The sequence below is a fragment of the Chionomys nivalis genome, chromosome 4, assembly GCF_950005125.1.
Source record: "Chionomys nivalis chromosome 4, mChiNiv1.1, whole genome shotgun sequence".
Taxonomy (NCBI): domain Eukaryota; kingdom Metazoa; phylum Chordata; class Mammalia; order Rodentia; family Cricetidae; genus Chionomys; species Chionomys nivalis.
Window position 1 is genome coordinate 85,307,268 of NC_080089.1, and position 144,179 is coordinate 85,451,446.

Genomic DNA, 144,179 nt, shown 5'->3' on the forward strand with positions numbered 1-144,179 from the left:
AATGTTCCTTCATATGAATTTTTACATCAATCCCTTAAATTCTACTTGAATAAGAAACCCCACAACTCCTTCTGGTTACAGGTTCATATCTCACCTTTGGGAGCTTGTTGGGACTCGAGTCCAATTATAGGTGTAGAAGCAACCAGGGTTGGTGGCTCTTTGTCTCAAGGTAAACCAGCTTTAGATGCCTTGCTTAGAACCTGACTTAGGATAGGTTATTAATATTTCAGTCAATGCAGGGCTAATGCCCTCTGGTGGTGAAAAGCTGCTATTGCCCACTTGTGAACAGAGTTCACCAGGGTGGGGATGGGCAGCTCAGTCAACAGAGCGCTTGACTAGAATGTACAAAGGGTTCAAATCCCAGCACTGGACTAGATGAGAGCCTGTCTCAAAACTAAAACACCACTACCAGCACCATCAGAAACGAAAGCACCGGGAGCCCACTTGGGTGATGTTTACACCCTGCAGTCCTAGCCCTGAGGAGGCTGAGGTAGGAGGGTTTCAAGTTTGAGTTAGACCTGCGCCACCCGCACGACTGTCTCAAAACAAAGGGGCATGCGTATGCTGCTCTGGATTGGATGCTCTGTACTGTTCTAAAGGGAAAAAAAACCTCACTGGCATCCAGCCACTCCACATCCGCAGCCCGGTCAGTCTTCACACCATGTCATTCCACTGCAGGGTCGCATTCTTTTCCAAGGAACACCTCCATCCTAGCGTCTTCACTTCTCTCTCAACTCTCCTAAGCCATTGCAGCCTCTAAACACATTTGAACCAATAAACCCAGGATGCCTTTTATGTTTCCAGGATGAAGCTCAAAAAGGTAATTAGACTTTTAAGGACCACACAGTAGTAAGTAGGGCTCTCTGAACCCCATTACTTCACTAAGAGTCACTGTGTAAGCTATGCCACCCCCTCTTGTGCATTCTCTACTGCAGCAGCCCACCTTACAAGGCAAGGATGTTGAAACTGGATGCGGCCAGCAGGATTGCTACAGCTCCTGGACATGCTAATCCCCATTTCTCAAGTTTGTGCAGGCCATCCATATACAAACAAACAATGCATTTGAACTCTGCTTACTAGTCAACATTGCCCTTTTCTGCAATTTCCTTGTTTTAGAACCAGCTTTGTACTTTGAGTGGCTCAGGCTCATACATAGAATCAGCCAAAAAAAACTGGGATGGGGTGGGAAGCTATGTATTCATAAGCATGTATACTGATAAACACAAGACACATAAATAATAAATTATTTGTATTATAACTTTGAAATGTTGTACAAGAAAAAAATTGAAAATGTTTTACTCCCCCCCCCACCAGAAACAAAACACATAACAAAATGTTGGCATTAAGACAGTAATTACACTTCTGGTATTTAGCAGGTGCTATATATACCTCACAACCTTTGCTCACGCGGTCACTCACTTGTCCCTTATGGAACATTCTACTTAGCAAGTATTACCTCAGAACTGCAGTTACTGGCATATGCAGTTGGAATGTAGTCCAAGTCAAAATGTGCTATTAATGTAAATTATATTCTAAAGATTTAGCTCACAGTTTTTACATCTTAAAGTGACTAAAAATTAAATTTATTATGCAGCTCTTATGCTGCCTGGGGCTACTAAGAGCAACCAGATGTCCTGGATGACCAGGGAGGACCCAGTACAGACAGCAGGTGTGTCTCCATGGACAGCACTCTCCAGCAAGGGCTGCACAACAGACTGGGAGAGACATGGAAAGCCAGTTGGCTGTGACTTTGATTTACCATATGTTATATATCTCTGATTTGCTTTTAAAGATGGGATTATATAATAAGCTAGCTATTGTTATCAGATTTTTTCCCTAATGGACACAATAGCTCTTTTTCAACAGAAAAAGTAAAACCTCTTATATTGTTTATAACTTTAGAGCTGCCAAAAATTAGGCCTGTCATTTACAGACCTGACAGTAATGGATACATCAAACTGTGCCAGTAGTTGTCACTTTAAATCAGGTCCACAGAGCCCAAGAAAACCTGCTGTTTCCCTGTACAGAAGTTACAACTGTCATCTAAATTACCGAGGATGTTCTACCTCAGCTGACAGTTGATGAGACTGTCCCCAGCACTCAGCCCACATTCCTTTCCCGGAACATTTCCCAGAACATGAGAAAGAGCAGATGTTCTGTCGTACGGAAAACGAAAAGTACACACGTACGGATAAAATGGGGCTGAGGATGGGCACTGCTTTCCTTCCTCGGTAGCCTGGGAGCGAGCCCTTCTGCAGTCAACCTCGCTAGTCATGGTCTTCTGACTTTAGGGAACCTGCTCTGCGTCATCGCTGATGTGACGAGCTAATGGTTTTCAGTAAACTACACCATGACCAATGTTCTTTTCCTTGCTGGTTCCAGGCGGTTTATTCTGATGTAACTGGTGCTGTTCACACACATCTGTACTAGAACCTTATTTTTCCAAAGCTGTCCCGACAGTGGCACATCTTCATCGGTCTTGAGGTGAGGTCACGCAGATCCAAGTTCCGACTAAAACCCTGCTGTGTCTACTTCATCTGCAAGGGCAGCCGGCACAACCACCCCCTGTCGGTGCAGCTCCCGCAGCACATCTAAGATGGAGTCTAATTCTGTGCGGAACTTGTCCAGCTCCCGATTCTTCAGCTGTGCAAGTCTCTTCCATTTTTCAACTTCCTTGTTTTGCTCAGTTTCTACTACTTGGCGTGTTTGCTGTATTATCTGAAAACATAAAAAATTTACATTATTACTCCAATTCATAGTGGAAATGAGAAACATTTAACAGTTTTAAAGAATAGGAGAATACTGAATAGGTATACCCAGGGCTTCTTGGGGGAAACTCAAACTCGGATCAACCATCAAGCTTATGTGTTTTTGTTTTTTTTTTGGCTTCAAAGGTTTATGTAAATTTCTTACTACTTGTTATGGACTGAATGTCCACATGTTGTAACTCTAACTATTGGTGTGGCTGTATCTGGAGTGAGGAAATAAGGTTAAATGAGGTTGTACTGATGGGGCCCTGAGCTCATATGAGCAGTGTCCTCCTAAGAAGAGACACATCGGAGAGCTTTCTTACCTCAAGTAAAAGTCATTCAAGAATGCAGCTTATAAGCCAGGAAGACAGCTTCATTAGAACCCAAAAAGCCATAATCCTGACTTGACAACATTCTAATCTAGGAGACTTGTCATGACAGTCTGAGCTGACCAACTGCCTAAGGAAAGCTGGGCATCAGCACCAAGGCAGCCCTAGAATCACATTCTCTGTCTTTCAGTGCAGGAAGCCGTTCCTAGTGCTAGGGATGTAATACACCAATGACCATCTTTTAACATATATTTTATAAATACGTGAAATGATTTGAATATCAAGTACTATTCCCAGGGTAATAAACATAAAACTTACTAGGTGCCTATCAGTGTTTAAGGACAAGATAAAAATTTTTCCTCTCAAAATATAAGGAAAATCAATATTAAAGTATTTGAGATTTTAAGTCTTATTTTTAATTCAAAACTATACTTTTAAGGAATTAAAAAGACAATGGGGAAGTTGCTGGAGAGGTGACTCAGTGGTTAAGAACACTGTCTACTCTTCAAGAGGTCTGGAGTTCAATTCCTAGCACCCACATGGTGACTCACAGTTGCTGATAACTGTGTTCCCATGGGATCCAATGTCTTTCCTGGAGTGCAGACATACATGCAGACGAAATATTCTTATACATAAAATACACAAATAAAAGATAATGGAAACACTGGAAGAGTGCTTGGTAGGGATGTAGAAGTCGCAGCAAGCAAAGGTGCTTAGAGTACAGCGTTACAGTAATGTCCCCAGCCCTGCTGTGTTTACCTGCTGCAGTTCCTGCTCTTCTGCAGCAATGCCCCCAGCCCTGCTGTGTTTACCTGCTGCAGTTCCTGCTCTCTCTGCTTATGCCTCATTTCCATCTGCTGGATTTTCCTTTCTAAGCCCATGAAATGTTTCATCTCTGGCGTATGGTTTTCTTTGGCTTCTTTCAATTCTTCCAAGAGTTTTGTAATCTAAAATTGAAGTTGGAATGGAAAAACCACAATCACAAGGAAACAATTATTTTCAAAGAGATAATCTTGAAAATCAAGAATATTTGTATAAAATTTCTCAAGTGGCACCTTGGATTCGTCTAGAAATTAACAGCTTCCATTCTTATGTCTAAGAAGGGTCACTCTAGCTGGGCTGACCTCACATTCTAATTGGTTCCAGATGTCCGGACCACCTTCCTCCCATGAGTATTTCGGGGTTGAAATGAGGTGGGTGCTTTCTTCGGCTTCAAGGTGTTAGTAACTGTTTTTAGAATTCGAAGTACAGCTCAGTCATGCAGCACTGAGTGTTCAATGCACAGAAAGAACTCATTTCATTTGTAATTCTCTGGTGACCCCTATATGACTTAGAATTTTAGTAATTTGCTCCACAGATAAAGGTGCTGGGCAGAGGAGAATGGAGCAGAGCCAGGGTGGGGAAGGTGGAGGGAAAGATGTCTTTCCTGGTTGACTGCTCTTTGGGACCCCAGGATGCAGAGAAGAAAGGCGCAGTCTCTGCCCCCATGGGTTAGGACTGCAGCATCTGTCTTCTCAGCACGGGGAAAGGGAGCTGTTTTTATAGCACTGGCAGAAAAATGGAGGGGTTGAGAGACTTTCATCTTAGACTCAGTGAAGCGACTAACTGCATTTCCTATCATATGGTCATATGGTGAGTCATTCTACAGAGATCTGATTCCGCCAATTGCTGTATCAAAGGCAATAATAATGAAGATGGATACATTACCACACTCAATCATGTTTTATGTAAAATACCCACTATCTAATAGTTACAATGCTACTCTCTCAATCTTACCCGAATTTGTAGGGAAAGTGAATACAAAAGCATATTCAATCAGAGGCAATCAAACTATTTTAAATGAGAAACATCCTGATGGTATCATAGTCACCACAGAAACATGCTGTCTTGAGCTGGGGTGGTTTGCAGAAAGCCCAGGGAGAGCCTAATTGCTGGGCATGAAGATGAAGATGGTATATACTATGCAATGATTACTAAAAGTTATTTAGGAAAAAAATATCCCAGGCATGGTGACAGAGCAAAAAGCTGATGGAGTCATAATAATATACAGAATGGATGGTCAAATATTTTGATTTTTGTAAACTTATTTTTGGAAGTGAGTTCTGAGGAATGAGTCAGGGGTTTCATGTACACTGCTGTATACTAGACCTCTGAAGTACATCACCAGTTCAGATTTTGTCATTCTAAGTTATTGCTGTCTTGTGTAAACACTCACAGTGCATTCCTGGTCTTTTGAAGCCAGCAAGTAAGCGAGAATTCTAACATGGCCAAGGATCTGTAGGGTGGGGAGAACTCCTAAGAGGTGGTGGAGGATCCAAAGGCGGACGCCACTGGCTTGAGTTTTAAAGAAGTCTTAGTGAACAAACTGCAGTGAGTTAGTGCTAAGAACTTTATAGATACCAGCATCTTATTATATTTACGTTTGTTTACTCTGTTATTCCACAAAATGTAAGGGTCACAGAGTAGGAATTGCTGACTACTTTGTCCTCAGTATTTCTAGAACCTAGGTTTTTCTACTACTGATGGGTCCAATGCTAGCATTTCTTTCTGTATGCTGGTTAGTAACAATGGTAAAGTTATTTCATTTTCTTGATATAAATTTCACCTTTATAATGGGAAAAACAGTACCCACTCCTTGGATATGGTTAGAATCAGATCCACGAATCCATGTACTTAGCACAGTCCATTCAGACCAAACATTCCATACTTGTTTCTACTATTGTCAATCTTGTTAAATTGTGTAAGAAACAGCTAATGGAGCTATACACCAACAGAAAAATCTATTTCAATAAACATTTTAGGTAAGACTTTTAAATGTTTAAAAATCATATGCATCCACACACAAATGACTACACCTACATAGTGTTTGCACTCCTGTGTGAACAGGAAAAGACATAGCAAAATATATTTGGGGTAGTGGGATTACAGCTGATTTTACAGCTTCTAATTTCTAACATCTAATACTAGTATAAAATATGCTGACCACTAAATCCATGCTCAGTAGGTATTTAATAGTATCAATAGAAGACTCAGTTATCTTCATAGTTAATAGTTATTTTAATAAAGAGGGTATTTCATGCAGATTGTATCAGCAGAGGTGGAGTTACAAATGCTTGGAAGCCATCATGTGGGTGCTGGGATTTGAACTCAGGTCTGGAAGAGCAGTCAATGCTCTTAACTCCAGTCCCTCAGTCCCTGTATGCTCATTTTTGTGTCCTGAAATTTTTCTCAATTCTTTTAAAATCACTTAACTGCTTTTTTAAAAATGAAGAATTTAGAGTTTTCAACGTATAATGCCCCCAAATTTGCAAATATAAATCATTTACCTTCTTCCTTTTCAATGTGGATGCCTTCTGTTTCTTTTGCCAGGATCACAGTACCAAACAAGAATAGTGACAGTGGCTACGGTTTTTTTTTTTCTTTTTTTGCTTTGTTGTTCTAGACCTTAGGGGTAATCCTTTTGTTCTGTGGGGTATTTGATCACGTTTACTGTTTTGAATCAAGCCTAACCATTTTTGCATCTCTGGTAGAAGTTTCAGCTGATGACTGTGAATGAGCACTGTGATGTGCTCTTGAATTCAGTTTGTCAGCATGTTGTTGAGAATCTGCATTCAGTGCAGATACAGGCTACAGTTTTCATATTTTGTTATTTGTTTGGTATCAGGGTCATGGTGGCCTCTACACGTTTAGCAGGGTTCTTTTCAGTTTCTTGGATTATTTTAAAAAGAACTGGAATAATTTTCTTTATAAAGCTTTTGTAGAAATCTGGGTCACTGAGTTCTGATTTTACACAGTAGACTAAATTACTGCTCCAGCTGTATTACCATTTGTTCTACTTATATTTCATATTTCTTGATTCAATTTTGCTAAGTGTGTATGTGGGATTTTATCCATTTCTTTTGGGCTTACCAGTTTTCCATATAATTATACATAACTACTTCTTATGATGCTTTATTACTGAGTCAGATCAGTAAAAATGTCTACCTTTTGGTCTTTGGCTATTATTTTTCTTGATTAGTCTAATTAAAGATTTGTCAATTTTGTGTTTTGCCAAGCAAGCACTTCTGAGCCTTTTGTCTTGGTTTTGCTCTCTTACAAGCTCAGTGCTCTGGCTGTGCCGCAGACTCTGATCTTCCGGCTTGGGTTTGCATGCTGTCTTCTGATGTGAACATCTGCTGCTACAAAAGCTCTGCTCAGTGCTGCTGCTGCGGCTGCAGATTCTCATGTTGTCCTTTCGCTTCCCTGTTCAGGACTGAGTTTTTGATTTCTGCTTTAACTTCTTCACTTTCCAATGTGTCGTTTGGGAGAAGGTTGTTCTTTTTGTTGACATACAGTTTTATCCTGTCTGTTGTCTAAGGATACACAGTAAGATTATAGTTATTAAGATTTGACTTGTGGCCTAATGCATGATCTACCTTGAAGAATGTTCTTTCTGTTATTGGAAGAGATGACTTTGCTCCACGGCGTTTCAGTTCATATTTCTTTGCTGGTCTTCTGCCTACATGACTTGTTAGTATTGGAGTCTGTCCCTTTGGAGTTGATACTGTTTGCTTTATGTATTTCAGCGGTACTGTGCTGAGTGCCTAAACTTTTACAATTGGTAAACCATGCAATGACCCCTTGGTCTCTCTTTAGTTACTGACTTAAAGTGCTTTATGATAAAGCACACTAGTCTTGTCTGCTTCTAGTTTTCATTTGTTTATCATTCCAAGTTCTTCATTTTACATTTTTGTGTGTGTGCATCTTTTATTAGTAAAATAAATTCTTTGTTGGTAGCACATGAGTACTCCCCACCCCCCCACCCCCCACCCCCCGGGCAAAAGTCCATTTTGTCAGTCTGTGTCTTTTGATTAGTGAATCTATTCCATTTACATAAAGTGAAGATTATTAATTACAGGTATCAACTTCCTCCTGTCATTTTGTTAACTGCTTTGTGTATTCTGTTCCTTTCTACCTCTAATTATTTACCTTAGTGGTTTGGTCTGATTCTCTTTTAGGTATGTTTTCCTGATAAGTTTTGTTAAGTACCATGATTATTATTCTTTTTAGTGTAGACTATTAAGCATTTCTTGTAGGCCTGTTCTGGTGGTGGTGAATCCCTTCAAGTTTCTGCTTATCTAAGAAAAATGGGTTTTCTTCTATTCTAAAAGGTAGCTTTGGCCGGGCGGTGGTGGCGCATGCCTTTAATCCCAGCACTCGGGAGGCAGAGGCAGGCGGATCTCTGTGAGTTCGAGGCCAGCCTGGTCTACAAGAGCGAGTTCCAGGACAGGCTCCAAAGCTACGGAGAAACCCTGTCTCAGAAAAAAAAAAAAAAAGTAGCTTTGCTGAGTATAGAATTTTTTCAGCAATTTGAATATATCATTCTATTCTCTTTCTGTCTATAAGAGTTTATCAGAAATATGGACTCTATCTACTAGGCCTTATTTTAAATATAACTTGAAGCTTTCCTCTTGGAGAATTCAGAATTTTAGCATTTCCTGTTTTGTACGACTGTAATGTGGCCGGTAAAGGTCTGTTGTCGAATCTAGCTGGGGTCCTTTGAACTTCTGATATTGGAATGTCCATTCTCTTGGAAGATTTGGGACACAGTTGAATATTTTGTCAAATAAATTTATAATGCCTTTGTCTTTTTCTTCTACAACTCCCACCATGCAAACATTGGCTCACTTAGTGGTGCCCCACGGGCTTCACAGACTTCCCCCCCTTTCATTTATAATCTCTACTTCTTTGGTAAATTTTTCATTCATATTTGTAATTGTTCTTATTTCTTTGTTCTGGTTTCTTATATTGTTTTGCATGAATTTCCTTAGGATCATTAGTTTGAATTCTTTTCAGGCATTTCATAAGTTTCCCTCAAAATGGGGTACTGGAGAATTATGTTTCTTTAGGTGTACTATTTCATGCCTCTTATACTCTGGCATTGATGCTTCCATACCCATTGTGGTTGTTTCCACCAGTTTTGGGGATAGATTTTATAAGGAAGTTTTTTTCTTTTTCTCCAGTCAGATGTGGTATAAAGTGTCAGTAGGGGTAGTTGCTTTGGTTGCTGTTGTAGATGAGCTTAAAGTGCAGTCTCTGAGATGTCCTTGGCAGTGACTGTGTCAGCACTGACCACGAGCACCTCCACAGTGCACTGCAGACTATGTCAGCACTGACCACGAGCATCTCCACAGTGGACTGCAGACTATGTCAGCACTGTCCCTCCACAGTGGGCTGCAGACTCATGAAAGTAGTTGTAATCACTGACAGGTATGAACTTCGGGTTGTTTGGACCAGGGCCCTTGCTGGCAGCTGCCTTGTCTCTGTGGTTCAGGATGGGGAAGAGATCTAATCCCAGGTCTTATATGTAAGAGCAAATGACAAGGACTATATGGCACACATAGCTGCAACCACAGGATGCCAAGAGAAACTTTTCCAGTTCTCTCAGGCAGAGCATGGGCATGCTTGCTCTCAGGTAGAGCATGGGCATGCTTGGGCCTATGGTTCTTGCACTGCAGGAGTGGCTCCACCTCTGGCGGCAGGAGCAAGGTTCCTGACCACACTGCACCTGCACTTAGGAAGCAGAGAGAGAGACTCATCTAGCTTCCTTCTCCTCTTCAGTCTAGACCTCAGCCCATGTGCTGAGATGGTGCTGCCCATGTTTAGGGTGGGAGTTATGCCTCTCTGAAAACATCTCCCCAGACAGGCAGGCCTATAGTGTGCCTCCAAATCCAATCAGCTCACACTGAAGATTAGCTATCAGATTAGGCACTGAAGGATGAACATAAGTGATGCTGAGGTTACTGCACTAGTAACACAGAACTGAGGTGATGTGATACAAAGGGAACTTTCCTTAGGTTTCATGGGGCAATGAAAAGTTTTGAGGCTGTGGCACTGGCAGCTGCTGGACCTGGATGGATATTCCCCAGGTCTGAAGTGACACATGAGTCCAGCGCTGGGGCGTTTGGCACTCTGAGTTATGGAGGAACTGTTTCTGAGTTCTGTGGATGGGCACTTGTTGAGGGATTGTGGCTGTGTTGTTTATGGTCCTGGAGCTGCACAACATGGAAGGGGATGTTCTCAGGTCACGTGGAGAAAAGTGCTGGTGGAGCTGGCGCTTGTGTTGGCAGTCGCATTCCTAAGTTATGGGACCCAGATGGGAACACTGTCAGGTCCAGAGGAACAGACAGGAGTGGACACTTAGCTTTGCGCATCAGCAGCTGTGGGGTTAGTGCTGGTGCTGCTGTGGCTGTTGTGAACGGCTACATTCTTGCAATTATATGACATGGATGGAAACATCCCCTGGGTGTGAGGGGACTTAGTGAGGTTACAGTGAACTTTTTGTACCACCAGCTCCACTGGTGGGCGGGAGTTATTAGGGACATCTTCCTTAGTTCTGGTAACAGGCGGTAGACTTTCGTGGGAGCATTCCTGGGAGCATTCCTGGAGCCATGAGACACAGCTGGAATCTTCCTCAGTTCCTCAGGGTCAGGCAAAGGTGCTGTCAGGGGTTTCTAAATTCCAAGTAGCAATCCCAAGGCTTCGGAGCCATGAGTTATGGGGAAGAGCTTTCCTGTTCCCATGGGGCAAGGCAAAGGCAGCTTTGTCATGGATCTGCAGGACCCCGTGAAACAGCTGCAGACACCAGGATCCATCTGTTGCTTAGACACCTAGGATGTTATCTAGCAGTGGCTGATGTGTAACAGGTTAGCTTCTTGAGTTGCAGGGGTCCTGACTGGGAGAACAGTTATTCTTAGATTAGCCAGCTACCCAAAACACACTGTGAAGACCATGGGCCTCTTCTGTAGTAAGGACTGACAGTCTGCAGCTATTACGGAAGTCACTGGTGTTTTCCCATCTATCTCTTCTAGCAACTCCTCCTCCCCTCCCCTATGGCCAGGAAACCAGGCTTATACCTGTACTTTTCTTTGTTCTCTAAGTTGCCTTCCAACTCCAATGCTGTTTAGGGAGTGCCCACTTCCCAGTTCTAGACCTTCTCCCTAATCTCTCTTCTTGAAATACAAAGTTTCCCTTTGTCAAATGATTCTTTGGTGGCGATTTTGCAGGTAGAGTGTCCCCATTAGTCATCCTGAAATCTAAATGTTAAGAGGTGGGATCTAGTGAGAAGTCTTTAGGTTGGTTACTGGGAGGTTATGCCTTGGCAGGGGATTGGGTGATTCTGGGCACTCCCTTTCTTTCTGATTTTCCTAGTCACAAGGTGAGTAGCTCTGTTCTGACATATGATACCCCATGATGTGTGGACTTCATCCTGCTCTAGGCATCTGGGCCAACTACTCTTGGATGAGACTTCAACACTAACTTTTCTCCCTCTCAGCTGGCTGTCTCAGGTATCGCGACAGTGATAGAAAGCAAATGACACAGTTAAGGATTTACACACAGATCTTACCATAAACCCCACCATCTCCCACTGCCTGCTCAGGAAGTCACTGCCTCCAGAATATCTAAGATAAGTAAAGTAAGCACAACAAGATTTTTCACTTTTTTTTTTCTTTTCTTTTCTTTTTTTTTTTGGTTTTTCGAGACAGGGTTTCTCTGTAGCTTTGGAGCCTGTCCTGGAACTCCCTTTGTAGACCAGGCTGGCCTCGAACTCACAGAGATCCACCTGCCTCTGCCTCCCAAGTGCTGGGATTAAAGGCGTGCGCCACCACCGCCCGGCCATGGGCCTTAAGAGTCCCCAAGCTCAAGTCAGATGCTGGTCTTAACTGATTTCTTTTTTTTCCCTTTTGTTCTTCTATTCAGACAGGGTTTCAAATGTAGTACAGGCTAGCTTGGAGTTTGTGCAGCTCAGACGGAGAATCCCAAGTACTGGGGTTACACTCATGCCATCATTGCACCCAGTGTGGCTTCTATGAGGGATTGCAAGCACACATCACCATGCCCAGCTTGGGTTCCATGAAGTGACTATAGACTTTTTCTCAATGGTGACATTTGTAATCAGCACTGCATCTGTCTTTAGGAAGTCTGTATAGAGATTCAAATCCTTTCTCTACAACTACAAGGTGCAAGGAAATAAATGAAGACTTGAGTAACTACTGAAAATTTGTAATGACTACTAACTCGTGAAAAATGAACCGTTTTGTGAAGGTATCATAAATCCCAAGATAGAAGCTAATACATGCCTGAATTTGCAAAGACTGGTTGGCAAGATAGCAGAGGTTGACTAAAAAATCTACACCCTTTGCAGCAGGTGTGACCTTAAAGATCTGTGTGATTTAAAACATTTCAGATAAAAAGGTTTGGACAAACATGCAGTCTACAGAAAAGTCCTTCCCAGCATTAGCACAGTAAGTGAGAGAAGTAAATTCCCACGGACATCGACGGTATTTGCTTTAACTAAATTTTGAAAACTTCTAAGTCACAGCTTTCTGATGGTCCTTATAAAAATGCATAAACAAAAGATCTAACAGAACTCACCACTGTTAGTGCACTTTCATTTGTGGCTATACAAAGTGACAGGGAACTAGAACACAAAGTAAAATAGACCAATCAGCTGCTTTCAGATGCTGGGTAACAGCTCACCGGACTGTGACTCCTGAGAACAGGGCTCTGTCACTGCCCAGTTTATCATGGCAACAGTTCAGCTTCAGAAAAAGACTACTAGTTCCTGGAGGTCAGAAGTGGGAAGAGCTTTCCCTTCTAATTGGGATGCCCAGGAGCAGCCAGTGTCCGTCATTGGTAGGACTATATCAGCCGTGCTAATGCCCAGGAGCAGCCAGTGTCCATCAGTGGTAGGACTCTATCAGCCGCGCTAATGCAGCTCCTGTAAATGAACTCTGCATTAAGCAGCAGGTACCCAGACTAGGCACTTATCTCTATTTGGCAGACAGCGGCTTACACAGTCGTAAAGGGACAAGGCTTCAACACACTGCAGCTGTTTGGCTTTCAATGAGTCCTCCCAAGTTAGGACTGAAGTTATCACTGGAGGAGCGAGTGAGTTATTCTGGAAAGAGGCTGTTAGAGAAGCAAGCTTGGCTCTTTCCTACCCCTCTCCCCTCTACCATGGGATGATGCAGTATAAAGGCCATCATCAGATACTGGCATAATGTTCTTGAATGTTTGAATTAACAATGGTTTTTAATTATCAAATCTAAGGTTTGCTTTTAACAAGACTATAACTTGGGTTAACATGGACCTTGATTAAGGCTAAAAAGGTTCTGTGTGCATCTTGAGTGCTGAAATGAAAGCTAGCACGCGCACGCGCGCACACACACACACACACACGCGCACGCACACACACACACACACACACACACACACACACACACACACCTTTCTAGAATCAATGGGATGGATCTTAGGCTGATGAGCAGTGGTGGTTTTCCGGAGGCGCCTGTGTCTGATGACATTCTGCTGGTGACACAGCATGACTGTATGTCTTTGACATGTTTTCAGTAGATGATAACTGTGACATGACAAACAGGAAAAGCTCCTATGAATCCTTCTCTGTCTAAGGCAGGATACAGTCCTTTACTGGCGACAGTTTAGCTCCTATCAGCACAGCGAAGAAGACACCAGATGGATCTAAAATCAAATCTCACTCTGAAAGTTTTCGCCCATTTATTTCTTCCCACAGTTCCCACCTTTTGAACTCTGTCTTTCCAGTGTCCTACTGGGTCCACACAGGTTTCCTCTTCTTTGTGAAGGCAGAGCTCCAAGCCACTGCACTGTCACTTTCTACTGAGTTTTCTCCTGCTTGGTGAGCACTGTGAGTGCCAATCAACTCGTTTGCTTTCTTCAAATCTAATTAATCTGTGGTTCATTACAGAAGACTGTCCCATCTGAGAACTCAGGGCTGAGTAGCATCATTTTCTTTGACACATCAGTTTCTAGAGACTCAGACAGGGCTCTCTGGAAAACCCTTCCCGGAACCTAGGGATGGGATCCTAGGGAAACTGGCAGTAGCCAGTATAACAGAATTCTCACTAAAGCAAGTTCCCCACATCTGTCTCCTTCTCTCTCTGGCTTTCACTCTGTAGCCTGGCACGGGCCACGTGACTTGCTTCCCACAAGAGAGAGGGAGAGGAAGGTTCATCTTTGCCTGGCCCTTCCTTTACAAATTCCGAATATCAGTAGGAAACAAACTCAGCTCTTGATAAGTGTCTCTCACAGATTTAGTTGCCTGTGGTGATCAGCTGTGGACCTTGAGACTCCCAGAGAGGCCACTGTACTCACTGTCTTTTTGCCATGTGCTGGAAGAGACTCACAAGTGGAGCATATACCAGGTCTTGTAAGTCTTACTGTTCAAGCCAGGATAAAGGACTGTGGGGTCAACAGCTTTTACAAATGGACACATTCCTCCCTCTTTTCTCTGTCCTGACAGCTTGGCTTTTGTGACGAGTGAGAACACTAGTTTCTGCTAGCTAGAGGGGTATAAATGTTAGCTTGTGTCAGGCAGTTTACTAGAGGGACTGGGGTTAGACCACCGAGTAGCGTGCCCTCTAGCTGCTGGCTTTGAGTCCATCAGGGGCCTTGGCTTCTCTGTCTTTGTTGGTTGGTGCTGCCAACCAGGAATAGCTGTGACTGCATGTACAGGTCTGATCTGACCGGAGTGGCCTACATTCCACAGTAACTTGAAACAATGTCTCCATTAATACCATTCTCATCAACAGTGTAGTATGTTACTGCCCAGATGTCTGTAATGTCTCAGCCATTTTGGGAAGGGACTTTGGATCTTGAGCAGTTATGCCCAGGAAGCCTGTACTAAATACAAACTACAAGGCTTACCAGTTAGAAAGATATGAAGGCTAATTGTAAAACAGATTTCTAGACTGATACATTAAGTTATTACTAATTTTTCTATATGTGACAGACTTCTAGGTTATGTTAGTGTGTGCATCTGTTTGAAAAAAATCTATACATAAATATTAACATAATTGAAATCCCTAAGAAAAACTTATTTAGTCCAATATTTTGGTTATTTCTTACTTTCTTACCTGGTTCTGTAGGATTTCTTCCCGAACCTGAGAAACTGCAAGGGATTCTTGTTTACCTTGTAGCTCATTAACTTGACTTTGGAAATGTTTTATAAGTACCTAGGGAAATAGGACAAGTAGGGTTAGTCTACAGCTACACATCCCTGGATGAGCCCAACCTTGTCTTCTCCTGGATGCTGAGCAGGGTTGGGCCTGGTCAGGACTTGGGTGGGAGATGAATTTGGTTAACAAGGCTTCCCCTTGAATTCTATGTAGATAATATAACCCAACTCAAGACTGAAAAAGCCTTTAGACGTAAACCTCTGCAAAGTCTAAGTTTGGAAGTGGGCAATATTATCTTTATACTTTGTGATTAAGAAGGATGTTAGGTTATTAAATAAAGATAACAGTCATAATCTCTGAACTAAAAATGCCACAGCATAATTTTAGACAAAGGAACGGAAACCATGAACAGATTTCCATCAGCTATTCCAAGGACGTGTGGAATGCCTGGCTCTCTTCTCTGCAACACCTTCACTGTTCTACAGAGCTGGCGGCAATGACTTCCATGGAAATCTATTACATTTATCATCTTGGGAAAACACATTATCTGCGTTACTATGGTTTTAGAAGAACACTGCTCTCTCACTGTCCCAGATTATCCCTGCAAATCACGTGGTGCAATGTCAGCTGCCTTCTGACACCTGGGAAGGCTCTGCAAGGCTAGGTCAGGCAATAACCTGAAGAATACTTTAGAAAAGCATTAAAGATACATCTAACTACATTATAGGAACTGCACTGAGTTCCTTACATCTCCTCCCCCATATTTCAACATGTACCTCTTTGTAATAGGGCATTTCTCAAAAGGTATAACATTTTTACATCTGATAATTTACAATGATTTAAAAATATTTAATAACACACCCCTCTTTAAATTTCCCCAACTAAGGCTTTGTCTGTAATTCTACTGGTAATATATTACAGGAGGGAGATGGTAGTAGCTTCTTGAAGCCTCCCCTTAAGCTTGTCTTATCAAAGTAAAAACCTCCAAAAAGGATGAGGAGCAAAATAAACACTCAGCTTCATTTAGCACTGCTTATGTTTCCCATTTTTAGCAAAAGTTATTTTCATCCTAACAGTACAGAAAATGGCCAGAGGGGAGTTATTTTCAGATAGTCTGAGTGGATGTACCTGTTACCCAAGAAGGAAGTCACTGACTGAAGGAAATGCTGATGGGTTGCCAGCATTGCCCATCACAGCTGTTGGAAGGCTGTGTTTCCCATAGCTGGAGGTGTGTGTCTCTGTTCGTTATTTTATCCCTAGTGCCTCACCATCTGGAGCCTTTAGTTGCTCCACAATGAAGAGTAACAAGCAGGAAGAATGCATGAGGATAAGCTGCGGTGGAGGGAGGGAGGTCAACATACTCAAGTTCAAGTGATAAGGTCCACTCAGCTGGACACAGACAGCTGTCTGTGACAGCCTATGTAGAGGAACAGCTGAGAAGTGTAGGGACAGGTCTGTAGAAACACTTTTTTATAGTACATAATTTTAAGGTAAATGTTAAAAATATGGTAATGATAATCCCCTCTATATTATAAAAATTAAGTCAATAATTATTTTCCATTTGTATCACCAACCTGAAAAAAATGAAGTTAAAACATTTCCAAATTAAATCCTGTTCTTAAAAATATATTAGTGATGTTTGAGAAGGACCAGCTACCTCTTGAGTTGTGATTTTGCGAGTCAGTTCAGCTACTTTGGAAGAGGAATTTTCTACTGCATTCTGGCAAAGGAGTTTCTCTATTTCCCTCTGATGAGCCGCCTTGAGGGACGCGATGTGTGCCGCAGTGTCATCCTGGACCCTGTGGGAGAAACACAAGAGAACATGTGAAGTGGATCTCACACCTCTCACTCAGGAGGCCCAGACAGGAGTCAAGACCTGGAAAAGAACGCAGCAGAGGGCAGCTACTCCTGGCTGCATGTCCGGTGTGCTCAGCAGCATGTGGTGAGCTCCTCCAGTCACTCACAGGCTAGCATGTCCCAGGCTTTGTAAGAGTACTGCCAAGGGTGCAGATCTGCAAACTGTCTAGCCTGAGATCAAGTCAAGCACAAATAGAGTTTAAAATGTGGGCCTTTCACTCTCCTCTATCTGAAGCTGTATTCTCCAAGGGACTCCGACATTTCAATGCACCTCCCTGGATTTCAAGCAAATGTTTAGTCACCCTGTTTTTTAAGGTATACTCTGATTGCTCACTTGGGTTCTTGTTTGGATAGCCACAGTCCATAAAATCTTCGCTTTTATTGGCAGCTCATCAATATTTGGGCATGCAAATGATTACCGGGATAGTTGCATGTTATGAGACTACAATAATTTTATGGTAATTCTCAGAATAATTTGCTTCATTTGGAAGGTACATGTGAAAGTAAAGAACAGCCGCAATCTGGGACAAGGAAAACTCTTAACATCAGAGAAATTGACTAACAACACTAGCAAAAACTTAAAGAAAAATTTCCTGCAAGAAACCTGAAACTACAAACCTGAATTTTAAGTTGTTTCTAGGAAAGGTAACAATTAGATTCAGTACTGGAGAAACCAATTTCAATATGGTGCTGCCATGTTGATTTAATTGCCAGCACTGCTGTCAATCAAAAAATAAGCATTGTGGGTGCTACTGCTATGCTCATCCTGTTGAGTGAAATCAGGTAACTGCAGGCAAGGGCATGCAAAAGCAGTGTGATCTTCTCTCTGTTCTTTGGGAGCTACAAGGCTGGTGATGATTAATGCTTATGTAGGCGTTGTGGGTGGAAGCAAGCAATTTTCTGAGATGGGCCAAGAAATGTTTTGTGAAAGAAGCAGAACTTCAAACATAACTGAGCAAGAAGCAAAAAGAAACATGGCAGCTATGCACAGAGATTAATATGAGAGTAGCCACAGAATTTGAAAAGAGAGGCAGAGAAATTTAGTATTGATAGTTAAGGAAGTTGGTAGTTACTAAAAGACATAATGATCCAATGACAATGAGAACATTTAAATACACACACACACACACACACACACACACACACACACACACACACACCAAGATGACTGGGAGAGAAGGAAATGAAGGATGAACGGGGTGGGAAGTATGATGTCCTGTTAGGTACAGAAAGGAGGGTGGTACGGGTGGGAACAGTGATAGGCAGTATCCTATGAACTCAATGAACTATGAGATAATGAACTCAAGCAATAAAAGAGATAAAACTGACTGGCAGTTGGAATTAACAGTTACCAATCATGGGCAGGAATGGGAGCCTGGGTGGGAGGGAGAACTAATTTATGAGTAAAGAGAGGAAACTTGCCAGTCACCCCAAAGACATGGCTTGGATTGGCACGGAGGTTTCAGTTCATCAGAATCTGGTGCTTTATCAGGTAGAGGATCCTACACTGAAAATCCTTTATCTTCATACATTCTACTACGTACACATAATATAATACTATTTTTTAAGACCAGTCACATGTAACTTGCTATGTAGCCAAGAATGACTTTTATGATCCTCCAGCTCTTACCAAGTGTTTGAGTGTTAGGAGGACGTGGATGCTCCCCACACACCGTTTCTATGGTTTTGGGGATCAAACACAGGATTCCATGTACACTAGGCAAGCATTCTAGCAGTCGATCAACTATAGTTTCTTAAAATGTATGAATGCGTTTCAAAGTCAGGATATTATAGAGAAAATATGCCTTTTAATTAAACTGTGTTCCCGTATATTTATGACGTTTAACCTTTTACCTTTTCATGGAGTTTTCAAATTGCTGTACTGCTGCTTCAGAGTCCATCTTCAGCTTACTTCTTTCTAGAATCAACCCCTCTACTTCTTTCTTCAATCTGCAGTTTTCTTGTAAAACCTCTGGAAGGTGGGAGTCGGTAAAGGTGTGGGGGTGGTACAGTTTGGCATCTAGGGTTCCAGGGAAGGAATGTGCATTCCCTCGATCTGGGTGCAAAGCCTCTTTCTTCAGCCGTTTGGCAGACATTTCCTCTCTGCTCCTGGGGCTCTGCCTAGACAGCATCATTCTTCTCTCCTTCTGGAGCCTCTCCACAGTTTTTGAAAGGTCTTGTATCTCTCTCCCCTTTGCTGCTAGTTCTTCGTTGAGTCTTGCCAGTTTTGCTTTAGCATGTGCCTGCTCTACCTGGAATTCTATAGACTGGAGGTCCTGATCCTCTTTGCCATTCTTGTGTTCTAACTCAGCATTTTGATGTTTAAGAACATCAATTTCGTCTTCTAGCTTTTTTACAGTGACCTGATGGGCTTCCTTTATCTCCCCAAGTTCTGTCTCAAGTGCCTTCAGCCTGGAGGAACTGTTGTGCTGGTTCTGCGGAGCTTCCTTTAGTCTGTGTGCAAGCAGCTGCTCCTGCTCCTCCAGCCGCTGTTCATACTGGATCTGAGGAGAGAATTCGGGTCCTATCAAAATCCTGTTAAACATGCCATTACCGAAACTGTGCATTTTGTTGTGTCCACACGAGTCCTCTGTCCAAACACTCATATATTCTTACGTCTTCAGCTTTCTTTGCAAATCAGATGTATTGATTTTAGTCTCTGAAAGGTGTAATTATATCATTTAAACATTGATTCAGTAGGTAACATGTGCTTACTCAGCCCTCAGGTGTTAAAATTTAAGTTTAAGAGCTGGGCATAGTGCCACATGCCTGCAACCCCAGAGGCAGGAGGGTCAGGAGTTTAAGATCTACTGGGGCTACACAGTGAGCTCAAGGGCAGCCTGATATATATGAGGCTCTGTCTCAAAAAGAAAATAGTTGAGGTTTAATAAAATAATAGTATTGATACTTTATACTGTTAAACTAATTAAATTAATGTTAGTCTATAATTTTGCTTCTCCATGCAAGCTGTTATACCCTGAGGATAAACATGCAAAGCAACTGGAGGTACTGAAGTGTTTGAGAAACAGCACATTTACTATTTTAAAAAGAGGGTCTTGCTGGCCTTGAACCTGTGATCCATCCTCTTGCTTCCAACTCCAGAGAACAGTACATTTTCAAAACAGGCAGTGCAACAGCTTAGAATTTTTATATTGGACCTTTAGTGCAAAATGAAATATACAGAATAAATAGTTTATTCTATTTGGAGTCAAGTAATAATGTTTGCTCATTTATGAGCATTTACTGAGGTACAACCAAGTACTGTGCTTGGTTCTAATGATCTTTAGCTGTATTTTCAAATAGATAACGGTCTAGAAGGAGAGCAACACGACGGCCGCCATGTTGTAGGACACTTGCAGTAAAGACACACAGTACAGGGGCTGAGGCAGTGCTGATGCCTGGAGACCCAAGGAAGTTGGGAAGACTGCACGGAGATATCACATTTACATTTGATCTTCAAGGCTGAGTAAAAAAATGGGGTAAGCAGAACCATAAAGACAAATATCATATGTACTCACTCGTAAGTGGCTTTTAGACAGAAAGCAAAGAAAAACCAGCCTACAATTCACAATCCCAGAGAACCTAGACAACAAAGAATCCTAAGAGAAACATACATGGATCTAATCTTTACAAGAAGTAGAAAAAGACAAGATTTCCTGAATAAATTGGGAGCATGGGGACCATGAGAGAGGGCAGAAGGGGAGGGGAGAGGGAGGGAAGCAGAGAAAAATTTATAGCTCAATGAAAACAATAAAAAAAGAAAACAAATGGGGTAAGTAGACACAGGGTTACCTAGGAGCAGAAGGGGGATAGATAAAGGTTATTGAATATTAGTGTCTATTGAAAATAAGAACTGAAAGGAGCAAGTGGTAGGTAATATGAGGAAGGGGAGGGGGGGAAAGGAGGTAGGGAATTTTAAGAGGAGGAAAATTAGTGTAGGTAGATTTATAGACACAGAAACACGGTAGTAGGCTAGAGTTCATGCTTTAGAGTGCCCACTTGTTCAGTGAACTGTTAACAGTAATTATAATCATTTAGTCAAATGTTTGTGTGGTATGTACTTAAGCACATATGGGAAGGGTGACACTTGATCTTCTAGTATTTATAATTAATAGCTAATTGATTAAATTGTTATTAAATATCTAGTCTGGATATTTAATGTGATCACACAGAAATTTTTTAAAGGGTATCAACAAACGTGGATGTACATGGGGCTGGGCTGTAGCTCAGTGGTAGAGCACCTGATTAGTACACACAAAGCCCCAGAACTACCACTTAAGAGGGATGGGGGTAGTATGTGCATATGCACACAAAAGGGAGGTGTGAGGGGGCAGGAGGAACCTAATGGAGCTGGAGTGAACATTGTGATTCATTTCTGAGCAAGGATGCTCTTTAGTAACCCCTCCCACCACCAACACGGGTGCCTCTGTCTCATCTCCTTACCCCCCCCCACTACTAGATGAACTTCAACAATGGCAGTGCCTTCTCTCCTCTGCTTCTGAACACACAGAAGAGGTATTTTAATCTATTTTTCCTGACTTATTTTCCTTTGACTCTAATAATGACAGGATTGCATAATGATATATTGTGCAGAACTTCATATTTTTGAAGAAAGAAATTGAAGATGTCAGAAGATAGCAAGATCTCCTGTGCTCATGGATTAGGATTAAGATAGCAGAAATGGCCATCTTACCAAAAGCAATATACAGATTCAATTCAATCCCCATTAAAATTCCAACACATTTCTTTAAAGACCTTGAAAGAACAATATTCAATTTCATATGGAAAAACAAAACAAACAAACAAACAAAAACCAGGATAGCTCAAACAATCCTGTACAATAAAAGAACTTCCAGAGGCATCACCATCCCTGATTTCAAACTCTACTACAGAGCTATAGTAATAAAAATCACATGGTATTGGCATAAAAACAGACAGGTGAATCAATGGAATTGAATTAAAGACCCAGACATAAATCCACACACCTATGAATATCTAATTTTTGATAAATAAGCCAAAATTCTACAGTGGAAAACAAGAAAGCATCTTCAATAAATGGTGCTGGCATAACTGGATATGTCATGTAGAAGAATAAAAATATACTCATGTCTATCACCCTGTACAAAACTTAAGTCCAAATGGATCAAAGACCCCCACCAGATACCCTGAACCTGATAGAAGAGAAAGTGGGAAATAATCTTGAATGCTTTGGCAGAGAAGTGGTGTAGGAGGTCCTTCTGTCTTTGTGTTGCTTTCATTGATTTGGGCCCTTGATAGGGCAGAACTTAGGTAGGTGGGAGAAGATGCAACTGAATTCTGGGAGGAAGATAGCAAGGTGGGAAGGCGGGGGGTGGGTAGGGCTTGCCATGGAGCCGCCATCAGAGTAACACAAGCTGAATCTTTGCTGGTAAGCCACTACCACGTGGCGATGTACAGATCAATAGAAATGGGTTAAATCAAGATGTGAGAGTTAGCCAATAAGAGGCTAGAGCTAATGGGCCAAGCAGTGATTTAATTAATACAGTTTCCATGTGATTATTTCGGGGCGCCGGGACAAACAAGCAGGCCCTTCTCCTACAGAGGAGACAACTTTCTGAACAGAACACCAATAATAGCACAGGTACTAAGATTGACAAAAAATGGGATCTCATGATATTGAAAGGTTTCTGTAAGATAAAGGATGTTGTCAATAAGACAAAATGGCGGCAGCCTATAGAATGGGAAAATATCTTCACCAACCCCACATTCAACAGGGTGCTGATTTTCAAAATATATAAAGAATTCAAGAAACTAGATCTCAACAAACTAATCCAATTTAAAAAAGGAATACAAATCTAAAGAGAATTCTCAAGTGAAGAATCTCAAATGGCTGAGAAACATTTAAGGAGATGTTCAACATCCTTATCCATCAGAGAAATGCAAATCAAAACAACTTTGAGATTCCATCTTACACCTTCAGAATGGCCAAGAATAAAACCATAGTTGACGCTAGACAGTGGTGACACACGCCTTTAATCCCAGCACTCGGGAGGCAGAGGCAGGCAGATCTCTGTGAGTTCGACGCCAACCTGGTCGACAAGAGCTAGTTTCAGGACAGGCTCCAAAGCTACAGAGAAACCCTGTCTCGATATACCAAAAACAACACCCCAGTCTAAAGAGGACATGGAACAAAGGTAACACTTCTCCATTGCTGGTGGGAGTGTAAACTTGTACAGCCACTTTGGAGATCAGTATGATGGTTTCTCAGAAAACTGGGAATCAATCTACCATAAGACCCACTCTTGGACATATGCCCAAAGGAAGCTCAACAATATCACAAGAACACTTGCTCAACTATGTTCACAGCAACTTTATTTGTAATAGTCAGAAGCTGGAAACAACGTAGATGTCCCTCAATCAGCTGTTAAAAACAAGGCAAATGGATGGAACTAGAAAAAAATCATCCTGAGTGAGGTAACCCAGACTGAGAAAGACAAGCATGGTATACTAGTTCATAAGTAGGTATTAGATGTAAATAAAGGATAACTATGCCATTATACACAGACCCAAAGAGACTAGGTAACAAGAAGGGAACCTGCATGGGACAGACCTAGTAACTCTGTATATATATGACAGTTGAGTAGCTTGGTTCTCTTGTGGGACTCTAAACAGTGGGAACAGGGGCTGTCTCTGACTCTTTTACTGGTTTTTGGGAACCTACTCCTCATACTGGGTTGCTTTGCTCACACTTAATACATGGGGAAGTGCATAGTCTTACTGCAAGTTGATATGCCATGTTTTATTGATACTCATGGGTGACCTTCCCTTTCCTAAACAGAAACGGAGGAGTGGATTGCAGGGTGGAGGTGATGGACTGGGAGGAGGGAAAACTGTGACCAGGATGTAAAATAAATTATTTTAAAATGAAGATATCTTGCACTTGATTATTCTGTCAGAATCAGAAAGGAGTTGCTGATGGAGCTCAAGAAGACACAGTGGATCTAGACTTCTTTTATATGGAATCACACTGGCGGACAAGGATGCTCTGAGATGTTTGTTAAAGTGAGGGCTGGGAATGACCCACTCCCATACTCCATCTCTGCTATCTTGAAGCACTTACCTTCATTTTCTGAAACTGTTGTTCCATGGTGCGAAGGCTTTTCTTTGCTTCTTCATCTTTGCCCTCCAGATCAGCTTCTAGCTTTTTTATCCTCCTTTCCATAAACTCTACTGTATTTCTATCTACTGAATCACCAGCTGCGGAGGCAGCCAGAATCAAAGCAGGTAAAGAGTTGGGGTATCTTCTCTTCAGAATTCCTTCCATTTCTTTAACCTATGAAAATGTGTTAAATATCTTTAAGTTGACAAATATACATAAAGAAGCAGTTTAATGTCTAGGCTTAGATTATGCCACACCAGTCATGCCAAGGATGTTTACATCCAACCTCCATTCTGAATCAGAGGCACAGGAATGCAGTCATTTCAAAAGATTACCCTCTAACATCTAATTAGCTTGTTCAACCTAGAGATCTCTTACACTCACTCAAAGCACACCTTCAGCCTTGCTATTCTATTGGTAATTGCTGGTCTGCAGTACAGAGCTCTTGTTCTGCCCACTGACCCCTTCATGTGACAGCATTCCTGGTACCTACTGGCTGAAAATGTACCGATCTGCACAGAGCAGGCAATGCACTACCACAGACACAGACCACCCTAAGCACCTGCCTGTCTAGGACATCAGCCCTCCCTGCCAAGGAGAGTTAACATTATCCTTTAAAAGAAAAAAATTAAATATATGGGTGTTCTGAGTACCATGTGCATGTAGTGCCTATGGGGGTCAGAAGAATCCCCTGAGACTAGAGTTACAGACTGTTGTGAGCTATCGTGTGGATGCTGGGAATCAAACCTGGGGCCTGTGCAAGAGTAGCAAGTGCTCTGAACTGCAGAGCCATGTCTCCTTCTCCTAAAATGACCTTCTTAAAGTCTTCATCAGAGACTACCTTCACTCAGTCTACAAACCAATGATGTATTTTAAGACTTTTCTGTAAGAGAGTACTATGCTTCAATGCACAGAAACTGCAGCTTGGTATTACAGGAGCCAGAGCCTGCACCTATTTTAAAATGGTATTACGACAGCCATGGCGTTCTGTAAACTATATATTAAACCCAACAGTCTTTGTTTCAACACTTCCCTATTTCATAAGCATGCAATAATACAAAGCTGAGACACAATAGAGCAGAGTGGTTAAGGTTGTGTCTGGTTACTGTGCTCCTCACTCGAGGACCTTGGTCTCCTCAATCCAAATTTCTTCTTTATGGGTAAAACAAAGATATCAACAATATTAACCCCCAGGATTCAAACAGGGAGGATCAACTAACTTCTATCTTGATAAGCATTTGCTGTGTATCAGTATACAGTTAGCACTGATAAATGCTGGCTTTTAGTATGAATTTGTCTAAAAAGGGACTAAATTTCCTAACTGTTGGAGCTCAGAAACCTATGAGCAGACAACACAACTCACAGTAGAAATTCTGGGACATACTGGCTGCAAAGCGAGCAGTAAGCATTTCGACTTCTTAAAACTGCCTCCTTGTTGCACACTATCAACTGAGCTCTATCCAGACACATATCACAAATTTACTTTACCAGGACAGCATTCAGAGCTGTTTCCTCTGGTATTAACAACCTAGTAATCGGAGTGAATTACTAATTAGGGCAGGTATACATGACACATATGTTAAAAAGAGAACTAGATTAAACTATTTTAAATTAATAGATTTGTTTTAATATTAAAATGTCATATGAAATACATAATACTTTTTTGGTAAAAAATTAAATTTTGTCTGTACCTTCTTTATTTTGGGTTAAAATTTTATTCTTTGGTTAATGTCTGTCTGGTATACAAGGTCAATTTTAAAAAGATCTCAGACAATTAAACTATGAAATAGTCCATTAAATAAAAGTATGAAGAGATAATGTAAGTTTTCTTATAAAGTACATCCAATTAGCCTCATTCTTACTTATATTCTATTTAGAAAGTACATTTTACTTACAGCTGATCCATTTCAGAACATGACTTGAAATGATTCTAACTATACTGTGATATATTCTGGCTGTAAAGCAGATGTTCAAGCATAAAATCATTACAAAAGAAGTGCTCAAGGAGACAGAATAAGTAAGCATATCAGATAAGCACAGGTAGCAACCTAACTAAAAATATTATCAAAGAGTATTTTTCAAGGATCTACCCTCAGATGGATAATCAACAAATGTTCAGTCAGAGTGCGACTGTTATAAACAGTGTGTTTCTGGCCAATATGGAGCCCCACCTGGGGATGGGGAGGTAGGAAAAGAGTGTGTGTGTATAGACCTGCACTGGCAAACACAAGCCTTGTCAACCTTGAGCGCTGGTCTTCAGGTGGAGTCTTAGGAGACAGGATTTTTATAGGATATTTTACAGGTGTCTGGGGCTTGTGGACTGGGCTTGTTGGCTAGACACCCAGTAAACCCCTCCAGAACTGGGATGACAGGCATACGCTGCCATGCTGTCTCTGGAGGCCCTGAGGAGTGACCTCAGGTCCTCAGGCTTGCACAGCAAGCACTGAAATGACTGCGCATCTCTCCAGCCCCACCATCTGAAGTCTCACACACATGTCAAGTTTACCACTCCTTTCCTCCCACACATCCACTTGGACATGGTCTCTCTTTAGGAGATCATCTAATGGACTTACTCCTTTGCCTCTATTCCCTCCCAGTACCGGACAGCTATTTCTACACTGGGCAACATAAACCCTAAGCCCTGAAGACAACCTGAACATGATCCCAGCCTACACTCACTTTCAAATACTTCTCACTCTTCAAGCCACTTCTGTCCTGGTCTTTTCTTTAGCCAGATCACTAAGTTATACCTCTTAATACCAGAAAAGGTCCCGTGAAGGTAACAAAGTTGAATTTTACTTCCTCTTAAAACCACTCAGCTCTGTGATGACCTCACAGTCTTGGATCTGTGATGAAATAATAGCTGTCTGTTTAAGTATCCGCAGGCAATTACAAAAGTCCTGCTCCCTCAAAGGCTGGAAAAATCATGCTTTAATATTCAGCTATGAATATAAATGCTACATAGAATGCTTTAAAAACAAAAGGAAATTGTCTGTATCCCTCAAAAACTACTTCAATAAAAAATTCTCCTTTTTGAGAAGCTCCACAGTAAGAGTTTAATGAAGTCTCTTTGCTACAGCCACCCTGAAGTGAACACGTGATGAGCAAGGTGCAGGCTGATGGCCAGCAGATGAGAAATTGAATGTTCTTTGTGTACGGTGTTTGTTTTGTAACATTTCCCAAGTGTTAGCCACATAATTCAGATTCTAAGACCTTTCTTCCTATACTCCCTTCCCACCTATTTTTGGTCAGGATATTATGGATTAATCTAAAAAAAAAAAAAAAAAGGATTTTGCTATGTTTCTGAGATTGTCCTGAATTCCTGTGTTCGAGTGATTACTGCCTCAGCCTCCCATGAAACAAGAATTAAAACTCAATACCCAATGTTTCAAATTTCTGCTTCTGTCTTCCTAAAGCTGGGCAGCAGAAGGACCTCTCATCAATAGATCTGTCTTCCGACAGAGAACACCAGCCTAACGTTCTGCAGATCTGAGCCCTGGGTTATGCAATCTGTCACACACTTTATTGTTGGCACTTTAACGATTTCCTGAATAATTCAGTCTGTATACATTAAAGGTGCTTCAATAAAAATTCATCTCTGACACCTACCTGCCGCTCCAGATCCTGAATTCTTTTGGCATCAAGAGCTCTTTCCTTTGAGCGTAACCTTTGTTGAGTAGTTGGGCTCCCGGACTCAGTTTTCAGTTTTTCAATCTGTTGACAAGGGGAGAACATGGTGATGTAAGGAGTGTATTTACAAGAACAGGAAAGCACCAAAGGTGGGGGCTGCACAATGTTAATTCATTAATTCACTCTGTTACAGACACTGATTGAGCAAATCCTTTGTTCCAAGTGTCTCCAAAAGTGCAGTACTGGAGGCAGAAGATGGCAGCAAACGAGAGAATCTGGGTCATTGGCTTGTAGAGACAGATGGATGACCAGCTAAGTAAATCAACGGGTAAAGAAAATCACTGTACAGAGAGACAGTGCTATCAACCAAACAGAGTGGAGTGAAAGACAAAGAGCAGGGTCAGGCTGGGGAGGAAGCTCAAAGAGTACAAACTGGAGCTGAGTTTTGACAGGAAGAGAGGGAGTGAGGCGTGAGAAAACCCAAGGACAAGGCAGCAAGCGGAATGAGTCTGGAGGAGCTGTGTGGCTAGAGTCTACTCACCGAGTGGTGCCGAGGAGGTGTGAAGCAGACCCTGTGGCTCAGGCCAGATGGTCCCTACAGGCTGTGATAAGCAGCTGGCATTTACCCACAGTTCATCTAAAAAGACTAGTCATTTAAAGTCAAACCAAAACCCAAACTAGCTATAAATCCAGACTCTAGGAGTAAGGGGTCTAGAGTCAGGGATGCGGTGGCACAGCAGAGCATCTCCAGTACAGGAGACAAAGCACAAAGACTAGGGAGCAGTGACAAGATCAGACATGATGACACCACGGCGCCAGGGCTCATGTAAAAAGTACCTCTAGTTTCAGCTTCTCAGCTTCTTCAGTGGCCTCTCGGAGACGAGCTGCATCTTTATCTAGAAGCTCCTGATTCTCGGCGTACCACTGTAACCGCTTCTGCAGACGACTGACTTCTTGTTTATGTGTTTCTTCCAAAATTTTTATTTCATATAATTTTTCACCTAAACAATAAAGTAACTCAATAATCTGATGGTAATTTTTTAAAATATGGAAACAACAAAATTCCAATGTTTTTAAATAAAAAGCCAATGTCTAGCTAATGAAAGCATTATTAAAAAAGAGGAATGAACAAATAATCTATTTATACATCTAGTTGAATCTTCTAGTAATAGAGACAAGAGATTGTGCTTGTAATCCAAAGCTTCTACTTCATAACAAGGATGGCTATCTAGAAATGTGTGATTGCTTCCCATCGACATATGAAAATCGAGTTGTTTCCAGTGGAAAAATAGGTTCAAGAAATAAAAATAAGGAATGTTTATAATTAGTAAAAATGGCATACATTAGTAAGTGGCTTATTTTAGTTAACACAACAAATTTATATGGAAAACATTTTTGAACTTTTGAAAAGTAGTTTACTCCTCTACTTTAGAGATAAGGGAAGGGAACACTGTTTTCTTATACGCAGTTAATGGCTTCTTTGTATGGCGTTTACATTGAAGCTGATGGCACTGTAGATAGAAGACTAACTCTGGCAGAAAGCCAAAGTCCTTCGACCTCTGCAGCTGTGCTCTGCTGCCCTGACCACCTACTCTGCAATATGCTCAAGGCACACACCCAAGCCTCCCTCTGTTCCTCTACTTCCAAATCTCACTGTCTGGGCCTGACTCCAATGCCATTTTTCTCCAAATTCTTGTTGTCTGTACCCCTACCTCCCTATTAAATTCTGTTTATCCTTATCTTTCTCCCCAAATGTTTACTGGTGGGTGCCATGCCATGTTTCTTTTCATTACTATAAAATAATGCAATGTTAAGTGTTCATGTGGCAAAAACAAAACAAAACCAAACAAAACCAAACCAGACAAAGCATGTTTCAGTCCTGCCTTCAGGAAGCTCTCAGCCAGGCTAAGACCACAGGCCTCTAAACAACTCAACACAAAGCTATGAATTAAATTAATGCTGGATTCTCCCTTGATGTTACAACTGTTCTAGTTAAAAGTAAGAAGTATATATCATTTTATCATTCATTTAAAAATGTTTCAAAGATTACAAGTTACCTACAGGGTAAGTATTTTAATGATACCATTCAATTTCTACTTACTTCATGATTGGAACCAAAAGAGAGCAGTCTCAGCAGCACTCACCCGTGGCATAAGCAATCTGCTCTTTGGCTTGGTCTCTCTCTTTCTTCACCTTTTCCAAGTCCACTTCAAGAGCTTGTTTGTCCTGCTTCAGTCTTTTGATATCTTCCATCAGATGGTTTTTCTCTTTCTTGATATTTGAAGGAATATAAAAGTGGGCTACTTCCAAACACAATAAATCATGGGATAGTCTCTCCTCTCAACCCATCAAAAATACTGTTGTGAAATTTCCTGAATTTCAGGTCACATTTTCTGTAAAAGGGTCAGAGGGTGCTCTACCCCTAAACCATTAACTTCCCAGGTTCTAGTACTGATTCCTGTCTTCTCACCATTGCGCTGGAGATCCACACTCTATTATCCTAATGTGTTCTTTTTGAAGGCCTTGGCTTGAACTGCTGTAATTACATCTAAGCATTTCCCTAGGCCTGTTCTTGTAGCAGTTAGCTACAAGACTAGTTACAGTGCTCCAGCTGAGCTCCCTTGTGGTTCTTCTCTTAGGGTGAATCCTAAGTGAACCATGACTTTGAGTGTCACATAACCTGGCTGTGACTGTGACTGAGCACACTAGCCACAGAGGCCTCTTTGGGGCTCTCTGAACACCCCTACCTCTAGAGCACTCCTACCCTCGTCTGCCAGGTATCCCTCTGCAAGGTAACTTGCTCCTTCCTGTCACGACTGCTCAAAAGAAGCCTCAGCAAAACCTCGCCTGGCCACTTTCTCTGAAAATGTAAGCTTTCCCTCTGACTAAAACTCATCACTATCTGATCTATTACCTATTTAACTAAAAGCAGTTTTTTTTTTTTTTAAAGTCAAATTCTCATATGTAACCCTAGAACTCGCTAGGTAGATCAGGCTGGTCTCCAACTCAGAGATCTACCTGCCTGAATTATTTTGATAACTCTTATTACAATTACATAAAAGGGTTGGGCACTAAAATACAGGTTAAGGGGCTGAAGAGATGTGCGATAGTTGGGAGCACTGGCTGCTCTTCCAGAAAACCCAGGTTTGATTCCTAGTATGCACACAGTGGCTCACAACGATCTGTAACTCCAGTTCCAGGGATCTGATGCTCTCTCTGGTCTTGATAGGCACCAGATATATGTGTGGTAAATAGACATATATGCAGGCAAAACACTCATGCAAATAAAGTAAGAATAATTTAAAAATTAAAAGCTAAGTGAATCCCCAAATACCCTGTGTTCCACACCATTGTCAATACTTGGACTATGTCCGTTCCTCTGGTTTGTAAAAATCACGCCTACCCTTCAGAGTCCAGTGTGTAGCCAGGAAAGAGATTCCTAGTAATTCCTTCTATGTCCACACAAACTTGAAACTCTGTTTTATACAACACTGTTCCATGTACGGATTTTTCTCACTTTCTGTGCAATTGGTTTATCTGCGTACTTTATAGTATAAGCACATGGCATGTACTCTGTGTTCATACACACACACACACACACACAACATCAGTCTTAAAACTGCTCTCACAGTAATAAAACTACAGATTCTCACAAATCCTGTATTATACTATGTTATGATTTAAATTAAGTCTGACAAAAGAAAATAAATATGTTCATAAAGCATCATATCATTTTGAATTTTATAGACATCCCAGACTCATTTCATTGTTTAATCTGTGTGGTCCATGGATGTCTTTTCAAGGGTATGAACTTCAAGTTTTCAAAATCCATATACCTTTCTGAAAATACTATGTGTTTAATCACTCTGACTTAGAAATGCTATCTAGCAGTGCTTACTTCATTACAGTAGTCCAGAATTTAAAGTGTCATTGAATTGAACCACACAGTAAATACCCAAATGGATAAGGACTCTGCTTTGGGTTTGCGTAGAAGCAGAAACAGGGCCTGCGTCATGTCAGTACGGTGTATGAGGGGTTCTAGCTGGAAAATAGGACTTTCCTTCCCTGTGAGTTACTGTGCATACAACGAAAACCTTTAACTTCTAAAGAAAGAGGTAGATGCTAGAGAATGGAAAGACAGCTCATTCTCATATTTTGGTATCATTAATATTGTGAAAATGGCCATTTTTACCGGAAGCTATTTACAGATGCAGTGTAATCTCAATCAAAGTCTCCATCTCAATCGATGTGGGATTTCCCACTGTATGCTACAACTGTGTTTTATTACCATTGTTTATTAAAGAAGCTGTTTTGGCAATGGCTTAGTAGAGTGAAGCCAGGCAGGAAATCTGAACACAGATATATAGAGAAAGTAAGCATATTTGGAGGGACGCCAAAGGAGAACCCGGAAACATTTTAGTAAGCCACAGCCTCATGGCAATACACAGATTAATAGAAATGGGTTAATTTAAGATGTAAGAGTTACTTAATAAGAAGCCTGATCTAATAGGCCAAACAGTGTTGCAATTAATATAGCTTCTGTGTGATTATTCAGGTCTTGTTGGCTGGGAAATGAACGAGCAGTCTCTATTTACAAAATGGCATGCCAACGCGGGCCTACTACATCCACTAAAACCTGAGAGTGCTTGGGAAGGAATTCTAGACACAAAAAAACCATAATTAAGCATGGCTTCATGGTAGCAGTATTATCTTTGGGGGCTCTATTTGTTAGAAGTAAGCAGAGACATGATTCCTTTAAGAGAAGGCATCCTGACTCAGTGGTAGCAGCAAAAACTGTGCAGCTCCTTTAAGAAGGCTTCCTGGTTCGTGGTAGTTGCATGAACAGCTTTGGCTCTTTCAGGAGGCTGAGCACATGAATGGGGTTTGTGGGCAGCACAGGTCAAGTGCTTACCAGAGCCGAAGTGGTGAGCAAGGCTCCAGAGCTGGCAGTAAAGGCACCTCCACCATATTGAAAGGCTGAGAGAGGCGGAGGTAGCATCTAGGGCTGCTGCAACCACACTGCTTATTATTTTAAAGCACTCTTGGTCAGAAAAGGATTACAGATATGCAATAAAGACAGATTCAGACAGAAATAAACCTCTGAACAGATCACAGTGTGTTTAAAAAATATACACAGGTTTGGGAGAGAAAGAAAAAAAGTATAGACAGAAAAAGAAATAGTTTAAATAAAAGAAAGTCTTTAAAGAAACAAGTACAGACAGTCATAGATTAAAGGAATAAAGAAAAATAAGCCATGCAAAGATGGAATATACAACAGAGAGTCTGGATTATGAATATTATTGTGTTTTCTTTGAATTTTTTGACTATGAATGAGCTAAGTACAGAGAGACATTTCATCGTATGGGCTGCTAAGCTAAATCAACATATATATTTTAAAAGTTCCTTGACTTCAAAATTTGGGTCTAAGATAAGTTGCTTTGGAAAAGAGGTTGTACTTTTGTTTCCACAGAGGATAGGAAGCTGTGGATTCCTTACTGGCTAATATGGTTTGATCAAACAAGACCTCTAAAGCAAACGTCCAGATGTTCCAACATCTATGCCAGCTTCAGGACTGCTGGCAGAGATGGACCTAGCACACAGGTTACCCCACGAAAGACCTGATCAACAGTGTACCCAATTAGCAGGAAATACTAATAAAACTATATCCAAATTCCCAAATATTGTTTATAAATGATTGTTTTCATTTATATTTCATTGTTTTAAAGGGGGTTGATTGTTAAGTGATTAATGGTCACAGTCAATTTCTATAAAAAATAAGGAGGCTATGCTATAGAGATGAATACTTTGCATTGGTATGAATCTTGGCTTACTGATACAAATTTAAGGTCAATTTTGTTATATGTATGTTTCTGCTCTTGATTAAGGTATTATGTTTGTGCAGCTCATTTAAAAATGTAATGTATAGTTAAGAAATACAGATTAATAAATAGTCATCTATAATAGTCAAACCTGTAAGTCATATTAGTTAGGTTTTCTAGATGTACAGAGATATATTTCAGATGGACAGGTATTCTTCAACCCTTTCAAAGACCTACAGAATATGACATTTAAAATGTTTTAAGAACTTAGAATTTTCTCAACAGTGAGACATGTCTGCTTCTGGCAGTACCAATTACTTCAGAGAGGTTATGGGCATTGAAGAAACTTGTTATGGAATTTGCTTTTAATATGAAAAGGCTAGCCATTTGGGCAAGAAACTGCTCTTGCCTGAACTGCTTGTTGGTATGCTGTATGAACTGGACATGCAGGACTAACAGAAAAATGACTGCTAAAGTTTCCTAAAGAAGATGAGACAGTCCTTCAGGTTTCCTGCTTCATGAGTCTGCCAGACATTCTGTAGGATACAGAAGAAAGTGACTGATAAACTGCCAACAGAGGAAAAACACTCTTTCAAATTTCCTGCTTCATGGAAATGTCTGCTGGATACTATGAGCCTGTAAGCTGAAGACGGAGGCCCCAATGTTACACAAGAACTTTGAGTGACTGTCCTGGCAGCAAGATGTCTCTATCAATTCTAGAATTTTGGAAGTAGCTTACAATGCACTTCTGGTTAACTTAGGTCATATTATATCCTGCTGGGGTCTTTTATAGAGTTGAAGAATAGATAGTTATAGTTTTCCTTAGTTATGATGAAAATTAAAGTAGATATAAATATTGTAACTGTAATTCTTGCTTTGTGCCTGTTTTGTTATATGTAATTATACTATGTTAAAGTCAAAACCTTCCTTTTTATTTAGACAGAAAAGGGGAGATGATGTGGGGTTACCCTCTGTTTGTTATGAATGCTTTATTACCATTGGTTATTAAAGAAGCTGTTCCGGCCAATAGCTTAGTAGAGTAAAGCCACATGGGAAATCTGAATAGAGATATAAAGTAGGCAGAGTTGGAGGAAGAAATCTGAGCTAATATGTCAAACAGTGTGGTAATTAATATAGTTTCTGTGTGATAATTCAGGTCTGAGCAGTTGGGAAATGAAAAGGCAGTCTTTGCCTATACTCAATCTTTACAGAAATAGAAAAAAGTTATAAAATTCACATGGACCCACAACAGACCCCAGATTGCTAACGCAATTCTGAGCAAAAAAAACAAACAAACAAACAAACAAAAAAAAACAATGGAGGGATTACCATTCCAGATTTCAAAACACATGTAGATTCATGGTGATAGAAACAGCATGTTACCGGCATAAACAGACAGAAAGTAGACTAACTGTACAAAATAAAAGACCCAAATTTGAATACAAATAACTAGAGCCTTCTTGTAGTTGACAAAGATTTCAAAAAATACACACTGAAGAAAGTGCTTTCAACAAATGGTACTAAACAACCTGGATGTCCACATGTAGAATAATGAAAATTATTAGATCCCATCTTTTACCCTGCACAAAGCTTAACTTTAAATGGATCAAAGATCTCAGTCTGAAACCCGGAACACTGAAACGGCTGTAAAAACACATGGGCAGTGCTCTTCAACATACAGGCACAGAAAGGACTTCAGGAAGGAGATTGTCCGGGAACTAAGACCACCAACCAGTCTCCACATTTATCTTGAGTATCTGGGATACAATATTTACAATACACAGTCTGCTGTTCAGACGTGCGCTGAGTACTTTGGGAAAAAGATGAAAAGGACATTACCTCCCTACTGTTTCCCTATTTCAGCACACAGTGTATTACCACAGTGAAGAATTTGTTTTTTAAGATTTATTTTTAATTACATGTGTAAGTGTGAGTGCACATGAGCGAAGGGGCCCTTGGATGGCAGGGGTACTGGATCTTTTGGAAATGGAGTTAGAGGTGATCTGTGAACCGCTTAAGTGGGCACTGAGAACTGAACTTGGGTTTTCTGCAAGAGTAGCCACATATTCTTTACCAACACCTGGGCCATCTTTACAACCCTAGGAATCTGTTTGAAATAAATTATATAGTGCTCCAAATGCAATGACTCTGCTCCGGCTCTACGTGATAAATGCCTGAGGAGAGGTTACACTGTAGGGTGGGGGCCATTTCAACCCGTTTCCAAGGTTTTCTGTACATTAAAGTCACAGGAATACTAATGCTAATCTTAGATACTTCTTAATTTTAAATATCTTTAAATATATTTTTTATTTATATATTTATTACAAACATAATTTTCTACAACACTGGAATTTCTATGATAACTTTACCAAACTCAATAGTTAAAATCCTTACTCAACTTACCTGCACCGCCCGTAATTCTGCTAGCAGATCTGTGAAGCTCTGGTTTTTCATGGGTTCTACATTTTCAACTACTTGAGACAGGAAACGATTTTTGTGAACCTGTTCTCTGATTTTCAAAATTAAAAAAAAAAGACTTTATAAGACAAGACATTCCTTTAATACAGAGTATTCTAATGAATCACACTATATAAGACAAGACATTCCTTTAATACAGAGTATTCTAATGAATCACACTCTATGTATCGCAAGAGGAAAAAGATGAAAGTATGGGTGTGTTAAAGGAAAGTAGACAAGAGAAATGCCTACACTTTCTACTTTAGAAGAATAGAAACACTAAGATTTTTGGTTTAATTGAAATTTAAAAATATTTGCTTTTAATTCTAAAAAAATGAAGTGTTACCATTTTTCTAGAGCTTTCTGTACTCGGGGTCTCACTGCTGCTGACTGATTCCTTTGGTCTGACAAATACAAATCTCAATTTTACACACAGAAACAAAACCAGAAACATATCTGGACCTCAGATTCAAATTTTAGATTTTTTTTTCAAGAAATCTCTGTAAGATAATATAGTCCTAATGTTTTAAATAAATTATTTTAATAATTATCTGTTAATTATTTTATCATGGAAGTTCACTTAATTTGGGATTTAGGAATAGTTCTTTCTAGAAGCCAGGTAGTAAAAATGTGGTATTTTAAAAGTTATGTTTACTTATCTAATATCTGACACACAGTTCAAACTGGACTAAGCTGTTGTATGGCTGTATATGACCTTGAACTTCCAAGTCTCCTGTCTCCCTTCAGAGTACATGCATACAAGACTAGTGCATGTGGTACTGGGGACTAAACCCAACCCAGACCTCATCAATAAGCTACATCTCCAGTTCAGATCAGATCTTTGCCAGAAATACTTATGAGAAGCATCTTAAAAGAAGGTGTAAGTATCTTCAAGCATCAGATCAACATACCTGGCTTTGGGGCCAGTCTGACCAAGAGAAAGGGACATTAAAACACTCTCTCTTCTTTCTCTCTCTCCTTCCCTCCTTCTCTCTGTTCACCAATCTGTACAGCTGTCACTTCTGTCTATTATAGGGTGTATATTTTTCTATTTTACACGAAAGGTCAGTATATGTGAATGGCTACACTTTTCATGTTATAAGTCATCTAAAAATGAGAGCCCGTTAATAAATATGGTTAGTATCTGTGATATTCATGGTCACCAAAACTTCTGGTAGCATCCTGAATAATTGGACATTTATGTGGAATGATGTACTAAACAGTCATTTCCTAGTGGAAGACAGTGCCCTCATATGTCCCTGTTTGTAGGTCTGGTGTTTGTTCTTCCACTAGTAAGGTAATGGACCAGGGTTGGGCATGAGTAAGCAGGCTTTGGGGCCACGGCTCTGTGGTGAGTGTCAGATTGTTGGATAGTAACAACTAATAGGTTGTTACTTGGAATGAGTGAGTTCATCTAAACCACAGCCTTTGACCCAGAAGATGTTCTGAGTTCCCTCCCAGCTAAATCCCAGTTAGAGGTACAAACTGTGGCGCGGTCTATTTTCTGGGGCTCCCTCGCGACCTCAGGTTCCCTCTGAGATCAGACCCTTTGCATCCTCTCCCTCTCCTCTTTCACATTCTCTCTTTCTAGAATTATGATTTATTTCTCTTTCCAGAGTTATTCTACAGTTAATTCTGTTTCTACAGAACCTAAGGCCAAGCTGATACTGTGGATTTATTTTTTACTTTTGTATTATTAATCAAATCATTGTTTAGGGACCAGTTATCTACCGACAAAGGCAAGTGCTCTATTTTCAGTTCTATGAAAGCAACGTCAAACTCACATATGGATACACTGAGAATACTGGAGTATATACTAGCTATCAATTACTGAAAGAAAAATCCTCTGGATATGCAATGTAACATTTACGAGACAGGAAATCAGTGTACAAATGAAAACAGATACATGTAAAAGTATTTACCATTTCTAAGAAGAAGCCTCATTATTAATATGGTAACAATATGCTTAGAAAGAATTAAGTATATTTAAGTGTCAGAAATTCAAAAGAACTTACTTTAAAGAGGCTAGCTCACTAAATAAATTCTGATTTTCCTTAAACATTCGCTCTTCGTTTTTCTTATTTTGTTCTTGAAGATCTTTTACTTGATTATACAACCTTTCATTTTCCTTTTTAAAAACAGAAAAAAATGATTTCAGCTAAAAGTTAGCAGAACTTTGTGACATGAAGAGGCGTAGGTAAGTCACTTAGGTGGGCTTTACAATTTCCTTAGATTTTAATTTTATAAAACCCTTTTCACATATCTTTTATTATCTTAGAAGGCAAGTTCTCTAGACATAACTCTTTCTAAAATGTTAAAAATTTTAGAAACTTGCAAAGAAGTTATAGAATTCCCCAAACTAAAGAGTCTAATGTCAAAGTGATACACTAAATTTGACCAGAGTAAAGGCAAAAGAGAGAGTGGAGAAGCCTAGCAATTACGTGTGGGCTGGGGTGGGAAAGCCCAGCAGGACTATATACCAGTTCTGGTTCTGGCCAGAAAGGACAAACATCAGGACTAGAGGAAAATTCCAGGAGCCTGACTTCTAACAGTAGGGTAATTAGATATGGAACAAATGAATCTGTGATTAGAGCTCTGACATACTGACCTCACTTTATATTGAGAATTTTCTGAAAATTAAAGGCTTTTGAGGTGGTAACAAAAACTATGGATTATCACAGCATGTGTGAACTAGTGCCTGGTAGATGGCATGTCAACACACACAAGGAACTTGTGTACTGTCTTCTGAGGGGACAGCTGACATACTTAGAGCCTGTGAAATCTTAAAGTCCCTCTCTGTATGGCAGGATGAGACAGGGGATGAGGATCTCGATGGTCTCCCTAAACTGAGGCAGAACATCTGGCGTGGTGAAAATGCTTTCCCCAGTCTTCTCTGGCTGATGAAGAGAGGCGCAGAGCTCAGATTATAGTTGTAAAAGGGAACTTTAATGAGGTGGAAGACGAGAGGAGGCAGAGAAGGAAGCTACATCTTAAACTTGCTGCTATCAACAGCTCACACTAAACAAAAACAAGCTCATCCTTGAGGCAGCAGCACTTGAGAGCAGACTGATGGCTGAAAACAATAGCAAGACTAGTCACAACCTATTACAAACTGTGTAGAAGCTAAGGGAAATATGCTCATTTCTAAGGAACATGGCTATTAAAATAGCATGCAACAGTTTCTGACTGGTTACTGTATTCCAGGTTAGGGGGCTGGTTTGTATTGTTTTATTTTGAATTTCACTATTCCCTTGTCTTATTATCCCTACTCATAAAGACAGAGGAAGGGTAAGAGGGTTGGACATGGCTCCACAGCAGGTGTTAGAGTTAAGACTTAAAACTAGGTTTTTATTTAAACCAGAATTGATGCTCTTAGCTATTTTACTCTGGCTAATAAATGTGCAGGCCAACTGGGCAAAACAGCGCATGCCTGCACCCAGCACTTGGGAGGTGGATCACAACCTTGAGGACCACCTGGGCCATACAGTGAGTTCCAGAGCACAGGAGGGAGGGCAAAAAGGACGAGGAGAGGGAAAAGGTAGGGGAAGAACACTGCTCAAATTATTACCTTACTTCTATCTGCATGTTATTTTAATATACCTTATATTTATAATTAAAGAGTCAAAACCAAAGCCGTCAGAGGCTGAAGAACCGTCACACCTGCTGATATCCCTGAAGAAGAGTCTCTTGTTCTTGTATTTCTTTTTGGATTTGTTTCAGTTTTTCTCCAGTGATGGGATCAGATGTTTCTCCAAGCTGCAGCCACCTCTGTTTTCTGCTTGTTTCTTCAAAGCTACTTAACTTTAAGAAAATGAATAAATTGCTTTATTTGCAAACAGAGAATGAAGAAAGAAGTGAGGAAGATAGAGAGGTTCTCAGACCCACACAACCTCCATTATGGTCGTCCTGGGGAGTGCCATGAGCACTGTCAAGTCAGCACAGTGCTTTGTGAGAGAAGAACTCACAAACACTGTTGTGACTCTGGTTCTAGACATTCTACTGCACTCTTGCTGGAACTCTCGTTTCTCTGAAGGGTATAAGGAACTCACTGACTTGTTTTTAAAAGAATAGCTAATACAGGAAAATCATCAAAATGGGCCATGTTTGATTTCAATTCACTCTGGAGAGAACCAAGAACCAAGTCTGTATTGTATACAGTAAATACATCAAGGAGAACAGCTCCAGGCACCAGGATAACAGGGAATTTGAAAGGAAGCATAGTTAATTTTATTTTATTTTTAATAAATAAGAAAGAAAACCAGAACAGTAATTCGGTACCTTGGCCTGAAGAATGTAATTTTCCTGGTTCAGTTTGAAGAGCTCTCCTTCCTGCTGTCTCTTAAGGTTTTCCAGAGTGTTCTCCAGCTCCTTCTCCTTCTCTGAGAATGTGATTTTAATTTGCTCAATTAGGGCTTGTGCGCCCCTCCATTTTTCCTCTGCATCCTGAGCTCTTTTCAACATAAGTAATTCTTTCTCTCTGTTCTCACCAGAGGATCCTGAAGGCTCCTTTAAAAAAGAAGCATGACTTCACTACATGAGTTGCATGGTTAAGACCAGAACCCAAACAGACAGACAGAGACTGGCAATGACATGGTGATAATGCTCTAGTACAAAGAAACCAGTGAGAATGGTGTGAATAAGGAAAAGAAATTTCATATTTGATACATTAATCAACTTCAATTCCGATATTTTCTTAAGTATGCAATTGACACATTTATAATCTAGTTTTAAAATGATTTTAAAATATGAAAATTATAAATATTAATATGAACTTCAATACTTACAGTCTGGAACTGGACAGAGGAGTCAGCTGTGGAGTCATCTGGCCTCTTAGGTGTAGCTAGGCTACCTTTACTTTGCGAAGATGGTTTATTCAAAACTGCAGGCTTGATGAGTTTTGTTCCAGATAATATTTCTAAATATTATAGACAACAGAAGGAAGCATCATAAAAGTAAGGCTGAATGTGCATACAGCAAAGATGGGCAATAAATGAGGACAGTGGCAATGTAGAGGTAAAACATAGATTGCAACACAGGCTGAGGCACCACCCCACCCCACCCCATGGTCCTTTCGCTGTGGTCCCTGCACCCCAGCAGTCACCCACAATCAACATCCACAGATGGAGCTAAATAAGTGTGAGGAGATGACGAATCAGGATAACTTCAAGACTTTACCACTTTTAACAAATTATGTTGTAAGAGGATCACAGTCAGGATGGCCACATAATGGATCAGAAAGAGCAGCTGGTAAGCATGAAGAATTTTAGTTCAGAGTCACTGTGTCTTGAGCACTCTTGATACTCGGTGTGTGATAGGGTATCACAGCATCGATGGAGCAATGTACATTGCAGAGGATACCATAACAGCTAACCTAAGTCTGATTTCAAAGACTAACAATACTGTTCTAATCCAGTAGCATCATCTAGCAAATTAGAAAAGAATGTGACTAATATATATTTGTCCTAATTTTCTGCTTTTACAGTAACTTCTAAACTCCAAAGATAGGTGAAATTCTGAAGCCTGTATATACTATTCGGTTAGCAACAAGCAATATAGGCAGATGTTTCTGTGGAATATTTTAAAAATTCATTTTATATATCAACTGCAGTTTTCCCTCCCTCATCTTCTCCCACTCCCCCCACATTCCCCAACCCTCCATCCATTCCTCAGAGAGGGTAAGGCCTCCCGTGGGGAGCTAACTAAGCCTAGCCATCCCCACTGCATGAAGGCTGAGTAAGTATCCACCATAGGGAATGGGCTCCACAAAAGCCAGTTTGTGAATCAGGGATGAACCCTGGTCCCACTGCCAGGGGTCCCACAAACAGACCAAGCCACACAATTGTCACCTACATTCAGAGGGCCTAGTTTGGTCACATGCAGACGTACCAGTTGTCAGTTCATGAACTCTCACTAGCTTGGGTCAGTTGTCTCCATGGGTTTCCCCATCATGATCTAATTTACCCCCTCTTGCTCACATAATCCCTCCTCCCTCTCTTCGACTGGACTCATAGAGGTCGGCCCAGTGCCTGGTTATGGATCTCTGCATCTGTTTCGAAACCATCAGTTACTGGATGAAGATTCTATGATGACAATTAGGTCAATCACCAGTCTGATTACAGGAGAAGGCCTGTGCAGGCGCCCTCTCCACTATTGCTAGGAGTCTTAGCCAGGGTCATTGTTGTGGATTCCTGGGAGTTTCCCCAGCACCAAGTTTCTCCCTAACCCACAATGGTTCCCTCTATCAACATGCCTCTTTTACTGTTCTCCCTCTCTGTCCCTCCCCCAGCCTGACCATCCCATTCCCTCATGTTCTCATTCCCCATTCCCTCTTCTCCCCCCACCCCCAGTTTATCCAGGAGTAATACCACTCTTAAGCATATACCCAAAGGATGCTCAATCATACAACAAGGATATCTGCTCAACTATGTTCATAGCAGCATTATTCATAATAGTCAGAACCTGGAAACAACCTAGATGCCCCTCAACCAAAGAATGGATAAAGAATATGTGGTACATTTACACAATGGCGTACTGCTCAGCAGTAAAAAAACAATGACATCATGTAGGCAGATGGATGGAACTAGAAAAAAATCATCCGGAGTGAGGTAACCCAGACCCAGAAAGACAAAGAGTATGTACTCACTCCTAAGTGGATAGTAGATGTAAAGCAAAGGATAACCAGGCTACAGTCCGCAGCCCCAGAGGAGCTAGATGGCAAGGAGGACCCTAAGAGGGACACAAATGCATCGCCCTAGGAAGGGGAAATAGGTGAGAGCTTCTGTGCAATCTTAGAGCCCACATTCAAATGTGTCAGGCTTAACACTCTATGAACGTTATCCAGCTGTTTTAAAGGTAAATAAATAACCTCATTTTTTTTTACAATTATTTCCTCAAGATTTGTTTAAATGTATTTTTTAAATTAAAACTATCTTCACATATTTGGAAAATATAGAAAAGCTAAAAGAATTCAGTACTTCCTCACAGAAAGATTCATTTCTATCTTTTTTATAGGCATATAAAGGTTTTCCTTACAGTCATCATCATACTTAAGTGTGTTTCATAATAAATGTCTTAAAGCATCCAAAAAGACTGAATCACTGCAAATGCAGCATATGATCCCTTCCGATCACTGGCAGGTTATACCATGACAAGGGCTGGGAGTGTCCTGCCAGCACACGACTCTCTGAGGACTAGGCAGCTACAAACAGGTGGTTCTGTATGTAGACATTCAACCTGCCAGTCTTTTTACAACAGAATTTCCATTCCTGAATCTTTTTTTCCATAGGTATGAGTGTTTATGGAATATATATCTGGGTACCATGTTTGTGTCTGGTGCCCCAAAGAGGCCAGAAGTGGACACTGAATCTTCTAGTACTAGAGGTACAGACAGTTGTGAGCTACATGCTGGCAACTGAACCAAGTCCTCTGTAAGACATCTATCTGCTATTCCCCCCTACCTAAGAAAGGAAAATTTCTTAATATGAAAATTCAAACAGAAAAACCCTGCAGAATTAGAACTCTAAAGCCCTCTTTGAAGAAACAATGCATTAATCACATTCAACCATAAAGAAATGAACCAAAGTAATTCCACATTGACGTCACTATCGGTAACAGACATTCAATTTACTTAATAACCGGAAGCAAAAACTAAATCTCCAAACTGAGAGAGATATGGTTGCAAGAGAAAATATACCTTGAAAAAGTAAAAACCCTGGTTGGGTGGCATGGGGATGCAGAATATATTACTTCATATTTCACAGAAGGGAAGGAAGTGATTGGCAATACATAAAATTGAAAATAAAGCCAAGAAACAATAATGTGGCTTTAGCAATCTCTCAGCAGTTATCAGAATCTATTTCTTAAGGGGATGTCTTAGAACATGTAATTTTTAAGGATGAAGTTTATCTCCTTGGAGATTTAAGGAATCTATATCTAATATATTTAAGAACTTGTAGGGGCCAGGAGATAACTCTGTGGTGAATAGTGCTGGCTGCTCTTCCATAGCACCCAGGTTCGATGCTTAGCACCCAGCTGGTGGCACACAAACGTCTATCACTGCAGTTCTGGGAGGTCCAATGCCCTCTTCTGGCCCCCTCATGTGCCAGGCATGCAAATGGTGCACAAACATACATGTGGGCTAAACATATAAGTTAAAAAGTTAAAAAAAAAAAAAAGAACTTAAAGTATGATCACATCATTTTTTAGAAACGGAGTTTTAGGTCAGTATGTAAGCTAATGGGTTTCATCTGGCATTTTCGGATATTACTCTTAGAAAATATTTAGTCCATTTATCTACTTCTGCTGTTCACCCACCCAATTTTTCTCTTGTTTAAGACACGCACAGAGAAAAGCCTGATTCAGCACTTAGCACGGCACAATATTTCTTGTTACCTTTTCTTTTTCCTGTTTTCTCCTATTTTTGTATTTTTATTCATCAGCAAGTTTTTTTTAAACAGTATTACTTTACAAAAGAAAGCATAAACATGAAATGCTAAGTAAAAGGTAGCTAGAATAAACAGGCAGCCCCCACGTGACAAGTCTGTAGTCACTAACCCTCTAAACAGACACCTAATTCTACATGGGCAGCAACGTGCTTAGCTCACAATGACTGCACCCCAAACTGTATGCAAACTGGGGTGGCAACAAGTTTTAGTCAAAAGATGGACGCAAAAGGTTCCTAGGTGAAGGGTTTCAGGGAAGAGATTCTAATAAAAGCACCATAGATTTGGCTGCTCCACTGTCATTCCACCTCATGGCTGAATGTGGAGACAGACATCACTGTGTAAGAATGGAGACAGAGGGAGCTGGGGAAATGGTTCAGTGGATAAAAGCATGTATTTATTTTTCTTGCAGAGGACCTAAGTTTGCTTCCCGAAACCCACATCAGGTGACTCACAATCACTGGTAACTCCAACTCCAGGGCATCTGACATCTCTCTCAAAAATAAATCTTACAAAAAAGACAGAAGTCGCATTGTATGGATTCTGCAACAGGAAAGATGGGATCTATCTGGTTCCTTTCCCAGCTGTAAATCTCAGCTCCCTATCTCTGGACTCACACTTAGATCAAAGACAAAAGACTTCCATTTGGTTAAGCAACTGGGCTTAATTTTTATTCTAACCAATGATGATCTGAACTGCCCTACTGTGCTTCCCAAGGAACCCAACCTGTAATAATTATTCCAAAAAAATTACAGTTCTGAGTAAAATTAAAGCTACTCTGGGCAGATTATCAAAAAAGAGACAAATACAAAAAACCCATACTGAACAGTCTAACGAGATACTACAGTAGTTCAGTGAAAGAACAGGTCCACTGTTGTGGAATATTATTTTAGCCAGGCAAAGATGTGTTACGCTTGTCTGTGCTGTGGAATATTTAACTATGTGGAGGTGTATTACATTTGTTTCTGCAGCCTTTGTTAACGATGTAAAGAGGTGCTGCATTTGTTTCACCTTGCCTGCCAAAGGAACCTGACTGGTCTGATAAAAAGCTGAATGGTCAATAGTTAAGCAGAAGAAGGATAACCGGGGCTGCCAAGCAGAGAGGTATAAGAAGAAAGAAGAGAGAATGGGGAGCAAGAGAGGAAGATGCCCTGGGCCAGCGAGGCAGCTGGCAGTCAGCAGACACAGGGTAGGACATACAGAGAGAAAGGTAAAAAGTCCCGAGACAAAATGTAAATGAAGAAAAATAGGTTAAGTTATAAGAGCTAGCAAGAAAGGAGCCTAAGCTAAGGCCAAGCATTCCTAAGTCTCTGTGTCATGATCTGAGAACTGGTTGGCAGCTCAAAAGAAAAAGCCTGGTGCAGTCCACCACTGCATGTTTTAGTACAAAAATGAGTAATGTGTTTTGATTCTGATAGTCGCAAATACTTTAAGATTTTGAAATATGGAAGACAAGTTTAGAATATTAGTTAACTCTACTCATAAAAGTATTGTTGCCTTCAATCATTTACATTGATAGCTTCTCAATCACTGTGACACTTGTCTTCATTTGCAATGACTTCAACATACTCAGACTCTGCCAACTCCTTGACTTTGGTTCCTTAATGTTCCTTGCTCTTAGCTGCTCACTCACACTGGTGTGACCTAGGTTCACTTCCAATTATGCAATGACCTTCTAACCTCCAGCTTAGTAATCATTTGGAAGCTTACTTCACATCTTCCCATCTTTCCCTCTTCACTGCCCTGTGATGGCACGGTGTTTGATTCTGAGAAGACTGAAGCAAACAGAGGTAACAATCACATTTCCTCCCTCTCACATCTATCCAGCTGCCAGCTGGTGCTCTCTTCCTGTGTTCCACATTTCCTAGAACTCAGAACTGTCCACATTCCTAGGTAATGAAGTCCTACTGTGCACCATTATAGTTCTAAGTCAAGGACACTGCCCTGGCAATTACTCCCTCTATCTACCACACTGTCCACTCTTTCTCTTTCCATTCAGTCTTTCTTAAGGGCATACATGTGCAGTATGTGTGTAAGTGTGTGGAGGTGTAGAGCCAGAAAACAACTTTTAGGAGCTGGTTCTCTCCTTCAGGACTAACTTAGGATGCTAAGGCTGGAGTGGCAAATGTCTTTACCCACAGTGCTACTGTGGTGGCCCCCTAACTGTCTCTCAACTCCTTTCAAGTCAGCTTCTGCTCCATCTTCTGCCTTTCACAGGAACTTTCCTCCAGAACGTCCTATTACTTGAAGCACTAATTCTATCCACATTCTTGCCTACTCAATCTGCCTTGCAGTCAGCTCTGCCAGGAAACTGACCTCCACCGCTGATGGCCACCAACTTGCTAAAACTGAAGAGCAGTTCTTAGTTCAGCTTCTTCCCCTGTGGGCAGCAAATAGCAGAAGAGACGCTCCTTGAGTTACATCTTCCCTAGACTGAAGGTTCTGTCAGGGCTCTCCTCCCTCACTCTGCCTTCCTTGCAGATCCCTTTTGTTCTGTTTGACCGGCTAGAGTGAGCCTGTTTGTGTTTACCCTCTAGTTATCCTGTCATAGCGTCAGCTGCCAAAAGACACAGTCTTAAGGGTCGTATGGAAAGAAGGAAAGTCCATTAAGGAGTTGCCTCCAACAGATTGGTCTGTGGATGGCATGTCTGCGGGGCATTTCCTTGACTACTAAGAAGTAGAAGGGTCCACTGTAGGAGGTGCAACCCCTAGGCAGGGAGACCCCGGATGTGTAAGAAAGATAGCTGAGAGATCTAGGACAACCAGGTCAGTAAGCTGTGTACCTGTGTGCATTCTGCTTCAAGTCCCTGCTTTGGCTTGCCATAAGGACGGACTGTAGCCTATAAGTGAGAGCAAATTCTTCTTCCCCAAGTTGCTTTTGTATCATAACAACAGAAAGAGGTAACAAGAACATCCTCCTGCTCTGCCAGTGCTTATAACAACGCCTCTTCTGGTCTTTAGTAAGTTCTCAAATGGTATCTTCAGTTTACACTTCCTCTTGGACGGCAGACTTTCAATCTAAATGCCTTCTCCTCATCACTGTTTGTAAGTCAGAACAGTCATCTCAAAGCTGTCATCTCCCCTTCCTCTCAGCCCAGACTTTACCTCCATTTGTCTGACCTCAGGGAGCGTCTGCTCCATTCCTTCAGTTGCCTGGACCAAACACTCCAGTGACGCAAACTAGATTTTTATATTATTGGTTTTACCTTTAAACATATTTTCATCAATCACTTTTCACTATCTTCATTGCCACTATCCTAGCTCAATAGCTATACACTACACACTTACTCTAAAAGGAATACACAGAAACAAAGAAAATGGAATAATATGCTGTATGTATGCCAAACTCTACCTTGAAAGGAATGTATTCTCACCTTTTTTCCTGAACTGATTTGACGTGGGAATGGATCTCACAGTTTTACTTTTTATATTGTCCTTTGAAGATTTCTTTTCAAAAGCAGAAAATAATTGGAGTGGCGAACTGGGTTTGCTGTAGCCTGAGCTCCGAGTTGATACATACAGTCCACTCTGTGGCTTTCTCTTAAGCAAAGGAGGTGCACTTCTGGCCTTCTTGTATGGAACCTGCTTGCCAGTTACAGGTCCCTCTTCCCCAGCACCGAACCGAGTCTTTGAAGTCTGTATACAACAAGAACAAACTCTTTAGTATCGGAATGAACTTCAACTACTGTTGTTAAAAAAAAAAAAATTAACACATGGCAAGATTGTGACTGGCAAATAACGAGGTTTGTGAAGGGCAAAGCACTACAGCAACGTTCTCTAATTTATTAGAGCTCCAGTGTTTTGAAGCCCATCTTCACAGTTAGCATTGGCACGAAGTACTTTAAAGCACAAATAAGCTAGCTGGAGAGTAAGCTACTGGAATGATGAAGACATCAAGGAGGAAGGTATTTTGAAATGACAACCAAAACCGTACCTTATTTTCTCTGGATTTAAGGTACATTAAAAATATCAAGACTTGTGATGGTTAGTGGATTGTCAACCCGACAGAATCTGGGTGGGAGCCGGGCCTAGGCTCCCCTTCCCTGACTGGGGTCCTGAACTTCATAGAAGGGGAAAGGAACTGTGCTGCACCTGGGATTCATTGCTCTCGCCTTCTCTCATGTCTGCTGCCTTGACTTCCCACCATGACAGGCTGTATCTTCAACTATGAACCAACAAAGTTTCTTTCCCAACTGGCTTTTTCAGAGTATTTTATCACAGTAACAATACAGTTACACAGCACATCTACAAAAATGAGACGCTTCATAGCAAATACTAAATTAGACAGTAAAAATAGAATACTGGAAGCAAGCTGAACAGAGAAAGAAGGAACAATGAAATGTGCATTCCGTCACAGTTGCGATCAAAATCCTATAAATGCCAACTCTCTTTTGGTGCAGACTGAGGAGAATGAGCCCTGAGCTATGCAGTGATGCAGAGACTGTTTTCTGAAACGATCCAAGTCTTAAACTAGTTAACGAAAGGAAATAGAAGGAAAGGGCAAGAGGAAATGGACATCCTGCTATACTCACAGCCCAACTGTCATCAGAGAGGTGTCAACCGGCAACCCCTGGGAACAGATGCAGAGACCCACAGGCAAATGATAGACTGAGTCAGGGGAACCCTGGAGTGGGTGGGGGTGGGGGTATTCAGGGGCCAGAGGGGTCAAGGACACCAGGAGAACATGGTCCAAAGATTCAACTAAGCGGGACTCATAGGGGCTCACAGAGACGGAAGAGACAGTCATGGATCCTTTAGGGGGCTGAGCTAGGTTCTCTGCATATATATACACTTGTGTAGCTGGGTGTTCTTATGGGACTGTTAACCGTGAGACCTGGGGTGTCGCTGACTCTCATGTCTGCTCACGGGACCCTTTTCCTTCTACTGTGTTGCCTCATCCAGCCTGATATGAGGGTTTGTACCTAGTAACTTGTTATACCCCTGGAAGGCCTGCTTTTTTTTAATCTGGGGGAGAGGGGAAGTGCGGGGGGGGGGGGGCTGGGAAGAGTGGCAGGAGGGAAAACAGTGGTAGGGATGTAAGGTACGGGAGAAGAATAAAAGAAAAAGGAAGTGAGTGCTCTGGCGGGCTCTGACCTTGGCTACTGGAGGTCTGTAAGAAGTCTCACCCACAGCTGAGGCACATACTTCTTACCTGGTTGGTTTTGTCATCCTGAGGTAATAGTGAAGGGTTAACAGTTGTTTTTTTCTTCAAAATCTCAAGGTACACTTTGTCCAAACGATCTTCCATAGCACCTGCTGTCTTGGGTAAAGCCACATTCTCCTCGTGTTTGTGGGGAAATTGGCTCACGTGAGTGGGGTCTTGAGACACAGTGTTTCCATTCATCTTAAGAGGTAAAGAGCTCCTAGATTCCCCTTCTTTACTGTCAGCTGCTTTCTTAAGGCTACAGAAAAAAGTAGAACACAGTAAAAACTGCATGTAACCTAAGTCCTCAAGTTCCTCAGTTATCCACTCATATTTGTACAGACATTAGCTGTAACTATTCAAATGAAGTTACACTGTTAAACATGTCATACAACACAACACCATTAGCCTAGGATACTCACAGGTTATCATGTAACTGTTTATACTTTTTTTCTGTTCTTTTGAGGCAGGGTCTCATGGAGCCCAGGCTTGCTTCTAACTCACAGAGATAATACCTGCCTCTGCCTTCGTGCTGGGATTAGTAGATGATCCCGAACTCCTGATCCTCCTGCCTCCACCTCTGACAGCTACTGAGATTATAAGCATGTGCCATTATGCCCCACTAATTTCAGATAATTTTAACGCAGCACAATAATTTTTACCCACAATTTCTTACTAAGTCAACACGTATTTTGTTTTGTTTTTCAAGACAGGGTTTCTCTGTGTAACAGCTCTGGCTATACTGGTCGCTCTGCAGACCAGGCTGGCCTTGAACTCACAGAGATACCTGCCTCTGCCTTAGTGCTGGGATTAAAGGCGTGCGCCACTACTGCCTGGACTATATCAACATGTATTCGAAGGAGAGGAATTTTTTATATATTTCTATTTTTTATATATTTCTAAAGTGACTATAATTTATGACAAGGAATCAAGGAGTATAAATACCAAAAGCATAGAAATAACCACAGCATAGGGAAATTTCAAAATAAAATTATAAAAATCACTAGGATTTTAAAATTAAACCATTTACCATTTAATGAACTAAAACAAATTAGACAAGTATTAAAAATGTCAGAAACAGGTTGGAGGGATGGCTCAGTGGTTAAGAACACTGCTGTTCTCAGAGAGGACCTGGGTTCAATTCCCAGCACCCAGAGTGACTCACAGCTGCCTGTGGCTCCAGTTCCACGGAAGTCAGTGCCCTCTTCTGGCTTTTCATGGGTATCAGGGAGCACATGGTGCACTGAAATATATGCAGGAGAACATTGATACACATCTTTTTGTTGTTTTTTTGAGACAGAGTTTCTCTGTGTAACAGTCCTGGCTATCCTGGAACTCACTTTTTAGAACAGGTTGGCATTGAACTCACAGAGATCTGCTTGTCTCTAACTCCCTAGTGCTGGGGATTAAAAGCATATGCCACCATGCCTGGCTACATCATTTATTTATTTATTTTTACATTTTGGGAACTATATTTCCAAGGAATGTCTTATATTTGGTTAAACACCAGTAAACCACAAGGGCTCTAAAATATGACAATCTTATGATTTGTGATTGAGGAACAGTTTAAGAGGCTACCATTTTTATACTATGTAGACAAGCTACTCAGTAAATGCTGGAAACTTCTCAAGTACTTGGAGCCAGCAGGGAATGCACCAGCTCCTTACTATCTAGGTGCTAATCCAGACTGTTTCCTGTTCTTGCTGAGTACCAACTCGGCTGCATTTCTCTGACATTTACTAGTTCCTGCCATTAGAATGTGAGCACTAGCGTGGAGGGCTCCAGCCAGGAAACTGATGGCAGAGGCTAGAGAGGGGAATTTTAGTGACAACATTTGCTAATCTGCCACTTCCAACTTCATCTGAGGCAGACCTGGAGCAGTAAGATTAAAAAGTAGAGGGAGAGGACACAATGACACTAAGTGCTGGCTATTACTAGCTGATTTCAGCAAGGTATTATAAGAAACCGGATGAACTCAGGACAGAATGGCTCTTCTAGAGAACTGACAAGGAATACTTAGAAACTTAAGACTTATTGGGTTTACTCTCTGCATATAGACATCAGCAATAGGATTCACTCTGGAAAGATGGTATGAGAAAGAGAATTTCATTAGATTTCTCAACTGAAAGAATGCTGAATTTTTCTCACAAGGGCCATAGATCCTGTGTGTTCTTCACATAGGGTTTAATGTTCGTTCCTAGATGGTCAAGAACTAAGCATCTCAAGTAGACTTAAAATTTAACCTAGCAAAGAATTTTGAATCTAGTTTCTGGCACATGGAACTGACTGGAGCCAAACAAACCAGAAGGCCACTGAAGGCTAACAATCAAGTTCAAAAGCAAAGGAAAGCAAAGCAGAACCACTCCCCTGAGCCAGAAAATGGGAGTCTGAGAACTACCTGTAGGTAGTAGAAAAAGCGTGTAACCCAGCATGGCATGTCCTTCTCCCAAAACCTACTGTAGCTTGGCCAATGTCAATAGACTGAGATAAATCGTCCAAGGAACAGGAACAGCGGCTATCCAGAGAAATATTCATATGTGGTTCTGGAAAAGTGGAATGGCCTAATCCGGGCAATCCCGTTATTTGAGGTTTTTACAAGGTCCTTCCAGTCTTTTCGAAGTGGCAACTCTGACTGCTCTATTTCCCACAGACTTTCCATTTCTGAATGGAGCCGGCTGGGGGTAAGGAAACACATTGCCTGTCTTTTAATTCATTTACTGGTAAAGAATCACACACAAACTGGAGAGGGCTGTGCTTCACTTGGATATCAGGGCCTCCCCGATGGTAAGAGCTCTGAGTAGGACTCTGTAAAGAAAAATGACGGCCACTGGCCATCTGGGTATCATGCGGGTACTAACTAGATACTACCAAGCTAGAACATTTTTCTTTCTAGGTGCACAAGCAAATCATATTTCCTACCTTCCTCCAATTGGTTTCCTCAAAGTTTTGGTTCTGACAGACAGAAGCAAGCTAATGTGACACGACAGGATAACACTACAGTCAAAGCTACAGCTGGGGACTGAAGCACTGGGCACTGAATGCCCACATGGAGCAGAGCCCAACCAGTCTCACTGCCCCCGCATGTGAGAGAAATAACTGTGTGATGGTCTACTACTAGGACACCAAGAACTATGTGTTACGGCAGTTAAGTTACTTACCTTACACTTCACTGGAGCTTTTAAAAGAGGTAATGGTGGCATTATTGACATTTCTGAAATTACTGTTCCTTGGGTCATATAAGTCTTTAGGTTTTTTTGCTGTGTTTATTTTTTCTTGTGGTATGTATATTTGACATAAAATTTATCATTTTAACCAATTTAAGTGTACATTTCAGAGGCAAAATCTATTCATATATTTGACAAATTTTACCAAATTTATCCCTATATTCCTTTGATTTTGTGAAGTTGAAATTCTACAAGCATCAAAGACCATACTCTCCACCTAACCGTGAGACGATCGTCAGCTGCTGACTAAGTCAGAACCTATGGTTCACGTAAAAATAGAATAACTTTTCCCCTGGTGGTGAATTGGTGGCCCGTGTGCCACTGAAAGAGGAGGAATCACATTTTCAGTGAAAACATTAGGACTAGTTAATGGCACCAACTTTCTTTTTCTTTTAGTACTGGGAAAATTTTGATGGATGGAGGATAAATACAAAAAGAGATCAGGGGCTCACAGGTAGACACAAACAAGCCTGCATTTTGATTAATCATTTACGAGGAATGGTTCCACAGAACAGATGGTTGTAAGTTCCCTGTGACAAAACAAGAAGCGACAACAGTAAACACCACTCAGCTAAGCAACGGTCCTGCACAGGACATTGCTGAAACCTCATACCTGAGCAAGTCAAAGCCACTGACCCCAAAGGAGTCTATCCTGATGGGTCTCAACAGCTCCTCTACAGTGGGCAGATCTAAAAAGGAGAAAAGTTAAATTGCATAAATTGCTTAAATTATATACTAAGTCACATAAAAATAATTTTTCTCTATTTCATATAGTTAACAAAATGGCATGTGCAATAAATGAAATTTATCACAAAATTGCACCAGGATCCCTCTCTTGGACCTTATAAAATCTCCATTATCTACACCTAGATCTCATATACACACTTGCTATGTAATTTTTTTTAATCTTAAAATACTATTTCTATTAAAAGGCATTAATGCAATACATATATATGCCAAGCTTGTTGCTTAATTTGGCTAAGGCTCATTGGAAGGTGAATTGTATTCTGTGTTTAGCTCTAACTTTGGAGTTAATCCAGGTGGGGTTTCCTTTGATCATGCCCTTTGTAATGGTCTGTCCTGTCCCTTCAAGAGACAGGCCCTGCCCATGCCCTCTCCAGTCTACTGAGGCAAACAGATCTTCCTTCAGCTTCCAGCCTGAGTTGAGTTCCTTCTTTTCTGTCTCTCTCCCAAAGAGGCAGCTTCTGCATCTTTCCCTTCTCTCCACTTCTTCCCTTCTTCCCTTTCCCCTCCATAACCCACTAAATAAATGCCCACTTTCTCTGCATGGCGCACTTCTCACCCGCTGCACAGCTCCCTGCCTGGGACCTCTGCCGCCATTCAGGGACCTAAGGCGTCTTACCATAACACCCTTTACATTCAAACACTAAGAAGTCATCATCACAGCAAATTGTATGTAGAATATACTCCAAAGGACACTGTCTAAAGAGGGTAAATAGTAGAGACAATTTGTCCATCCATCCATCCATCCATCCATCCATCCATCCATCCATCCATCCATCCATCCATCTTTCTACCAAAGCTGTCACCTTTACCAGATTCTGTGGTAGAGATATTCTTTGAAGACTCTTCATTTTCTTGAAGATAATCTTTTACTGAGCTCTTGACATTTTCCACAGTGCTAGCCTCGATTCTTGGTTCTCCTGTGTCTCCCAGAGAATGAGCTATATGACAATAAGCCTGATGTAGGGCTTCAGTGTCACCACTGCTCTGTCCATAAGACACACCTGTTGAAATAAATGCAATTCGCAGGCATCACAGGAGACAGATGAAACACTGAAGTCATTCTTTAGTCTCTTAGGAATGGTGAACAAGGCTGCAGGTCAACGGCAATATAAGAAAAGCAGAGTCGAGCAGAAACCTGGGTAGGCTATGAGTATGAACTCATAGCAAGTAAAGACAATCTTGATGTGGCAATTGTCAACTCTGACGTCACCAGTCCCTGCTGTTTCACTGTCCTGAACCAGCCTCTCTGTGCCAGGTAAAACTGTTCCCATACCTCCTAGATAAACACATTCCTCTGAAGGATCCTGCCCTTGTAGGGTGATTCTCACCCCACTGTGTGGTAATCTCAGTCTGCAATTGTTCCTACTACAAGCATGCTCCTCAAACCCTATAAACTACTGATGGCTCTGTCATTTGGTTGAAGTTGCTATGACTCAAAGCCCTTTCCTGATGGCAATGCCCAGTCCCGTGTCCTTTCTGAGCTGTGAGACATCTGACACCATCCTCTACCTGGTCACAGTTTCTTTTACACCTTTTCTTCTACTTGTAATACCTACCACTCCAGTCAGTGCTTTTCCATTTTTTTTTATTATCAATGGCCCATCAAGTGGTTTATCTCTAGTACTTTTAAAATCCTCTGTATACTTTTGAAAAATCCAATTAATTCTTCCCTTTCTCCTCCTCTCCATCATTCCTTTGTTTTAAAATTATTATTATTTATGTGTATATAGTGTGCATATATAAATACAAACTACACGGTGGAGCTTAAAGGACAACACTGCAGTGGTTCTCTCTGTTTACTTATGTTGGTTCTAGAGATTGGGTCACCAGACTAGCATGGCAAGTACCTTTACCCACTGAGCAATCTCTCTGGACTCTTCCCTTTGTTTTTGGAGAAAGGATCTCATGTAGCCCAGGCTGGCCTCAAGCTTACTATACAGCTGAAGATGACTTTGAACTTCTGATCAAGTATTGGAATTAAAGGCATACACCATCTTACAAAGCAATGGAGACTGAACTCAGAGCCTTGTAAATCCCAAGCAAGCATTCTAACAAATGAAGCTAATTTGTAGCCCCCGGATAATTTCATCTAGCCCCTTATCTATATGCCTGCTTCATTATTCCCAAGTCTCTATTTCTGTCATGACCTTTTTGAAAACCAAACTCTCTAAAAGACATTGCATTGTTTTGTAAAGTCAATCAGACAACACTCTTCCAACTAAGTTTGTTATAGTCCTCACCAAAACTTACCATAATGGTACCATTATGTACACAAAACAGAAAACTTGATGTCACCTCTTACTCTTCCTGTCCTAGTCCCTTCTTCTCAACAGCTGACAAATTTGGGGAAAAAACTAATGAGAATAATGACCTAATACTTTTATGAATATTTTCTTAATATTTTATAATTTTAACAATGAATCTTTCAAAATTAAAGAATAAGTCATAGAATGGGAAAATATAAATAGGGTGAACAGTCTCCTCTTTTGATATCTATGATTAATGTTTTAAAATAAAATAATACATATAACCTTATGTTCTACACACAACAGAAAATGTACAGAACACAGCCTGTAAGGGATTTTTTCCCCCATACTAAATGTTGTTGTGGGATATTTTAGTTGCATTCTGACATTCCTGACACTGCCAATAAAGATTACCTTGAACCAAAGGGTGGAGCTAGTTCCTAGCTGACCAAAATTAGCCATAGAGGGTTTGGAGGACCCAGGACTTATAGAGAGACACAGGAAGTAGTAGGGAGGTGTTTATAAAGACTCTCTGGCTATTGGATTGAGGAAGGAGAGAGAGAGCACTGGTTGCTTCTCCACAGTTTCTCTGATCAATCACGTTTTTACCCTGATACTTGACTCCTGAGGTTTTATTGATAAGAGAATAATTATATAAACATTTAAAAGTGTAGCCAGAGATGAGTGTCATGGAGACAATAAAAGCCAATTTGCACAATCTAGTGTGTATCTTCCATAATTCTGTAGTACTCTGTAGAAATAATGTACTAACTCTTGCCTTCTTTGTAACATGCACATTTCAATACTACTCTGATCATTCCCCCCACAAACCGAGAGTATACCCAGACCAGAAAAGCTGCAGTTCTACCTCACCTTTAAAGAGCTCATTACTGCTTACCAAACACTGCGAGGAGACAGACTGGGCTAGCATGGAGGTGCAAAGGTTGCACAGGCAATAGCAGATCATAGACATGCTCTGCAAACATGTCATCATGGTAGTTACCCGGTTTGGGTATCAAAACTATGTCTTGATGAAATGTCTGTCTTTTAAGGGTTTTTTTTTTTTTTCAGTTTGTTTGAGACTTGGTCTTTTTCAAATTAAAAAATTACCTTCCTTCTTTCCTTCCCTTCCTTGCTTCCTTTCTTATTTGTGTGTACTTGCCATGGTGCACGTGAGGTCAGAGGACAACCTGCTGGGGTCATTCTCTTCCCCTCTTTATATCATGCGGGTTCTGAGGACTGAACTCAGGTAGTCAGGTTTGGCAGCAATACCTTTAACTGGCTGAACCACCTTGCCAGCTACAAGACTGGATCTTATTATATAGCGCAGGTTGATCTTAAATTTGCCAGCCTTCTGTTTCAGCTTACGGAATGCTGGGATTACAAGCATGTACCACCACACCCAGAAATTTTTTATTTTCTATTTGAAGAGGAAAACTATATGAAACAAATTTAGACCCTTGGAAGTAATGACCCTTGGAAGATGTTGGCCAAAAATAAGAGTTATGACAGGATAATGTAGTTTGAGTCTTCTTCATTTTTGATCTAGATGCTGGTACATGGGAGCATTCAGTGTTTAAAAATTCATCAAGCCAGGCACCAATGAGATGGCTCAGCAGGTGAAGGCGATGCTACACAATCCTTAATATATGAGTTTGACCCTCAGAAACGATGGCAGAAGAGATCTGACTCCTGAAAGTTGAACTATGACAACATGTGTACCAAGTCATTCAAGCCCCCAGAGATACACACTATACACACATGCACACAATATAAATAAACAAATAGATAAAAGTGCACTATATACCAAGACACATGAGCTTTTCTGTAACAAGAAAATAAATAGTAAGGCAGGCTGTGGTGGCGCTTGCCTTTAGTCCCAGCACTCGGGAGGCAGAGGCAGGCAGATCTCAGTGAGTTTGAGGCCACCGTGGTCTACATGAGCTAGTTCCAGGACAGGCTCCAAAGCTACAGAGAAACCCTGTCTCAAAAGAGGAAAATAATTAGTATAAGTAACATACAAGACACTTAGAGTTGGTTTGTGATTTCTACTGTTTTTTATCCAAGGGTCTCAGTTTACTAGACTAATATAAATAAGTCCTTTGAATCCCCAAAGCAAGACGGTTAAAAAGCTCCCATCTGCAACTGCTAATGTGGGAAATCAAGAATACATTATATTCTATAGCAAAATAAAATATGCTGCCTGGCACAATCCTAATTTCATGGACGATCCAAACGACAATGATGGTTCTACTGCTTTACAGTTTGAAAGGGCAATATCACAAAACTGTTACGAGCTTTAGGGAAAATAGTTCAGAATCTAAGGGTGTGACATAGCCTGTGCCTAAGGAGGGAACAATGTAAAGCACAGCCGGGACCCATGTCCATTTCTCCTACTCATGGTGAATTGAACAGAAAACCATGGATGGTACAACTACTTAACCCTCACCTACAGCTTCTCCTTGAATTGACAGCAGAGTCAATCTATGAGATTGAATGTCTTCAATGTCCAGATATGGTTATTTCATGAAATTTTCTAGAAAAGAAGCCAGTTACTCACAGAGCATTCTATAGTTAGAGAGTCAAGTTTTCACATGCATTACCTGTTCCTACTAGTTCACCATCAGTCATTTCTGGGATGGCCTTTGCTTTAGGGGTTGCTTTATTTTGATCAGCAAGGTCAACATCGTCAACAGAGTCTAAAGAATCAAGCAGCACGACTGCAGGAACATAAACACAAACAAGGAGTGTAGGCAACTCTGTGTGTTTCTTGGTTCAATAAAATTAGGCACATGCAATGCTTAAAAACAAATATTTACATGTAAATGTTGTTAGTGTATAATCACGTGTGTTTCCACATGTGTGATTTTAATGGTATATACAAGATAATAGGCTAACATCAAAACAAACATAAGTGATTCAATATATCTAGACATTTATTTGGAAGGTGAAAGGCTTGAGAAAAACAGAAAAGGAAATATTTCAAACATAACAGGGTTAGGAAAGGAATAAAGGACAAATGACTGAGAAAGGTTAAGAATTTTAATTCTTTGAGAAAGATATTCAAAATAAAAACATTTTATTCAAAATTATTTAGATGAGATTTCTGAACAGTTTACTTGTCAATTAATATTTACCATTAGCCAGCATGCCAGTTTTCTCTTCTTCCTAAATTAAAAGAAAATTACATGTTTTGAAAGCAAGATTATATGGAATGACCACAGTCTGAGAAGCAGGAGCTATGAGAGGAACAGAAACAACATTTTCTAGGTGTCTTCATCAACACTTGTCTGAACCAAAGCTGTACAGGAATTTCTACCTGCTCCTTCTAAACCTGGGCAATTGCTAAACCTGTTTTAGGCCTTAAGAAGATTTGCCTAAAGTACCTAGAGGTCACCTGCTCAAAAATAATGTCTCAAAAATAATGTATTTTTTTAAATATCAAAGTAACAGGGCTATGTCACACAGGAGCCTACAAGTATAACATCAATCAATTGTTCAAAACTTAATTATCAAATATACATCCAATCCCCCATTTCCTCTACAGTCTGAAGGACATAACTTCAGACAGGCATGCTACCAAATGGCAGGAGAGATACAGTTCTTCAGTACTAAGGTTTTCATGTAGCATCGCCTTTGATTCCCTTCTTGGGCAGGCAGTGAAGGGTCTTCTAGAGTTAACACTTTAGCTTTTTATCATTTTCATTTTTACTCAGCTCTCTGGGAGGGTTCCATATTATTATGCAGATTATACCTTCTTGATAAATGGTAATATCCTGCTCTTTATTAATTTTCATAAAATATTGGGAGTGCCAAATTTCAAACATAAATACCATGAATTTCTAAAGATGTCATGAGGTCACATTAATGTTTCTGTTAATTTAAAAATCATCTTGCTTCTTGAAAACTGATATATGTATATACACTTGAGGAGATGTATTGTATAAATTAAAAAACCAGAGCATTTATGTATAACCTCAGTGTGTTTCTATTTAGATAATCTATGACTTTATATAAGCTTAAAACATCTTGTCCTAACAGTGCCCCAAAAAACTGCCCAGATGAAGACCAAAATAATAAATAGTAAAGATCCCATTAACTACTATTATATAGCTTCAATGACAAATTATAGCACATAGGTAGTATTTAATGGCAGTCTTAAACACAACTTGGAAAGAACTGAGGGAATAACAGTACTAGAGCAGCAGCCTGTATGTGAACAACAGAGCAGTGTGATTTTTTTATCTTAAATACAGGAGCTCAGGATACTGACACTGCCAATCTTACCAATCCTGAGAAGAGCTATTTACAGCTTCCACAAGGTTGGGTTTTACAATGATGTTAGTTCATAGATCACTGAAAAATAGCATCAATATTTAATTGTGTTTAATTGCTAAAGCTTACCTTAAAGCAAGTATGCAGCAAAGGTCATCCTATAAAAAAGCATCGACTATTATGATTGTTTAATGTATATTGATACCCTGAGACTTTAAGTTAGCAATGAGCGAGGCCACGAGGAACTCTGCACCTCAAGTCTTCACACGGTGAGTTTGCCAAGCTGATAAAAGCAGTCACAAAACTGTTAAAAGACAACTGATATATACCTGTGTGGGAACATCTGCTTTTCCTGATTCTTTGGGATGGGTCTCTTCATCTTTAGTAATCAAAGGTACATCAACATCCTCTGCATCTTCAAAATCATCACTGTATGTTTCTGAAGGAGATTATTGTTAGAAAGATCATACTGTCAAAGTTAAATTTCCAAAAAGTACTACTGGCTTACAAAGAAAATATCTCCAAATATAATCCACTGGGGTAATAGCATGAAGGTACCTCCCACGATCTCCCTCCTTTCCTTCCTTCTTTCTTTTTCTTTCTTCCTTCCCTCCATCCTTTCTCTCTCTCTTTCCTCCCTCCCTCCATCCTCTCTGTTTCTCCTTTTCTCTCTCCCTCCTTTCTCCCTTTTTCTTTCTAACACATAATTTCAAACTAAAATGAACACAATCTTAGGTTTATTTTATTTTCTGTACTTTGACATACTATATGGCTTTTGCTGTTCTTCAGTCCTGAATAATTCTTGGTGTAAAGCTCTTAGACTGTGTCTTAGTGCCTTTGCAGTGGGAGAATAAGGCATCTCCAAGTTAACTGATCTCATCAGTCTACTCATGGCGCAGGTGGGGGCAGGAGTTATACAGCCAACATCTCTTTCATCAATTTTTAAGTTGTTTATTACTTTTATTTTTATTTATTTTTTTATTTTTTTGGTCTTGTCAAGGTTGCGCTTTTATTTATTTATCTATGTATCTATTTATTTATTTATTAAAGATTTCTGCCTCCTCCCCGCCCCTGCCTCCCATTTCCTTCCCCCTCCCCCAATCAAGTCCCCCTCCCTCGTCAGCACGAAGAGCAGTCAGGGTTCCCTGCCCTGTGGGAAGTCCAAGGACCACCCACCTCCTTAGGAGATGCCCTATCATACAACAAAAGTATATGCTCAACTATGTTCAAAGCAGCATTGTTTGTAATAGCCAGAACCTGGAAACAACCTAGATGCCCTTCAATGGAAGAATGAATGAAGGAAGTGTGGAATATATACATATTAGAGTACTACTCAGCAGTAAAAAACAATGACTTCTTGAATTTTGCATGCAAATGGACAGAAATAGAAAATACTATCCTGAGTGAGGTAAGCCAGACCCAAAAAGAGGAACATGGCATGTACTCACTCATATTTGGTTTCTAGTCATAAATAAAGGACATTGAGCATATAATTCGTGATCCTAGAGAAGCTAAATAAGAAGGTGAGCCCAAAGAAAAACATATAGTCATCCTCCTGGATATTAACCTTCATCAGGCGATGAAAGGAGACAGAGACAGAGACCCACATTGGAGCACCGGACTGAAATCCCAAGGTGCAAATCAGGAGCAGAAGGAGAGAGAGCACGAGGAACGAACTCAGGACCGCGAGGGGTGCACCCACACACTGAGACAATGTTCATTATTTTTAAATCAAAAGGCTGACTGAGATCGGTCGGGTAAAGGAAAGGAACCCTTTTTCAGAACGCAGAGTTACAGTGTGGAGACAGCATGGAGATGTATGTGAGAGTAGTGCTTAAGAGCGTGGCCGGGAACCAGAGGCGGGACAACTCCTCACCCCACTATTCCAGCTTCAGGACGGCAGACCATCACAAAGCCCCTGGCCTTACTTTTCTCACCTATCTCAAGGAGCACTGAGACCTGAGAGCTAAGCGGTATCTAAGGGGTATTCACAAATATGATGTGTAATAGTACTGATTGGCAGTATTAGAGCTAGTTTTGCTTAATCTACATTAAAAGCTAATGAAGACATATCATTTTTTATCTTTTTTCTCTTTGCAGTGGGAAATGAACTTGGACATGCCAAGCAAGTAGTCAGCCCTGCCTTCTAAATGGGAAAATTACTAATGTACATTATTCCAAACTATTTTTTAATGTCTTCATTTAGTAACTGAACAAATTATAGGAAAATATTCCCATATAACATATGAATGGCAAGTCTCCTTCCTAGGAATCTGTCATGAACAGGGTTGGTGGGAAATAAGTCACTAGCAAGTGACACAGAAATGAAAGGAAAAAGTAGAAGGAAGGAAAACATGTCAGAGCTTTCAGAATCATCAACGTGAATTAAGCTGACACAAAAATGAGGGAGCAAACCAAACAGGTGGTCATTTTGAGAACCACCTGGGTTGGTGCCCAGTCTTCCAGCCACAGCGACACCGAGAGTGCTGCCTGTAGTGTATTACACATCGAAAATATTCTCTATGCTTAACTTCAAAATTATGACTTTCAAGACAAGAACATGTTCTTAAAATTCAGAAAGTAAACCATAGGCAATTAAAGTCTAAATGCTTCTTTTTGGAGCTATTTCCATCCCTTATTGGCAAATTTGCCTGTAAGCTCTGAGTATAATGCAATCTGAAAAACCTCCTGTCACGCGAGGACTGAAGAAACTGGATTTAAATTGCACTGTGAACAATTAGACAAAACTGGCAGTGGGCTGTCAGAGGAGCTGCAGGCAGCAATGGAATTTATGGCGTACATCTCACTGGTTAGCACAGCTACTCTGCTACGATGAGCACCCCCCCCCCCCCCCCCCCCCCCCGAGAGGCAAAGCCCGGGGGGTTTGTCTCCAGAATGTCCCTGGCTTCTGCTGTGCCGTCTTCCGCTTGCTGCTACCGCATTCTTACTGCATTTGGCATGGTGGGACTATTATGTGAAAGAATCCCACTGTATCTAGTACAGTGTGATTGTTTTATGGGAAAATTCCCACTCTTCACTGGGCAATTTACATGCAAATCATAATGAAGATGATTTTTATAGAGCAACAGCACTTAGAGATGTGAGATTTGCTAAGGATGGAAAATAACAACAAGTTCCATGCATTACAGACCTGTGAATTCTGCCTGTGGAAAAAAACAGGGTGAGACCAAAAAAAGGCAATTATGTCCCTGCACCCAAGGCTAGGTCTGAGTTCTTTGGTCATGTAGCTTACAGAATTATTCACGGGTTTCAGTGTGTACCTTGTAAAACCAAAGTTGTGAAAAGAAATTAAATGACCCTATTGTTTGTAAAGAAAAGTAGATGGTTAGCTAGACCATCTACTTACTGGATTAAGGTTTTAGAGAGGAGAACTAGGACAGGAATCTGCTACCCTGAAACTGCAAACAAAGGTAGGAAAGAACTGGCTGAAATACACTTGGCTTGAATAAAGTTTTGTTAATCAACAATAATAAAAAAAATCATTGTTTTGGAGTGAAGCTGTTATAGTGGAGAAACTAATACAAAGAAAAATGTTTAATTACATGAGCTTCTAAGAAAAAAACATGTAACTTGTGAGCATAATATGATTTCTTCCTATGTAAATTTTGTTTTTGGAAAATATGTAACATGTGTTTGTGAGGTGATTTCCTTCTTGCATAGAGATTTTTGTCTGAGATAGTATAAAAGGATTAAGAGAAAAATAAATGAGAAAAGAATTAAGTTTTGCCTCCTCGGATAAGTCTCCTGTGTGTTTGTAATAGCTGCTGACCCCACATCTCCTCTCCAGTTTCTCTGACCTGCTGGAGCTGGACTCTGGTACAAAATATAAGAAGTAATTGTTTTTAGTTCAGATAATTGGCAGGGAAAAATATAATTCCAAAGAAATATAAACAAATGAGACATGAGCTCCACAATCACTGAAGGTGAATACACTTTTGGAGTATAAGGGAAGGTGGGGTAATTTAAATGAACTGAGAAAATGAAGAGTTCTGAGAGGCTAAGCCACGCAGCAGCTGTGGGGCAGTAATGCGGTGGGCACATTCAGCAGAAGTTCCAGGGGAAATCTGCATGGGTCCCTGAGGATGAGGGTCCTTCTGAGTTGTCACAAAATACTAAACCCTTAATATAAAGGCTGTGCCAGGAACTGGGAAACTATAGCTTTGACAGTTCCTTCAGGAGACACACGGCAGGGGCACTTTCCAGCCCCAACCTATGAGCAGCAGGCCCTCACTGAGTACTGGGGATGATTAGAAGAACCGTCAAGAAGAAATGCCATAGGTCAGCAGACAAATGATGTCCAGAGTGGCTGTTCTAGACACCACTAAGTGAGACAAGGGTGCCTAAATGGACCAAGTTGCAAGACTGTCTACCAGAACACGCTGAACACCTTTTTAAAGAAGAAAACGAAATCCAGATATCATAAAATCTACAACATCCAACAAAAGAAAGCAAAGAATAGTAAATGGAAAAAAAGCAAGCATATTCAACAAATGGTGCTGGCATAACTGGATATAACACGTAGAAGAATGAAAACAGACCATATCTATCACCATGCACAAAACTCAAGTCCAAATGGATCAAAGCCAACACTGAACCATATAGAAGAGAAAATGGGAAGTATACTTGAATGCATTGGCACAGGAGATCACTTCCCAAATATAACCCCAGTAGCACAGACACTGAGAGAAACAATTAATAAATGGGACCTCCTGAAACTGAGAAGCTTTTGTAAAGCAAAGGACATGGCCAACAAGACAAGACGACAGCCTATAGAATATGAAAAGGTCTTCACTAGCCCCACATCAGACAGAGAGCTGATCTCCAAAATATACAAAGAACTAAATAAACTGGTCATGAAAAAACAAATAACCCAATTAAAAAATGGGGCACAAACCTAAACAGAGAACGCTCAACAGGAATCTAAAATGGCTGAAAGACACTTAAGGAAATGCTCAACATCCTTAGTCATCAGAGAAATGCAAATCAAAACAACTCTGAGATTCCATCTTACACCTATAAGAATGGCCAAGATCAAAAACACTGATGACAACTTATGCTGGAGAGGATGCAGGGTAAAGGGAACACTCCTGCATTTGGTGGCAGAGCAAACTGGGACAGCTCCTTTGGATTCAGTATGGTGATTTGTCAGAAAATTGGGAAACAACCTTCCTCAAGACCCAGCAATACCACTTTTGGGTTTATACCCAAAGGATGCTTAATCATACCACAAGGACATGTGCTCAACTATGCTCACAGCAGCATTGTTTGTCATAGCCAGAACCTAGAAACAACCTAAATGCCCCTCAACTGAAGAATGGATGAGGAAATTGTGGTACATTTACATAGCAGAAAAAAATGATGACATCTTGAAATTTGCGGGAAAATGGATGAATCTAGAAAACATCATATTGAGTGAGGTAACCTAGATCCAGAAAGAAAAATATCATATGTACTCACTCACAAGTAACTTTTAAACATGAAGCAAAGAAAAATCAGCCTACAATTCACAATCCCAGAGAACCTAGGCAACAATGAGGACCCTAAGAGAGACATACATGGGTAAGTAGAAAAAGACAAGATCTCCTGAGTAAATTAGGAGCATGGGGACCTTGGGAGAGGGTAGAAGGGGAGGGGAGAGAGAGGGAGGGGAGCAGAGAAAAATATATAGCTTAATTAAAAATAATAAAAAAAGACCATGCATTCATAAGGAAAGAAATCTGGAAACAAACCGTGTCTGCACTAGACACGTACCTTGTCCCCTGCCATCGTTCTGTAAACAATGCAGAGTGACACGTACTTAGCCTGCATGTACAGGTGTAAAGTAAGTAAACCAGAAATGACAAAGCATATAGACACATGCATGGGTCATATGTAAACACTAGGCAATTGTAATAAGACCTGAGCATCTAGTACTTGCATGAGACTAAAGCTCCAGATACATGGGAGTGGATACACAGGCAAAGAAACTATAAGAAATTATGAGTGACCTTATGAGAAATGTGGTCAGAAGAAAAAAATGGAAAAAATGCAACTCTATTAAAAAAGAAAGAAAAAATGAAAGAAAGAAACCCTATATTACAAAAGTAGTGGGTATCCCTGTTATTTCTGTATCTTATCAGGGTCTTACTACAGAGTTTACTGTTCTTAAATTCTCAATCCTCATTATTTATTGTTTCTTTCAGTGTCTGTGCTGATGGGGTTATATTTAGGAAGTGGTCTCCTGTGCCAATGCGTTCAAGTGTACTTCTCACTTTTTCTTCTATAAGGTTCAGTGTGGCTGGCTTTAGGTTGAGGTCTTTGATCTATTTGGACTTCTCCTGAAACTGAAAAACTTCTGTAAAGCAAAGGACATGGTCAACAAGACAAAACAACAGCCTATGAATGGGCAAAGATCTTCACTAACCCCACATCAGACAGAGGTCTGATCTCCAAAATATACAAAGAACTCAAGAAACTGGTCAACAAAAGAATACACAATCCAATAAAAAAAAAATGGAGTATAGACCTAAACAGAGAACTTTCAACATAGGAATCTAAAATGGCTGAAAGACACTCAAGGAAATGCTCAACATCCTTAGTCATCAGAGAAATGCAAATCAAAACAACTCTGAGATTCCATCTTACACCTGTAAGAATGGCCAAGATCAAAAACACTGATGACAACTTATGCTGGAGAGGTTGTGGGGAAAAGAGAACACTTCTGCATTGCTGGTGGGAGTGCAAGCTGGTACAACCCCTTTGGATGTCAGTGTGGTGATTTGTCAGAAAATTAGGAAACAACCTTCCTCAAGACCTAGTAATACCACTTTTGGGTATATACCCAAAGGATGCTCAATTGTGCCACAAGGACATGTGCTCAACTATGTTCACAGCAGCACTGTTTGTCATAGGCAGAAACTGGAAACAACCTAAATGCCCCTTGATCGAAGAATGGATAAGAAAAATGTGGTACATTTACACAATGGAGTACTACACAGGAGAAAAAAATAACAGCATCTTGAATTTTGCAGGAAAATGGATGGAGCTAGAAAACATTTTTTTGAGTGAGGTAACCCAGACACAGAAAGACAATTATCACATGTCCTCACTGATAGGTGGTTTTTAAACATAAAGCAAAAAAAAAAAAAAAAAAAAAAAAGCCTACAAACCACGATCCCTGAGAACTCTGACAACAATGAGGACTCTAAGAGAGACTTACATAGATCTAATCTACATGGGAAGTAGAAAAAGACAAGATCTCCTGAGTAAATTGGGAGCATGGAGACCTTGGGGAAGGGTGAAAGGGGGTGGGGAGATGCAGGGAGGGGAGCAGAGAAAAATGTAGAGTTCAATAAAAATCAATAAAAAAAATTCTCAATCCTCCTGACTTAGGTTCCCAAGCCTTGATGTCAGCCACCATACCTAGTATAAAATATTCTTTAATAATGAAGATAAATCATATTCAAACAAGGAAAGCTAGGAGACTCTGTTCTTAACAACATTAAACTTGATGGTTTAAACAGGGTTCTTCATGCTGAAGAAAAGAGTATGTGCAGAAAGTGAAATCCATACACAGGAGCAGAATACAGACCTGACAGTAAGCAGTGGAACAACATAAATCTTTATAAGGATACACTTCACATTCCTTAAAAGATTTTCATCAATAGTAGAACATATTCTGGTATTTTAAGACAAGTAGAACAAAAAAATACCTAAAAACAGACACTGAGAGGTCGAGTTCTGATGCTCACATATTCATATAATATGTATATGAATAACAATTCATATAAAGTAGAATGTCACTTGAATACCCTTTAATAAGGTAAAAAAATGTATGATTTGTATCAATTCAGACAAAAATACAACAAAAAGGTTTAACTAAAAAGCCAAAAGAGGGAATAGAATCGAGTTTTATAAGTAAACCAGGAGAATGTGGAGCAAAAACAATAAAAGAGACAGAAAACAAGCTAGATGTATAATCCTAGGACTTAAGAAGCTGAGGCAGAAGGAATTGTGTGCGTTCATGGCAAGTTTGAGTTATACGGCAATATTATTATTTCAAATAACTAAAAATGAAAACAGTTCACAATCATATCACTAAACACCATTTGTAAAGGCTAGACGTGTGGTGATACTTTGTGTTTTTTTTTTTTTTTTTTTTTTTTTGGTTTTTCGAGACAGGGTTTCTCTGTGGCTTTGGAGCCCGTCCTGGAACTACTCTGTAGACCAGGCTGGTCTCGAACTCACAGAGATCCGCCTGCCTCTGCCTCCCGAGTGCTGGGATTAAAGGTGTGCGCCACCATCGCCCGGCTTTGTTTGTGTTTTAAGGAATAAAGCTTGCCTGAATATCAGAGTGCAGACTAAGTAAGACACTAGAGGCCAGGGAGTGGTGGCACACACCTTTAATCCCAGGACTGGGGAGAGGGAGGCCAGGGATCTCTGTTAGTTCAAGGCCACCCTGGGATTAAATCTGTCTAAAAGAGAAACAGAGCTCACATAAAGATGGTCACAGTACTTGGGTTCACTTTAATCCCAGCACTATGGAGGTGGAGGTAGGAGTGATATGGCTGGGCAGAGAAGACATATAAGGTGGGAGGAGACAGGAGCTCAGTGCAGTCTGAGCCAGCAGCCAAAGCGCGTGGTCTGAGGAGGCAGTCTGAGGGTAGGATAGCCCCTTCTGTCTGAGCACGTGGTCTGAGGAGGCAGTCTGAGGGTAGGATTGCCCCTTCTGTCTGAGCACTGGTGGAGGTAAAAGGTCTCTCTAGTGGCCGCTCTGCTTCTCTGATCCTTCCGCTTTCACACCTAATATCTGACTCTGGGTTTTTATTAAGAACAATTAGAATCCATGCTAGATACTTATCAATTACACACCAGAGGTGGCCATGTTATTCAGAAAAACCATTTTAAATGTAAAAACAGACATACACACTTTGTTAATACAAGCACTTGGGAGGCAAAGACAGAAGGATCTCTGAGATCAAGGACAGCCTGCTTTACATAGTGATTTTTAAGGCTAGCCTGCTTTACAGAGTAACGTCAAGGTCACCCAACAAAGTAAAGCAAGACTTTATCTTTAAAGAAAGGGGGGGGGGGTAAAGAAGGAGAAAAGGACCACTTCCTGGCACCACACAGTAGAGGTCTTTCTTGGCTTTGGATCCCCACTATCTTCACCATATGAGGCAGTGGTTTCCTCTTAATAATTTCTTAGTTATTGAGATAATAACACAGGCACTGTACACTGCTGCTCTCAGCACTCTCTAAGACAATGTGGTTTACCTTTTCGATACTGTTCTTATCAGTGTGTGTACTATATGTTGTATTATCTTTCCAGTGAAGTTACCTGGCAGTCCCTCATGCTCTGATTCATTCTTATGCCCATCTTCAGCTGGGTCCACACTAGCTTGATAACTGGAAAAACATTTAACATGCAATATCACAGGTTAATATGTATCCATACAATGCATGTTGCATTATTTGTTTCAAATTTTCTAAAGTTATGTCTTCTCAAGTACCATTGTTCTAATTTTTACCAAAGCTAAAAATTAGGGTGACAGAAGGAAATGTTTTGAAAACAAGATTCTTAAAGCCTAAAACTAATTTGAACTGCAAATAATCAATAGAAAATGTCATTTTTTTTAGATACAAGTACACACAAGAGGGCAAAGGGACAGAAAGCTTTGTACATGGCCCAAGAGCATGAACGGAGATAGCCCTCTGGAAGACAGACTTCTGTAGTCAGTTCAACTTTATTCTAGAATAGAAGGATCATAATTTTCCTTAAGTGGCATACTCCTATCACAAGGCTTAGTATGTGGCAGTAGGGTCCTATCAAAATGGCTGGAGCACTTGCCTACCTGCCCTGTGGGTCATCAAGGGAAGAGTGTTTGTAGGGAACTGTGTCAAGGGTCACCTTTGAGATAAGGTCAGTCCTCCAGGACCAGAGACATTCTCCAGATAAGGTTAGGTAGACTGCAAGGAGCTTTGCTGGGGAGAGGGAGTCTTCCAGTTGCCGCGCTTAGAGAAAGCTGCCAGGCTATGGTAGACTGCAACCTCTGATCAGCCAGCAATGCCTTCCAACATCTCTCCCTGTCTGGGGCTTGTGGATCTAGAAGGGAGCTTTAGGTGTTCCTGCTGCAGGTTGCCATGCCTTTGCTCCACCATCATGAACTCTAGCCTCTGAAATACTAAGCACATAAACTTTTCCTTCTATAAGTGGCCTCAGTCTCTGTGTTTCACCATAGCAATAGAAAAGTAACTAGGACAGGGCCTTAAAACCAGTACCTGGTACGGTTGTGAGGAATAGAGTCCACTGCTTCTGACTGAAGACTCTTGTTAACTGTCACCTCTACAATGCTGAATGCAGCTGGTTAAGTGTGCTGCCATCTCACACCCCACAGCCCATGCCAGTATACTTCATCTGTGAGACTCAGTTCTAATGAGGCACATGCCATGATTCTCCCAACTCTTTCAATTTCACTTTTGTGTTCTTAAGATCCTAGATAAAACCATAACCCAATTTTCATTTATGAGAAGAAAAACAGCCACACAGTTAATTAAGTAAGATGTTTGGCACCAAACCCTGGCCTTCACACACACACACACACACACACACACACACACACACACACACACACACACACAAAGAATGGGATTTGTCTGTTATATGTTTACCTATTAGAATTCATGCACATATAGAAATATAGAAAAGCACAAAAATCAGTTAATGTTTTTATTATATTTACCTCTGTAAAGCTCTGAATTGTGCGGAGTCATCAGAATCTAGTTCTTGATTTAATTTGGAATAATCAATAGAAGACGTCAAGCCTTTTTCAAGTCTGGCAAAGAACTGCTCTTTCTCTTCTTGTTCTTCTAATGTGTCCAACCCCAACCCCAGGGTACTATGATGGAGCTCAGAAATGACTAATTCTACACAGAAATGAATGATAAACATATTTTGTTAACATGTACAACTTTGATAAAATTAAACAATCCTTTTGCTGATGTTATAGAGGAAACCCTCCACCCATCAAGCACATCAACGAAAGGCTGTAATGTAGACTTTGTGTCTAAGTTATGACCCTGATTCTCTGGGGAGATCATACGATATGTGATAGAAGCTGGGGGACAGTTGAGCCCACTGCTATGAAAGTCTGAAGTACAGTAGCAGTGACTTCCCGATTCACATCTCCCTTCTCACCATTTGCTTCTAAGCTGTCAACACTTAAGATGGAGGTTCCACTGCTCTTAAGAAATTGAGCTTTATCAGCAGACTCCTCTTCTGTGTCCATAATAGGTTGGGAAGCCTTCTTTGTCTTCAAATAGCTCACATTTGTCCCAGGCACTCCTAGGAACAAGACTTTATAAGTTGGTATTCATATTTATATTCAGGTAGTTCTGTTTAGAGAACTGTAATGATCATTATGCCAATGCAAGAAAACTGTCTTAAATGATTTTGTGCATAATGGCTACAAATCTGTCATATTAAATAAAAATAAAATAACTAGAACTAGAATTTACAAAAGAAAAACTGTAATTCTGCTTGATTATAGTAATCTTTGCTTTAAAAAGAACATTTTAAAGGTTTGCATAAGATTCCTTACCCAGTTTTGCTGCTTGACACCGACTATGAAAAATATGAACCAACATACACAACTCAAGACAGGGAGAGTAGGCTCAAGGACAAATATGAGGGCTAGACAAGTTCCTTGTAAATACAATTTCAAGAAAACACCAGAACATCTCTGAAGTCATCATTTCTCAAACGCTGGAAAATTCTCACACGAAGGTATGTGTAATATTTTTTGGAGAGGCAAGGGTATCACAGTTTCTAACACATTTCTGAATTTCATCCTTTCTCTGAAACTAAATTATAAGAGACATTAAATGTATTTCATGATTGATTTGTGTCATGGTCAGCCTCTGCTATCAACCTGACAAAAGCCGGGGCTCCAGAATCAAGTTTTTTCCTGGCTTTATGTGAATAGTGGCCTTACTAGAACTCACAGTAATTTCCACACAGCTGTACAAAGTTAGAACCTACCCAGAGCCCGCAGATGACCGAGTGCAAACCACAGTGGTTGCTGTTGTGTCAGCTCCTCACTCGGACTCTAATGCTAGGCTCAGCAGATGTGACCTTGACCAACAACCAACAACAGAAACTCACAGATAGCTTAGCGATGAACCAGCAGAGAATCCCAGTTTCGCTCACTAGGCAGACCCTTTAGCCTTATGGCAAATGAAAAATAAAAAATAAAAAACCAATATTCTATGAGAATTTATTCAGTTTTACTGGTAGCTACTCAAGAATGGTAATGAATGAATCCCTGTCCTTAGGATGGGTATACAGGTCCCTCAGAAGCTGCTTCAGTCTGTGGCAGGACTCCCACCTGGTGAGCACAACAGAGCCTGGTACACAGAATGCACTTGTGACTGGGAACAGGGCAGGCTGCACTCGGAGTGGAGTGGAGTGGAGTGCAGCTCTCACGTGCTACAGAAGTCTAAGGGTTGTGCTTCACCTAACTTTGCCTTCTTCTTTTATTCACTGCATCTACTTTGAACTGAGATCTTCTTAAAAACAACTAATAGTTTTAGTTGTTACAGTTAAGTATTTTTGTTCTAGGAGTTATTCTTTCCTTTTAGAATATTTGCATATTTCTGCTCTGGTTTAGTACTTTCTAGACAAAAGGCTTCCATGCTAATTAAGCCCCAAATCTTTGGCAACAGTTTCCAAAGTACTTTTATCCTACGGTATCTTTTTTGAACACTATGGGAAAAAGAATTCTAGAAAAAAAATTTCTTTATAAGCCTACTTAATTGTTACGTGGTTTAAGGAATTGACAAAAAATCATCTGAAGTTTTCACTGAGAAACTCCTTTAATATACCACAGTTAAAAACAAATAACATCATTGTCAACAACAACAACAAAATCTAAGGGGCACTGTGAAGTCTATGCTAACACAGGGAAGGAGGAGCACTGTGGAGTCTATGCTAACACAGGGAAGGAGGAGCACTGTGGAGTCTATGCTAACACAGGGAAGGAGGAGCACTGTGGAGTCTATGCTAACACAGGGAAGGAGGAGCACTGTGGAGTCTATGCTAACACAGGGAAGGAGGAGCACTGTGGAGTCTATGCTAACACAGGGAAGGAGGAGCTCTGTGGAGTCTATGCTAACACAGGGAAGGAGGAGCACTGTGGAGTCTATGCTAGCACAGGGAAGAAGGAACACTGTGAAGTCTATGCTACCGCAGGAAAGGAGCACTTCCCATCCACACAAAGCTCCTAAGTCCAGGAGTGCCATCTGATGTGGAGGTGCCCTGTGGTGTTCAAGGCCCAAAGGAGCAAACCCTTGTGTTAAGAGGGAGCTGGAAGGTTACTGCAGGACTGTGGGAAGCAGTGACATGAGCCTTACTGGACAAGAACGTTAGACGAAGGCCTATGACAGCAGGGAAGCAAGGGCTAAGCAAGGCATAGAGGCTGGGATCCAAAGGTATAAGAACTGAGCGTGGCGGAATCACATGATGTAGAGAGGAGGGATACCATCAGAGTATACAGAACTTCAACTGTCACTTGAGAGAATCCAGGCTCAACACTGTTGGGGAGAAATGAAAAAGAGAAACAAACAAACCCCACAAACAATAATAAAAGCCATAGGTAAAATCCTCCCCTAGACAGGAGAAATAGAAATGCTATCGTCATCATAATTGTGCTTAACCCTGACCCACAAGTATGGAGAACACAGTAGCAGTTATGGTTCTTTACAACAAGTATGGAGAACACAGTAGCAGTCATGGTTCTTTACAACTGGGGCAGCAGCAGAAGTCGATGTCAGACACAGTGTGATATGTGATTTGATATACACCTCATAGACAACACTACATATGATGCACACCTATTATATGTGTGACCAACACTTAAGGTCACACTGTAGCTGTAAAATGTGACCAGGAACATCCTGGGGAAAGTATAAGCACAGGTCAGAGAAGACAAAGGCATGTGTTACAGTTGAGGCAGTAAATTTTTGCTTTTCACTACTTAGTGCAAACTGTGATTCCAAATCCTACTTATTTGTTAATATGGTTACATGAATATAGTGGCAGATTTGTAAACCACTTGAAGTTTATTTATATCACATACAGGATATGATAATATGTAATTATTTGACTAATCTTAATTAAAATGATCTCAGTGCAAATTAATGCAATAAGACATTCTGAATTACATAATGTGCAACAAAGTAGAACAACTCAAACCTCAGTTTTCTTTACAGTTTAATGATGCAGTAACTGCAGAATTAAGTCTTGACTGACCTCTTGTGGTCAAATGATTTAAAACAACAAAAAAATTATCAGTCTTTACCTTCATCAAAATCATCATCAGTTATCCACCAAGGCACTGTATCTTTCTTCTTCATTTCTCTTTTAGGTTGTTTCGGTGTTTTGCTTGAATTTTCAAAAGAATCATCTGAAAGCTAAATAAGATACAAATTGTTAAATTTTAAAATACAGTTCAAATTACAAAATCCCAGATGTTTTTTCTTTAGCTCTTTCACAGTTCAGTTATTACATGGATAATAGTCTAAGAAAGAATGTGTAAATTCCATTTCCAGACATGGGTGGTCAAACTTCAAAATGAAGCATATGTCTTGGAATACTGACGCCACATCTGGAATTAATGAAAACAGCCCCCATAGGCCTAAGGGAGTGGCACTACTAGGAGGCGTGGCCTTGCTGGAAGAAGCTGTGTCACTGGGGGTGGGCTCTGAGGTTTCAAATGTTCAAGCCAGGCCCCACGTCACTCTCTCTCTCTTCCTGCTTTCAGCAACCTCTCCAGCACCATGTCTGACTGAGTGGCACCATATTTCCTGCCATGATGAAAACGGACTAAAACTCTGAAATTGTAAGTCAGCCCCAATTAAATGTTTTCCTTTAAGAGAGTTGCTGTGGTCATGGTGTCTCTTCACAGCAACAGAAACCCTAAGACGGGTAGAAAACAAAATAAGAAAATATGACATATTTTCTTGCTTAGAAAACAAAGAATAGACCCTATCTATATTCTGGACATTTTCTAGGGTCTAAGAATAAGTGGCAATTTGGAAAACTTACTACAATGACTCTAGAATACAGAGTCTATTTCTGTAACAGAAATAAACATTCTGCTCCAGATATTAACCAGCATGTATCTGTCCCTTCCTACTCCTAGCTTTTTTTTTTTTTTTACTACAATTCTGAATCCCTTTTCTAACCCTAGTTACCTCCTTAGCTTCTCTTCTCCTACTTTCCTGATTATAAACCTGCTCGGTGCCAGATCTCCAGTACCTAGCAAGTGGTACCTGGAGCAAATGTGGGCTTAAGGGAGGAATACTAGAGTCTATTTTACATTGGGGTAGTGGGGACACAGGATGAGTTCCTCATCTCTACCTCTCTTGTACTCTTATCTAGCTTTTCCTTTACAGAGCAATTCTTGAATTAACTGCTCAGCCCCATAAAATGTGGTTTCATCCAAAATGGTTTCCCTCAGGGACCAGGAGGCTTTCTAATCACCTGCTGCAAAGGAAATGTGATCAAGTCATCGGCTGACCACACTATGGAAACCAACATCTCCTGGAAGGCTCTACCTATGAACTGGGGTGCGTCCTTCTACTAGGCTTCTCTTCAGTTCTGCGGCCTCACACAGCGAGTTAACAGTTAGGGGCTCCTGAGCCCACTTCTTCAACACGAGATTTTCCCTACACTACGTTCCTCTTCCTTCTCCATTCTCACTCTGCATCACCCTCCCCCCCCCATGCCCTAGGAAGGAATCATGTTTATCATGTGCCTTCCCAGGGTCAGGGCTGCACCTGGTTCCTCTCACTTTAAACAACCTCGCAGAGATTTCTGATGAGAAACTGAAACCCAGAGGGAACGACTGCCCCCACTGCAACTGTTAAACCTGGAAACAACCTAGATGCCCTTCAATGGAAGAATGGATGAAGAAAGTATGGAATATATACATATTAGAGTACTACTCAGCAGTAAAAAACAATGACTTCTTGAATTTTGCATGCAAATGGACGGAAATAGAAAACACTATCCTGAGTGAGGTAAGCCAGACCCAAAAAGAGGAACATGGCATGTACTCACTCATATTTGGTTTCTAGCGATAAATAAAGGACATTGAGCATATAATTCGTGATCCTAGAGAAGCTAAATAAGAAGGTGAACCCAAAGAAAAACATACAGTTATCCTCCTGGATATTAACCTTCATCAGGCGATGAAAGGAGACAAAGACAGAGACCCACATTGGAGCACCGGGCTGAAATCTCAAGGTCCATATCAGGAGCAGGAGAGAGCACGAGCAAGGAACTCAGGACCGCGAGGGGTGCACCCACACACTGAGACATGGGGATATTCTATCGGGAACTCACCAAGGTCAGCTGGCCTGGGTCTGAAAAAGCATGGGGTAAACCGGACTCGCTGAACATAGCGGACAATGAGGGCTGCTGAACAGTCAAGAACAATGGCACTGGGTTTTGATCCTACTGCACGTACTGGCTTTGTGGGAGCCTAGGCAGTTTGGATGCGCACCTTACTAGACCTGGAAGGAGGTGGGAGGGTCCTTGAACTTCCCACAGGGCAGGGAACCCTGACTGCTCTTTGGGCTGCTGAGGGAGGGGGAGTTGATTGGGAAAGGGGGAGGGAAATGGGAGGCGGTGGCGGGGAGGAGGCAGAAATCTTTAATAAATAAATAAAATAAAACAAATAAAAAAAAGAGTGATAACAAGTAGGACCCAAACTAAGGACTCCGCCGAGGGCTGTCTACTTCCCACTACTGCAGACAGCTATCCATTGGGACAATACCAGGGTGAGTGACTAAACTTCCGAGATGATATATTTTCACCTGCTACATGGAAAATCTTCGCAGGCTATTATCATCAAACAAAGGCAAAAAGCCTGGCCCACACATAGTATCAGTATTAGGGAAGATAACGAAGATTGGACCCTTCATAAATGAATATGCTGTTAGTAGGAATAATAGTGTGTTGGGAGCAGTGAGACCCCCCCAGATCCTGAATTTCTTGTAATTCCCTGATCTGAGTGCCTACAGCTGCTCTAAGCACGAGACCTTCAGGAGTTCCTGATGGCAGGAGAGTGGTTTCTGGTGGGTTTGGCTGGGGCGTGGCTATCTCTATATAATCTGCCCCTGAACACAATAAAGGGGGCATTCTTGGGGAATTCAAGGATGACCCGTGTCGCTGTCTCTTTGTGTCTGTGTATTTTAACCTCCAGCCCCCTTGCCGGAAGCTCGCCAACTGGGTGCTAGCGCACAGAGCGCAGACACAGGGGTGCGGTGCGCGGCAATAGTGTATGACACAACAGTTCACTTCTAGGCAAATATTCAGAAGACATTAACATCCATCCACACTCAAAGTTGTGTGGTTATTCATAACAGCATTATCCATGACTGTCCAAAGTAGAAGGATCTCGATGTCTGTCATCTGTAAACTTAACAGTATATCCACAGAATGGCAAGCTACTCACTAAAAGGAACTGATGCCAAGACATGCTATAACATAGGACTGTTTCACTGGAAACACTATGTTAAGTAAAAGAAGCCAGCCTCCAAAGACCAGACATACGGTAGGGTTCCATTTCTATGAAGTCAAAATAAGGAACAAAAAGCCAATAGTGGTTACCCAAGCCTGGGGAAGGACGAGCGATGAATGTGTTCTACGGTTGACTATGGCAAAAGTTATGAACTACTAAAACAGTGGTCATACACATTTTGAATGGGAGAGTTGTACGGTTTATGAATTATAACTGAAGAAAGTTAACTTTAAAAAGTTAGGTTTAACTACTCTCTTAAAACCAGATATAGAATCATATCTTTGAGCAAAATGTTTGTTCAACAATTTATCGTAATGATCAAGGGAGTTAGCATGCTTCTTAGAAACCATAATGTGGTGTGTGTGTACATCCATGCTCACATATGCATGCCACATGTGCCGTGGAGGGAATGCTACATTCACTGGGAACTGCTGGGGTAGACTAGATGAGATGAATGCATTGTGCTAACAGATGCCAGCGTCTGAAATGAGAAGGAACCGAGGGCTCCTGGGTATCTTCTGGAGGTGAGATGGCAGCATTGAGCTCACAGGTGCTAGCATTTGAAATAGGAAGGAACCGAGGGCTCCTGGGTATCTTCTGGAGGTGAGATGGCAGCATTGAGCTCACAGGTGCTAGCATTTGAAATAGGAAGGAACCAAGGGCTCCTGGGTATCTTCTGGAGGTGAGATGAAGGCATTGTGCTAACAGATGCCAGTGTCTGAAATGAGAAGGAACCGAGGGCTCCTGGGTATCTTAGGAGGCACTGAAGGGATGAAGGGATGTGCTTGCTGATGTGGTGGTTATGTCTTTAGAGGAAAGCTAAGGAGTGGTCTTAGGTGAAAAATTTACAATAAAGCTTTAGAAGGCTTGAACTTACCTCCTTCATAAATTGCTCAAATTCTTCATCAAGCTCTTCTTTGGAATAGTGAGCCATACTTAGTAATTTTCACTTCCAAATAAAGCATCCAGAAGTATTTAAGGCACTGGAAACCCTAACTAACAAGACAGAAAAATAAATCTCTTGAGGAAATCATCATTGAAACAACACTAAATGCCTGAAAAACTTCATCAAGACAGAATAAAAATCACAATTACGATATGCTAGTGGAATCCTAATTCACTGGAGCAAACCCTTGTGAAGTTTATCTTCTACTCACGGTCTGTAATTACATTTCATCCGTTGTTAAGAGGAGGGCTCCATTTTCCACTGTGTTTGTATTTGTCTCTACTAAAATCTCTCAAAAACCAGGTCCTCTGAGAGAAATTTTTTTTTTAAAGCAGGAAGTGGAAACAGTACTTTCTCCTTGTAAAGAACAACACAGTTCGTGCTGCTTGATTCAAATTAATGGTCTTGCAAAACATATTTCCTACAAGCAGGGATGATGTTTCCAGACATAAAGTGAATTTATAAGACTCAGAATACAATAAAGAATTTAGTGGTGCATGTCTGAAATCCCTACAATAAGGAGACATAAAGCTTTCTAGTTGCAGGCCAACCTGGGCTCAATTAAGCACAATTAAGTAATGCCTAGTTTAATGATATACGCTAATCATTACGAAGTGTTTCTTTGGAAGTAAAGGAAGGCTAACAGAAACAATGCCCTGAGTATCTTGAGGGTGATCTAGCCAAGTTGCAGCTCAGAGCTCAACTCTTTCCCCTGGGTGAGCCCATCTTCAGATCTGTCCTAGCTTTTGGATTCAACTCTCTGAGGCAGCACAAACCCTGGCTGCTTTTCTAAGGGACTGAGGCGAGGACTCGAGTGTATAATATTCACTCCAACCTGCAGGGCAACACTTAAGGCCTTTATTTGCATTTCTGACCAAGAGGTCCAACGGAGTTGGACAAATAGCTTGGTCAGAGGTGGACCCCACGAAAGGGCCCTCGGACTGGTGGTGTTCAGGCTGCAATTAGTGCAGATTTTGGCGGCTGGCGCGAAGCAAAGACGCAACCGAATTGGAGTTCGGGCAGAGGAGCGGAGTAAGGCTCAAATAAAAGTTTGGGGCCCGGCCTGAGGTACAACCTGGAAACAGCGACAGGGTCGTGTGCAGCGACAGCGCCTGACCTACCTGCTACCAAGAGCCCGCGCTTTCCCGGAAAGTCCCGGCAGCCAGCTGTTGTCAGGGCAACAGACTTCCACAGGCGGGCGGGCTCCCGCAGTCACGTGACGTGACCGGCCACATGACACACTGAGCAGCCACACTAGCTGTACGTTTCCCGGAGACTTTGCAAATGGAAAACGGAACCACTGGGCTCCGCAGGTTGCTACGCCGGGAAGGGAGGGCTTGGGCAACGCAGCAGCGCGCACACCCTGCTTTTCCTACGGTCTCTGAAAATCCCAGCGCCGCAAGCCTGACGCGAGGACGGGACGCAAGCGCACAATCCCGAGCCAGCGCACGGCTTCCTGGGAGTTGTAGTTTAATCCCCACCCCCCCGTGCTGCTCCTTCCTCAGAGGCTGCTCTTCTTTCCAGTCGTTCCCACCCATTGCATTTGAACGTTGTTTTCTAGGTTGAAAGGGTTTTTTGTTTTGTTTTGTTTTATTTTTTGAGACAGGGTTTCTCTGTAGCTTTGGAGCCTGTCCTCGAACTATCTCTTGTAGACCAGGCAGGCTTCGAACTCACTGAGATCTGCCTCTGCCTCCCGAGTACTGGGATTAAAGACGTGCGTCACCACCCACCGGCTTCTAGGTTGAAAGCTGTACAAATAATTTAAGAGGTTGCATCTCCTTCACGTAACAAGCCATGTGTGGGTGTTGTGAGAGAAACACAAACCTGGTAAAGCTAATTCTAGTGTTAGGAGAAGAGAGGTCCGCCACCTAGTGGACAAGCATTTGAAAATACACAATATCAAGATTCTCAGTCAGCCGCACTTGCAGAGCTGCTCTGGTTTTTCTGGTGTCCTGCTTTTCAAAGCTCTCTTCTGTGGTGACTTGCTTGAGTTTTTGCGTTCTCTTTCTCCCACTCCCTCTTCCCATACCCCCCTTTTCCCCTCTCGATACATACACGCAACAGACATGTTCTGCATCTCAGAGGACACCATATAGGAATCAAAGTAAAATCTTCAAACAGTAGAGGGGCTTGTGGTAGACATTATTCTGTACTTCCTTTTTATTTCTAAAAATTCTGAACGTTTCACTCAACAGTACATACTGCCATCCGAGTGTTTACAAGCCAGAGACTTTCCTATAAAAATAAAACAGAAACCTGTTTGAAGCTCCCATTTTTTTTGAGCACTTGGTGGGAACTTTCCGTGCATTATTAAATTTTTACAATTTACAAGTCATTTTAATTCAGTTTATGGTCTGGTTTTTAGTCTTGTTCGGAGTGAGCCCAGTCCCTGTCCTAAGTACAGTGGCACTGTGAAACAGACAAGTAGCCCAGGCAACGGCTAAAGGAGTGCAGGGAAAAGCATTACAGCGACGCTTCGTGTAGACAAACTGAGAAAGTTTGGGGACTTTCCGCCTGTGGTCTAACTTCAGTCTTGCTCAATACACAGTTCTTTTCACCATCCACTGAGCATTCACCTAGTAATTTCACTCTTTGTACTAGTAGATTTAGTTCTCCCTACCGCATATGAGGCCCATCTTCTACCACCTTTACCTTGCTCATATTCTGAAATTAGCAACCTTCATTTTTGCCTGAGACTTTCCTGGAGGTTTGAGTCACTGAAACTCCCAATGTGGTAGTTCGAATATAATTGGCCCCCGTAATCTCATAGGGAGTGGAACTATTAGAAGGTGCAGCTTTGTTGGAGTGGGTACAGCCTTGTTGGAGAAAGTATCACTGTGGGAGCAGTTTGATGTTTCCTATGCTCAGGATGCAATCCAGTGTCTCAGTCCATTTCCTGTTGCCTGCAAAATGCAGGATTCTCAAGTACTTCTCCAGCGCCTTCATTTTGCCATGCTCCCTATCACGATGATAATGGACTGAACCTCTAAAACTGTAAGTGAGTTACCCCAATTAAATGCTTTCTTTATTAGAGTTGCCATGGTCATGGTGTCTCTTCAGAGCAATAAAAACCCTAAGGTATGCCCCAAGTCATGAGAACAACTTTAGTTCCATTGCAAACCCATAGTTGTCTCATCTCCTTTCTTGATTGATTCTCTGATAGCACACAACCATTATGAGAAGATGTCCTTGTCTGTCTTTCAGAGTAGTTTTCATGAGGCTGTAATGTCTTCATGCCTTTTTCACTAAATCTGTAAGCGATGACTGTGCCTGCACCCCCCTGACCTGCCTTATGTATTTCAGTGACTCTCCTATCTCTCTTCCAGCATATGATTTGGAGCTTCACCCGTTCTTACTGACCTTAAACCTTATGAGCTGCGTTCATGTCACACTCGTAACTCAGTGAGAGTTAAAACATGCTGGGGATCCTCTGTCTAACATGCCACTTTCAAAATACTCACCCTGTTCTGTATTTATCTGCTCTTGAGTGTACTCTTTCTCCCTATCAGTCTATCCTGGGGAATTATTTCCACCTCATCCCTCTTTTGTTAGATCTTCCAATTTTGCATCCGCCCACACCAGGCTACTAAAACCGTTCTTGGTGGTATCATGAATTTAATCACTGAGTGTTGCTAGAAGGAAAAAAAGGTTTCTACTACATAACCTTAATTGATATCAAAATCTTGTTTGTTTTTGTTCTAAATTTCCCTTGAGTTCTAGTGATCTATATACAATTACCCAATTCATATATATTCACATGATATTCTAGACACATCTCTACTGCAATGGAAGCCTTGCTTTTTTGCATGTGTAAGTGCACGTTCACATGTGCATGAGAGAGCCTGTGTGAAAATGCATTTGGAGGCCAGAGGTTGATTCCTCAAGTATTCTCCACCTTATACATCAAGGCAGGGTCTCTGACTTGAACCCAGAGCTTACTGATATAACAAGTCCAGCCATCCAGGATTCCCTGTCTCTGTCATCTTGAGTGTTGGGATTATGGGCAGGTTGCCACTCCCACCTAGCTTTTACATAGCGCTGGGGATCTGAACTCTAGACCTCATGTTTACATCACAAGTGCTTTACACACTGAGCTATCCCCTCAGTCCGATAAGCCTTGCTTTTATTCTCTTTCTATACCTATTTCTTCTGCCGATGCTTCTCATTGTACTATGTGGTGCAGCATGTACTTACTTAACAGAAATCTTGGCGTTTTCTCTTCCCTCTGTGGTTGATAATGTCAGTACTATCTTCACAACATGTCTCCCTTCTATTCCCGTCTCTAAATCACAAGTGCTGATGTCTTACCCACACCGTTATTTCCTGAACTACCTTCCTAGTCTCTTACATCTTCACATTTCCTTGTCTAGACCACTGTCTATATAATTTAAGAGGTCATTGTGTGACAACATAAATCAGGTTAGTTCTTTATTCAGAAGCCGTCAATGATTTCATATTGTACTAAACTTCTATGAACATCTGCAAGGCCCTGTATGATGCATTTGGTGTTACCTCTCCATATAGACCCATTTCATTTGCACTCACTAAGATAGACACAATAATTTGAAGCTCAGTTGTGGAGTTTAGTTCTTTCATTAGACTAATAGTCTACTAGTAGTCCTGTAGAGGCAATAATCACAGCTTTGAGGTAGCGGATGTATAGTGAATGCTACTGTGTCTACGGAGTGAATAGCCATTGTTTTGAACCAAAAAAGGCTCAAGTGTTTGCCATACTGATTTATATGGTATACCACTCACTAAATTTACCCAATATGGACAAGTTTAACAGAAGCTGCCCATGAATGCTCAGCATTGCCAGGGCAGAGGCGGGAGGAGGGAGGAAGAGAGAGAGAGAGAGAGAGAGAGAGAGAGAGAGAGAGAGAGAGAGAGAGAGAGAGGGGGGCAGGCATGACTGGGCATGACTGCATACATTCTCATGTTACTCACTTTTCCTGACTCCATTTTATAGTAAGTAGTATTGACTACACATCAGAGAAACTAAAATTTAAAGAATAAATTTCTGAGGTTCACATAACTAAAAAGAAGCATATCCAAGACTCCATCTCTGACATACTAAAAGATGCCTATTTTTAAATACTGCATCATACCAACTCTCATGTAAGCATACATCTTGTTAAAAATCTATGAAATTCTATGAAATGGAAAAGTAAGTACCCAATACCAGTAAGTACCATTTGGGGTAGATCAAAGAGTCCTACATTTCTGGGTTTTCATAATTGTTAAAGATTTCATATGTGCTTTTTGTCTGAGTGATTCTTAGACTGCATATATATGATTTTATATATATATTTAATATATATATATATATATATGAAGTGTTTATTTAGCTCCAAGTTGAGCTCTCCAGGCTCCAGGATAAGAACTCTAAGCAGCCCTCAATTCATTTTCTAAAAGCGCAGTACAGTACACTGTACAGTGTGAGAATGTGGTCAATATGGGCAGCATCCACAGCACAGTTACAGTCAGGACCTGAAGCATCAGAGGGATGCAGACCAAGGGCATCCTGTGATTCAATTAAGGAGCAGCAAATTTACTTAGTTATACAATAGTTAAATTTAACAAAGTTCTGTTTCTTTACCTCTTCTTCAGATGTGGGTTCCCTTTACTTGGGTAGGTAATAGGAAAGACGCCGAATGCTTTCTATTATTCTGGTTACAAGAAAATTAAGTTTAAAGACCATAGGGTGTTGTTTTTATTTATTTATTTATTGTTACTGTTTACTTTTCTCCATTTGTCCATTATTCTGATTGTTTTTGTTTTAATTAAAATTTTTCTTAATTCTTTTACATATAATGTCTGGTGTTCAAAGTTTTAGCTGATGCTGTAGTTTTCCCTAAGAAAAATAAAAATAATTATTCATAATAGAATTTTGAGAAATTGTGCAGTCGTCTTTTAATTATTTAAATGTTTTTGAAACATGGACAGATGCTCTTTCCCTAGGGCATGCAGGGCTACCAGTTTACAATTATTTTGTGATGACACAGATTATGATTCAGTTATGAAACTCTTAAAAATAATTTTCCAAAAATACTGTAAATGGCCACTGGGGGTGCCAGTAACCATAACAATTTGACTACACTTCTAAATAAGATAATTAACATGATTTTATATTCATTATTCAAATGGAAAATTGCAAAGTTGATAAATTGGGCTTCGTCAAGTTAAAAAAAGTGTTATTTTATGAAAGCCCTTATAAGAGGATGAAAAGATAAGCTAAAGACTAAGGGAAAATATTTGAATATTAGTATACATAGTATACATAGAGAACCCTACAGGTTCAGTAGTAAAAATAAAATATGAAAGTGGAGCAAAGGCAGGAACAGGCATTTCATGAAGAGGATCTGAGATTGGCTAATAAGTGCATTTTTCTAGATTGATTTCTGTAACTGAGAGAAACACCATGACCTAAAGCAAGTTGGGGAAATGAAGGGTTTATATGGCTTGCACTTCCATGTCACAGTTCCTCACTGAGGGAAGTTAGGGCAGGAGCTCAAACAGGAACCTTGAGGCAGGAACTGAAGCAGAGGCCATGGGGAAGCATTGTTTACTGGCTTGCTTCCTCTGACTTGCTCAGCTGCCTTTCTTGTATAGCCCTGGTCACCCTGCCTAGAGATGACACCTCCCATGGTGGGCTGGTGCAATTAAGGAAATGTCTCACAGATATGGCCATAGGTTAATCTGATGGAGGTAATTCCTCTGTTGAGATTCTCTCCCCATGTGTGTCTAGGTTTGTGTCAAGTTGACAACTAATCAGCACACACACATGAAAAGATGTGTTTCTTCAATGCAAATAAAAACTAGCCTTTGATTTCTATATATAATGATTTACCAGTTTACCATTCTTTGATAAAGTTTTATGTAGCAATAGAAGACTAAAGATAAAATTATTTTCAAATATCTAATATATAGTTCCTTCTTTGATGTAAATTTATTTTGTGATTAAAAGTAAATCAGAAAATTGTTTTGGAAGTTGTGAGTCTACCCCTAAATAAATAACCGTCTATTATTTTCAATTCTGAGCTACTGTGGGATTTCTTTTAAGCATTCTTCTTTATCTGATGCCTATGTGGATTCCGACTCCACACCTACCGGATGTCTATGTGTTGCTTTTGTTGGTTAATGAATAAAGAAACTGCCTTGGCCTGTTGATAGGGCAGAACTTAGGTAGGTGGGGAAAATTGGACTGAATGCTGGGAGAAGGAAGGCGGAGAGAGAGACACTATGGAGCCGCCACTGGGAATAGAAGTGCTGAAACTTTGCTGGTAGGCCACAACCTCGTGGTAATGGACAGATTAATGGAGATGGGTTAACTTAAGATATAAGAGTTAACCAATAGGAAGCTGGTGCTAATGGGGCAAGCAGTGTTTTAATTAATCCAGTTTTTGTGTGGTTATTTTGGGTCTAAGCTAGCCAGGCAGCCAGGAAGAACAACAGGCCCTCCCTCTTGTTGTATGTTTCTTTTAATCCTCTACATTTAAATTTTTACAAATTTAAAATTTTACATCAGAGAAAGAGAGAGAGAGAGAGAAAACACAAAGTTGAAAGGTATAGTGTGAACCAGAGGGAGTGAGGGGCAGAAGGAGCTTACGAATATAACCAAAAGGCATAGTATGTAATGCATGTGTGAATTAAAGTATTATATTAAAAATAAAATATTTTAAAATAAAAATTAATAGCCCCCTCCAGTCTTAAAACTCTTATGAAGGGATTTTGCTAACTCATCATTAGTCTCTGCTTGAGGTAAAATACCATAAGTAATGATAACTCCTTGCCAAGAATGACCACTTTTCTGAAAGTCATTTTCTCAACTGAGGTTTCATCCTCTCAGATGACTCTAGCTTGTTCAAATTCTGGTGCATAGACTTCACTTATCACAGTCACAAGTTGGCTTCTTATCTTTCCTCTCATTCCTGTTGCTGGGATCAGCCTTTGGCCACCTTCACACAGCTGTAACTCAACAGCATGACTGCCTTGAGAGATCTCACATGAACCTTCTCTTCTGTTTCCCAGGGACTCCTCTCATCCCAGAGATAGCCCATACAGCTCTTAGAAGTCCATGGGTCTAAGCCTCTGTAGGCCCATTCTTGATCATTGTGGTTGGAACTAATGAGTGACCGGTCACCCATTCAGTCTGGGGGGTTGTCAGTCTTTATGAACATTCCTAAGACTTCTGAGGATATCCAGTGTGATTCAGAACCGGTTGTTCACAGCACTGTCTTAAGAGCATGTCTTGCCAACTCATTCCCAAGTAATTACTTTTATTCATATATGTGTCTTTTGTTCTATTTGAGGAACCCTGGGAAGAATAAGTGGTATTGTTAATAGAGTTCGCCAAGAGGCAGATTTTTTAATGATGGGATTTGGAGATCAGATAGCTTATCATTCCTATGGCCATGAAGAACCTACTGTGATGGATAATGGGGTGGTACCAACCAGCAGCATCACTTATGAAGAGTCTCACTTGAGACAAAGGACTGACTCATACTCTCACTCTTTTACTTGGGTGTGCTGCTGGTGGTAGCCATAAGGATGATACCATGGTTGGAATAGGTGCTTTTAAATAAAGAAAATGACTGGCCTATGTCAGTTACAATCAATGTAAGGAACTCTATATAAAAAAAAAAAAAGCAATGCATTTTCTGACATTTTAGGGTATCATTTTTTTTTGCAGCTGCAAAAGAGTGTGGTAAAAGTCCAATCCAGTCTAATCACAAGAAGGCACAGTTGCAAAGGATACTGAAGATAAGATCTCATTTTGTATTCTAAGCACAACCCTGATGGGCAATGGTAGACCTTTGATTATGCAATATTTGGTAATACTGAACTTGCAGATTTCCCCAAATGACTCACGTTTTCCCATTTTCCTCATTAAGGACTTCATCCTCTGTTTTCCTAGAGACCTTGAACAGACCTATGGAGTCATGTGGGAAAATTCACGAGGTGATGTTTGTCCTTCTCCAGGTCTGTCATGCAAACATTCATTGCCTCTGACCAGGATTCCATCAAGGTCTGGTGTGGGAAGTCCTTCTGTCTGTGTGTTGCTTTTATTGGTTAATGAATAAAACAAATTATTTGGGTTTATAGTAGGGCAAGACAGAGCTAGGCAGGGAAAACTAACCTGAATGCTGGGAGAAGGAAGTCAGAGTCAGAGAGAAGCCATGAAGCCCTGCAGGAGACAGACTCTGGGAACAGAAATTTATCTGGTAAGCCTCAGCCATTTGGCGATACACAGATTAGTAGAAATGGATTAGCCAAAGATATATGAGCTAGCTAGCAATACGCTTAAGTCATTGGCCAAGCAGTGATTTAAATAAAATAGTTTCTGTGTGGTTATTTCGGGGCTGAGCAGCCAGGAACAAACAAGCGGCCTCCTCCAACAGAAGTCTCAGAATACCTGGTAAAGGAAATATTATTCCCACAGGAAGAAATGGTTTCTTGGGATTTCAGGTCCTAAATTACATACCAGAGGAACATGTGTAGGAATGGATGTTAAAGGTCTTGGTCAGTAGGAGAAATATGGTAATGTGGGTAGAGAAGAATTTATTGACATTTGTAGACTCATAACTTAGCTTTTAATACCCTATGAAAGACACCTGGAGATAGACCTAATATTCTGCCAGAAAGTTTTTTAAGCCTGTAATGTGACAATAACCAATAGAAAAACGAGAAAGAGATGTGAAATTACTTTAGCCTAGTATTAAGGGTGACCTGAGAAGGGTCAGAGAGACAATTTGCCCATGGTGGGTGACAGTCCATGAAGAAATGATACTCTCCTCAGCCCCAGGCATTTCATTAACTGTTGCAGAAGACCTTCAATAATGGCAAAATTTGGCCACATCAGTTATCATTTGACAGTACATTCTTACCTCAATACTTTCTTTCTTCCTGATTTTAACTCCTGTTTCTTCATTATTCCCAGGATTGTATTCTCTGGGATTATAGTGCCAGCTCAATTGAATGAGGGGAAGCTTTTGGGGATAGAGAAATCCAGGCATTAACAGTAATCTTACTAAGCTGAGATAATACATAAACTCAATTCAATTCTTAATATATAATCATGCATCCTTATTGTTATTTAAGCACAAGTAGATAACAGTGGTTATTCTACATATCTTTATTTTCATTTATACTTTATAGCTTTAGTCACAGTGGGTTATAAACTGCTGTATTACTAAGATAACCATTCTCTTACCTACAGGTTTCAAATAGGAAGACTTCTTCCATGGTTTAAAGTAGTTTGAAATCATCCAATGTTACTTCTACATCATCAGGGGTATCCCCTCGTCAAGGTATGTGCACACGAGAAAGGGTCGACAGCTCTACTCCACTGAGGTGAGTGGGATTTGAGGTACTTTGGTTGGTAATGTTTGTGATGTCACTTTCTGTTTTTACCATCAGAGGTTATAAAGGGACAATGCAGGGTAGAAAGTTGGAGTTTTGTGGGAAATAAACTCAAGTTAAAATTTTAATTATTTAAAAGAACGCTTCAGAAGAAAACATCACAACACAATGCCATTTGTAAATAAAGATGTGTTTTTTGAGTAATGGGGTTATCTGGTGGGTTATAAGATCATCAGCTTTTTTTTTTTTAAACAACGTGTACACGCTTTTATTTTTAAGAACAGCATTTAAAATAAAAAAATTATCAGTAACTTCTTGGATTGGAAACATAAATCTGTAACTTAATTATAGTTGGTATTGTAATTCTAAAATGGGCAAAGAAATTCTTGAAAATAAGACACAAGCAAGTAAAGTTAAAGCTTGGGAGTATCTTTGAACATATTTCTTAATGTATTTCATGATGCATGGTAAAATGTGTCTCATACTTTTCACTGGAAAAACTGATAAAGTAAAATGTATTATCTTATTTACAGTAAATTATAATTTAAAGATCCTTTATTTTTAATAGTTTATTTTTATTTTATGTGCATTGGTGTTTTGCCTGCATGTATGTCTGTGTGATAGTATCAGTTCCCTTAGAATTGGAGTTACAGACAGTTGTGAGTCACCATGTGGGTTCTGGGAATTGAAGCCAGGTCTTCTGATAGAGCAGTCAGTGCTCTTAACCACTGAGCAATCTCTCCAGCTGCAAAGATCCTTTATTGATAAATATTTTTGGTTCAGTTATAGGCAACACATATTGGTTTAAAGCTTTTTTCTTTTGTTTTAGATAAATTATTAGAACTATGAAAGCCCAAGCAAGTTAAAACAATTTACACTTTTGTTTTTCTTGATCATAAGATCATCCATTGGTGCTGCTCTTTGTTATACAGTATTTTTAAACCTTATAAAATGATTTTTAGTGTAGTTTGTTGTGCATCAAAAGATACTGTACTCACAAATACTGTGGTACACGAACAAAGTCACAAACAGCCTACTGTGGGATTCCACTTTTATGAAGTGCACGTAGTGGACACAGAACAGAGTGGTGATTGACAGGAACTAGAATGGGCAGAGTATAGAGTTGTTAAAGAATGTAGAATTCCAGCTTTGCAAAATCAAACAATTTCTGAAGACCAATTTCATAGCTGTGTGAAAATAACTTGCTATCAAACTTAAAAATAGTCAATTATGGCAAACACTAGCTGATACATGTTTTAATTCATTAAAAAAACTGCTGATCAGGGCCTGGAGAGGTGACTCTGTGATTAGAAGCACTTGCTGTTCGTCCTGAGGATCTGGTTCTAGCCACCCATATGGTGGTTTACAATTACCTGTCTGTAGGTCTAGTTCTAGAATGCTAGATGCCCTCTTCTGGCCTCCCCAGGTACCATACGCATACATAGAACACATACATTCATTCAGGCAAATACTCATATTCATAAAATAAATAAATCTAAAACCAAACTCTAATTAAGTAGTTTGGCACATGAGTGAATATTGGACAACCAGAACCCTTTGTCAAGAGTTTTAAGATTGTTTTTAACTACCTGTGATCTGCTTGTTTTTCTTAGCAACACTGGTTCTGTTTAGCTCAATGCTGCCCATCCTAAGGAGCCCCCAGTGGACAGAGGAACCCCCGAAGGACTCAGGTCTCGTTGAAAGAAATTATGTTTGATCTAGAAAAGATATTTAGACTGAAATTTGAGACCATTCCAAACTCCTCATGGATTCAGCAGGTAGATTACCATCTACACGACACTGTTGTGAGCTCTGAATGCCCTAAAAGCACATAGAAATTTTGAACAAAATCGTGTACCTACTGACAACAAAGTTATTGTTTGTGAAGTACACCCCATAGTGTATGTGAAGTCAATGATTTGATAACTACTACTATTACTATTGTTTTCTAATAAGTGCTATAAAATACTTTTTAATGTTTGTCTTGGAAGCCTCATGGGTATCAAAAAGACTTAATAACAACTCAGGGACAAACTTGATGGAATTACTTTTTGTCTACTGCCTAAACAGTCAAAACTTAGCCATCACAAACATCAATATGGTTATATCCCCTTTCCATGTTCCATCCTCATCCTCCAGTCAGCTCTGTCTTGCTGGAATTACTATCCAAGATCACAATTCTCAGGTCTGGGCAGCCTTCATCTTGTTCCTAGAGGCAGCCTACTCATATCTGGAGTCGGTCTCTTGGCCACAGATAGGTACAGTAGGGAAGCCAATAACCTCCTGGCAAGACCTAGGATTGAAAAATCCCGTTGAAGGCTTCATCATTTTAATTCACGGCTTTCTCTTGATAGCAACAACTGTTCTTAATCCTTTGTGTATTTATTTACAAAATAGTTTTAGAGCTGCTTTGCTCATACCTGCTTGGCTTTTTTTTTAAGTGTGTATAGAGTCCATCTATTCTGTCATTAAAAGCATTCTATTTAGATATGAAAGCAGATTCTACCTACAGAAATATTGGTGTATTCAGTTGGTTGAAAACATTTTGCTCAGTTATTTGTTTGTAGTTATGCAGTCAATTTTAACAGAAAAAGTATAAATAAATATTTCATATGGATTGAGAGAAAATTTGAACTTTTCCAAGAAGTCTTTGAAGGACTACTTTAAGCAGAAATCCAAAGCACACATCTGTTCCCTAGTCACCATATAAATCTCACGGATGAAAAGCAAGGTTTCTTTAAAAGAATAAGGAAATGTAAAGAGGCTTGTTTCCACAATCCCAGCAAACCTTTCATCAGTGCTTCTAACAAGTTCCAAAATGAATTTCATCTCTATCCTTCCTCTGCCCTCAGCAGGAGGTTTTAATGAGCCAGGGAGTGGTGCTCAGGGTGGTAGTCAAAGGAAGGAAAGTTCTCAATACTCCATCACTCACATTATTTCATGCCCAACCATCATGAATGATGAGAGCAGCCATGGCCGTGTGACACCAATGACTGTTAGAGGCATCCAGACACTGGGAAAGTATCCGAGGGGGTTGGAGAGCAACTCAGACAGAGGCCCACGGAGATAGCTCAGTCCATAAGATACTTGCTGTGTAGGCACAAGGACCTGAGTTTAAACCCCCAGCACTCACGTAGAAGCCCAGATGTGGAAGCATGTGCTTAGCACCCCAGTGCTGGGGAGGCCAAGAGGAAAGGATCTCCAGGGTGCAGTAGCCAGTCCACCTAGCTAAACTGGTGAGCCTCGGGTCCTGTTAGAGACTTATGTCAAACTATAAGGTCACGAGGAATAACACCCCGAGTTTACTCATACACATGTGAACATATACACAGATTAAACAATTAAAAGAACTGTTCAGTTTCGGGTCATTCTGTGCTCGCTCCAGTCTCCAGTATCCTGACACCTGAAGTTAGAGATGACACTTGATTGTTTCCACCTCAGGTAGAAAAATTCTTTCTTTTCTTCCCCAAAATTTTATTTATGTATCTATTTAACTTTTGCTTTTGTTCATTTATTTTTATGTTTTTATTCATTTCTTATCAGATCATTAATTCTCTCAGGGTGGCACTGTGCTATTAATTTTTGTATTTTGTATCTCATCAGAGTTTTGTATAAGAAGAATTTTATTGGAATTGTTGACTTTATTGTCTGTTGGCTGAATCTTTATTACTTGGTAGATTAAGTTATAAATGAATACTTTAAAGATATTCTTACATCTTGACCAAATGTCTTATTTATGGAATAATCTTTCCATTTCTCTTTCTGTTCCTTACTACTTTCCAACCATCATTGTGTATAGGTGGAGACTTTGATCTTTGAGAGTCTGAGCTGCACTATCGCTAGGTAGGTCCGATGACAATTTGATTTATTGCTACTCTCCATAATTTCAATGTTAGCAGTGATGGCCATCTGAAGTAGAACAATGAGAGACGAAGGAACCATAGAATCTATTTTACTTGCTCAGTAGTTGCCCAGGTCTCTGAACCCACAAGGTCTCTTGATTTCCAAAATGTAATAAATATGCAAATAAAGATGATTCTTTTACTCTGAGCAATGCTCTAGCAATGGTAAGATACTTCCATTTTGGGCCTTGATTCTGAAGAGCATGTAATAAGTTAAAAAAAATTAATTTTCTACTACTCTTGTAGAGAGTTCCTCGGAGTCAAGTAAGGATAACTGCTGGTGATAGCCTTCAAGCAAAGGTCCTTGTGTCTTTGAAGAAGGTTCTTTGTGTCATGATTTTCTTAAAAGTGATTGTAACGTGATAAAAACAAATTTCTTCGTCAGATTCATTTCTTTCCTCTTTACAGGAAGCACGATTTGACAAAGCACCTGCTCTGAAAGCTATTTTACACAAGGAGGATTGAATGGCAAGGCCTGAGAGTCCCCATTCCCACCTGTTGTAGTGCTTCAACCTGGTGGATTACACAGGTCAAGGGCAGGGTGACAGGTCGGCAGAATAGGGGGCAACTTAGCAAGAGTTCACAGGAAATGAAATAGAAACAAACCAGGGCCAGGCTACCAGGAACACTAGTACCTGGATGTCAGAAAAATGTTGTTTAGTTCTGGCTCAGATCAGCATCCTTCTAAGTCCTGATAAATACAGCCAGTATACTGTGAATCCGAGTTCTAGAAACTTTATGTAAACCTGCAAGATTTATGCTCCACTCTCCACCCCCAAACAAGAGAGATGCCAATACTTCATTTTTTTCTTTCAAAAATAGAATAAAAACACGGAGATTTTGATATTTAGAAGTGTTTTCTGAGTCTTGACATTTTTATTTTATTTATCTTTAAACATAGTTTCTATTAAAAAAATCTGTAACAGAACTACTGCAGAAAAAGGAAAAAAGAAGCACAATCATATAATAACATTACGAACTTGAATCCTGGTTTGGAAACTCACTTCTTTGTGCAACTCTACGGTGCTCATGGTGGGTTCCTTTTAGGGGAGGGTGTCAGCTGTGGTTTAAATAGAGACACAGACCTCATTTTATCGAGCTTGGATGTGTCATCATCATGAAGATGCTTTGTTTGAACCTAAACATCTAGCGGGTTTGCTTTGGTACCAGTAGTGGCAGACCAGCCTCCAGAGATGTGGGCTGTCATGGAGGATTAGGTAGGCTGGTCTGAGAGCTCCCAGCATCGCCTGTTGTGGAGGCCACAGCGTGGTAGATGATGTGGGTAGGGGGCAAGTTGGCAGGAACTCTCAGGAAATGGGATGCAAGCCAGTTAGGAGCAGGCTACCAGGAACAGTAGCTTCTTGAACTTCAGAGGACCGAATAGTGTTGGCTCAAATCAACAGTCTTTTAAAGCCTGGATAATACCATCAACATATAGCATTCGGTGCCCATCTTACAGTTTTTAGCGATGGCAACTTTTCAAGGGAGGAAAAGCCTCCCTTTCAAAAAGTTCCACAGGCCTTATGAAATGAAATCTGAGAATGAGGCAAAATTTCAAATATTAAATTTAGAATTATAATTCCAATTTTGCTAAGTATGTATGTAGAATGTCATGGAAAAATGCATGGGTTATTTATCAAGACTCTCTGAGCTGGGAAACCATATTTAAGTTATTTTTATTTTATCATGTTTTTGCTATCTCTATTGATTGATCAAGGAACATTTTATGAAGCTTGAACAATGAAAATACTGAGACTAGAACACAAATCACCACTGTATAGATAAACCCTTAGTTAACAATGTATTATTTTTACTTGAGATTTATTTTTGGTACTATCAATTATTAGAGATAAAATTAATAAAAATAGATAAAAATTAAACATTCTAATTTTATTTCCACACAAATACACCTACTTATAACATACTTGTTTTGTTTTTAAATTATATGTGCATGTGTGTGGATGTGTGAAGTTGCCCACACAATGCAGAAGAGAATATTGGATCCCCTTGCGTTACTTGACCATGGATTCTAGGAACAAAACTTAGGTCCTTTGTACATGATTTTAACTGATGAGCCCTTTATCCAGCCACTTAACTACTCTCATAACCTTAAAAAGAAGAGCTGCACTCTCTGTTTATGCCTACGCCTTGGATATATCATAAATGTTAGGGTTTTATATTGCAAATTTCAGAATAAGGAATTATAAGTAATTTATAAAACTTAGGATATATGAAGATAGAGTAAGTTATTTATGCCAGTAATAAAGATTTCATGTCGTGGGAAAAATCTAAAGTAACAACAGCCTATAATGAAATCAATACAAAAATGAGAATGGTAAAGATAAGATATCAATTGAGGATTCTAACAAAATTCTTCCCAGTCTTTCTTTATCTTGGTCATGAAACTTGAGGGTTTTTTTTTTTGTGTGTGTGTATGTGTGTTGGGTATAATTCAGGGGCCCCATGCACTAACGTAAACAATATACTTTAATAGTTTTATCGAAATACTATCTGCACCTCCATCAGCAAGACACAGTTAGACAGACCTGAGCCAGAATATATGCAATATAAAGGTGCCCAGAACACCACTTCAGAAATACTGTAATAAATTTCTAGGCCTTGATGCCGATGCTTTCTGAGCACACTGATGAAAGTTGTAATTTGTATAAGAAAGCAACAAGTGTGTGTGTGTGTGTAAAAGAGAGATAACATGAGTGTGTGGGAGAACGATCACATTCCCCCTGAATTTAGGCATAATTATTGTTCACACAGTCTTCCAATTTCAGCTGTTGTATCCTTTCTATTCCAGTGTCAGCTGTTTCAGTCCAATTTTATTTTAGCAAGTTTTGAACCTATAGGGAGCGTAAGGTACCAAGTCCACTATTTATAAGATGCTTAGACCTTCCTAAGAGATAATCCTGACCATTATTCACAATCCTGACTATTCACAATCCTGACTATTCACAATCCTGACCATTCACAATACTGCTTAAAAGTCTTACTCCTAAGAACAATGAATGGGTCTGAGCACAGTGGTACATACCTGCCAGCGCTTGGGATCATGGGTTTGAGACCAGTCTGAGATACACAGTTGAAGTGATTACTTATATTGTCTATTACTATAAAACTCAGAATCAGTTATCAGGGTAAAAACAGTGGAGAAGTGGTAGAGAACCGACCAGTGACCTCATCTCTCTGTCCTTCCTCAATCCAAAAAGGGCCCTCAAATCTTTCTAAGTCCCTCCCTACTACTTCTTGTGTCTCTCTATAGTCCTCGGTCCTCCAAAGCTTCTTGGCTAATTTTGGTCAGTTAGTAGCTAACTCTGCCCTGGATTCAAGGCAAACTTTATTGGCAATCTTGGGAATAATCAGAGTGTGATCAAAATATCCCACAACACACAGTGAGGTCCAAGCCAGCCTGGGATATACAGAAATATTATGTCTTCAAAATACAAAATACAAACACTAAAGAGGCAAAAAAAAAATTAGCCTCTAAGACCAATGAGCATAATTCACAAATGCTCTTCTGATAACTCTTGGCTGATATTAGTGACATAAAATATATTTAGCATTTCATCTATTATTGATAAAATTTATTGTTTCATTTTATTGATAATAGATAATTTTCCTCATGCAATATATCCTGATTATAGTTTCTCCTCCTTCTACTCCTCCCAACTGCCCCCATCTTCTTTCTCTTCCAGATCCAATCCCTTTCTGTCTCACATTAGAAAAGAACAGGCCTCTAAGAGATAACAACCAAACATGACAAAATAAATTATAATAAGATGAAGCGAAAGTTATCATATCAAAATTGGACACAGCAACCCAACAGGAGGAAAAGAATCCCAAGAACAGGCAAAAAGAGTCAGAGACCCATTCATTCTCATAGTCTGGACTCCCATAAAATTATTAAGGTAGCACACTCCTTTGATCCCAGCAGAGGCAGGTATTAAAGTGAGTTCAAGGGCAGCCTGGTCTACAGAGCAAGTACCAGGACAGGCACCAAAGCTACACAGAAAAAAAAAATGGCGGGAGTAGAGAGAGGAGAAACTGTAATCAGGATAAATCAGGATAGAGGACCTGGTGCAGACCCATATGGGCCCTGTACTTACTGCTTCAGTGTGTGAGCTCGTACGTACCTTGCTTAGTTTATTCAGAGAGCCTTGTTCTCTGTTCAGCTCCATGCTCTCTGACTCTTACAATCCTCACCCTTCCTCTTCAGCAGGATTCTCTAAGCTCTGAGGGGAAGGATTTGATGGAAACCTCTAATTTTAGATTCTCTTTCTGCATAATGTCTGGCTGTGGGACTCTACATCTATTCCCATTTGTTGCCAGTGGAAAGTGGAAGCCTTTCTGATGATGACTGGATAAGGCACTGACCTGTGAGTATAGGAGAATATCATTAGGAATCATTTTATTGACCAGTAGTATTTGGTTTCTACTCTGGGTCTCTGGTGTAGTAGGGAGCTGCGGGCCTCTTCCCATAGCCCGGCTCATGGTTGCCTGGCTAGCTTATGCCCCAAAATAAAGACACACAAACTCTATTCTTTTAAACACTGCTTGGCCCATTTCTGTTCATGTATGTAGCACCCCAAGGTGCGCTTACCGGGAAGATTCTAGCCTACGTCCATCCTGGGTCAGAGCTTCATCGTGTCTGCTCTGGAGAAGAGAGCATGGCGTCTGTCTCTGAGAGGAGCTGCCTTGCATCTGAGCTCACTTCCTCTTCCTCCCAGCATTCTATTCTGTCTACTCCACCCACCTAAGGGGTAGCCTATCAAATGGGCCAAGGCAGTTTGTTTATTGACAAATGACCTTCCTCCATCATTTCCCTTTTTTCTGTTTAAACAAAAAAAAAAAAAAGGAAGGCTTTAACTTTAACATAGCAAAATTACATATAACAAAACAGTTATCAAGTAAAAATTACAATATTTACATCTATTTTATCTTTATCATAACTAAGGAAAACTATAACTATCTATCTATTATTCAACTCCGTCAAAGACTCCAGAAGAATACAATATTACCTAAGCAAACAAAAAGTAAGCAACTTCTAAACTCTAGAAATGACAGAGACATCTCACTGCCTGGACAGTCACCCAATGTTCCTCTGTACCGTTGGGGCATCCATCTTCGGCCTAAAGGTCCATAGTATCCAGAGACGTTTCCATGAAGCAGGAAATTTAAAGGCAGTTCAGTCACTATCTGCTGTGTCCTGCAGAATGTCTCGCAGACTCTTTCATGAATCAGGAACCCCGAAAGATCATCTCACCTTTAGGCAAGTTCAGCAGTCCTCTCTCTGCGGGTTCTTTGTGTCCAGTTTATAAAATAGTCCAGGCAAGAGCAGTTTCTTGCCCAAATGGCTATCAAACTCCATAAGGATCCTCTTCGATGCCCATCTTCTTCTTGAAGTAGATTGGTGCTGCCAGGAGCAGAGTGTCTCATTGTCATGAAAAACCCTAAGTTATTAAAACATTTAAAATACCATATTCTCTAGCCTTTGAAAGATATGATGAATGCCTATTTGAAATATATGCATGCACATCTAGAAAATCTAACTAACATGACTACAAACTTGACTATTATTGATAATTATCCATTAACAACCTATAGACATTACATTTTTAAGTGAACTACACAATCACAATACCTTAATCAATATCAAAAATACATATACATATAATAAAATTGACCTTAAATTAATATCAGTAAACCAAGATTCATATCAATGCAAATTATTCACATCTATATCATCTCCCCCTTTAAATGTAAAAGAACATTTATAAACAATATATGGGAACATGGGCACAGTTTTTTCTCTCCAAACTGCTTCCTGCTGAATGGGGGCGCTGTTAATCAGGTCTTTCATGGTATAACCTGTGTGCTAGGTTCCTCTCAGTCGGCAGTTGAGCAAAGTAATTTTTTGAAGGTGTTCACAGCAACCCTTCAGGAGGACGTGGTCTATCATACCATATCGTGATCAAAGAAGCAATCCACAGTGCCTCTTCTTCTGTGAAAACAAAAGAAGAAACTCTTTTCCAAAGTATCATATCCTTAGATCCAAATTCTGAAGTCAAGGTATTTTGAAAATATCTATCTTGGATTAGTTCAGCAGCATTTATAAACAAATATCTTTTAGCAGATGTTGCTCTTTCCTCAGCATTCAAACAATTCAAAGAGAGCATAATAGCATACAGTATCAAGATTTTCTGTGTACTTTCCATCTTTGTGCGGCTTTATTTTAACTCTATTTTGTTTATTTTTACTTTTGTTTTATATTTTCTGTATATCTTTGTCCTGGAATAACTCTTTAGACCAGGCTGTCCTTGAACTCTCAGAGATCTGTCTGTCTCTGCCTCCCAGGCATTGGGATTAAAGGCGTGTGCTACCACACCTTGAAGTCACAGAGGTCAATCTCCCTCTGTCTCCTAAGTGTTGGGATTAAAGGTGTGTACTACCACACCCAACTGCTTTCTTCCTTATTTTTTTTAAGAACTTTTAGCCTGCATATACTTTTAACACACTGTAAACAATTTAGAAATTTTCTTTGTCTTTGAATCTCTCTTTACTGTATATCTCTCTTTTTTTTTTTCTGACCACATGAGTCTTTAATTTACCAAGCAATATCAGTAGGACGAAAGCCGTGGCTTTGACGGCTGGATCCAGCACATTCCTTAGCTTTCCAGCCTCATGGCTGAGGTACCGGCTGTAGCCATGTTTATCACCACAACTCTGTGGCGTTTCAAACAAGCTGCAATACTATATCCACAGACAACATTCAAGTCCTCTCTCTGTAGTCAGCCCTCCTGCCTCAAACAGTCAGAGTTTGCCCTGGCAGGATGGCCCAGAAAGCCGGCATTTTAAAACAGCACAACTTTTTTCCTGCTACGGCTGAAAACCGAAAAGCATGCCTTCAGCTTTTCACCAACACCGTTTTAAGTATTTCGTGGCAGGACCTCTTAAATGAGCTGCAAGGTTTCACAGCTGAAGCTGAGTCAGGAAGCCTCTCTTAGATGAGAGCACTTACTTGCCTCTAGCAAGCAGAGCAGACCCAAGAAATTGCTGCTACCAAGAAAACACGCTTTACTCTATTCTTTCCCAAGCTTTCTCAGGCTTTCTGTGGATGCAGTTATCCACGTGGGCGCCATCTGTAGTAGGGAGCTGCGGGCCTCTTCCCATAGCCCGGCTCATGGTTGCCTGGCTAGCTTATGCCCCAAAATAAAGACACACAAACTCTATTCTTTTAAACACTGCTTGGCCCATTTCTGTTCATGTATGTAGCACCCCAAGGTGCGCTTACCGGGAAGATTCTAGCCTACGTCCATCCTGGGTCAGAGCTTCATCGTGTCTGCTCTGGAGAAGAGAGCATGGCGTCTGTCTCTGAGAGGAGCTGCCTTGCATCTGAGCTCACTTCCTCTTCCTCCCAGCATTCTATTCTGTCTACTCCACCCACCTAAGGGGTAGCCTATCAAATGGGCCAAGGCAGTTTGTTTATTGACAAATGACCTTCCTCCATCACTCTGGGCTATCTCATCTCTGGTTCTTGGTTACCCAAGCAGTGTCAGATGTGGGTCCTTCTCAGAGTGGGCCTTAAAGCAAATCAGATATTCTGTGCCATCATCGCCCTAGCTTATTTTGCAGGCAGGACAGATTGTAGATTAAAGGTTTTGTTGCAGGCTTTTTCTTTCAGTATCCTGCAGATTACCTTTCCGCATCAAAAAGAATATAAGGGTGCGGTAAGTAAATGCTGCAAGTAAGCACCAACTCAACTTCCAGTGAGTTGTGCAGGTGTTGTTTTTGGCAATGGGGCTCCCACTGTCAGTTTGCAGAGAGAAACCTTTTGTTTTAGCAACAGCCTGTGTTGTTTGAGGATTTCCACAAGATTCCCTGCCTTGGCCAACAACTCAATTGAATGAACCCTAGTCTGACCGCAGGAAACTTTGCCTGGCAACTAGAGATGCTTGTATCCCCCCCATTGAGATGTTGAATTCCTCCTTACTAGGCATCCTTATGAGAATCACCTTTATAGATTCCAGGATGTTTCCACATCACCCCAATATGTCCCACATTCTAGCTGTCTTTGTCTGCACCCTCTCCCTAGACCTCATATCCCCTTCCCATGATTCTCCCATGTCCTGACACCACCTCCAGTCTGCCTATAAAATCTATTTTATGTCCCCCTCCCAGGGAGATCCCCGCATTCTCACTAGACTCTTCCTCTTTGTATAAACTCTCTGGGTCTTTGGATTGTAGCTTCGTTATCATTTGCTTAGCAGCTGATATACCCTTATAAGTTAATTTGTGCTGTATTTATCGTTCTGTGTCTGGCTTCCCTCACACAGTATGATTCTTTTCAAGTTTCATAAATTTGAAAATTCCATGATGTTATTTTTTTTTCATGATGTTATTTTTTTAACAGTTGAATAGCACTCCATTGTGTAAATGTACCTCATTTAAAAAAAAATCTGTCTTCTATTGAGAAACACTTCTAGTTTGTTTTCAGTTTCTAGCTGTTATGAATAAAGCCCCAATGAACATGGTCAAGCAAGTGTCCTTGTAGTAGGATGGAGCATCCTTTGGGTATGTACCCAAGAGTTTGGTATACTTGGGTCTTGAGATAGATTGGTTCCCAACTTTCTGGGAACCACCGTAATGATTTCCATAGTGCCTACAAATTGGCACTTCTACCAGCAATGAAGGAGTATTCCCATGCTGCAAATCTAGCATTGAAGGCGAAGGCATAAGTCACAAACAATCGCACACCAGTTTGGAATTATGATTAATAGAATGGTTATTTATTTAAAGGGGAAAAACTTACAGATCACTGTCCCAGACAACAGCCCGCTGTGCAATCAGGAAGGGAGTCTAGTCACCGGAACCGGAGCAGGAAGTAAAGAAAGCGAGAAGAGAAGTAGCTGCTTTTTTAAAGGGAGAGAGACCAAGCCCCAATGGGCTGGTATCTCAGCGGCTATTGGCTGGAGGAGCGGAAGGACCTCCCGTAATATAGCATGAGCTATCATTTGTGTTATTGACCTTAGCCATTCTGACAGGTGTAAGATGGAATCCTAAAGTAGCTTTGATTTACATTTCCCTGATGGCTAAGCGCTTGCTGTGATAGGATAGTTGAGTTCTAGTGGAGACATATTTCGCTAGCTGGCGTTGATTGTATTTTTGTACTGACATCTTGGCATCTTGATTTGGATAATTAAAATTCTAGGAGCTGATTTCTGTATTTGTCTTTGTCGGGTGGGTGTTTTGTTCCTGGGTTCTGTTTCTTCTCTGGATTTTTGGAGAGTGGGATGGCTCTGTGTTGCCTGTTTTTCTGGCATGTTCAGCTGGTGTGTTCATAGGGAATGCCTGCTGGTGTTGGAGGCTGAGTAACTGGGATGAGTTGGGGAAAGGAAGGCTGGAGAAGGTATTTGTGATGCATTGGGGATGTGGTCAAAAAGGAAAGGGAAATCATAACAGGTTTCCAGCTACGGAGCTGCTGCTGAGGTTTGGGAATTTGAATTTCAGGAGCAGTAGAAGACGTGTGGGTCTGCCTTCAGCCAACTTTTTGCCCTGGGAAGAGCTGCTCTTGGGTTGGCCAGGGGTGCCTGCTGGAGTTGGGGGCTGGGAGATAGGTAGAAAGGGATGGTCGTGAGATCCACAAGAGATGTGGGAAAGGCTGACGGAAGGTTGTAGTGGTATTCTGTTATAGAACTGGGATGAGACTGGGGGATTGGGTCTCTATTATTGATAGAATTTCAATGTTTACCATAAAGTATATTAACTTCAGAAACTTGGAATCCGTATACATCCTGAAAATAATTACACACTCATGTTGTTATACTGGTATAGTGAAATGTCTAGAAGAAACTACGGGCTGAGGTACAGAGAGAAGTTGATGAAAGCTTGAAGATTCGTAGTTTGGATAAATGTATAGATAGATGGGTAGAGGGAGGGGTGGGTAGATGGATGATATAGTCACTGACCACATAATCCAGAAAGTTTTACATCTACTGAGTTGCTGGATGTAAAGTAGCAGTTGGAGATGCTGAGTGTGTAGGTCTATATGGATAACTGAATTTGTGCATCTTTTGAAAGTAACTTAAGAAACCCCACAACACTGTCATTAGCAACTACTCTTAAAGCTACTCTGAAATTTCTACCATCCATTGTAAAGTATTTTATGTAATTTTAACTGGAGAAAGAGGTACTAAACTTTAGTTTTGTTAAGCAGCTGATTAATTCTTTAAATGACCCATTTTATTGGAGTTCTGGACTATCAAACATTTGAAAATGAGTGTGCTTTCGTTGAAACATGCTGACTCCTTTATACACATACAGGAAAACCACACTGTACCCCATCAACATGTAGAACCAGCAAACAAATAAAGAAACTTTAAAAAGAAACCAGGATAGGCCTGCCGGCCTCATCCCTGGCTCCCTTAAGCACCTCCTAAAATGTCTAAGATTCCAAGTATAAACTACTCTCTATTTACCCAGCAGATCTACACAGCTCCTATTCAGTATGGCCCATCAATCTCTTCTCTGTGCTCATCTGTGGCATCTCCTTGCCCCTCCTCTGGTACCCTAGCTCACATTTGTCTTTGATATAGTTCTGCTATGTTAATAGATGTTTTATACAAGATATTCATACAAATGCCCAAAAGAAAGAGGTTTTGAATGTGTGAAATTTAATATATGTGGGGAACTCTTTTTTCTGTTTATTATGGAGATTAAGTATTCAAAACATTCTACACATGCAAGATTCTACTTCAAAGTGACTTGCACTACATAAAATATTAGCTATCTATGTATCAGCAATGAATATATTATTAGCAATACTGCGTACTTTTTATTATATAAAAAGTAATTTTATAATTATATAAAAATAAGATATAATATATTATAAATAATAACATATTAATAATATGTATGTTATTACCATATGTATATATTATTGTGTGAGCAAGTCTAGACCTATTAAAATACTTTTGCAAAAGTATTCATGTTTTTTAATGTCCCAAACATCTAACATGGTTGAGATAAATTTGTATGCTTTAAATTTTTTTTTCGTTCAGCAAAAGAAGCTTTTGAACTGAAAAGAAACAGTAAAGCTACTGGAGCAGGAAAGAAAATGGAGATATTGATCTTTTTATTTTCTTACCAAATGTCAATGCTTGTGGCTTGTGGCCTTTTTGTACCTCAGGCTCTTCTTCAAAAGGGTTTCCTGCTCCTCCTTAATCTATTCAGCTTTTCTTCATTTCAAACAAAATTCTGTCTGGAATAGCTATGTAGTAACAGAGGATTCAGTTTTGCAGGAAAAGGGCTCCGAATTTCTATTTCAACTCTTGCAGAGTTTTACATTGGAAAGTCATATTAGCAAGGAGCTAAGTGAAACGTGGCCAATGCTCACAGGAAATATTAGTGTATCTCATATTCCCCACCAAAAATATCATGGGAATGAGACTATGTCTACTGTGTCTATTCACCTCTTCTTTCATCATTCAGGAGTATTTTGCAAGTACCTACTGTGTGCTGCTGGGTCTTGGAGGACAGTTAGGACTGTTTCATCCTTGTCCTACTGCCGCTGAAAGACGGTCAGAACTGGGAAAACATTTACAAAATCACACAGAGAGCGCGGAATCTCTCCTAGAGCTTTTATGATTTAGCGTGGGAAATTTCACATCTGTTCCTGTGCAGACAGTCTTAATCTGTGTTCTCCTGCTTAAGTTGCTTTATTATGTCAATGTACTCATTGGGACTTAGCGCAGATATGGGGAAACAGCGGCCAATTGATTCTTAGGTATGTGCGCGGGGGGGGGGTGTCGAAGCTCGGTGTGTTTATTATATACAATTGAGCAGGAAGGAGAAGTTATTGCATACAGATAAACAGGGAAGCAGGGTTCTATACAACTGAACAAAGAGGCAGATTTAACTGATCTTAGTAGTAGCCAAATCTGTAGCGGAATAATCTTCATGCCATAGACACCTGGGCATGATGGACATTTTCTGTATACACTGTCAACATTCTCCCAAGAAGAGGAATATTTTGCCACCCCTCTGAGTCTCCCCCAACTCTAGGCTTTGCCATTCCCATGAGTCTGAGGCATTGAAGTCCTTTACATGGCTACGCTGATGTCAAACAATACACATTCACCAAGGATGCCATTTACCCCCTACAAGGGGTTATTGATGCCATATTTACAAAGACTTAGGAAAATTTCCATGTAACATTTCAATACTTTCAATTATTGTTAATAATGATGCTATTTAATGATATCTTGAGTGTCTGTCACCTCTTTTTATTGCTCAGTTTTGTAAGACAGGACTACTGTAGTCAACATGACAGAGAAAGAAGGTCCAACACTGTTTGTCTGTCCCTTTTAATCTAGTCTGAAACTCTTAACCTTTACAAAACTGTAACTAGGAATATGGCTAAATATTTATTTTCACAATCTCTAGTTTCACATATGTGCTCAGAACTGAAATTCTATATCTTTTCTGAAGTCCTAGCAGAGTTAACAGTACAAACTCCACTCCCCACTCCCTTTCAAATTTCCCCCTGGCTTAGTCTCTTTCATTTTTATGACTCTAAAAAATAAAACATGAAAAAGCAAAGGCAGATATGTTTTATCTTTCATGTATGACAGATGTTCCCTCACCATGTTTCATGGGCATAATCCATCTTTGGAGAACACAGGGTTGGAAGTCCCGGCCAGGAGAGGCTTGTAGAATGAATTCTGCTTGTGTTGATTAGCAAATTCTTCAAAACGAGTCTTGCGGCACACACTGTTCAAGTTTCTCTGCTAGGTTCTACATTAAATAAGAAAGAAAAATTAATGTGAGGCTAAAACATAGAAAGTAGTTCTAGATGGCAATATTGATCCTTCCGACAGAGGACGTTCACTCCATTAATGTCGTTTAAGACTAGCCTTTTGTGGGGGCTTAGCTCATATATGGAGAACACCTTGTCTACTAAGTCTAGTGACTCAATTAGGAGAAAGGTCAGCATGATCCATGAATAATTTTATGTTTAAGATGGTCATCGAAGCATAGGTGCTTAGAAAATGATTTATTTGTATTTATGTGCACATGTATATGTTTGTGCAAAGGTGTACCACCATGGGTGCTGGTACTCAAGAGAGACAGATGAGAATGTCAGATTTCCTGGAGTTGGAGTTACAGGTGGTTATGGGGCATGGCATTGATGGTAGGAACTGAACTCTGGTCGTCGGGAAAAGCAAGAGGCACTTTTAACAGTTGAACCCTCTCCCCAGCTCCTAAGATGGATAATTTTAATGGATGAAAGTAAGGAAAATAGATCACATATTCACATATGAGCATGAGACACACTGGGGCTCTCGCCACGCAGGCTGCTGTGAGCTACAATTTGCCCAGAGCAGAGAGAGCCCCTTTCTGTTGGTTCAGCCCAATTCGATCTCCTGATGATACTGGCAGATAAAACAGCTTTGCCTTTCAGATTTCAACTCAGTTATTTTTAGTTCTTCTGAAGCCTGGGAAATCAGAAATATAACCTCCTTGCAAAGTCCAAGTGGGCCAACCCTAGCGGGGCCTCTGAATCTGATTAGATAAAACAACAAAGAAATTCTGTTGGGGCAGAGGCAGGAAGAGCCAAGGTGGGTGGCAACCCGCTGAACTCAGGGGAAATGGAGCCTCAAAGAATTCAAAAGTGGGTGAAAAAAATAACATAAGCAATAGACAACTTTCCCACATCTCAGATCACTTTCTAAATACAGCTAGAAAAAGTTTCCCCCCACGAAACTTCTTTTAATTCCCAAAGTATAATAAACAGTATGTGAATGTGTGTCTACTCTCAGCAGCATGCCGAGGAGATTCTTTCTCTAGTAGCATTTGTCCTCTCTACTAAGCCATTTTCATTTCTCTTCTGGGCTCAGGGGGTGAATTGGGACACAGCTTAGGTTATAAAAATGGTTATTTGTTTAAAAATTCCCAGTATAATACTGGGGTAATGTACTGCAAGCTTCTCCTTTAGCTAGGATGGAAGAGAACCATGGGAATAAACCCACAGACTGACACTTCCCTCTCTCCCCGTCCCCAGTTAGAAAGAAAGCCCATTCCTGTTTGACTGCTTGAATTTTGAGAACAGCATACCCGATTTCTGTTTGGCCAGTACTAGGCACAGTCTAACTAAGAAGGCGAGGGTGGGCAGTACTAACACTTGGGTCTGTGGCTTTTGACAACACACATACAACAGGATGCATCTCCAGCTCATCACATTGTAAAAGAAAACAAATAAAATGGCCCCAGGTTCTGAAATACAAGACAGTGGACATCTGGCATCTCTGCTGCCTTGGAAGTTGCTGGAATATACTCTGCGTTCCAGCCACACTCTTTAGGACACGGGGATTGTCTTACAGGTCACATTCATTTTCTAACTCAGAAGTCACCCCGAGTTCTTACCCATTGACAGCGTTCATGTTTAAATTTGTTGTGAAACCACGGAGTGGTAAAAATCTAAGCAGGTTTTTAATTTCTTTCTTCGGTCCGAGTAAAGTCAACCCTGCTAAACGTCTTTCCTTTTAGCTTCCTTCCTTCCCCAACAACATGCACATTCTTTAATCCGCTATGAGAGGCTGAGAGACGAGGGAGCAGATGTAAGAGAAGGTTCCAGTAGAGGGACTGTGATGCGCTTGGGCCAGGCAACCCTGCAGTCCGCAGAGGGCTGCAGGCATGCTAGGGATTCAGGAGTAATGGAGAAGGAGGGGCTCAGTCAGCGTCTCAGTGCAACTGTGATGCCCTGATTCCACCTGTGGGTACCTAGGCCTCTTTGGGCTTTTCTCTGGGACACCGCTGATTTGGGTGCACAGTCCCTATGCTGTAGCAACTGAGGATGCTGTGAACATCCGAATTAATGAGCACCTCTTTCCCCTCAAATCCAACAAACCTGTGAATGCCACGAGCAGGGCCTAGTGGTAGAGGCAGGCACACTTCCTGACTTCCCTGTCAAGAGAAGCTTCAATATGTCCACTTGAAGCAAGCTTGTCTTAGGAAGTTCTCTGGAGCCTCCCTGTGTGATGTCACATAAACCGGGTACTTTCTTGGTACCACATTCGGTCTGTCAACCTTGGGAGGCTTGAAACCAGACTGGAATTAGAGGGGCCTAAGGCGCAGTTCCATCTGCCTTTCTGCTTTTCGGAAGTAACAGCTCTTAATGACGTTGGGAAATTTTGGGTATGAAAACATGACCCAGGAATTTGCACCAAGCTCATTGTTTTCCCAAAAGGTAAACAACTTGGTTCAATGTATGATTCTGTCCTGAGAGATGTATGATATTGGCTCTATGCACACCTGCCTCTGCAGAGGCATCTGGCTGACAACCATTTTGGTTGAAGTATTATCGGGTATTGATGGCCAGGACAGCTATGTGCACTGAGTCTCTGGACCCCTAATCCAAAACAGAAGGCACAGAACTCATGAACTCATTCCAAACATGGTAAGAAGTTTGTAATTAAAACTTCTCAACAAAGCATTAAGATTGATTATGTGCCTGTCTACCAAATGAAGGCACAACAGAGAAGTCACAGCTTTGTTGGTAGCTAGCCCCTTCTTTGAGATTAAAAAAATAATTGCTTTTGGGGGAAGAAGTTTTAACATTATGAATTGTTTACACACATGATCTTTTCGCCCCTCTAAGGAGTTTGGGATAGATGCTTCGCAAGCCGCATCTTCCCTACCCCTTCCATTAGTGAAGGCCTATGCTTTTGTTAAAGGATCCGGACCGGGAGGTGGCTTCTCACAAGAACAACAGACAATCTTGACCGCATGCAGTGGAGTGACGTTCGAATGTGCTTCATAAAGCCCTTGCATCGCTAGATAGCACTCTTTAAATCACCCATATGGTTGTCAGGCTTCTCTGTTTAAAGGGCCGGAGACTCATCACCGGAGGATTCTGAAGTGGAGGAGACAGACTGTCAGTGCCCTGGGAGCCGGAGCAGCTGAGCATTTGAAGTCAGGCAGCCACCCACATAGTGCCAAATGTGCCACCGTGGAACTGGCTGTGCAGCCATAAGCAAGCGTGCTGAGGATCTGACACCTGTCCTTCGATTTACTTCCTCTTTCTCAGCATCTTTCTCACTAATCATCTTGTAACCGCAATCAGTTCAAGAAATAAACACTGGCAGAGGCAAGTCTACGCGTCTGATGGAGTGTTCAAAGTGTGTAAATCCTCTCTTCAAAGTGTGCCTTGAAAATAATACCCAGATTAAACCTCCCCAGCCGGGCTGTTCTCTTTGTTGTGAGCCTTTTCAGAGTGGGCATTTCCTTAATGCAGTAAGAAAGTAATGCCTTTTAAAAGCAATTCATGAAGCTTGTTTTGTGTTTATCAGGATTGCTAGAATCTTGACTGGCATTTTAGGGAATATTTTCATTGTTAAATTCTTTTAAAGTTCTGGGTTCTGACTTAGAAGACTATTTACATGGCGTTTGGAATGTTCCTATTTAAGGGGTGTGAAAAGGCATGAAAAAAGGCTTTTGCAATCTGACAACAATTTAACTCCAATAGAGCGGATGCACACAAGGAAATTCCCCCTTGAAAATTCATATGAGGGCAAGTCTTTAAAATTTCAGGCTTGTCCTTTTGCTAGTATACATGTTACTGGGGCTGTAAAGTTGGCAGAAAATTCTCGTGAGTACCACAGTAAACACAGTGATTGACTCATCTTTGGGCTTGGATTACATGTGTGGGGCTGTGTTTTGGATGGAGCACTCTGGAATAGCAACACTCCGTCAAAAACACAGTGGCACACCTGTGGCCCAAATGGCTCAATAAGGCAAAACATATGACATCAAAATGCTGGCAGTCATATTAAAGAAAGGGAAAGAAAGAACGCTTAAGCTGTGGCAGAGACGGGACAGCACAAAGCCAATAATGCACATGAAAAATGGAGCATTTTCCAGGGGCTGGGCAGGACATGATTTATCTGTTATTTAACCCCCGCTCATAAGCCATGTTTTCTCTGCATGATGTTGACATGAAGATCACATGTACATTGTGTGAAAAGTTGCTAAGATGGATGTTCTATCCTAGAGAGTCAATTATCATCCCCGATTGTACAAGGAGAAGTGACTGTTGCTTGTATTTCCAAAGGCTCAAAAATGTCACCAGGAAGTAACGAATGGGCTTCTCAGTGGTACCCAACGGTGCAGAATAAATAGATGTTGCTATTTTAAGAGAGGAAGGCCTAAATTACTATTTACTTTTAAAAGGAAAAATCTTTATCATCGTTTTTTTTGTATTAGACTTACCCAGTTCTCTTAAAGCAACATGACAATATTGTCAATCTAATTGTGTATTCATGTAGTTTGCTTTCTGTAAATATACTTTTAAACATTATAATGGAGACTATTCTGTTTGCATAGTTCTTTTTGTTTAGTTGTTTGCAAGAAATAATTTTTCCATGTGAGGAAATACTAGTAGGCTCGTGTATATGCGGGATTTCTGTTAGAGGAAAGCCTTTACTCCCTTCAAAAACACTGATTTTTTTTGTGACTGAATCTGAAGGTTTGCTCACTGAAACTTACCTTATTTTCCCATTTTTTTCACTGGGACAACTTCATCTAGGTTTGCTCCTGACATGGATACCATGAAAGCCCTGAACCCCTTGGTAATATTCCCATGTCATTTTTTTTCCCCTAAAAAAGAGCAGCTCTCTGCGGAGATGCATTGGACTTTGAGCATCAGCTGTCACCAATGTTCCTTATGTGACACCTGACACAGCAGCTCCAGCTGTCAGTGCTTCCCCTGCACTCAAACCAGGAGTGAAGGTAACAACAGAAATCGGCAACAATGCTTTTCAGTGACTGTGTGCGCGTGTGCACCCTCATGTAGATGGAAGTGAACCCTAAAAATCTACTGCTTTCTCGGTGGAAATATCACAAGGGAGATGATTACTAATAGCTCTTAATGAGGCTGGAGAAATGGTTCAGCCATTACAAACACTTATTACTAGTCTTGCAATGGATCCAGCTCAGTTCCCAGCACACACGTGGTAGCTCACAACTATCTGTAACTACTCTTCTGCCCTCTGAGGGCACTAGGCACTCACGTGGTGCACATACATACACGCAGGCAGAACATTAACACCTGTCAAGTGAAGATAAATCTTCTGGAGAGGCCAACCACTTTCTGTTGGGCACCTGGAAGGCACATGCCCAGCCCCTAATTTGAGTTTTGGTGGAACCATAGCCTTTATTGAGACCCATGCACTGGCAATTGAAAGCTGGGAAAATCAAGTGGATTAGAGGAAATAAATTGTAAGCTGAGTTCTCTAAATCCCGAGGTCTGGTTGCTCCTGGAATTATTTTCACGGTAGTATGCACACCTGGTTTTATCCTCCTTAAGGTAACCAGGCTATAGGACGAAAACTGCCATATGAAAATGTTACATAAATCCTTTGATGATCAAACCTTTAAAAAAAAAAAAAACACCACTTGAGATGAGATTTTTGAAAAAGTACCCAGATATGTTTTGGTTAAGATTGTCAGATTTTTCTATTACACATAATCGATTCCAAACTGACACTCTCCTTGTGTGTGTTTTCTTTAGGGTTCACAGAATCCATATAACCCCGCCTCTGCTTTGTAGTCCTAGAATATGTGTGTATTCAACATATGCTAGCACTTTTTAGAGAATATAGACGTTGTGCAAAAATGTTCAGGGCATGTAGAAACAGTTTTGAGATCACTATATTTCTGTCTTAAGTTTCTTTTTCCATTTCTTTGTTTGTGTGTTTGTCTGTTTGCTTGTTTCATGCTTGTGCCTATGACCTCCCATGCCACATCCTATAGAGGTCAGAGGACAACTTTTCAGAAGTCATTTCTCTCCTTCAACCACGTGGATTCTGGGGGCTGAGCTCAGGCAGTCAGGCCTTGGTGGCCCGCGTCCTTAATCGCTGAGTCAACTCACTGGCCCCCAAAACGCTAAACATTCTTAATTTGACCATATGACAGTAGGAAAAAATAGTTTTCTCTGTGTTATGTATATAGGAAAACTAGAAGGGAAAATGCACTGCTGTTTTTGGGCCTCCACCTTACTGCAATGTTCTGTTTAATACTTTTTGCTGCCCTTTATTGGGTGTACATGGGGATCTCACTAGGAAAATATTCTCCTGTTGATATTTAACAGATGAGGAAACTGAGGCTGACAGACCTTGATCTTGGCACTAGACTGCTTCCCTGTGTGCTTTGTTATCTTACACAGTATTTGTAGCATCCTACAACTTATGTGGAAGCATTCTGTTATATGCGTGAAGGCCCTTAAAGGCTCCGAGACTCAGCGATTTGTCTGAAGTTATACAGTGAAGATGTTCTGGTAGTGCCACAGCTCAATCCAGGGACAAGTGATGCCCAAACTCCTCATGCTTTCTCATTGTGAGGCATACGCTTTTGCTACGATATGAAGTCAGTGCACTTAGAGGGCATGGTCTGCCAGCAAGGAGCTCTAAGTGTCTGAAGCTGGGCCCATGACCAGGCAGAGGGGTGGGAGTAATGGGTCTGCCCTGACCTTTTTCTGTACACATGGTTTGAATTGGCCTCCTTACCCATGCTGCAGGGTCAGTGCTCAGAGTGAACTGAGAAGTTCAAAGTGCTGTGCTTCCCAGAGTGGCCATGCCTCTTCAGACGGGCCCTTGGTGGAAATCCTGCTGGGACCTCCACATAGCACGCATATTTGCAATACCTCTTCATGCCTCAGGCTACAAGGGTGCTTTGTAGTGAGAGCCTAGTTCATTTTAGAATCCCATCTGGCCTTTGGTGGAGCACACTGGAGAAAGTGAACTATAAGATTAACCCCCAAGCTAGAAAATATTTTCACGGTTCCCATTTCTATAAGGTCGCAGAGTGTGTGAGAATAGACTGCTTCACAGGAAGTTACACCCCACAATCTCATAATTTTCTTTTCTCTAGTCCTAACTGTATCTCTTCAGATCTTGAGTGAACATGATTAAACTCTAAGCAAGGGCCAGTGCAGAAAACATCACCTGGTTCTTGTGTAACACAATATAATTCGTTGTTTTTAGATAACAATATGGAATTTCTTATCAATGTGGGTGTTATAATGATCAAAGGTTCTTTAAATACAATCTATTAGGTCTATTCATATAAATACAAATGTATCTCTTGCCAAATGGTTCTCACAGACTTTTGTTATTCTTCAGATTCATGGGCACTAGATGGTTTCTGCGTGTAGTTGTATTTCTTAGGAGAAATCATCTCATTCAGTGACTCTCTCTTCTGCCATGTTATGCATCTTTAACTACATGTTGAATCCTGTAAAAGTATAAGAGTTTTTAAGTATTGGGAATCTGATGCCATTGTCATAGAAGATCATGAACTTGCCTTGGCTGGGCCCGAAGTCCTTTAGGGAAAAAATGCTTAGCGTTATTATTATCTGTCAAATGTCAGGAAACAACACAATAATAAAGAAATTCATGTACAAACTCCCTTTTAAAATGTTTTCCTTGTGAATAATTCTATTCTTTTTGCCTGCAGAGGGTGTTGTACATCAATATGGAAATGGCCACTTCCTTTTGATATCCAAAGATTAACAAGATAAGATTCTGTGTATACGTAAAATAAGTACATAGAATGATAGACTCCTTCAGCCTTTTCTTAACAAGTAATGCAGCACACCTAATGATATTTCTAAAGAAAAATCCAAATGATTCACATATCATTTGTAAATAGATTCTGCTATGATTTGGATATGGTTCATCCTCTGTGGGTTCACACAAGAGAAGTTTTTTTCTCTGTATGGTGATATTATGATGGGGCAGAATATTTAAGAGGCGGGTAAAGGTGAACCTACTATTCTTATTTTGCTAAATGGACACAGTAACAAGCCAACCTCTACATCCATATCTTTCCATTCACAGATTAGTGTTGCTCTCATCAGAGACGTGTCTTTTGGAGTGGGTGATGATTAACCCAGAAACCCACAACCAGCCAAAGTACAGGAATTGTGTCAGTGGGGTGCTCAGCTACAAATAGTACATCTCTGATGTGCCCCTCCCCACACAGGGGTCAGGGATCACTGTGGAAGAAGGGGTGGAGGTAGGCTAGAGTCAGAAGTGCAGGAGGACCAGAGTGACAAGTGTCTTGTGGACACGACAGGGCTTCTGCAGTCACAAATTCACAGTCATAGACGAAAGTTTCTGTCCCTGGACCCACAGCTATTCAGTACCAAAGAAACACACAGAGGCTTATATTAATTATAAATTGTTTGGCTTATTAACTCAGGCTTATTATTAACTAGATCTTACAACTTAACTCATAATTCTTGGTACCTATTCTCAGCACAGCGATCTCATCTGGCTTCCTCTGCACCTAGTGGGTGACTACTTCTCTACCTTTCCTCTTCCCAGAATTGTCCTAGTCTGGTTGCCCCACCTGAACTTCCAGCCTGTCTATTGGCCAGTTAGCGTTTTAATAAACCAATATGAGTGACAAATTTTTACAGTGTACAAGAGCATTCTCCCACAGCACACAGTGTGGCGCACCACTCCTGTCTGTACTCCATGAGCTACCATGCAGTTCGTGAACCGAGCAAGATTAAAACACACAAAGACACTCAGACAGAGACACAGGTCATCCTTGAATTTCCCAAGAATGCCCCCTTTATTGTGTCCAGGGGCAGCTTATATAGGGATAGCCATGCCGCAGCCAAATGCACCAGAAACCATTCCCCTGCCATCAGGAACTCCTGAGGGTCTCATGCTCAGAGAAGCTGTAGGAACTCAGATCAGGGGAAAGCAAGTTGTTTACAAGAAATTCAGGAACTGGGGGTTCACAATTCCCAACACACAGCGCCTGTACTTGCTTATTCATGACTTGCAGAAATCAATATTGACAAGCCAGTCAATGTTCTAACATGGATAAGAGTGGAGTTCATAAGCACCCCCACATCTGAGGAGCCATTGACAATTGATGGCTTCTTGGGAAAGGAAAATCAGAAAGGTGTGGCCCCTGGTAGGTGGACCATACTTCAGTAGATGTCCAAATATCCTGGAGTCAGTGGGAGCACAAACTGGACTTGGTGAGTTATCAAGAAAGAAAAAAAAAAAAAGAGGACATGAATTTTTGGAAAGGAAGGTGGGGTAGACTTGGGAAGATCTAGGGAAGGGAGTAAAGGGTGAATATGATCAAAATACATTGTATGAAGTTCTCAAAGAATGAAAGTATTTTGAAAGAGTAAGATACTGTAACACAACTCTGAAGATACCATACACAACCATAGGCAATATCTATGATGACTCTACATTGTCTTCATATTCCTGCTTTGTATACTGCTCTAGAACCAAAGAAATTACCAGGATCAATGAGTACTCTACACACACACACACACACACACACACACACACACACACACACACACGAGTTTAGCAAATGGACAACAAACACAATATTATAGAGAATAATTAGAGAAAAAGGAAGCGGGGCTTGTGAGAGGTCCTTAGCTCACAGAAGGGATGAAGGCTGTTCTGGAAGAGAGTTGGTAAAGGAGGGTAAGTCTCGGCCCTTCCCAGACTTTGGCTTCCATCATTGCCATGTGTGTCTGTATGTAGTCCCACCGTAACCATTCATCTTGAGGCCCTCACCATAGCCAGTGCCACACCAGGCTGCTTGGGCTTCTCATTCTCTTTCCATAAGTCATTCAGACTCTAATAGTGTGTTATCAAAGAGGGAAACAGATAATTGCTGTTGAAGTTCTCAGAATTAACTCAAATTATTTATGCAGTTCACCACTTGGGAGAAAGCATCATTCCTTCTCAGATGGACACAGAGAGACACACACCCAAGGCAGCATTAAAGGAACGGAATCCAACAAGCCCCAAACCCTGTCACAAGCCATAATTTATCATTTTCGATGTGTGTACATACAAATGACTAGACAGGAGTAGCCACAGTGCTGCACATCAACCCACAACTGTCCTTTCTCTTTATGGCAACCAGCCCTTGCCTCCCTCAGTGTCTTTCCTACCCATTTCAGATGCTTGTGACCACTTGTATGGCAGGTCTGATACTCCAAGTTCTACCTCCCTAGGATAAGTGTCCATTGGTTCATGGGGCAGGGGTAACAGTATATGTGAGGAAGAGGATGCTAGATAAGGACATCGTTGCCCTGTGTGCTGTCTCTTTGTAAACCACATGGTCTCTCAAGCCGCTGTCACATCCTCACCCCTAGCTCTGTCTTTATTGCTTTCCTGATATCTTCTGCAAGCACACTGTCATATAATGCAAGATGCAGTGTTTTGTCATCGTTGTTGTTTCCAAGGATACTGATGGATGTTGCTCTTGTTTTCCCTAAGTCAGTGTTGAGGCTGGCTGACTCACTGCTTTCAATCCTGTGTCTTTGACACTGAGACTTTGCTTTGTTCTTGTATGTATATGCTCAGCTCTTTCATTCTTGATGGAGGTGGGTCTTGTATTAATCTGTTGCTTTCATTGGTTAATTAATAAAGAAACTGCCTAGGCCCATTTGTTAGGCCAACCCTTAGGTGGGTGGAGTAAACAGAACAGAATGCTGGGAGAAAGAAGCCGAGTCACTGAGTCGCCATGATTCTCCCACTCCAGACAGACGCAGGTTAAGATCTTTCCTGGTAAGCCAGCTCATGGTGCTACACAGAATATTAGAAATGGGTTAGATCAATATGTAAGAGCTAGCCAATAAGAGGCTGGAACTAATGGGCCAGGCAGTGATTAAAAGAATACAGTTTCCGTGTAATTATTTCAGGTAAAGCTAGCCGGGTGGTGGGACGCAGCCCTGACGCCGCTCCTATTACAACAGAGTGAAAGCTAACTGGGTGGCGGGGACACAGCCCCACTCCTCTTATTACAACACATTCTCTTACTTTGAGTGTCTGCTCAAATGATTGGATCACGTTGACTGGTCTTCTCATGTCATTGTCATTAAATCCTTTCCAACTAACTTCATTGTTCTTCACAGTTCTTAGATTATGTTACAATAGTGTCTTATGATTATTATTATTATTATTGATGATCTCCTCCATCAGAGTGATGCTAAGGGTTCTGTCTCCTGTACTGCTGGATGCTGAGGACAATGCCTGACACATACGGGCTCTCAATTACACCCAACTCCACTTCTCAGGTTACAACTACTTCCATATAAGCCACCCTGAAACCTTTAATTGTCTTTGTCAGTGAAAAATATAATCATATCATTCTTTCAAAAGGAAAATCAATGAAGTCCTTATGTTACTGTCTAGGAAAGTAGAAAATTAGGAAGAGAAGAATCATTGTCTGGCACAGGCCAAACAGCCTTGCAGGAAGTCCGTTGGAGGGGTAATCATTCTTTCTCTCTCTCCTTCTCTACCTCTCCTTCTTCCCTCCCCCTTCTTGTTTTGAGACAGGGTCTCATCTAACCCAGGCTGGCCTAGAACTCACTATATAGCTGAGGATGACCCTGAACTCCTGATCTCTCTACCTCCTGATTGCTTTGGTATCCCTGGAAGGTTATAAGGAAAAACGCAACTTTAAAGAGGCATTTGAAGTTAAATAAGCACAGTTGTTTTATTTCAGGGAATTGACCAATGCCTTTAACAGAAGATTTGTATATAAGAATAGTGATTCTAGCATTTTTATATATGATGGGGATCAAAGCTTGGTGGTAGAGAATGCACTTCTGATCCCTAATCCTTATACTCTCTCTCAATAGATACATTTTATAAGAGGTGATTTCTAAGTAATTGGTAAGTGCAAAAAGAAAAGAGTATGCATTAAATAATTTTAATGACTATCATGAATAGTCTAATATCTAATAATAATAGTAGAGCAATATCTAATATCTAATAATAATGATAACATCAAGCTTTTAGTTCAGAGCAGGCATTGTACTTACTTAGATATATTTATATTAATATATGTTATATTATTTTATAGATGAGGATATGAAGATCAGAGAGGTTCAATGACTTCTATAAGATCACACAGCTGACACACAGTCAGGATTTAAGCAAAAGTCATTTTGAATCTAATGCTTTATACAGCCTTGCCCAATGGTGATGCTCTTTCCATAAGACACTGTCTGAAGGACAGAGTATTTTTTTCTAAAAAAATATTTATTTATTTATTATGTATACAATATTCTGTTTGTGTGCATGCCTGCAGGCCAGAAGAGGGCACCAGACCTCATTACAGATGGTTGTGAGCCACCATGTGGTTGCTGGGAATTGAACTCAGGATTTTTGGAAGAACAGGCAATGCTCTTAACCTCTGAGCCACCTCTCCAGCCCCAGAGTAATTTTTTGAACAACAGTGTAGTTGTCATGCCGCAGTCACCTTTCTGATCTTTGTTCTCAGGGTTTCACTATTTCTTCTGGACATAATGAATTCTTCATGTGCATGCTTGTGTGTGTGTGTGCATGGGTGTACATGTGTGCATGATCACATGCGTGCACATGGGTGGACATGTGTGCGTGTTCATGTTTGTGTACATATTCATGTGAGTGTGTGGGGTGCATTGGTATACTTGTGTGTACATTCATGTGTGTGTGCATGAATGTGCATATGTGCATGCTCATGTGCGTGCACACGTTTGTGTGTGCATATGTATACATGTATGCATGTTCATGTGCATGGGTATACATGTGTGTTTATATGGGTATACATATGTGGATGTTCATGTTTGTGTGTGTAAGGGTGTATATGTGTGCATGTTCATGTGTGTGTGAGAGTGTACGCAAGTGCGTGTTCGTGTATGTGTGCAATGGGTGTACATGTTCATGTGTATGTGCATGGGAGTACATGTGTGCATGTTTGTGTGTGTGTGCAAGGGTATACATGTGCATACGAATGCCAGAGGTCAATGTTGGGTGTTTTCCTTATTTTTGAGACCGGGTTACTTCCAAAGGCAGAATGCTCCTTAGCTGATTTTCATTGAAGCAAGACATTTGTGTTCTGGTAACAAAGCTAGACCTGATTTTGGATTCTACTTTTGGATTCTGCTTTTGGATTAACTTCTAGAAGATGCTTTTTGTTCTTCATTTCTAAGATTTCCAGCTATCTTGCCTTTGGTATGTATTAACTGAAAACACTTCAGAAAGTCTCAACTTTGTCAGAACAGTAGAAGCATCTTTGGAGCTTATAAATTATTGTTATGGTGTTCAACAATGGATTTATTGAATCCTGTATGAAACAGACACTTCCCTAGGCAATGTAAAAATGAAATTCAGGTCACCCCAACCAATATCAAGTCCAGGCACAATGAGGACGGCCTCTGGACTTTTTGATCACAGTAATTTGTTGGTAATGGGAGGTTCACAAGATGTAGTTAATTTGTGAGGTCAGATTCCCCCTTAATTTTAATATATTAAAATAAAACTCAATATAAGTTATTGCTGGATCTTAGAGCACGTTTTTATAATTATTGGGTCTTTGATTATGCAAGATGAATCTGGTCCTTTTCTGGAGCATTTATTTAATTAAGGATTTTAGGAGAATATTGTTTTGATTAAGTTCAATGCAGCTATAATGTAGGTTTCCATCAAAATGTACATGATGTTAAAGTTTAACTCCAAAGAATGAAGAGAAAGTTTCTGCTTTTGGTAACTTCTTTATGTATAGTATTCATTCTTATGTCCTGTCTAAGGTGGACACTTCATGGAAAAAAAACAGTAAAGGAAACCTTGGCACATAGGTCAAAATTTAACATTATGTTTTATAGACAGGATGGTAATGAGGCAAAGACAATAAGCCTGGGCTTTCAGGGAAGAAAGGATATCGGACATGAATTATGGAAAACTCAGGGACCAACAACATACTCACTGAACAAGTAAATCATTCACAGACTTGCTGCCCAGGACTGTCCTAGACTCAGGAGATAGAATAATTAATTGAATTTCAGAAACTTGCAGATGAGTGGGGGAGGACAATTTTGTAGATCTTTTCCAGGGGGCGATTCTGTAGATCTATTTGCAGCACAAGCTGATCAGGGAGGAGAGGTTGGGAGGTGTAAAGAGTATGAAATGTGACAATACTAAATGGATGTTCTCATCAAGTCTCTCCCCTCAAAGCCCAGGAAACCTTGCAGGTGAGGAAGCAGAAAGTGTAAGAGCCAGAGAGGTTGGAGGACACCAGGAGAACAAGGCTCTCTGAATCAACTAAGCAAGGCTCATATAAACTCACAGACTGAAGCAGCAAGCGCCCAGCACGAGTCTGCACCAGGTTTTCAGTTTAATGTTTTTTATTAGATCCTTGAGTGTATCAATGAATGGGTCTCTGATTCTTGTGCCTTCTTTTGGGCTCTTTTCTTTCTGTTGGTTTGCTTGTTCAACTTCGATACAATGGTCTTTGTTTTATCTTTTTATATTTTCTTTTGTTGTTATCATTTAAAAGCATGTTCTTTTTTTTTTATTTTTCTAATGAGTGACAGAAAGGAAGTGGATCCAGTGGGAGGGGAGATAGGAAGGAAGTGGGAGAAGCAGAAGGAGGGAAAACTATTATCGGGATATAGTGTATTTGAAAAGAATCTATTATCAATAAAAGTGGACATAGAACTGGCCAAACTATATGACATATTTGCATTGTTCTTTATGCTTTCCAAGTATTTCTCATGAATGGCTTGTGGATCCCCAGGTTTGAGGTGGAGCTGATTATCTTCAAGGAAGATATTTTCTCAGGATCATTGCCCCCAAGTCTGCGCCCTGTTCTGTCTCTGCAAATCCGCTGTTTCCCATGACATCACCTCTCTTTAATGTGATCTAACTACACAACGAGTGCTAATTAGAACTTGAGAGAATCTTAATGTTTTTTATTTCCCTTTAAAAAATTAAATATTCAGGTATGTTTGGTAGGAACAAAATATTTCATTTCTTGACGCCTTCAGTGACCTCTGCACAGTGCTCCATTGGCCAGAATGTTTTTCCAACGTTAAAAGCTAATGACTAAAACCCCTGCCAATCGATGCTCATTCCATCTGACAAGTACAATCTGTCTTATTTTTGAAATATTATAAAAAACCCTTTTCATGGCTAAAGGTTAAAGCCTGTCTCACTGACTTCCCTTAAAAATATGTTTTCCAATGTGTGCTCTCTGTGTTATTATAACAAATAAAAACATTATTAAGAGCCCTGGCTAAGCTTTTTCCTTTAGATAAGTGCCGTGCTACCAGAACATATGACATCATGTTTGGCTCCAGTCTTTGGAAATGGAGTAGTGTAAAAGATGACAAGTTCTTGTAGCCACATCACGACAGGGATGAAGTTTGAAATGAGACTGACCAAGTTTGAGGAAATGACTATTTTTTAAATTGTACATTTATCATGACACTTCAGAGTTAATCTCTGGAGCCAGGGGAAGTATGAATGAGGTAATATTTATACATGTTATGGATAAGATAACCAAGGGCGGGGTGTGAGTTTCCAAGCTAATGTACACCTACAATCATAAGCTGGATGCCTGGAAGCTGCTGTGTGGTAGAAAAACAGCCTTGAAAACACGCTGTGGGTGGAGTGGGAGGGGAGTAGGCACAGCCAATGTGAATTTCTGAATGGGCCATGAATAGAGGTGGAAAGAGGCAGGCTGGAGCCCACCCAGACAAAGATTAGGGTGCAGAAAGAGGAAGAAAGCCACACCCCACTCCCAGCACACCACAGAAATGACTCTAGAGGTGCTTATACCTAAAACTTTCCTAGTTTGAAACTGGATGATAAAGGATTGCTCAATGCTGGCCATGTGCACACTGGAGCATGACACTGGCTTCATTCCTCACTACTCACATGTTCTTACCATCAGTGAGATGTCTGGGGGTCTCCTGTGGCCCCATTCTGTTTAATTCTGTGGCTTTGATGAAGGAAAGAGAAGAGATCATGCAGGATGTGTTGACCCAAACACACTATTAATTTCACGTCTTCTTTCTAGAAAGCACTTTTAAAGTGTGCCAAGGCATCGTAAGCATTTCAACAGCATGCTTCTGTTCGAATGGAGAAATGTAGATCCATTGACATGGCATCTCTGAAAATATCATAGCCATTTACAGGGCCTCATTGATTCTTAAACTGTATCACAGCAAGGCTTATTCAGAACTTGCCGCAACTGTGTTTTGTGCCTGGGCCACAGATCAGGTCAACACGGTCTCTATGATCTGAAATCTTGGCAGAGGACTTGAGTTTTATAGAGGGCCTCAATTTTTGGATCTCTTTTCTTACTACCCTACAGACCCCAGATTTACAAGCCTTGAGGTCTTAGAAGGAAAGAAAAAAAGGCATATTTGTTTCTCTCTGTTTGGTGTAGGGTTCCAGATGGAATTAGAAGCTATTCTTGGCTGAGAAGAAACACTTGTGTATGTGTCTCAGTCTTGTGCTTAAATCTACAAGACTGGCAAGTAATTCATTGAATACCTAAACAAATAAAGCATTTCAGAGCTTGCTGACACCCCATCCCATTTTTATCAGACTTTGTCAGATGTAAACACCGAGAGCCAATCACTCAACTTTCTGTTCAGTCCAAAATTTCTTCAGAGACTAACTTAGTCACTGTTTTATTGCTGCGAAGAGACACCCCAATGAAGGCAACTCTTAAAAAGAATTTATTGTGGGGTGGCTTACAGTTTCAGAGGATTAGTCTGTTACCATCGTGGTGGGGCATGCTGGGACTCAGAAGCACTGTGCTGCAAAGAGCATTCTGAGACCTGACAAGTTGCTTGGAAGAAGCAGAAAACAGCCAAGCTGCCTGGAAGAGGTTTAGACCAACTGGGTCACCAGGAAAGGACACTCTCCACGTTGTTAAGCTGCCTGATGGTTGTGTAGTGTGCTCCAGGGTTTTAGCTCTTGTGAGCTGTCACCCATGCTCGGGGGGGGGGGGGCTTTGATGATACAACTCTCTTTGAATCATAAGGAACCCCTCACCCATAAACTTGGAAGTAACCCAATAAACTCACTGTTTTACCAAGTTGGACTTTGGAGGTAATAATCTATAGCATTTAAATAACATTTTAGGTTTATTTTAATTAATGTGTATGAGTGGTTTGCCTGTGTGTGTATTTGTGCACCATGCACATGCCAAATGTTTGGGAAAGTCAGATCCCTGGAAGTAGAGTTACAGGTAATTGTGAGCCATCACGTAGGTGCTCGGAATCAAACCTGAGTACTCTGGAAGAACAGTCAGTGCTCCTTAACTGCTGAGCCACGTCTCTAGCCCTGGGGCTCTAATCTAATACTGTGACGATAGTAGGAGACTTGCGATTTATATCTGAAAAACAGAGGATTAGCCACGTGGATATTTACTTACTTTATGTTTCCTCCATGGGCTATGCTCTTTTACACCTTCCCCAAACTAGGATGTGCGACTGTGTTTTCTTCTCTCTGTTGCATCACTGGGTATCGTGGAGAGAGCGCAGGTAGTAAGGCCAGCTTGGCTCAGGTTCCTTGGGCCCTGGGCATCCATGTCTGAGCAAGGGTAATAGGGAACATTTGGTTGGGAGACTGAAGTACTTGGAGGATAAGGTTCTAGACAACAGGGAAGAATCATACATGATTTTATGTTTACTAACTAAATGACTAATGGACGTATGAACAGTGCATCAGTCTTTAGCTTCAACAGTAGAGACAGAATAATTATATGATGTTGTGTAGATGATTCTTACAGATGGAATATTGCTCAGATACCCTTTTCCACCACCGGAAATGAGCTGTGGCGGTGCCCGGTAAAACTGACTGGCATGGCAGTTCATGCAAGTTCCTGCAGTGCTGATGGTGAGGGGCGAATGATAGACCAGAAAAGAGGGTCACAATAACTTACCGTTGGCACACCCATAACCATTTGAAACCCAAGATAATTCATGTTATAGCTTACCAAACCCAACCGAGTTCTCAAATACCCTCATGTTAAGCTAAGATCAAAGGCTCGCTTGTCTAGCTTAAGTTTTACCTTCAAAAATACATTTATTTTGATCACATATAGATCGGCTAATAATAAATGTATGAGGCAATGATGTTCAGGTATGAGCATAACAGGTAAACAACGTATGTAAATTTGCAATGCTTTGGCTCATATTATAACAGGCCTTTCAACTTGGTCCCAGTGTTTTAAATTAAAACATCAAACCAGTTTATACATCTGGCCTCACTTGGTGGTTTTCTACCTTGCCAATGTTCTACCTTAAATGTACTTATATTAATCATCATTCAAAATAGTCACATCATTAAATAATCATTTTTTGAAAAACAAACATGTGCTTAGAACCAGTGAACACACCCGATTCAGTTTTTGTTGTCAAGTCGTGAGCTGGATAGGTGGGTTGGGGTAGGAGGCAGAGGAAGCCAAAATCTGAACTTGGGGCACCTCACTCCCTGCGCCTTTTGTGTGAGTTTCTCTGCCACTGGAAAAGAGAAGATGGAGACACATGTGGCCACACTGTCACACTCTCCTGCCAGCTGCAAACCTCATCACCATTCCTGTGAAGTCCATTTCCACAGATCGGGTTTCTGCCAGGGAAGACTTTAACAATCCCCTACTCCACTTTCAACCGACAACAATTAGTATTAGCAAATGGCCCAGGCCACTGCCTGGCTTACATATGATTTCTATTCAAAAGAGACAAACTTTTACTCAAACCAGACCCACATGCTGAACATTTGAGCTCCCCTCTTAGGTATAATGAAGTTGAGACAGTTTCTATCTTTCATTTAAATAAATAAAAAAAAATCACCCTCACATTTGAAATCAAGTTGGCTGTTTTCTCTCAGCTGGGTTAACCATCTGGGACTTTTGTAAGAGAAACTTTTGGGATGCTATCTTCAGACCAGGAGTGAGGGAAGATAGTCGCTATCCTTCAGTCCTTTGGAGTGCTCCACTTCTTTTTTAAAAATGTTTTCACAGCATTTCTTCTTTGTTTCGGGTAACACGTGGTGAATATGTTAAATTCTTAATACAGTTCACAGCCAAAATTTGTGCTCTGAGACTGTGCATGACAAAAGCCCTTGACTGAGACTATACAGCAAAGAATTGGTGCTCCCCACATTTTGTTTTGGCTGACGCATTTTTTGCATTGTTGATATTGTTTCCCTGCTTTCCAAGAAAAGGTATTCTTTGGGAAGACAGGGTACTGCTCCCTTTCATGTGTTTTCAGAGCTTTAGGATTGCCTGTAAGGGTGACTATGTCAGCATGTTTGTGAGCCTTATGAATGCTTTTCTGGGAGGTTAAAAGTTTGTCTTGATGGCATCTGTGGATCTACTCATACGTAGGGTTGTTTTCCTTGAGGGTACAAGCCAATTTTATCAGTTAGTTAAGAGATCTGTTGACAAGAATACACTCATTTTAACAATTGCTTCCGTATACTTTGGCTCCAAAAGTCATAGATAATTCAGGTGATTGCTACGGAATTGAAGTTAGCTGAAAAGATCATTTCTCTTCCCTGATAAAGCAGATGCAGCACAGAAGAATAGAGGCTGTTCTCAAGCCTAACCATGCCAAGAGGAGAGGGCATAAAAGCCTTTAAGATTCTTGATCGTTTTCCCATGCTGCAATAGGTATACCGACCCTTTGAGTAATTCTTTGTTATGTGGTGGGGACAACTTTCAGATTTCCATACACATTCATAAACTGCTCATCTGTGAAACTGCATGGATCCCAGTTAGGAGCTTATTGTTAATCTAATAAAGATTCCCTTCCTAAGCCACAAATAAATGTGCATGTAAAAGTAATAGATACTCTCAAAACTCTAGTTCTAAAGGTTACCTTTTTTTTTGCACCCTAAAGAAATTATTTTAAATACACTCAGACATTTTACTATTAAGTGAAATTTCAACAGCAGTCAGTTTGGCATTAATTTCCTTGAGAAGAAAGAAAAAAAAATAAGATCAGATGTGAATTCCACAGGGCTGGAAGACTCTGCCATGGCTTTGCAAAGTATTAGTTTGGAGCAGCCAAACGGCATGTTTCACAGTGCTCTTTCCTACACAGTGTGGGCCCCAGAGGCTCTTAGAACTGTCAGGGAAACAGTGCTGCTTCTGTGCCTCACTGTACCACTGCCTTCTCTGATCCATCCCATTGTCTTGGCAAAGACCTCTGGCCTGAAACTGTTTCACCTCCCCCCAATCCTTCTTCAGTGTCTCTGGTACCTTGGCCCCCGCAGCAGGCATCTGTTTAACCTGCTCCTGCCACTCTAATATTGTGCTAATCATGCGGCTTCAAGCACTTCATCATCCTGCAGTCCCTCTTTGACAAATATTCTCACTGGGGAAAAAAAATCAAGCTGTTCACAAATTCACCTTCAGTTTTAGAAGGGGATCCTTTTCTTTTTTTATTTTTAAGTTCAGATTTGATTTTTTGTTGTTTTTATTGCACTATACATTTTTCTCTGCTCCTCTTCCTTCCTCACCTCTCCTTTTCTACCCTCCCCCGTGATCCCCATGCCCCCAATTTACTCAGGAGATCTTGTCTTTTTCGTCTTGCTATTTAGATCCTTTGCCACTTTCAGGAGAGGCACCCCCCTATTCTTTGGCTCAAGAATTCCTTCCTCTGCTTCCACTGTTACCCATGGATGATGGATTGCTCCTGCAGTTGGTGGTTCTGACCCTCACTTTTCTGCCTTCTTATTGTATGTTCAAGGAGCATGTCTACTGGGGATCCATGGACACCAGGATAAACTCCTATCTTATGGTCAGCTGATTTCAGTGAAAACCAATTCATACCAGCAAATGGTGCAGGCCACAGCCTGGGGCTACATATGATTTCTATCCAAAGAGGACAAATTTACTCAAATCAGACCCACATGCCGAACATATGAACTCCCTCTTATGTATAATAAGGTTGAGACAGTTTCTATCTTTCATGGAAATAAAAAATCACTCTCATGTTTGAAAGCAACCTGACCGTTTCCAATTCCATCTGATGTCCCAACTGCCATTTGCAACATGTGGAACATATTCGCAGGTCTCAGGAACTTGGGCATCTTTGGGAGTTGTGATTCTACCTACCACAGTACGTTTGTGATCAAGGACAGAGGCAATGCGAGCTGACCTGGGCATCAGTCCTGTTTGGGGAGGCTAGCTTGTGCTTATGGTTCAGTGAGTCTTGTTCCTTTCCATCATTATCTGTCTTCTTTTTCTGACTGTCCATCCTTTGCTCTTCAAGATCCAACATCACACTGCAAGCAGCAGCTCCTCAAAGACAGCCTTATCAGTTCCCGTTGTTGCTTAAGGCTGAGTCTATAGCAAATACCTTTTTACGTGTGTATATCTATGAATCAATGAACCAATTACCTACCATCTTTCTAGCTATCTAATCTATCTATCTATCTATCTATCTATCTATCTATCTATCTATCTATCTACTTACCTATGTTCTACATATATACCTGTCATTTCTTGTAATACTTAGTGGCTCCGTCTCTCTGGTTGAGCTCTAACTGAGACAGTGTGCAGTTCTCTTTCACGCTAGGTGGAAGGTAAGTTCATTGGTAATGTTTTGACTGTTGGCAGGCAGAGTGAGGTCAACATAAGGTCTATGCTCAGAATCACATTAGCTGTAGGGCTAGTCCTCCTTTGTCTCTGCATCCCTGCTATTCATATTGCCTTGTTCAGAATAAGTCACACGGACACACCTAATTTCCAGAAGGTAGAATGTGTGAGAGATGTAGTCCTTGTGTTGTGGGCAATAAAGGAGAAGTTGAAACTGATGGGATGTTAGTAAGGTATACCATGAAAGGGGTAGGAGAGAAATATGTGGAGAAGAAGGACATGGTGGGCACTGGCTGGAAGATAAAAGGAGTGGGTCCAAAAGGAAGCTCTGCCTGGTTCTCCTCTTTCTGTCCCAGCCAAAGGCAAGCTGCCAAGTTAACACCTTGGATCCAATTCTTTGTCCTGATGAGGCAAACTTTATATTACCAAGCCGATCATGTCAGCATGATTGCTACAGAAAGGTAAATTGTGGAGAGATTTTTATAAATAAATACTTTGACTTTCTTTTGTAAAAATCTCTGTTGCAGCATAAAAAACATAATGGATATTATATGATTGAACACCTTAATATAAAAACACGTTACTCACAGGCAAATAATACATCCCTTTACAGACGTGTGTTAGGCAAATAGATAATCAAGGGAAATGAGTTTGAACAGCTTTGGATGTGGAAAACTTGACAACTGTTTTTCATTAAGCAATGAAGTTCTTTGTGAAAGAGACAGGCTTTAAGGCACCTTTGTCATACATCACAGGAGAAAAACTACCCTGCAAATCTAGGAGAAACATGTAGATTGCTTCCGCTTTCCATTTCCCTCCTCCCATCTGACCGTAAGTGGAATGCAGTGGCAACTTCACAAGCGCAGTCAAATCACAAAGGCAGTTTGGAAAGTACAGTAGTGTGTGTGTAGTCAAAAATTCCGATGTATAATTGGTGTAGACAGGTCTTTCCCATGTGAAGCTCATAGAGAAACACTGGTAGTTACTCAGGACTGCCTGGAAATTTGACAGTCTGGGGAAATATGGAAGTATGGTGGGTGCCATCCTTTGCTTATTGGAAAGAACGCGGCCAATTTGTCTTCTTGTCTAACTTCGTTCAGAACTTCTGCCTTTGATCATCAGCTGGTGTGATGAGGTGGCTGCCAGGAGAGGCCCTCTAAGAGCCCGTGTTTAACCACCACATCCTGACCCTGTCCCCCTGGTACTCTGGATCCCCTTTGTGACCAAGTTGGCTATCCACATAAGGGCACATTCTTGGACCACGGGTGTCTAGACCGTTTCCTTCACACACTGAAGGCTCATGGGTCTTTTTATGGAACAATTACTGGAGCATTAAATTGCAAGCAGCAGCTTCTTCAGCAGATTCCTTTCCAGTTTCGACAGGGTGTGGAATCTGTCTTCTCCACAGATCAGCCTGGTTGTTAATGTACCTATCCCCACCAGCTTGAAACCCATTCTCCTACACAGAGGGCCTTTTACCCCTCATACTCTCTCTCCAGAAAGGAGCCAAGTAACTTCAGCCCCACACGCCTCCATTTCCCTACCTTCAAAAAGGAGAAAATTATAAAATTTTCTCGACATCTTCCATTCAGTCCTCTTTCAATTAACTTCCAAGATGTCTTTACCAATTCTGTCTCCTCCGAAACACCTGGGTCTGTTTCTGGCCACTTCACTTTGCTAGTGTTGTGATGTTTCAGTTACAATATTTTTGTGTTGAGTTACAATGACAAAGTATGGATTAAGAGTAGTTGAAAAATCAGAACTAAAGAGGAGGAACACAAACATGTTAAATAAAATGGGAAGATAATGCATTCCTTTTGCTGCCTAAAGCTATGGCTCATTTAAAGAAATCTTTAAAGTATTTTTTATTGGCATATGTTAAGTATCCATAATGATGGGTTTAGTCACAACATTTTTTATACATGTCTCTAAGATATTTTCACCATATGATCCCCTATCTCCCTTTCTTCTCCCCCCCCCCACCAATCCCCTTTCTCTTCCCAACTATGTGGCTCATTTATGTCTGGTTTGGGAACACTTCACCTTCCCTAGAGTCACCAAAATCCCATCTCACACTTAGCGCTGTTGCTTTTATGATTTCCTTTGCTTATATTGTTACCCTAGCTGTAACTTTTTGTTATATAGATCTTTTTTTTTTTTTTTTTTTTTTTTTTTTTTTTGGTTTTTTGAGACAGGGTTTCTCTGTGGTTTTGGAGTCTGTCCTGGAACTAGCTCTTGTAGACCAGGCTGGTCTCGAACTCACAGAGATCCGCCTGTCTCTGCCTCCCGAGTGCTGGGATTAAAGGCGTGCGCCACCACCGCCCGGCTGTTATATAGATCTTAAGAAAGGTATTGTGCTGATTTTCTCAACATCTTTCACTTAATCTTCTTTCAAGTAACTTTAAAGACGCCTTTACCAATTCTGTCTCCCTTGAAACACCTGGGTCTGTTTTGTTATGTTTCAGTTACAATACTTTTGAATTGCGCTTGATATTTGACATATCAAACAAGACAAGTCTTGCTTATTTCCTTAGATATGAGCTTAGCATCAACTGATATTCTTTAAGGAACTGAATTTGTTTCTGCTTTTGTTGTATTTGTACTTATAGACATACCTGGGACAATTGCCAATTTCACATCTTTGAGTCCTTTTACGTACAAACAGTGTCTGTCTAAATCTTTCTTTGCATCATTTCATTTTGCTCAGTTGTTACACAGTCAACTTGAACTGTGTCTGAAGAACTGAAACCAAACCAAAACAAGAAAATCAAGGTGAAATACCTCCAAGACCTTAGAATTTAGTCAAACCTTAGATCCTTTGGTGATAATTATTCTACAAGATGCAAAATTATTAAATGTATTAGTTTGAAAAGTGAAAAACCTAAGAGACTTAGTTTGATCATTTGAATACACAAACTCGTTCTTTTCTGGAAGAGCATCAGCCAATAACCGCTTGTTACTAGATGGTAAGGGCTGACTGGTGTTTCCAAGCTCGTCAGTTTTTGTCCCCAGTTCATAGCATTTCTCCTTATAGCCAGCAGGGGCTGCTCCTGCAGCAACAGGCTCTCCTACCAACATGGAATCCTAACACAGTTTGAGCCCAATTGGTTTATAAATTATCAGCTGCAGGTCTCACACGTTCTAACGGTCTCACATCTGTGGGTATTTTATGTAGAAGACAAAGTAATGGGAGAAGGTGAGATCTTCAAAGTGTCTTGTAATAGAAGAAGGCCTGTATTACAAACACACAGAAGGCAGAGGGTTTGCAGCAAGTTGTATTTGGGCTAAAAGTAGAGCCTCTGCTCTAGCGGCTACTCCTTTAGACCCTTGTGCCAGCAAGCTGTTTTGTGAGCTGTCAGTTTCCTGATCTCAGTCCTTTATGGGCAACATTTGTAAGGAGGTGCTTTAAATAAGGGAGATGAGCTCAGGAGGGTTGTAAGCTGGGGGCTATGGACAGAAACTCATCTGGTTGCAGACAATACTCTGGAAAATGGTAGATCCCACTTACAGACTTTGGAGTAGTGGCTTCAAGTGCCAGTGATGCTGATGTTGAGCACAGTGTTCTGATCTCACCTTTCTTGCTTGTGTTCCAGAGCCATCTGTTCTTGTGTCTCCTTAGCAAATATCCTACTGTGTGCCGTTCACTGGGGCCTTGTTTATGGCTCCCTCATGGTCCAGCAGCAATGAGGGAAGAGTTTTCTTGGTTGTATTGTAACAAAATAGTTGTCTGTTCAATAGCAGAAAAGAAGCAAGGAAGGGAGGGAACAAGGAAAGACAGAAAGGATGGAGGGAGGGAAGGAGGAAGAGGAGGGAGAGAATGAGAGGGATTGAGGAAGCAAAGGATACAGGAAGGGAGAAACTAAGAAAAAATAATTGTGGTGTGATAGACTGATGTTTTGAGTCAAGTTACACCCCCCCCCCCCCCCCCCCGCATAGGGTTTCTCTGTGTAGCCCTGGCTGTCCTGGAACTTAGTCTGTAGGCCGGGTTGGCCTTGAACTCACAGAAATCCACCTGTCTCTGCCCCTCAGAAAGTCGTTAATTTTTAAAGGCATCCAGAATCTGGAAACTGCAGTAACAAAATGCACACAGAACTTTACTGGGCAGAACCCAATGACAACAATAATAACAAAAAGCAATTGTTTTCCAATACAGTTAACAGCAATCCATGTCATAGCAAATATATGATGTAACTTTTAGGTAGACCTTTCTGTCCCACCAACCAATTCCCAAACAATCACACTGAAACTTACTAATTATAAATGCTTGGTCGATAGCTTAGACTTGTTTTTAACTAGCTCTGATAACTTAAATTAATCCATATCTCTTATGTGCACTCCACCAAGTGGCTTGGTACCTTTTCTCAATTTATCTCCTTCGCTCCGCATCTCCTCATGATTCTGAGACTTCTACCTTCTTCTCTTTTATGCTCTCTTTTTCATCTGCAAGTCCTGCCTAACTTCTCCCTGTCCATCTATTGGCCTGTAGATGGAAGTTTCTGTCCCATCTGGTCCCGCAGCTGTTCAGTCCCAAAGAAACAAAGAGAGGCTTATTTTAATTATAAACTGTTTGGTCTATTGGCTCAGGTTTATTGTTAATTAGCTCTTACAACTTAAATTAACCAGTAATTCTTATCTATGTTTAGTCATGTGGCTTTGTATCTTTTCTCAGTAAGACATTCTCAACTTGCTTCTTCTGTGTCTGGCTGGTGACTGTGTCTCTGCCTTTCCTCTTCCCAGAATTCTATTAGTCTGGTTGCCCCACCTATACTTCCTTCCTGGCTACTAGTCAGTCAATATTTTATTAAACAAATACAAATAACAAATCTTTACAGTGTACAAAAGCATTATCCCACAGCATTGGCCAGTCAGTTTTTTTATTGAATTAATCACAGTGACATATTTTTATACAGTGTAAAGGAATATCCCATATTTCCCTCTTTTGTCTAATTAGAAAGGGAGGTTTAACTTTAACATAGTAAGATCATATAAAACAAAAACAGTTATCAAGTAAAAATTACAGGTATAATATCTAGTCCATTTGTATTTGTCAAATTTAGTTAAATTACTATCTATCTTACCTTTGTGAGTCTAAAGTGTTATACCTAATTTACCTTTTTATAACTAAGGAAAACTTTAAGTATTATTATTTAGTTTTTAACTGTATCAAATATCCCAGAAGAGTGCAATGTTACCTAATGACAGGGGCATTTGGCTGCCTGAACAGTCACCCAAAATTCTTCTGTAATGTTGGAGCATCTATCTTTGACCTATGTCTAGTATAACTGACAGTTTTGAGAAGCAGGGAGCTTCGAAGAACTGTCTTACCTTGTCTTGGTAAAGTTAGGCAGTCACCTTTTTTGAGTTCTGTTAGTTCAGTTTGGGTAATATACTATCAGCAGTTCAGGCAAGGGAAGTTTCTTTGTCAAAATTACTAACATTTGCCATAAAGAAAAGAAACATCATATAGACTTTCTTCAATGCCCTTCATCATCTTTTGAAGTAAATTGGTTGGTGTTGTCAGGAGCAGACGTGTTTCACTATCATAAAAAATCTTACGTTATTAAGCAGATTAAATAACATATTCTGTAGGAGTTTGAAGTGTTTGAAGACTAAATATATCTGTATATGACCTTGAAAACATATCAAACATAAGTTTGACTATTATAAAAAGTTTGACTTTTGTAGATGACAATAAATCTTTATTTGTTAATTATACATTAAATTTTAAATGAGCTATATAAACATAATACCTCAAACAAGAGTAGAAACATACATATAGCAAAATTAGCTTTAAATTTGTACCAATAAACCAATATAAAATACTTTGTAATTAATTGTTCTTAATTAAAGCAGATCTAATGAAATGCCCTTTTGTCTCATCATTTCTATATCATATTCCCCCTTTTTTCTTTAGTAAGAGACCTTTGAATTTAACTCTTTTGTTTAGCTTTTTTCTGACTACAATTAAAAACAGCTTCTAAGCAACCCCCCTAAACAATGACAAATATCTATAATCTATTGAATAACAAAAACCAACCCATATCCCATCTCTTGGGAATGTGGGTGTCACTTTCTATACTACTTCCTGTTGTCTGTGGGTACTGGTATCTTTGGGGGAAAGTTGAGAAAAACAAGATAATTGTTAGGTTTTGGCTGGAGTAGTTTATGAGGCTGGACAATCTTAGTCAGCAGCCTTGAAGCTGTTTCAGATGCAGAATTCTGAGGAGACTGTAGCAGAGGCATTTTGAAATGCTGAATCATCTGGGTCATCCATTTTCATGGTTTCTGGTCTCCTTGTTCTGAAAATACATAAACTTTAAAAGGTAACATACATCTCTATATTAATACAAGTATAGACTGTGTGTTGTACACAGGTTAACCAAAGATGATTTTTTTGTTTTAATTTTGAGAAGGTAAAATATACTGTTATATGTTTTGTAGTTTTTCTAGGTTTGTTTCTTTATATCTGTAGCCAGGATTTTCAGGGGATCTTTCCTGATCAAACCTGATCCATATCAACATGTAATGAATAGTCTCTCATTTCCTGTGGAAATAAAAGCACAACCTCTTCCCCAAAGTAACTTACCTTTTAACTTCCATTTTGAATTTATAAAATTTTTGAAATATATGGGTTGGTTTAATCTAGCAGTTTTCATAATCCAGTGTGTTTTAGCAGCTATCATTCCTTCATTAGCCACCAGAAATTCTAATGACAACACAATAACATACGAGATCCAGACTCTGTGTATTTCCCATCTTTATGTGGCTTATTATTATTATTATTATTATTATTATTATTATTATTATCTTTACTTTTTTTAAATGACTTTATAATCTTAAGCTACTTTTTATTCTATGACTGTATATAACTGTATATAAACATAACCTGCTGACTTCAGTGATGACCACTTGGTATTGGAGAGCCAAATATTGCCTATCAAGTTTTAAATATGAGAACTCCTGAGCACTTGAAGAAGCAGAGTCATTTGGAGATTTCATTGAAGTATATAAATCTAGGAATGGGCTTTCTTTTCTTTTACCATCTAAATTCAAGTACTATCCATAGGACTACAATGTTTACCTGTGTAATTGATGCACTACTTAATTAGTGTGATGTATAATGTATTATTTACATTAAGGTGGTAAAATGTATTTAAATCAAACACAAGTATAACTGTCTGTTTTCTCTGTTTGGAATGTCAAAATGAATATGAAAGGAGAAGGCAAAAAATATTTAATAAAAAAACCAAATAGTTCGCATTTGTTGAAGGTCAGCTTCAGAAGTTAAGCTTGCTCCCAAATCACACTTTCAGGGTTGCAATTCCAGCTTTGTCTTTTGAAGTTGAAGGATAATTTGACACAACATTTCTAAGCTTTAGCCCTCTTCTCTAGACTATTCTATAATTATGATCACTTTTGTAAGGCTGCTGGGGGGATTTAATGAGGTAATTCATGTAAAGCAACTGGCACAGTGCCCACCACTGAACGAATTCTCCGTAAGTGGTACCCGTTATAGTCCCACCATTATGCTAGGCTCATGGAATAACAAGAAAAGTTTAAGATGCTATTCTTTTTTACTTGTACAATATTTTACCTGTTATATTAAAAACCTGAACTCTATGAAACAGATCAGAACACGATTAATTTAAAAATATTTGCACCTATAAAGTGTACCTTTCATGTACACATATAATTTATATCTGAAATAGGATATTCTTACATTTTATCTATTATTTTTTATTGCAAAATAAAATGCCACTACAGAAAGCAAATGTAGATCTTAGCAAAGCTTATGAGGCAAGCAGCTTGGCAGATACCAGTCATTTAAGCAAAGAGGTCAGCAGCCTTTTTGAAGAGAATTCAGAATTTGCTCCAGTTCCAGAATTACTCTCCCCACAGAGCCGTCCTGATCTTGAGGGACCAGGTTATCCATTATGGTTTTATGACCAAGTGAGTATCTCAGGTCACTGTAATTGTGACCACCCTGCCCATTGAAAGCACTTGATACATCCCCTAGGTTGCTTTTGATGGAGTCCTGGCTCTTCAGCCGTTTTTTTTTCTTTTTCTTATGAGATATCTATGAAGATCCCAGATTACATTATTAGTGTATAGTTTATCTTGTCCATGAAGGCAGAGTGTTGTAAATGCTTGATTCTTTTGTTTGCTTAAATTTTAAGATTATGAAGTAGTTCTCAGAATTCTGGATGAACTGTCCATTTTGTCCTCTGCAACAATTTCATTGTTGTGTCTTTGGCCAGTGAGATGGTTCTTCAATTTAGTTGTGAAGTCTTTTGACATCATAGAATAATTTTTCCCCTTAATTTGTGCCAAGCATATTTCTAATTATCTTGGCATGTTTCATTCTTGGTCTAAAGTCAACAATTTCTTTTTAAAAATTTTTTATTTAAAAGTTTTTTTTTTCATTTTGCATACCAACCACAGTTTCTCCTCCTGCTCCTCCCCCCCACGCCTTCCTGCCACCCAACACCTCATCCACTCCTCAGAAAGAGTAAGGCTGATTGTGGGAAGTCTATAAAGTCTGGCATATCAAGCTGAAACAGGACCAAGCTTCTCCTGTATCAAGGCTGAGCAAGGTATCCCTCCATAGGGAACGGGCTTCAAAAAGCCAGTTCATGCACTAGGAGTAGATCCTGGTCCCACTGTCAGTTGTCCCACAGACTGCCCAAGCTACAGAACTGTCATTCACATTCAGAGTGCCCAATTCAGTCCCATGCAGATTCCCCAGCTATCAGTCCAAATTCAGTGATCTCTCACTAGCCACTAGCTTGGGTCAGCTGTCTCTGGGTTTCCCCATTATGATCTTGACCCCTTTTCTTATATAAGCCCTCCTCCCTCTCTTCTACTGGATTCTGGGAGCTCTCTCCCAGTGCTTAGCTGTGGATCTCTGCATTGGCTTCCATCAGTTGCTGGATGAAGTTTCTATAATGGCAATTAGGGTGGCCATCAATCTGATTATGGGGAGGACTAATTCAGGAAGCCTTTCCACTATTGGTAGGAGTCTTGCTGGGGTCATCCTTATGGATTCCTAGGTGTTTCCCTAGCGCCAGATTTCTCCATAACCCTAAAATGGCTCCCTCCATCAAGATATCTCTTCCCTTGCTCTTCTTCTCTGTTCCTCCCCCAACTCAGCCATCCTGTTGCCTCATGTTCTTCTTCCCCCACTTCCCTTTACTCCTCTTACCCCTTCCTTCCCCATCCACACTACCAGTTTACTCAGGAGATCTTATCTATTTCCTCTTCTCAGGAGCATTCATTCCTGTTTCTCTTAGTGTCCTTTTTGTTACCTAGCTTCTCAAAGGTCGTGGATTGTAGCATGTTATACTTTCCTTTACATCTAATATTCATTTATGATTGAGTACATACCATGTTTATCTTTCTGGATCTAGGGTACCTCACTCAGGATTTTTATAGTTCCATCCATTTGCCTTCAAATTTCAATATATCATTGTTTTTTTTCTTGTTGTTTTTTTACCTCTGAGTAATACTCCATTGTGTAAATGTATCACATTTTCTTTATCCATTCTTCAGTTGAGGGGCATCTAGGTTGTTTCCAGGTTCAGAGCATTACAAATAACACCGCAATGACATAGTTGAGTAAATGTCCTTGTAGTAAAAATATGCATCATTTGGGTAAATGCCCAAGAGGGGTATTGATGGGTCTTGAGGTGGATTGATTCCCATTTTTTTGAGAAACTGACATACTGATTTCCAAAGTGGTTGTACAAGTTTTCACTCCCACCAACAGAGTAGTAGTGTTCCCCTTACTCCACATCCTCTCCAGCATAAGCTGTCATTAGTATTTTTGATCTTAGTCATTCTGACAGGTGTAAAAAAGTATCTCAGGGTTGTTTTGATTTACATTTCCCTGATGGCTAAGTATATTGAGCAATTCCTTAAATGTCTTTTGTTCATTTGAGTTTCTTCTGTCGAAAATTCTGTTTAGATATGTGTCCAATTCTTAATTGGATTATTTGGTATTTTGATGCCTCATTTCTTGAGTTATTTATATATTTTGGAGATCAGTCCTCTGTCAGATGTGGGATTTGTGAAGATTGTTTCCCATTCTATAGGTTACTGTTTTGTCTTACTTACCATGTTATTTGGCTTAGAAAAGCTTCTCAGTTTCAGGAGGCCCCATGTATTAATTGTTGCTCTCAGAGTCTGTGCTACTGGTACTACATTTAGGAAGAGATCTCCTGTGCCAATGTGTTCAAGGTTGCTTTCCACTTTCTCTTTCTTTTCTAACATGGAATTATGTTGAGGACTTTGATCCACTTGCACCTGAGTTTTGTGCATGGCGATAGATATGGATCTATTTGCATTCTTTTACATATCAATATCTAGTTACACCAGCACCATTTGTTGAAGATGCTTTCTTTTTTTCACTGTACAATTTTGGTTTCTTTGTCGAAAATCAGCCATAGAAGCAGGGCATTCACAGAGCAGGAGGGAAAGCTGCACCTTAGCAGGGTCTGCTGGGATAAAGTCACCACTTCCTCAGCTGCCTCAGCCCTAACCAACCAGAGCGGCTCCACAGTGGAATTCTCCACCACTTGGGGCCAAGCATGTACAAACACATCTTGGATTCCTCTGGAAGTCACATCCAGGAAGACAGTAAGAGGTGACAGTGCCTCAGAATGTATTTACAAAGGTCAGGGTAAAGTTTGGAGAAATATTTACAACAAAAGACCTGTAAGTTTAGGAATGAATTCTAATATTTAGGATTAGAGTCCAAGCAATGAGATTAACTTCAGATGATCTTAATGTAATCAGCCTGATTAATATTTTGAAGTAGTCATTGTAAATTATTTTTGGATGTTCATGAGCTTAAATTTCCAGAGCCCATTCTAGAATAATCATGTGAGAATTCAATTTATGTTATTATCTCCCATGCTGCACCATGATAGAATATACAAGTTATTTAGGCTGAGAAAATTTCTTTTTTTAATTATTTATTTTATTAAATAAAGTATTGTATTATATATAATTAAATATCATATTAAATGAAATATGATAATATTTTATTTTATGTACATGAATGTTTTGCCTTTTTGTGTATCTCTGTGAGGTTGTCAGAACTTCTGGAGTTACAGACAGGGTGAGCTGCCATGTAGATGCTGGGAATTGAACCCAGGTTCTCTGGAAGGGCAGCCAGTGCTATTAACCACTGAGCCCCCGGGGAAATTTTTCTAGCAGAAGGTAAGAGATTTTCTTTTCTGGTTGAGCGATGTCCTACCTAGCTTACCTCCAGTGTAATTGTGTAATTCCCAACCAGGCTAAGATCACGGTGCATACTGATCCAAACATGAAACAGCCTAGGATATTGACTTGCTGCTTCAAGCTGCATCTTCAGAGAGCAATGCTTTAGGAAACAGCAAACAGACCTCTCCAGCCAACACTCTGCACAGACAGTTATGTGGTACAAAATTCAAAATGATGGTAATACAAATCGATTGTGTAGCCCGTTTTGACTCGTGTGTCAAAAGCATGCCTTGTTTCTAAGCTGGGCACACACCAACAATCCGAACAAGGCTTTTGAGCACTATGGGATGTTCACCTATAGTGTGTGTACTGGGTTAGATATTATCTGTAGGTTTTTTTTTTTCTGGAGTTTTTTGGTGTGTTGTGTTGCGTTTTGTGTGTGTGTGTGTGTGTGTATGTGTGTGTCAGAAACCTTGTAGTTTGAAGATAGTATCCTATTGGCCTGCAGCTAACTGAGAAGGCCAGGTTGGCTGTCTAACTAGCCCCAGGGATCCTCCTGCCTCAACGTCCTCAGTGCTGGGATTATAAGCATGCCAACATGTTCAAATTTTTTATATATATTTTTGCGATAGTAATTCATATTCTGCACAGCAAGAGCCTTACAGACTGACGTTCCCAAGCCCAGTTTTTCAGGTTTTTAAGGCAAAGTCTTATATTAGAATCCACATCCAAGCTACGCTAGCTTTTTTACTGATCCTAGCAACTACTACATCTACAGTCTGTGTCTAAAGGAAAATATTTAAAGTGTTTGATGAGTATCCTTAAGATCAGCTTGCACTGGAGAAAAAAAATGGTTTTTCATGCTTTTAACTATCTGTGGGATTTAAGCACCTGTGGTACTGGCATGTTTAGTTGAAAACGAACCATCAGAGACCACAGGCGTGCTTGTGAATACTGATTCTGGAAACGAGTCCGTTGGAGAGATCTGAAATAGGTTGAGTAGTAAGCCCAGTAGCCATGTCCTTTGCACACTGAGCTTTAACTATTGTAATGCTTCATTGTTTGATTTCCATTGACTTCATGCTCAGATGGCTGCTGGACTGAACTATTTCCTCACTAGACAACGCTTTCTTAAGGGATTAATGTCATAAACAGGATTTCTTCAAAGTGTTTGTACTATTTAAATTGTTTTCAAACATTCAAATTATTCCAGAAGGTCTCACTCTCATGTGGATAATAATAAACATATTAAGTTAATATCTTTTACATAATTTTCTCAAAATATAATTGCTAGTAATTTTATTAGATTATTTAAAAATCACATTTGTCTTCAAATATTTCAATAAATTAATTCAAATATGTTTTCTTTTTTATTGCTTTTATTGAGCTATATATTTTTCTCTGCTCTCCTCCTTTTCTCTCCCCTCCCCTTCAATCCTCTCCCATCATCCCCACGCTCCCAATTTACTCAGGAGATCTTGTCTTTTTATATCCCATGTAGATTAGATTCACGTATGTCTCTCTTAGGATCCTCTTTGTTGTCTAGGTTCTCTGAGGTTGTGAACTGTAGACTAGTTTTCCTTTGCTTTATATCTAAAAGCCACTTATGAGGGAGTACATATTAAATTTGTCTATCTGGGCCTGGGTTACCTCATTCAATATGATATTTTCTAGATCCATCCATTTGCCTGCAGATTTCAAGATGTCATTTTTTCTGCTGTGTAGTACTCCATTGTGTAAATGTACCACATTTTCTTTATCCATTCTTCGGTTGAAGGGCATTTAGGTTGTTTCCAGGTTCAGGCTTTTTCAAATATGTTTTCTTGTAACTGATCTACATTGTAGCCTTTCTGTCAATCTCAATTTATCCTCCTGTCTGTAGATTGAAATTTTTGAAACATCTGACCTCTTTTCCCAGGGAAAGGATTGCAGACTTTATGGAAATCTTTTGGTCATCAGAATCAAAGTTTACCTCCAGTGCAATGGGCCATGGAAAATCTGTTGCAGAGCAATGTTTTATTTTATAACTGAAACTCTGTCCGTAGCTGGTAAGAGTGGTCCCAGTTTCCCGAGAGCCCAAGTAACGTGGCTGCAGAAGGGCTGATGCGGAATGCTGCTGCGACAGGGATGCTGGGAAGGCAGTGCAGGCACTGAGGCGCTTGTGAGGTTGCAGAGTGCTTGTACTGCGTTCTTCTGGGCATTTCAACTAGAACAATGAAGCCAGTGCTCAAGTTTATCAACACTTCTTACTCAACAAAATAAAAGATCTAAACTTTCTTTGTAAGAGTTCCTAGAACAAACTTCCTACTGAAAAGAAACAGTTCTTAAAGATGAGGCCATCCACACTGCCTTGCCCTGCTCTCAGTCAGGAACAATACTTGCAGTGTTGGTGTCTTTAAGTCATTATAACTTTTTACAAAGGCTAATGTGATTCAAAATAGGTAAATATGTTTTGAATTCATTTTGTCACTTTCTAATCTCGATTTAAGATACACTGCCAGATGTTTAGTTCTGTTTTGCCCTCAAGTCTTATTTACAGAAAATTAATTGATGTGTAAAGTCAAATGATATTGGGGTGTTTAGTGCAGAAAATACTCAAATGCAGGAGGAGGACTCAGCAGAAATATATAGTTCATACCATCAATGTGTTTGACAACGCTATTGAAAGATTATTTCTTTAGATGTGACTTCCTCCTTAATATTAATGTGGACTATTAGTTCTTGATTTCTTCCTCAATGAAAGCCTATAAAGAGGTTCATTTTGGGTAACTATTTGTTTCAAAAAAAATCTAAGATTTAGAACTTTTTGTTTTCTTAAATCAGAGTTACAGGCCATCTCATACAAACACTGGGAAAGGAAAGAATATCTGGGGTAGGCAATTTTATGATTTTCAATCCTTATAACCCATGCATGCAGAGTGGTTTAATAGCCTCGAAAAGAAAAATCATATTACAAAAATATTTTATAAACAACTTAATTTACTGTATTATTTGGTCCCAAACAATCCTTTCAAATGGACAAGTTGCCCTGACTAACAGTTATATTGCAAATAGAAAACTATATCTGCTGATTATGAGACATTGTCTACAACTTTACTATATGCAATATGCAGCCATTGCATTGAAATGTGTGGTTACAGAGCTCTAATAAAATATTACAATGGGAATTATATGCAGATGGTAATCTCATCTTCTAAATTATGAACTGTTTCTGTGTTACTTCTGAAGGGCAGCGTGCATGCTCATAAACTGGAGGAATGTTATCCTTTGCGAAGATGCATCAAAAGATGACCAGCTTTGGAAGAGTCAGGAGCTCTGAGGTCTGGGTGAGAGGAGGTTTTAACTGTAGGCGAGGGGATCTGGTTCTATGCTGGGTCTGCAGAATGTCTTCAAACTGTTTTTCAGTGTTCTGGGTTTGGCAAACCCAAAGTGTGTTTTGCTAAGCACTTTTTCCCCCTTCTTCATTGTAAGCCCATGTGTATTATAAAGGAAATTTAATCCGTATGTTTTTGATTCCTTTACACTTAACTCATCAAAATGTTGTTTTGTAAGAACCATTTGATGTCCAAGAAGTCTTTGAGTCTTTTTATAACTTTTAAAAGCTTTTTACTCCCTTAGAAACAGGAAGTTGTGTTTTACTAAGAGCAAACTAACTACAAAAATTAGATGCTAGAGTTTGTAGAAGACTTCAGATCCAGGATAAATATTAAAATTAATAATGCTAGTAAAGCCAACACTATGTGCTTGGTTACAAGAAATTCCCACAGTTTAGCTTATTATTTCAATTACCATTTACGATAACCCTGTTACTAAGTCTATTTAAAGAGAAGTTGCTTGTGCAAAGGCTGTGTACCTCATGAGGAGTTGGGAACTGGTTGTTGTGCAAATCTTTAACAGTTACACTATCTTGCCCATTTCCACAGTGCTAGCCTATAACTTAAGAACTTTAAGTTTTGCTTAAAAGCAGTTGTATACCAATAGTAGAGTAGATTGCAAGATCACTGCAAAGAAAGTTTACTTTGTTATGGTTGCAACTGACCCAAATGGACTGAGACCATTAATAAATACTGTATCAGCATCACTCATTTCAGACATTTATGGAGTATTTAGCAATGCTGACACTTGAATCCTGAAGGAGACTATAGTCCTCTAATAAGCGGAATCTACTGAGAGACTTTGGGTGAAAAATGCCTAGGCTGGAGCTGGGGTGACCCTCTTGTGCTCCCTGAAGAATGGGTTTCCTATGGAGTTCACAAGATATGGGGGTATCTTGTCTCCCATCTGGCAAGCCGGTTGATATTTTTTCCAAGTACAGCTCTTCTTTTCCTGGGTTACTCAAGAAGATAGAGTTCCTTTTTATGAAAGTAATGTTTTTATCTTTGAAAGACTTGGCTAAGTTGAAGAATAAAATACCTCCGAGTCCTTCTTCACTGGCAGTCACATTCATTCACTAATAGAAATTCATGTTCTACTTCATCTGAATTATGAACAAGAAATTGAAGCAGAAACTCAAAGCTGAACAGGCTGCCTAGCAGGTTAATGTTTATTTGAAAATGCTATGGGTTTTTCACATTATCAAAGTAATTTCAAAGAGCTAGAGACAATTTGGAAAACAGAATACCCTTAGAAATGAACTTATACCCCAACACAAGTAGAGAAGGTATTCTGTCTATGCTTGCTGGGTTTACATATTTCAAAAGGAAGCTATAAGGAAGTTGTGTTGACTTTTCGCTTATTGTTCACTTTTAAAATAACATTTTCTCTCATCCACAGAAGTGGATACCATTTTTATTTTTTAAAATTAAAAGAGAAATGTGATAGAATTTTGTATCGAATTTGGCTTTGTTATCAATGTGAAGATGTTTGCATTGTCTTTAAGACAAGGCTATTTATACCCTGGAGGCTATGGTGCTGAACTGAGAGCAGCCACGCAGGAAAGTATGAGATATGTCTTTGGGAGATGTGTGGCAAGGTTAAGAAATTTCATCAGAATTGTACATTTCTTCCAGAAATGGGTCTTAGATTCCAAATCAACATTCCTTTAGTGTGGGCTGGAGTAATTTAGAAAGCATGGACTCTACAAGTCTTCTCAGCTAGATAGAACCTCACATGTAGCTGGAACTAATTAAAATTTGTCAGGCCTGTTACAAATATAAACTTTTCTTCCAAGTCTTCAAAACAAGTCTAAGACTAATTATATTTTTGAAAATTAATTTTTTCTTCAACATTGTGAGAACATCCAATAAACATGAAAAAGCCATCAGAGAAATATAAATCAAGACTACATTAAGATCCCATTTCACCCCAGTCAGGATGGCAACCATTAAGAAAATAAATAACAAGAAATGCTGGAGAGGATGCAGATGAAGGGAATCTTTATGTGGATGGATATGTAAGCTAGCTCAGCGTACTATAGAAGTCAATATGGAGGTTTCTCAGAAAATCAACAGTAACTAACTCTACCATATGACCCGGTTATAGCACTGTTGAATACTTACCCTAAGGACTCCAACTCTGCACATTACATGCTTGTTGCAATACCATTCACATTAGCAAATCTATGGAGCCAATTCAAAAGTCCAACAACATAGGCGTGGATAAGGAAAATGTGATGACATACACAATGACATTTTTCCCAGCCATAAAGAAGAATGCAGTTATGTCGCTCTTGGAAAATTGATGTACTT

At 40.3% G+C, this 144,179-nt stretch overlaps 1 protein-coding gene across 3 annotated transcripts; it reads right to left on the minus strand.

Moving 5' to 3' along the window:
* Positions 1 to 1,284: 1,284 nt before the first annotated feature.
* Positions 1,285 to 79,929, minus strand: Cep162 (centrosomal protein 162). Of its 3 annotated transcripts, none has more exons than XM_057768549.1 (27): positions 79,684 to 79,929; positions 78,494 to 78,612; positions 74,389 to 74,500; positions 71,229 to 71,375; positions 70,774 to 70,957; positions 69,372 to 69,439; positions 60,361 to 60,470; positions 58,894 to 58,924; positions 58,360 to 58,476; positions 54,320 to 54,511; positions 53,377 to 53,452; positions 49,549 to 49,798; positions 47,771 to 48,032; positions 40,740 to 40,870; positions 40,234 to 40,461; positions 39,616 to 39,756; positions 37,971 to 38,083; positions 35,902 to 36,007; positions 29,824 to 29,950; positions 28,517 to 28,680; positions 27,659 to 27,763; positions 24,011 to 24,223; positions 18,766 to 19,415; positions 16,712 to 16,853; positions 15,013 to 15,111; positions 3,892 to 4,026; positions 1,285 to 2,718 (listed from the first exon to the last, which is right to left on the minus strand). In XM_057768549.1, the coding sequence occupies exons 2-27, from the start codon at positions 78,548 to 78,550 to the stop codon at positions 2,512 to 2,514; spliced, it is 4,167 nt and encodes a 1,388-aa protein (XP_057624532.1). In that variant the 5' UTR covers positions 78,551 to 78,612; positions 79,684 to 79,929; the 3' UTR covers positions 1,285 to 2,511. The 3 variants fall into 3 exon arrangements, with proteins under 3 accessions (XP_057624532.1, XP_057624531.1, XP_057624533.1); XM_057768548.1 differs by having other exon boundaries at positions 54,314 to 54,511; XM_057768550.1 differs by lacking the exons at positions 78,494 to 78,612; positions 79,684 to 79,929 and adding an exon at positions 76,271 to 76,387 and having other exon boundaries at positions 54,314 to 54,511.
* Between the last annotated feature and the right edge of the window lie 64,250 nt (positions 79,930 to 144,179).

Bases quoted from the DNA above. Each gene is read 5' to 3' on its own strand.
- Cep162 (XM_057768548.1), bottom strand. From the start codon at position 78,550: ATGGCTCACTATTCCAAAGAAGAGCTTGATGAAGAATTTGAGCAATTT. The intron at 53,453-54,313 runs GTGACAGCTTTG...TCTCCTTTTTAG, and splicing joins TACCACAGAATCTGGTAAAG to ATCTGCCCACTGTAGAGGAG. The intron at 2,719-3,891 runs GTAAACACAGCA...TTATGTTTTCAG, and splicing joins GAGAGCAGGAACTGCAGCAG to ATAATACAGCAAACACGCCA.